The sequence below is a fragment of the Zalophus californianus genome, chromosome 4 (genome assembly GCF_009762305.2).
Source record: "Zalophus californianus isolate mZalCal1 chromosome 4, mZalCal1.pri.v2, whole genome shotgun sequence".
Taxonomy (NCBI): domain Eukaryota; kingdom Metazoa; phylum Chordata; class Mammalia; order Carnivora; family Otariidae; genus Zalophus; species Zalophus californianus.
In genome coordinates this window covers 97,800,801-97,921,799 of record NC_045598.1, presented here as the reverse complement: position 1 = coordinate 97,921,799, position 120,999 = coordinate 97,800,801, and the positions used below count along the sequence as shown (strand labels likewise).

General features: G+C 41.8%; 1 protein-coding gene and 1 pseudogene across 7 annotated transcripts; both read right to left on the bottom strand.

Moving 5' to 3' along the window:
• Positions 1 to 40,450: 40,450 nt before the first annotated feature.
• On the bottom strand, positions 40,451 to 108,744 carry SLC22A15 (solute carrier family 22 member 15). Of its 7 annotated transcripts, none has more exons than XR_003523329.2 (12): positions 108,612 to 108,744; positions 93,640 to 93,852; positions 79,220 to 79,352; positions 78,426 to 78,590; positions 76,114 to 76,243; positions 71,221 to 71,436; positions 64,982 to 65,122; positions 62,653 to 62,738; positions 48,844 to 48,964; positions 47,302 to 47,378; positions 44,070 to 44,258; positions 40,453 to 43,528 (listed from the first exon to the last, which is right to left on the bottom strand). XR_003523329.2 is itself a non-coding variant. In XM_027613325.2 (12 exons), exons 1-12 carry the CDS (start codon positions 108,696 to 108,698, stop codon positions 43,439 to 43,441), a joined length of 1,644 nt encoding a protein of 547 aa, XP_027469126.1. In that variant the 5' UTR covers positions 108,699 to 108,744; the 3' UTR covers positions 40,455 to 43,438. The 7 variants fall into 7 exon arrangements, 6 of the variants coding, with proteins under 6 accessions (XP_027469140.1, XP_027469133.1, XP_027469154.1 ...); XM_027613325.2 differs by having other exon boundaries at positions 40,455 to 43,528; positions 47,306 to 47,378; XM_027613339.2 differs by lacking the exons at positions 44,070 to 44,258; positions 47,302 to 47,378 and adding an exon at positions 43,820 to 44,005 and having other exon boundaries at positions 40,451 to 43,528.
• LOC113933360 lies at positions 55,279 to 55,771 on the bottom strand (annotated as a pseudogene).
• Positions 108,745 to 120,999: the final 12,255 nt, after the last annotated feature.

Here is a 120,999-nt window from a genome sequence, read left to right as displayed (position 1 = left end):
TTTATAGAGAGGCCTATTATAAAAGAACTTAGCATAGTACCTGGCACATGATAGGATCTCATATAATGATAGGATCTCAATAAATACTTGTTTTCATATTCCATTTTCCTCCCTGGGGAGGGGAACCCTCCTTTTAATGTATGTGAGTAACTGTCCTGGTCTTATCTCAGGGGTAAGATCTTTCATTGGGTTGGTCTTTAGAGTCCCATCAGAAAGCTAGTCTCCTTTCCTGTCATACCAGAAACGGCAAGCAAGATAGTCGGAGCTAGATCTTTATCTAGGTTCAGAGGTAGAAGGTCCCAAACTCAAACATCTACATGGGTTGGGCAGATAATAAAATAAATCAGGATAGAGTAGAACAATGGAATGGGGTGGGGCCAATGGTGGACTCAAGAATATATTCCCTATCTAGGGAGGATATTCTAGGGGGTGTGTGTGTGTGTGTGTGTGTGTGTGTGTGTGTGTAAATAATACTGTACAATCAAATACTGGACAATAAAAAACCTACCTCTGCACTCTATACTCCTGTAATACTAATATCATTGCAGTCCTCTGAAAAATCATTGACATCTTCTCTGGAATTTACATAGGCAATGCTCTCTGCTTGGGTACTCTCCCCTATCTCCTTCCCCCTTCACTAGGCTAGCTCATATACAGACCTTCTCTAATTCTCAAGGCTGAATAGGGGACTCTATGTAGTGCTCCTAGACCACTTGCAGGTTTACTTGTGTCTATCACCTGTTGTACTGTGTGCTCCTCGAAGGCAAAGTACTTGACACAGAGTACGTACTCAATAAATATCTGCAGAATGAATCAATGAATAAACAAATGAATATATGAGGGTGGCCCCTTTTCTCATTCTTCAGTCTAATCCTATCCTACCTAGAGGCATAAGATAAAGTGAGAAAAGTAAAAGGTAAATAATGAATAAATGTTCATTCATTCACTTTGGGAGCACCATTAAGAATAGTAGAAGGGGAATCAGATAATGTCCCTTTAAAAAAAAAAAAGATTTTATTTATTAGTCCGAGAGAGACAGAGACAGAGCACAAGCAGGGAGAGCGGCCGGCTGAGGGAGAAGAAGGCTCCCTGCTGAGCAGGACTTGATCCCAGGACCCTGGGATCATGACCTAAGCCAAAGGCAAACACTGAACTGACTGAGCCACCCAGGCGTGCCCAGATAAGGTCCGTTTTGAAAGCTGAGTTCAACTCAGAAAGAGCAGAGAAACAGGATAAGATAATGTGTGCATGTGAAAGAAGCCACTCTTCATAGCCTAAAACTGCCAGGACTGCTGAAAAACTGCCCAATAATTAGAAGATGCCATGTGGATCCTGGAATCCAAACACCCATGTGTCTTTGTAAAAGTAATGGCTCCATCTGGCCATGTCAATAAACAGTACATTATTTCTTAGCTGCAATTATTATCCTAATACACCCAGAAAGAGGAGAAGTCCTCCAACACCAGCCTGAAGGGAGAAAACATATGTTTACTTAACACCAATGACTCTATACCACTGGTATCACCCGTGATCAAAAGAAATAATGAGAAATAACTAGTGCTAGCAACCCCAGCTTTCTATGCAGCAAAGACAACCTATTTTAATTACCAAATAGTATATATCAAATGATCCCGGTTTGGGCTAGGGGAAAGGAAAGGAGACTAGCTAGAAATGTTTCCATCTTCTCTGTGTCCACCCATCTATATTCCTCTGCACTGAAATGTCATTCTGGATTTTCCTCATTCAAAGGGCCCATGCTGAAGGGCAACCCAGAAACTTCTTTTTAACAGAGACCAGTTGTTGATATAATAAAACTCCTGCTATAGATTAGATGACAATTTATTTTTAAATTAAATCATAAGTGATGTTTCCATTTTTGTATCTCCCTGCCTGGGAAGCAGAGTTAGTTGTATTTTCATCTGAAACTTTTCCTTAAGTCAGGGTACAGCTTCTTCCCTCTGTGCTGAGTTCTGTGAGCCTGGCATATTTTTCAGTCGACACCACGAAGAACACACTGAGAGTGAGGAAAGTGTTTAAGGAAGAAGACATTTAGTTTTATTAACTGGTTAGGCCATGAAGTTACCTGGTAACTTTATTGATCTATTCAGCTCAGTTTCCATCAGTCTGAGCTAGAAGGGGGCAGGACATAGGTGACAGAGGGAATCAATCGCTGCTAGTTCCTGGGCCCACAGGGGACTGCTTTCTGCCCCATCCACCCTCTATTGCTCATGACACATGACAAATATTTCTGGTTTTTTATTATTATTGTTTTTTAGTTAAAAGAGAGCCAGATAGAAGATACAGACACAGAGATCAATGGAACAAAATAGAAACTCCAGAAACAGACTTACACAAATACAGCCATTTGATCTTTGACAAAGCATAAACAGTTTGGTGGAGGAAAGATAGTCTTTTCAACGAATGGGTATTGGAACAATAAGTCATCCACAGGAAAAGAAAGAAACCTTAATATAAAGCTCACACCTTACATAAAGATTAACTCAAAATAGATCATAGGTCTAAATGAAAAACATAAAACAAGGTTTTAGAAGAAACACAGGATAAATCCTTGTGACTGCGGTTAGGCAGAGAGGTCTTAAAAATAAAACCAAACAGAAGATTCATAAAAATAAACTGAACTGATAAACTGGACTTCATCAAACTTAAAAACTTTTGTTCTTCCAAAGATACTGTTGTGAATATGAAGAGACGAGCTATGGACTAGGAGAATATATCAGAAAACTACATACTCCACAATAGACTTGTATCCAGAATATACAAAGAACTCTCAAACTCAACAGCGAGAAACAAATAACACAATTAAAATATGGGAAAAGAACTGTAATTGACACTTCACCAAAGAGGATATAAGAATGGCAAATAATCACATAGAAAGATAATCAAAATCATTAACAATCAGAAGAATGCAAATTAAAAACATGATAAGATGCCATTACTTACATACTTGTTTGAATGGCGAAAATACGGACAATACCAAGTGCTGACAAGTACACGGGGCAGCTAGAACACTATACACTTCTGCTGGGAATGTGAAATGGTACAACTACTCTGGAAAAGGACATGGTGATTTCTCATAAAGTTAAGTATAAATTTGACCCCCAACAATCCCACTGCGAGGTTTACAGCCTAAGGAAATGAAAACTTGGTTTATATAAAAACCTGTACGTGAACATTTGCGGCAGCTTTATTTGTGATAGGCAAAAGCTGGACATCCCCCCAAAACTCTTCAACAGGTGAATGGATGAATAAACTGTGAAACTTGCACACCAGACTACTATGCAACAACAAAGAGCAACAAACTACTGATAAACACAACATGGGTGAATCTTAAATACACCATGTTGAGCAAAAGAACCAAGGTCAAAAGGTTACATACCATGGTTCCATTTATTTGGCATTATGAAAAATTCTCAAAAAAGATCAAGCTATAATTGTGGAGAACAGATCAGTGGTTGCCAGGGTGTTTGGGGTGAGGTGAGGATGTGACTACAGGCAGATAGCTGGGGGAACTTTTGGGTTGGTGGAAATGTTCTGTATCCCAATTTTGGCAGGGTTTTCTTGAATCTATATATGTGTCAAAATTCATAGAACTTTTCATTAAAAAAGTGTTACCATAGATAATTTTTAAATTACAGACACCCAATACTATTGATTATAATGAAAATAAAATCAAGTTACAGATTCTTCATAATATATTCTGTGTTATTTTATGGAAAAAATATAAGTATTGTGTAAGGTAACCAAATAGTGCCTTTCTTTAAAAAGACTTTTTTAAGAGCATTTTCAGGTTCACGGAAAAACTGAGAGGAAGGTACAGAAATTTCCTATATATCCCTTTCCCCAACACATGCACAGCCTCCCCCATTACCAATACCTGCCACCAGAGTAGTACATTTGTGCAGCTGATGAACCTCATTATCCCCCAAAGTCCATAGTTTATATTGTTTCACTCTTGGTGTTGTACCTTCACTATTGTTGGATTTGACTTGCTACTTTTTGAATTTTTTAGTTGTTGACCTAGGGTTTGCAACGTACACTTACAACTAATCCAAGTCTACTTTCAAATAACACTATGCCGTTTTAAAGGTGGTATGAATACCTTATAATACGAAAACAAGCTTAACTCCCTCCTTCCATCCATCTATCCCTGGTGTCGTTGCTATCATTCATTTTACTTGTGTATAAGAATATTTAGGTAGTGGGGCGCCTGGGCGGCTCAGTCGTTAGGCATCTGCCTTCAGCTCGGGTCATGATCCCAGGGTCCTGAGATTGGGCCCCTCATCGGGCTCCCTGCTCGGCGGGGAGCCTGCTTCTCCCTCTCCGCCTCCCCCTTCCCTCTCTCGCTGTCTCTTTCTCTCTCTGTCAAAATAAATAAAATCTTTAAAAAAAAAAAGATTTAAGTAGTACATATACATAGAATATACATAAGCACACATAATTGAATACGATTAACAATTGAACACTTGAACAATTGAATAATTGTTTGGGGTTTTTTTTGTTTTTGTTTTTTTAAAGATTTTATTTATTTATTTGAGAGAGAGAGAGAGCAGGGGAGGGACAGAGAGTGAGAGAGAAGCAGACTCCCCTTCAAGCAGGGAGCCCGACATGGGGCTTGATCCCAGGACCCTGGAATCATAACCTGAGCTGAAGACAGACGTTTAATCAACTGGGCCACCCAGGTGCCCCAGTTGAATACATTGTTGCTATTATTTTGAACAAACCATTTTCTGTTAGCTCAAATAAGAACAAAAAAATAAAAGTTTTAACAAATGTTGTTAAAATGTCTATACTACCCAAAGCCATCTATACATTTAATGCAATCCCTATCAAAATACCAACAGCATCTTTCACAGAACTAGAACAAACGATTTTAAAATTTGTACGGAACCATAAAAGACCCTGAATCACCAAAGCAATCTTAAAAAGAAAGGCAAAAGACATCACAATTCCGAACTTCAAGTTACACTACAAAGCTGTAGTAATCAAAGCAGTATGGTGATGGCACAAAAATGGACACATAGATCAATAGAACAGAATAGGAAACCCAGAAATGAATCCACAATTATATGGTCAGTTAACCTTCGACAAAGCAGGAAAGAACATCTAATGGGAAAAAGTTTCTTCAACAAATGGTGTTGGGAAAACTGGACAGCTACACGCAAAAGAATGAAACTGGACCATTCTCTTTCACCATACATAAAAACAACTCAAAATGGATTAAAGGCCTAAATGTGAGACCTGAAACCATGAAAGTCCTTGAAGAAAGCACAGGTAGTAATTTCTCTGACATTGGCCACAGCAACTTTTTCTAGATAGGTCTCCTGAGGCAAGGGAAACAAAAGCAAAAATAAACTATTGGGACTACATCAAAATAAAAAGCAGAGGACATAAACAGACATGTCTCCCAATAAGATGTACAGATGGCCAACAGACTCACAAAAAAGATGTTCATCACTTACCACAGGGAAATGCTCATCACAGTGAGATATCACGTCACACCTGTCAGAATAACTAAAATCAACAACACAAGAAACAACAGGTATTGGCGAGGATGTGGAGAAAGGGGAACCCTCTTGCACTTCGTGGGAAAGCAAACTGGTGCAGCCACTGTTGAAAAACAGTATGGAGGATCCTCAAAAAGTTAAAAATAGTACCCTACAACCCAGCAAGTACACTACTAGGTATTTAGCTGAAGAATACAAAAATACTAATTCAAAGGGATATATGCACCCCCCCATGTTTATAGCAGCATTACTTACAATAGCTAAATAACGGAAATAGCCCCAGTATCCATCAATTGACATATGGATAAAGACGATGTGATATATCTATATATATATCACAATGGAATATTATTCAGCCATTTAAAAGAATGAAATCTTGCCATTTGCAACAACATGATGGAGCTAGAAAGTATTATGGGTTTTTTTTTTTTTAAAGGTTTTATTTATTTATTTGAGAGAGAGATTGAGAGAATGAGTCAGGGGAGGGGCAGAGGGAGAAGCCGACTCCCTGCAGAGCAGGGACCCAGACATGGGACTCGAACCTAGCACCCTGGGATCATGACCTGAGCTGAAGGCAGGCGTTTTACTGACTGAGCCACCCGGGTACCCTAAAGAGTATTACGATAAGCTAAATAAGTCTTCAATGTTCTTCTTTTTCTTTATGTAGATCCATGCTTCTGACCTATGTTATTTTTCTTCTCTAAAGAATTTCTTTTAATGTTTCTTTCCAGGCAAGTCTACTTGGCAACATATTCTCTCAATTTTTGTTGGTCTGAGAAAGTCTTCCTTTCTCCTTTAGTTTGAAGGATAATTTCACAGGGTACAGAATACTATGTTGGTGGTTTTTATTCTGTCAACACTTTCAATATTTCATTCCACCCTTTTTTGTTTGCATCATTTCGGAGAAGTAAGAGATAATTCCTCCCTTTGTTCTCTATAGATAGGTGTTTTTTCCCTTCTTTCAAAAAAAATCCCAAAGAGGGGCGCTTGGATGCCTCAGTCAGTTAGGCGTCTGCCTTCGGCTCAGGTCATGATCCCAGTGTCCTGGGATCGAGCCCCACATCGGGCTCCCTGCTCAGCGGGGAGCCTGCTTCTCCCTCTCCCTCTGCCTGCCTGCCTGTCTGCCTACTTGTGATCTCTCTCTCTCTCTCTCTCTCTGTCAAATAAATAAATAAAATCTTTTTTTTAAATCCCAAATATTTTTTTCATTTTTTTAATTTTCTGTAATTTAAATATGATATGCCTAGATTTAGTTTGTGTTTTGTTTTGGTTTTTGTTGTTTTGTTTTGCTTGGCATTTGGCACTTAGTGGACTCGGTGTTCTCTGAGCTTCCTGGATCTGTGGTGCAGTATCTGCCATTTAATTGGGGAAATTCTCAGTCATTATTGTTTCAAATATCTCTTCTGCTTATTTTACTATTTCTTCTGGTATTCTCATTACAGGTAGATTATTATACCCTTTGTGGTTGTCCCACAGTCCTTAGATATTTTGTTCTGTTTTTTACAATCTTTGTTCTCTTTGCTTTTCAGTTTTGGAGATTTCTATTGAGATAGCCTGCAGCTCACAGATTCTTTCCTCAGTGTGTCTGGTCTATCATGAGCACATCAAAGGCATTCTTCATTTCTCTTTCAGTGTTTTTTATCTCCAGCATTTCTTTTTGGTTCTTTCTTAGGATTTCCATCTTTCTGCCTACAATGCTTATTTGTTCTTGTATGTGGTCTACTTTACCCATGAGAGCCCTTTGCATATTAAACGTAGTTGTTTTAAATTTCCTATCTGATACTTCCAATACCCTATAGTGTCTGATTCTGATTGTGATTTTTATCTTTTCATATGCCTTGTAGTTTTTTCTTGACAGCTGGACCTTCTGGGTCAAAGGATCAGCTGTAAATAGGCCTTTAGGAAGGTGGTGCTGAGGTCCAGGGGGAGCGGAAGCCTTCTCTAGTCCTATGATCAGGTTGCAGACTTTGAGTGAGCCTGTGCCCCTGGACTGTAAACTTCATTAGTTTCTCAGTTTTTTTTTTTCCCTCTTGAAGCGGGACAGGATGGCTAGAGTGGGCAGGAGTTGGCTATTTTATTTCTTTCCCATGAGGGCTAAAGCTTACTGGAGTTGGGTATTTCCCTTCCTCTGGGTCAGTTCTTGATAATACCCCAGCAGGTCAGGCTTTGGTTAATGAGTTTCTGCTAAAGGCAGGCCTTGTTAAAAAGAACAGACTGCTCTGGTGTATTTAAAAATGGTTCCTTCTCCCTCCCCCACAGGAAGCACGAGGACATTTTTTTCTGGTAATTACTGTAAGGATCTGGTGGAGAACCTAGAGGTAAATCTCACAAAACTGTGGAGGCCCCTCATGACTGGGTCCCTGGAGTTTTTATCTCAAGAGTTGTCTGCACTGAGCCTCCAACAACATGTCAATCATAGTTCAGGATTTCCTGCCCTGCTGTTAGTTCCCAGGGAGGTTTCTTTCTCCACATTTCTGCTCTGGTAAGCTGGGATTCTCTGTATTCACCTGTCTCTTCAATTTAGAGGGCAGTGGTCTGCCCTGTGGCATCTTTTCTCTTAGGAATCCAAGAAGAGTTGTTGATTTTTTTTTTGGTCTGTTCAATGTTTTACTTGTCAGGATGAAGTGGCGACTCCCAAGATCCTTACGTGTGGAATCAGAGATCAGACATCCAGTAGTGTCTGTTTTGAACTCTCGTTATTAGATCTCATATACTGCTAATTATTAAAATGTTAGTCATGGTTTTAAACTTCAAAGTCAGGGAGCTAGCAAGTCAGATTGAAATAATTAAGTCTAATATTATGAGAGAAAGATCAGGAGGGTCATTCTGGACATGTAAATGTCCTATTCCTGCCTTGGACAGTAACCTTTCTGAAGGATATATTTTAATAACCAGGTATGCTGGAAATTTTTAAGAGTATGTAAGGAGAAGGAGGAGGGGGAGGAAAAATACAAAAGGAAGTTAATGGTTGTTATTTTGGGATGGTGGAATAATTATGGGCTTTTTTGCATGCATTTTTTATACATTTTCTATAATGAGTATATGCTATTCATAATCAGCAAAAGGTGTAAATGCTACAAATTGTTATTAAAATAAAACAAAAAGCTCATTTCTTGATGCTTCCCTTGTATTTGCTTTCTAGTTTTGCCAATATTATTCTGCGTAATTAGAAAGCAGATTCAATTTTACAAATGTTTTCGAAAGCAGGAAAATATTATTAGCACAACTGTAAAGTATTTATGTCTGTGCTGGTTTTCTTTATTAAGATGTATCATGCCGAGGCAGGAAAGATATAAACAGAAGAAAACAAAAAATATATGTAGGTCAGAGGCAGTAAGAGAACATTCATAAATCATTTCACGGTACATGTCTATCTTTCCAAGGTGGCTATACAGTTTCAGGGGCAAGCATTTGACAGAACTATTTGCAAGCACATTGGGAAATTTTAAAAGAATCTTCAGACTACACAACCAAACTCATCACCCTCTTGCTTGGTACAAGTTCTGTGCTGGGTGCCAACAATGCAAAGATCCTACTGATTCCATAGGTTAGGTAAAGTTAGAGAGTCAAGGCCAAAGTATAAAGAATGGTATCATCAGTCCTGTACTGATGGGTCACTCTCCAGCTGGCCCAGACAAATTGTTTCGGGAAATCATGGAAAGGAAGGCTGAGAGCACACTGACAGAATACTGAAGAGGTGAGCGCTATGAAAGGTAGGTGGGAGGGAGTATCTTAAGCCAGGGATACCATCCAGACACAGGCATAGGGACACTGTCAGGGACCGTTGTCACAGCAGACCACCTGGAGGATGCCTGACTAGTTTAGAGAGATTACACAAGACACTGAATTCAAGGCTAGGATATTTTGATTTTTCCTTGTAAGCAGCGGAGAGCCTTTGAAGAATTTTGAACAAAGCACTGATATGTCAGAAACTGTTCTTTAAAGTAATTTACTTTGCAGCTAGTTGTGTATGGGATTATCCACCTCAGCTAACCTGTCAGCCTTGCAGGCAGAGATTGTGTCTGGTTCGCTGTTGTCATGGGGACTCAGAACTGATACTAGACACTTCAACACCCAGTGTAGTATATCTATAATAGCCTGGAAAGAGTATGGAAATATACAGATATGGTTATTAGTTAAGAAATGGGATACAAATGGCTCACGAATAAGGGACAGAGAGAGAGGAGACAGAGACAGGTTGGGAAGAAACTAAAATGAAAAAGAGGCTTTCAGCTGCAGTTTACCAATAAAACAGCATATATTCCTATAGTAGTTATCCTGAGGAAGTGAGGTTTCAGGTAATTTTTTAACACTTTTCTGTGTAAAATAAATTTCCTATAAGCCCACATCATTTATATAATCAGAAAAAAATTTCACATTATTATTTTTTTAAGTGATGTGTTGCTTTTAGCTCAGATAATGCTCTCTGCTGGAACAAGGTAGGCTTGATGATTTGCCTGGCTAACTTATCCTTGAGGCCACAACTTACATTTCAGTTCCTGTAGATTATAAACTGCCATAAACCTATGGTAAAAAGCCACAAATTCCCTTGAGATGGATTTGTTCTCTCTCACACTCAATCCTGGCCCACTGTCATTTTCTTCTAAGGCACTTATCCCAGTTTGAAATTATTTGTGTGACTACTAGTCTGTCTCCCCCTCTAGAGTAGAAGCCACAAGAGGTCAGGGACCAGGTCTGTTTGCTCTCCACTGAATTCCTAGTGCCATGCCCAGTGTTGGGCACATAGGGGTCTCCAAAAACTCTTGGTAACTGCTTGGATCATATCTCTGTATTTAATAACTTTCCACATGTTCCTACCTTATGCTTGAATGGGATTTTGTGGTCTCTGATGTCTGGGACTGTGTCTTAACACCTTTTTATTCTCTTGACTTCTCAACAGATCTATCTGTGGCTGATTGGATATGTTGCCGACCCTTGTTTCCTTCAGGAACATCACCATTTTCTTCTATATCATGCCCATTGCTGCTGTCACCTTCTCCTGCTGCTCTGGGAGAAAGATAAATTGGGATAAGGGACCCAATCATCCCTTTCAGTTCTTTTGACTATGCTTCAGCAACTTTGATTATAACTAGATGATTATTAGTTGCCAGGTCAATTATAGTTCCCTTTTTTGTGAGCTTTCCCCTCCTCCGCCCCCCAGTGGGAGAGTTTCCTGCCCCAGCTTAGTATGAACTGAATTATGTCCCTCCCAAATTCATTTGTTAAATTCCTAACCCCCAGTACCTCAGAATGTGACTGTATTTGGAGGCAAGACCTTTCAAGATGTAATAAAATTAAAATGAGACCTTTTGAGTGGGGCCCTAATCCAATCTGACTGGTGTCCTTCTCAAAAAAGGAAGAGACACCAGGATGTCTGCATGGAGGAAAGGCCATGTGAGGACACACGAGAAGACAGTCATCTGGAAGGAGCCTCAAGAGAAGCCAACCCTACTGGCACCTTGATCTTGGACTGCCATCCTCCAGAACTGTGAGAAAATTGGGGTGCCTGGGTGGCTCAGTCTGTTAAGTGTCTGCCTTCAGCTCAGGTCATGATCCCAGGGTCCTAGGATCGAGCCCCAGGTAGGACTCCCTGCTCAGCTCAGCCTGCTTCCCCCTCTCCCTCTGCCTGCTGCTCCCCCTGCTTGTGCTCTCTCTCTCTGTGTCATACAGATAAATAAAATCTTTAAAAACTTTTTTAAATTAAAAAAAAGAGCTGTGAGAAAATTAATTTTTTGTTTAAACCACCCAGTCAGTGGCATTTTGTTATGGCGGCTCTAGCAGACTAGCACACTCACGTGGGTTTTCCGGGGCTGGAGAGAGACATCTCAGTGGCAACCACCCTTTGTTGTCCTCTCTCCCACCAGTCAACCAGTTGCCCCAGGAAGGTGGAACAACCTTTCAGCTGATGTCTTCTGAAGGGTGAGTTCTTTGCTTTTCTGGGACAGGTTTCTGATGTTCTTCCCACCTCTCCCCGAGGCTGGAGACAGCATTATCATTCCTGTTCACTCAGGAGTTCAAATCTTAGGATCACAGGAAGCTCACTATTACCACCACCCTAATTACCCCTTTATTATTTATCTATAGGAGGCCTAGCGAATACTCTTCAAATAAGTCTCCTGATGATCTGTCTTGGTAATATAGAGTTCTTGATGTAGGCATCCAAATCAGGAATCTATTAAAGTAAAATCTTTCTTCTGAGCTCTCCCTCAGGACTTTAGAAAAGTCCACAAAGTCCACAAAGGCTACATTAGATATAACACCCTAACCTTCCTCTGAGAAAGGAAAAACCTCTCAAAGCACACGCTGGAGGCATCATCTCCAAAAGGAACACTCAGAGCCCACTTCTGTTTCACTACTCAGAAACCACAGTATTTGTTATTGAAACATGATTAAGGAAACCAAATGTCAAGGAAAATGTGGCTTTTTACCATAGGTTTATGGCAGTTTATAATCTACAGTCAATATTGAGAAAATAAAATTTGGCCTTTTGGGCCCCTAAAAATAAAACTGATCAAGGTCAAACCATCCAGAAGAAACAAAAACAACAATAAAAATAGAAAAAAATTAATGAAGTGTGATACCTAAACATCAATGAGTCTTTAATTATTAAACATTTAATTAAAAAAACCTTGTGGAACAGAGTGCCAAATGACCGGTACCAATTGAAATAACTCTTTTATATTTGGCGATAGTTCCTTAATTCATCATATAAACACTAAAAATTTTTCATTACCAAGTCTCTGCCTCATATCTAAGCTTCCTTGGGGTCATGGGATAATGGAGTGAATATGGAGACAAGTCTGATTTGCAGAACTTAGTATATTTTTACCGTCTTAATTTTGCACCCTAGCATCAGAAAAGGCGACATGATATTTTAAGCCCTATGAAGAAGAAGACTATGACAAAGTCCTATTAACAAGGGATATGTACATTAAATCCCCTTCTGCACTGCAATGCCTATCACAGCCACCTCCCAATTCATTCTCTCCCATTACCATGACAACCCCCATCAGTCATAAGCAGCCAGAACAACCAGGAAGTAAAGACTAAGCCTTTATCTCCAGCTCATGTGGCTTTATTTCAAATAATCTTGTTTCTCTGTAAATTCTTGCCTTATTATAACATTGAGCAGTCAGTCTTTAGCACTGGAGATATCCAAGGATTCTTAGGCTCCTGGCACCAAGAACTGCTTAGGTTCTGCTCTTCAATATCCAATTGAGAGCAAGGTTATATAAATCCTCAGCTTTCCAGCTCAATCTAATTATACCTCAATCATTAAATGAAACTTAAGTGATCTAAGATAAATGGCAATGTTGAATGACACCATGCAACACATATATCATATAAAAGCCCTATCAAAAAAGGACATGAAAGAAACAGCATAGAGGTCAACCACCACATCTGCAGTTTTTTGTACCCCAGCTTGAAAGCCTAGTACAGTTCACCATAACTTCTTTTGATTAACAATCTCTAGAAGCTTCCTAAACCAAAATATCTGTTATAAATATTTCAGGTTCATTGAGATGATCCAGTTAAAGAGATAACAAACCATGTCTGTAATTACTGGGGAATTATAACAGTTTTTCTCCACAAGCTGGGGACACAGTAATTATTCTTCATATAGTTTGTAACCCTGAATTGGGTAAAAGCCAACTACTTCTAGAAGACTGCTATGTAAAGTAGACAGAAAAATACATAATGACAAATCTGTCTGCGATTTGAGGGTCTATCAATAACTTGGTTTTAATCTCTTGATAAGTGACTTTTGCATTTCCTAACTTAAAGTCTTAAGTAAAATCTGTAGAAGAGCAGTGTACATTTAAGTTACACTGTAGAACACCGATAATGCTTTTCATTACATTAAACATGGTGCCACACTGAAAAGTTGCAAACTCATTGAAGACAAATGAAAATGCCCTATTTTAATGATGAGAGAAATATAGACAACTAATTGTAACACAGGGTGTAATAAGTACAACAGATAAATATGCACAAGACCACTGACGGTGTTAAAGCAAGTAAAAGCAATGTTGCCTGGCAGGGTTAGGGAAAAACTTCCCTGAAGAAGGAACGTTTAAACAGAGCCTTAAACGTGAAAAGGATTCATGAGGGTGTTTAGGAAGGGAAAGGTGCTCATGAAAAGAAAATAACAGCTGCAAAGACACGGAAGCAAGTGATGCCAGTGAAAATGGCAGAGTAGAAACCTTCAAAAATTCTCCCCTCCATAAAAATAATGAGAAAATTGGCAACAATGGGCAAAAGCGACTTTTTCAGAAAGCAGTAAATTAACCAAAGCCTTACAGGATTCTGGGCAGGATTTATACAAGAACACCTGCAGAATTTTGGAACAAAGAAAGAATTTTGTGATGTTTTAACTTTTCCTGTATTTCACTTACCAACTCTATAGTAGCCTTGAAAATTAATAGTCTATACTCATGGTGAACACTAGCAGGCTGGCAGCCACCAGAGGAAACAGACAGGGATGGAGTTCCTCCAAAGCCTCATTCTTAGAGAATTATCATTATTTCATCTGGCTAGTAGTTCTTGTCCTTGCTGTCTATATCTGACCTCACTTGCTGTCTATATTTGACCTGACTCTGGGTTCTTCCAGTACAAACAGACTTTTCCCTCAGGACATTCGTCAAAATGATTATAATCAATTGTTTAACTTCATGGCTGCCTGAAGAGATGAATAATAGTTGGGGCAAACAATGGACTAACCAAGAACGTAAAAGAAGAGCTGGGGAATGAGATGTTCATAGAGGCTTTGGAAAGCTCCTGTGTATTTCTGGGAATCTAAAAGTCTTTGCCTATACACGGGGTTGTGCATATTCCCATGGCTGTAAAAATGCTCAGAAAAGACCTGTGAAGGCCCTATGCTCTCACCTCTGGCTGACTTGAGGCTCTGTACAAGCAGGAAATGAGTGCTAAGGCAAAGTTGTAAACTGCCTGGCTGTTTGCTGAAGGCATACCCCCAACACACAACAGAGTCCCTTGGCAAAGAATGGGAATCATATTCGTTCCAGGTGGTTAAGGAAATCTCTGTCCAATCATTAGCTGACCACTGAGCTAAATGAGCAGAGACTTCAGTGGCCACATACAATATAGAACACAGACTACAGAATTAGTCCAGAAAGATCACTAAACAAACAACAATATTCATAACAAGTAGAAAGAACAAGAAACACTGGGGAAGGGGCACCTGGGTGGCTCAGTCGTTAAGCGTCTGCCTTTGGCTCAGGTCATGATCCCAGCGTCCTGGGATCGAGCCCCGCATCTGGCTCCCTGCTTGGCAGGGAGCCTGCTTCTCCCTCTCCCACTCCCCCTGCTTGTGTTCCCTCTCTCGCTGTCTCTCTGTCAGATAAATAAATAAAATCTTAAAAAAAAAAAAAGAAAAGAAACACTGGGGAAGGGAGGAAGCTGATATCCACAGTTGTCATGTTATATATTTAAGATGTCTAGTTTTCAACAACAACAAAAAATATGAAACATTCAAAGAAAGAAGAAATCATGGCACATACCCAAGAAAAAAAAGGCAACCAATAGAAACTGTCCCTGAGGAAACCCAGACATTGGATTTATTAGACAAAGACTTTAAGTCCATGATCTTAAATATGTTCAGAGAACTAAAGGAACCATGTCTAAAGAACTAAAGGAAAGTAGACAAACAATGACTCATCAAATAGAAAATATCAGTAAAGAGAATTTAGGAAAAGGAACCGAGTGGAAATTCTGGAGTTTAAATGTAAAGTAACTAAAATGAAAAAGTCACTACACAAGATCAATATCAGATCTGAACAGGAAGAAGAAAGAATCAGCAAACTTGAAGATAGGTCAATTGCAATTTTCAAGTTGGATGAATGGAAATGAAAAAAGAATAAAAATCAGCAGAGCCTCAGAGACCTGTGTGGGAAATAATCAAATATACCAACAAATGCATTATAGGAATTCCAAAAGAAGAGGAGAGAAAAGAGGGCAGAGGAATATTTGAGAGGGGCACTTGGGTGGCTCAGGCATTAAGTGTCTGCCTTAGGCTCAGGTCATGATCCCAGGGTCCTGGGATCAAGCCCTGCATCAGGCTCCCTGCTCAGCAGGAAACCTGCTTCTCCCTCTCTCACTCCCCTTGCTTGTGTTCCTTCTCTCACTGTGTATCTCTCTGTCAAATGAGTAAATAAAATCTTTAAAAAAAAAAAGAATATTTGAGAATATTTGAATTCCTAAATTTGATGAAAAACATTATTCTAGATATCCAAGAAGCCCAATAAATTCCAAGTAGGAAAAACTCAGATACTCACAACTAGACACATCATAAACTGTTGAAAGACAAAGAATCTTGAAAACCTCAAGAGAGAAGTGATAAATCATGTACAAAGGATTCTCAATAAGATTAACTACTGACTTCTCATCAGAAGCCATGGAATCCAGGCAGTAGTGGAATGACATATGTGAGGTGCTAAAAGGAAAAGAAAAAAATAACCTGTCGACCAAGAATTCTTACAATAAGTAATGTTATCCTTCAAAATTGAAGATATTCACAGATAATCAACAACCGAGAGAAGTTATCATTAGCAGACCTCCAAGCTAAAATGAAAGGACATTAGATAGTAGGTTGAATCCATATTAAAAATAAGGAGCATTGGTAAAGGTACCTACACAGGTAAATAAAAATAAAATATAAATATGTATTTTAGTTTCTAACTCTCTTTTCTCCTATCTGATTTAGAAGATAACTCCATAAAGCAATAATTATAAATCTGTATTGGTGGGTACATAAACTATAAAGGTGTAATTTATACATCAATAAGAGCATGAAGGGGGAGGGTAAGGAATAGAACTATTCCTTATGTGTAATCCTCAAGGAAATCACAGAGAAAATAAGTCAAAAGTATATAGTAAATGAAATGACAAAAAAATTAAAATGGCATACTAGAAAATACCTACTTAACATAAAGAAGGCAGTAATGGAGGAAAAGAGGAACAAAAAGGACAAAATGTACAGCAACAAATAGCAAAATGGCAAATGTAAATCCTAACTTATCAGTAATTACATTAAATGTAAATGGCTTAAGTACACTAATGAAAAGGCAGAGAATGAAGAATAGACTTTTAAAAAACCAACTCATAGGGCGCCTGGGTGGCTCGGTCGTTAAGCGTCTGCCTTCGGCTCAGGCCATGATCCCAGGGTCCTGGGATCGAGTCCCACATCGGGCTCCCTCCTCGGGGGAAAGCCCACTTCTCCCTCTCCCACTCCCCCTACTTGTGTTCCTGCTCTCGCTGTCTCTGTCTCTGTCAAATAAATAAATAAAATCTTTAAAAAAAAACAACAACTCATAAAAACCAATATAATCCAGCTCCATGGTGTTTATAAGAGACATACCTTTAATTCAAAGCCATAAATAGGCTGAAAGTAAAAGAATGCAAAGACAAAACAAAAAACAGTAACCAAAATAGAGCTGGAGTGGTTATATCAATCTCAGGCAAAATACACTTCAATATAAAAATTATTACTAGAGACAAAGAAGGATAGTTTTAAGTGATAAAGGGGTCAATTCATCAAGAAGATATAACAATTATAAACATATTCATAAACCTAACGACAAAGACCTAATGTAAATAAAGCAATAACTGACAGCATTAAAGAGAGAAAAAGACAATTAAACAATAATAGTTGAAAACTCCAATACCCCACTTTCAATAATGGGTAGAAGAACTAGACAGAAGATCAAAAAGCAGACAGAAGACTTGGACAACACTATAAAGTAACTAGATCTGATAGACAGCTAAAGGACACTCACCTATCCACAGCAGCATATACTTTCTTCACAAGTGCACATGGAACATTCTCCAGGAGAGACCATATGTATGGCCATAAAGCAAGCATCAATATTTTTTAAAGGACAGAAATCATATGAAGTATGTTCTTCAATCACAAAAGAATTACATTAGAAATCTATAACAGTTGGCACCTGGGTGGCTCGGTCAGTTAAGCATCTGACTTGATCTCAGCTCAGGTCTTGGTCTCAGGGTTTTGAGTTCAAGCCCCACCTTGGGCTCCATGCTAGGTGTGGAGCCAGAAAGAAAGAAAGAAAGAAAGAAAGAAAGAAAGAAAGAAAGGGAAATCTTAAACAGTAAGAAATTTGGGAAATTCAAAAATAGTAAAGGGACACCTGGGTGTCTCCATCAGTTAACCATCTGCCTTCCGCTCAAGTCATGATCTCAGGGTCCTGGGATCAAGCCCCATGTCAGGCTCCCTGCTCGGTGGGGAGTCTGCTTCTCCCTCTCCCTCTGCCCCTCCCCCATGACTCATGCTCTCTCTCTCTCTCTTAAATAAATAAATAAAATATTTTTTAAAAAATAGTAAAAATTAAGCCACACACTCCTGAATAACAAACAGGCCAAAAATGAAATCACAAGGGAAGTTTTAAAATACTTTGAAATGAATAGAAATGAAAACACAACATACAAATGGGATGCAGGTAAAACAGTGTTTAGCAGGAAATTTATAGCTGGAAACGCCTACATTAAAAACATAGAAAAATTTGAAGTCAATAACTTCAACTTCTACCTGAAGAAACTAAAAACAGAAGAGCAAACTAAACTCAAGGAAAGCTATAAATAGTAAGTAATAAAGATGAGAATGTAATTAAATGAAACAGAAAATAGACTTATGGGACTTATGGGATGCAGGTAAAACAGTGTTTAGCAGGAAATTTATAGCTGGAAACACCTACATTAAAAACATAGAAAAATCTGAAGTCAATAACTTCAACTTCTACCTGAAGAAACTAAAAACAGAAGAGCAAACTAAACTCAAGGAAAGCTATAAATAGTAAGTAATAAAGATCAGAATATAATTAAATGAAACAGAAAATAGAGAAAAATCAATGAAACCAAAAGTTGGTTGTTTGAAAAGATCAATGAAACTGACAAACCTTTAGTTAGAATGACCAAAGAAAAAAGGGAAGAGTCTCAAAATACCAAAATCAAGAATGAAAGAGGCGACATCACTAATGATCCTACAGAAGTACAAAGGAAATAATAAGAGAAAGCTATGATCATTTGTATGCCAAAAATTAGATAACCTAAATGAGCAAATTTTTGTAAAAGACACAAACTGCCAAAACCAATCCCAGAAGAAAGAGAACATTTGAATAGACCTAAAACAATTAAAGAGTTTTAATTAGTAATCAAAAAACTTCCTAGAAAAAAAACACCTCAGACCAGATGGCTTCACAGGAATTCTACCAAACAATTAAAAAAGAATTTACACAAATTATTTATAAACTCTTCCAAAAATATAGAAGAGGGGGAACACTATCCAACTTATTATTAACCTAATACGAAAACCTGACAAAGACATCATAAGCAAAGAAAACTATAGACCAATATCCCTTATGAGTATAGCTTGAAAAATCCTCAAAATACTAGCAAACCAAATCCAGCAACATATATAAGGACCATACACACATGATGACCAAATGGTATTTATTGCAAGAATGCAAGGCTGTTTAACATATAAAAACCAAATAATGTAACACATCATATTAATAGTATAAAGAACAAAGTCCACATGATAAGCTCAGTAGAGGCAGAAAAAGCATTTCACAAAATCCAACACCTTTCATGATAAAAAAAAAAAAAGAAGATAATCAACAAATTATGAAGTTTGTTAGGTCATCTGTGTAAATGGCCATCTACTAAAAACCCATAACTAACATCATACCTGATGGTGAAGACTGAAAACTTTCTCCCTAGGATTAGAAATAAGAAGGATGTTCACTCTCACCATTTCTATTCAACATTGTTCTGGTGGGTCTCGCCGGGGTAATTAGGCAAGAAAAAACATAAAAGGCATCCAGATTGGAAAGGAATAATCTCTATTTGCAGATGATATGATTTTATATATAGAAAATCATAAGGAGGGCGCCTGGGTGGCTCAGTTGGTTAAGCAACTGCCTTCGGCTCAGGTCATGATCCTGGGGTCCAGGGATGGAGTCCCACATCGGGCTCCCTCCTCGGCAGGGAGTCTCTTTCTCCCTCTGACCCTCTTCCCTCTCGTGCTCTCTATCTCTCATTCTCTCTCTCTCAAATAAATAAATAAAATCTTAAAAAAAAAAAAGAAAATCATAAGGAATCCACACACAAGAACATAGTAGTGCTGATAAACAAGTTCAGCAAAGTTGGTATATACATGATCAAGATCAATTCACAAAAATCAGTAAAGTCATTTTCATTACTATACACTAGGAATGAGCAACCTGAAAATGAAATTAAGAAAACAATTCCATATATAGTAGCATCAAAAATTTTAAAAATACTTAGGAATAAATTTAATATAAGAAGTGTAAGGCTTGTACACTGAAAATTATAAAACACTGACAGAAATTAAATATGATTTAAATAAGTGAAAAGATATTTCACTTTCGTTGAATGGCAGACTTACTACTATTAAGATGGCAATAGTCCCCAAATTTATCTACAAATTCAACACAATCTCTATAAAAATTCCAGCTACCTTTTGGGACAAATTTATTTTAAATTGACCAGCTGATTCTAAAATTTATATGCAAATGCAAAGGATAAAAATAGCCAAAGAAATCTTGAGAAAGAAAAACAAAATTGAAGAATTCATGCTTCCTCATCAAAACTTACTGCAAAGCAACTGTAATCATGACTGTGTGATACTGGCATACCTATAGACATATAGAACAATAGAATAAAATTCAGAGCTCAGGGGGAAAAAAATCCCATACATCTATGGCCAGTTGATTTTGACCAAGAGTGTCAAGACAATTAGATGAAAAAGAATAGTCCTTTCAAAAATGGTGCTGGGACAATGGATGGCCATACACAAAAGAAAGCATTTGGATCCTTACCTCATACTATATACAAATTAACTAAAAATGGAACTCTGACCTAAACATAAGAGCTAAAACTATAAATCTCTTAGAAGAAATTTAGGTATAAATCTTCATGACCTAAGAATAGCACTGATTTCTTTTTTTTTTTTTTTAAAGATTTTTTATTTATTTATTGAGAGAGAGAGAGAATGGTAGAGAGAGAGCATGAGAGGGAAGAAGGTCAGAGGGAGAGGCAGACTCCCTGCTGAGCAGGGAGCCCGATGCGGGACTCGATCCTGGGACTCCAGGATCATGACCTGAGCCAAAGGCAGTCGCTTAACCAACTGAGCCACCCAGGCGCCCCAGCACTGATTTCTTAGATATGACACTTTAAAGCATAAGCAACTAAAGAAAAATAGATAAATTAGACTTCACAAAAATTAAAAATGATTATGTTTTAAAGATCACTATCAAGACAATCCACAGAATGGGAGAGAATAATTGCAAATTATATTTCTGATGGGGTCTGGTATCCAGAGTATATAAAGAATTTTTAAAATTCAACAATGAAAAGACAAGACAATTAAGAAATGGGCAAAGGATATGAATATACATTTCAATAAAGAAGATAAACAAATAAGCAAATAAGCACATGAAAAGATGCTCAACATTATTAGTCAATAGGAAAATGCAACTCAAGACCACAATGTGATGCCTCTTTACATCCACTAGGATGGCCATAATCAAAAAGACAGACAATAACAGATATTGGGAGGATGTGAAGATAGAAATCTCATATATTTGCTGGTGGAAGTGTGACATGGTGCAGCCACACTGGGAAACAATTTTGCAGTACCTCAAAAATTTATTTATTTGTTTTTAAAATTTATTTTTTAGTAAAGTCTACACCCAACATGGGGCTTGAACTCACAATCCTGAGATCAAGAGTCACATGCTCTTTTGACTAAGCCATGCAGGCAGTACTTCAAAATTGAGTTATCATATGACCCAGCAACTCCACTCCTACATATATCCCAAGATAAATGAAAACTTATATCCACACAAAAATCTGGACATGAAGGTTCATAGCAGTATTATTCATAATAGCCAAAAAGGACAAACAACCCAGTTATCTACTGTGTGATGAATGAATAAATAAAATGTGGTATATTATTTGTAATGGATATTAATTTGCAATGGCAAAGTGGAATATTATTTGACAATAAAAAGGAATGAAATGCTGTTACATACATGCTCCAATATGAATGACCCTTGAAACCATGCTAAGTGAAAGAAGCCAGACAAAAAAAGGAGTCACATGGAGTATCTATAATTAAGTAAATCCATATAGACAGAAAGTAAATTAGTAATTGGCAGTGGCTGGGGCAAGTGGGAATGGGGAGTGGCTGCTAATGGGTACAAGGTTTCTTTTTGGGGGGATGAAAATATTCTGGAATTAGATAGTGGTAATGATTACACATTTTGTGAATATGCTTTTTAAAAAAACCACAGAATTGGGATGCCTGGGTGGCTCAGTAGGTTAAGCATCTGCCTTCGGCTCAGGTCATGATCCCAGGGTCCTGGGATTAAGTCCCACATCAGGCTCCCTGCTCAGTGGGGAGCCTGCTTCTCCCTCTGCCTGCCACTTACCCTACACCACACTGAACCGTACATTTTAAAAGAGTGGATTTTATGGTATGTGAATTATATCTCAATCAAAAAATAAAACCTGAAGGCATAACAACTTTTCTCTAGGGAATAAAGGACTCATGTGTTTCCTACAACATAAATGAAGAGTCAAGATTATTTAGGCACGCCCAAGCAAATCTTTTTAATAAAATGATAAGCAAAGAATTCTACCAACATCCAGGATACAGAAAAACAACCTAAAAAAGAGGAAAAAGTGAGATGGCCTCAGACTTCTCTATAGCAATAAGTCACAGACTACAAGCAAGCTGACAAAGTTTTGAAAGAAAATGTTCTTATTCATCATGAAGACAGCAAAAATATTCTCAGATAACTAAGAATTTAGAAAGCATACAACTACATAGCCATCCGGAAAAATTTACTCAAATTCATGAGGACAACTGGATTTCACAGACAAAAGAATGAAGTTGGATCTCTACCTTACAAATATAGAAAAATTAACTCAAAATGGATCAATGACCTAATGTGTAAACACTGAAACCATAACACTCTTAGCAGAAAACATAGCGGAAAATCTTCACGACATTGGAGTTGGTAGTAATTTCTTGGCTAGGACACGAAAAGCATAGCTGACAAATGTAAAAACAAATTAGACTATATCAAAACTCAAACCTTGTGCATGAAAGGACATTATCAAAAGATTGAAAGAAAACATACAGAATGGGAGAAAATATTTGCAAATCATATATATATCTGATAGGAGATTGATATACAGAATATATGAAGAACTCTTACAACTCAACAAAAAAGCAACTCAGTTTAAAAATGGGCAAAGGACTTGAATAATTATTTAGCCGAAGATCTTCAAGTAGCCAATAAGCACATGAAAAGATGTTCTGCATCGCTAATCATTAGGAATGCAAATCAAAACCCACAACAAGATACCCAATGAGATACCACTGCACATCCATTAGAATGGCTATCATTTGAGAAATTGGAAAATGACAGTGATGTTGGTGAGGATGCGGAGAAATAAGAACTTTGTGCATTGCTGCTAGAAATGTAAAATAGTGAAGCAATTTTACATTTTACATAAAATAGCAATTCTTCAAAAAGTTACACATATAATTACCATGAGATAGCAATTCACTTCTGAATACTCCAAAGAAATCAAAGCAGAAACTCAAACAGATATTATAAACTTATATTCATAAAAGCATTATTCACAATTGCCAAAAAGTAGAAGTAATCCAAGTGTTTATAAACATATGAATTAATCAACAAAATGTGATGTACGATACAATGGAACAGGATGCAGTCTTAAAAGGAAGAAAATTCTGACAACATGCTAATGCTACGAAAGGGATGAATCTTTAGGGCATTATGTTGAATGAAATAAGCCAGTCACAAAAGCACAAATATTGTATGATTCCACTTCTATGAGGTACCTAAGGTAGTCAAAATCATAGAGTCAAAAGGTAGAACAGTAGTTCCCAGAGGCTAGGGCGAAAAAGAATGGGGATTTAGTGTTCAATGAATAGAGTTTCAGTTTGGGAAGATAAAAAAGTTCTTGAGATGGATGGGTGGTGATTGTTGTATAATGATGTCAATGTACTTAATGTCACAGAACTGTACATCTAAAAATGGTTAAAATGGTGAATTTTATGTTATGTATATTTTATCACATAAAAAGCATAGTCCGTATAGAAAAATACAGAATATACATAACATAGCAAGGACATATACAAGCCAGAAAAATAAGATGACAGAAGCTCAAAATATCAATTATGACAATAAATGTTAGCGGGTTAAACTCCCTTAAAGACTTCCACTTGGAATGCAAGGATCTCAATTTTCTGCTCTTTTTAGTAGACACTGTGAAGATGTAATAGTCAAACAAGAATCCTTATGTACCAGTACTAACATTAAGAATAATCATATGAAATTTATACCACTAAGAAGTACAAAAAAAATGTTGGCAAAAACACAATGGTGGTAGAAGTTTTAACATGCTTCTTTCAGTCTTTGGCAGATCAACAAGGCAAAAAACAAAACAAACATGGGCAATTTTATCAAATGCTCATAAAAATTGCGTAAGGGCACCTGGCTGGCTCAGTCCACAGAGGTGTGACCCTTGATCTCAGGGTTGTGAGTTCGAGTCCCAAGTTGGGTGAAGAGATTACTTAAAAATAAAATGTTTAAAAAAATTGTGTAAAATCATGGCGAAGAGAATCTTAAATATTCTGAAAAGAAATTGTATGGCTACATCTTTTACCACTGAAAAACAACAAAAAAAAATAGTGATTATATACAAAACAATTCCAACCACTTGGAAATATTTTTTAAATAATTAAAAACAACAGAGACACTCACAAGACACTTTAATCTCATGAAGCAAAAGGAAAATTACAACATACAAAATAGGAATCAGAAAGATATAGGCACAGAATATGGAGAGATTACTCCGCTAAACCATAGGCTAATCAATTTAAAATCTGAATAAAGTGGATGATGTTTTAGAAAAAAATTAATTGGGAAAATTGACTCAAAAGAAGTAAGAACATTTCAAGGGAAACCACTATAGAAGAAATGATAACATTGTTAAGAAGGTCCAGGGCTCAATTTTCTGGTAATTCTTTTAAACTTCCAGGGAATATAGAGTTCCCATAAATTTTTTTATAGAGCACGAGAAAAACAGAAAATACTCCTTGGCATACATCCAGCTTTACAAAAAAAAAAAAAAACACTTGTCATTTTTGCTGCTATCTTTTAAAAAATATATAATTGACAAAATGCTACTCATAAGGTTGATGTCTCCTTCCTTACTGCCTTTCCCAAGCCCCATTCCCTCCCACCCACTTCCCTTCTTCCACCCAAACATCCTTGTCCGCTCCTGAGCTCTGGATGCTTACAGGCTCTGAGATCAAGGTGGCATTTTTAATCAGTGAAGACAAGATAAACTACTGAGCAAATGATGGAAAGGAACATGCTCACCTCTTCAGAGAAAAATAAAGCCAGGTCTTTATATTCCTCCATACACCAAAACAAATTCCAAGTAAATGAAGGAGTTAATTTATAAAAGCAAATCATAAAAGGAAGCAGAAAAAAAAGGAGATGAACATTTATCTAAGCTTGTGTGTATGAGGAATACATGCTGAAGGTGTAGAAAATTTTAACTGAAGTTTCAAAACTTCAAAATTAGAAAACATAATTTCGCAGTATAGAATAAACAGAGAACCTACAGTCAATCCACAAAAGACATGATTAATAAACACAAAAACTACTATATCTCTAGTTACCAAAAACATGCAAATTCAATGCGAACAGTGAGATAAACCCTTCATCTCCCCACCAATTTTATAATTTGGCAAAAATCAGAAAAAGATAATAGTGCTTTAGAGGCTGTGGGGAGTCTGCCCTCATATATTAACAATTGCAGCGTAAACTTGATGAGGGAACTGAGGACAAAGCAGAAGCTGACACCCCACAACTCCCCACCCCCCACCCCCACCCCCACCCCCCCCGCCATGTAATATATGTGACATTCCTCAGGCACTCCTGGCTGCCCTAAAGCTAAGGAAAGGAAAAACAAATAGTTAACTTGTAGAGATCACAATCCTGCAAGGCGTGAGTCTCCCTCAGTTTACAAATGTTTTAGCAATCTACAAGAACAAAGCATTTCTATCAATAACCTAGCTTCCAGAAGGAAATGTAGATACAAGTAAATGTCCTTATAACCTGCAGCCCATTGACAGATAATTGAAGCAGGCAGAGTACTGTTCCTCCAGGAAGTTCCCAACTATCTTCCTGTTAATGCCTTACCAGAGGGGTAAACAAACTTAACTTGACAATGGCAAGGCCTCCATTATCTTGTAGGTCCTCTTTAGCATATGAAAGTTCTTTCGAAACCTCCTTTTTTCCTTACCTCACCCAGCCCCATAGTATATAATCAGCCACACCTCACAAACTGGTGCAGCAGGTATTTCTGCCCATTGGTCCTGCCCCAGTGCTTTAATAAAACCACCATTTTGCACCAAAGACAGCTCAAGAATTCTTTCTTGGTCGTGGACTCCAGAACTCACCCCACCGAACTCACCTATATTCCATCCAGGTATTAACCAGGCCCGACCCTGCTTAGCTTCCGAGATCAGACGAGATCAGGGGGCGTTCAGGGTGGTGTGGCCATAGACACCTCACCTATATTCCAAACCACATCAAACCGATACGGCAATTTTCATTATTTAAAAATCATGGCCACTAACCCAATGAGTTTACATCTTAAAATTTATCTGAAAGAAATATGACAAGTATGTTAACTCTCTGTATGCCTCATTTATAATAGGAAAAATGAACATAAACTAGAGATCTAGTAATTGGACATTGGCTGTAATTTATGATACATCTGATGGAAGACTTGGCAACCTTTAAAAATTACATAGTAGAAGAATATTTAGTAACAAAAAAATGTTAGTAATGTATTGACAAATGGGAAAGAAGCAGGTCATGAAACACTACCCATATGTGGAGGTTAGGAATCATTTTCTCCTGGTGATGGGATTATAACTAATTATTATTTTCATATTAGCTTTTTTCATTGTATGACCTTTTTTATAATTAACACATTGCTATTTTTTAACCAGAAAAAAGATAAAATATGCAGATGATCAAACTCAGTATTCAGAGCAGATGATATTGAGATAGCTCAGGGAAAGTCTATCAAGTGGAAAGGGCAAAGGGCAAAGGATAGGACCCAGGGGAACAACTAGGTAAGAGTGAGTCTGGTAGTATTGTTTGGTCCTTACAACTGTGAGACCTGTCGATCAACCTGAAGGGTGGGGCACATAATATGTAATTGAATTTGCTTTCCTGGTCGATTATCTAAGGCTTTCTTGGGTTTTTATGATTTAAATGAAGATCATACCCAGGGCAGAGCAAACTCTTTTCCTGAACACACCCAAAGAATCGTCAAGGATCATTCTCTTTCTCGTGGCCCAGATCCTGGTACGGCCAGGGCTCCTGGCTTCCTCTCTCCAGTTCCCTTGTAGAAGTCTAGATGAAACAAAACACACACACACACACAGACACACACACACACACACCCTTCCCAATGACCTCTCTCACATTTATCCCTCCAAGCTTGTTCCAAAAGGGGAAGAGAGAAGATCTATTGAGCAGGGCTAGAGGAAATGATTTTTTTTATAAACCTTCTACCCCTCCCACCCCACCCGGAGGCTACCACCTCCTCGCAACCCAGGACTCCTCAGAAAAGTGGGAGAGAGAAAAAAGGGAGGCAGCTTCCAGGCATTCCTCATTGGGCAATGCAGATCTTCAGTAAGGAAGAGGGAAGTAGTTTTACAAAAGTCTTATCTCCTCAGCTAAGTGATTAGTTGGCAAATAAAGTAGATCAGATGAAGATATGTTTTCTTGAAATGTTCTGTATCAGCTACATTTTTGGAAAAAGTCTGGCACCATCAGAGTTCACTTTTTTTCATAGCTCTTTAAAATGTGTGTATTAAGTCCTTGTTTTAAAGTCTTTGGCAGTTTCTAAGTGGTACCATTTATTGAAGCCCTCCTACTTGGCATTTGGAATTTTACATACATAGTGTGTAGTAATCAGCACAACAGACTTATAATAAAGATGTAATTTATGTATGTATGTATGTATGTATGTATTTGATGTAGTGTTCCATGATTCATTGTTTGCCTATAACACCCAGTGCCCCATTCAATACGTGCCCTCTTTAACACCCATCACCAGGCTAACCCATCCCCCCACCCCCCTCCCCTCTAGAACCCTCAGTTTGTTTCTCAGAGTCCATAGTCTCTCATGGTTCGTCTCCCCCTCTGATTTCCTCCCCTTCATTTTTTTAACCTTGCAGTAGTTTGTTCATTTTAATTACCTCAGATTTCACAACAGATTTATCCACCTCAGCACCTGTTTTCCCCAATTCTTCTTTGGCCTTTATAAAGCTTTCCCTCAATGTAGCAAACATGTCTGGTCTTCACCTCTCTCTTCAAGGTCGATCCCTAACCCTTACCAAATGTTGCTTGTGTCTCCTAGTTTATCAAGAAAATAAAAGTAATCAGTGTCCAAATGGATTTACCACCTCATACAGGTATTTATAAGAGTACCCATCTTTTTCTCTGTCTTTGGAGAAAAAGAGCCCTCCCCCTGCTCAAGGCCAATGCTTTGGATTTGATCTCCTTCACAAATTACTTCCTTTTTCTCTCTCTCTCCCCATTGGATCTTTGCCCTTATACTATAAGCTTGCTCTAGTCTCTTTCCTTCCTTACACACACACACACACACACACACACACGCACGCACACACACACGCACACACGATTAACAAATAATCCTCTTCTGACCTTGAGTCAGTACCTCTTTCTCAGCCAAATATAGATGATACATGTCAACTCTATTTTCCTGATTAATAATTATTTCTCAATTCACTGACATATGGTTTTAGTTGTCAAAACTCCACTGAAACTTTTCATCTCCCCCTCCAATTCTCCCCCTTCATTTTTCCCTTCCTACTATCTTTTTTTTTTTTAACATATAATGTATTATTTGTTTCAGGGGTACAGGTCTGTGATTCATCAGTCTTGCACAATTCACAGCGCTCACCATAGCACATACCCTCCCCAATGTCTATCACCCAGCCACCCCATCCCTCCCACCCCCCATCATTCTAGCAACCCTCAGTTTGTTTCCTGAGATTAGGAATTCCTCATATCAGGGAGATCATATTATTAACATTTTGTGTTAAAGAAGAAGAAAATGAGAATAAGTCTCCCTGATTATAAAACCATATTCATGTGATATTGTGAAGACTATAAAATGTACTTGAAATAGCTTTTGGGAATATTTTGAATTACTCCAAAGCTAAAATTTATTAAACACTAAATAAAAATGTTTAATGACAAATGTGGGGGGGAAGTGGTGGCAGCTGGGAAGGCCTGGTTGGTTTGCTCTGGGCTTTGAATTGTGGCTAATCTGATAAGGGGAGAGAGTATTTGTAATAGAAAATGTTTATGTTTCCTTTTGCTGTTAGCAGCAAGCTTCTTCTCCCCAGATGTCAGGTGTTAGCCTGTTAATTAATTTTAATTATTGGCATAATTAAAGGCATGAGTTGAGGGATAGCTTAGAAGCTATATGACTTAGACTTCCCTTGAAATCACTAGTAGAAGTCTCAGCCTCAGATCTCACTTCTCAAGAAATTCTTCCTTGAAAAAGAAATCCATTTCTATTACTAACCGGTTTCCGAAACTTGGATCCCAGAGATTCTAATCCTCCTTCCCGCCCTCCCCCACCCAGGCCTTTTCACCTTTGCCGTACTTCAACCCCTCCCACATCCCATGTAGATCAAAGATTCTGGGAAGGCTCACTGCTTCAGCAACCCTCACTGATCTTTTTTTTTTTTTTTTTAAGATTTTATTTATTCGACAGAGACAGCACAAGCAGGCAGAGCTGCAGGCAGAGGGAGAGGGAGAAGCAGGCTCCCCGCTGAGCAAGGAACCTAATGTGGGGCTTGATCCCAGGACCCTGGGATCATGACCTGAGCTGAAGGCAGACACTTAACCGACTGAGGCACCCAGGTGCTCCCTCACTGATTTTTGATAATGCCAAGCCTATTATAGGCACACAGTAGGCCACAGTAAATCTTTCTTGAATGTACTTGGTAGGATGGCAGGTTAATAGCAGCCCTAGAGCGAATAACAAAAGTAATCCCAAAGGACACCCTAGAGACAAGGAAAACTTTTCCATCTCTTCTCTGAGATCATAACTGGATTTGGCCCATTAATGAGGAGTCTGAATCTGGACAAGCTTCTCAATCCATATTATTGACTGACAAATGTATTCCTCTACTCATTTAATTCTGGAGAAAAAAATCTCAGTGGTTCTAAAATACAATAACTAATTAGAATCTTTCTTAAAATGGTCTGCCTGCAGAAGGAGCCCAATCAAAATGTCTGAGTCTTTGTCTAAAATCAAGAAGACAAGAAACAACAGGTGTTGGTGAGGATGTGGAGAAAGGGAACGCTTGTACACTGTTGGTGGAAATGTATACTGGTACAGCCACTATGGAAAGCAGTAAGGAGCTTCCTCAAAAAAACTAAAAAATAGAAATACTATCTACTCCAATAATTCCACTATTGGTATTTACCCAGGGAAAACAAAACACTAATTCAAAAAGAATTATGCACCCGTATGTTCACTGCAGCATTATTTACAATAGCTAAGACATGGAAGCAACCTAAGTGTCCATTTGAGACATGGATGGACCTAGAGGGTATTATGTTACATGAAATAAATCAGACTAGAAAGACAAATACCATATGATTCACTCATAAATGTAATCTAAAAAAATAATGAATAGGGGTGCCTAGGTGGCTTAGTTGGTTAAGCATCAGACTCTTGATTTCAGCTCAGGTCATGATCTCAGGATCTTGAGATTGAGCCCCTTGTCCAGCTCTGCGCCGAGGGTGAAGCCTCCTTGGGATGCTCTCTCTTCCCCTCTCTGTCCTTCTCTGCTTGTGCTCTCTCTCTCTCAAAAATAAAATAAAATAAAATAAAAAAGGAAAAATAATGAATAAAAAAACAAAAAGCAGAATCAGAACTATAAATACACAGAACAAACTGATGATTGTCAGAGGGTTGGGCCAAATGGGGGAAAGGAAAAGGGAGATATAGGCCCCCAGTTACGGAACGAGAAGTCACAGGAATAAAAAGCAGAGTCTAAGGAATACAGTCAGTGATGCTGTAATAGCGATGTAACGGGACAGATGGGAGCTGTACTTGTGATGAACACAGCACAATGTCCAAACCCGTCAAATCGCTAAATTTTACACCTGAAACTCATGTAACATTGTATGTCAACTACACTCACCCACACACACAAAAGTCTGAGTCTTGGTTTCATAAAGATTCCGCCAGAGTCTGTTCTCAACTTACTGTTCTTGCCCTGAAGCTTGTCCTGAAACAGTCTTTGAAAGAGAAGTGTCCCCTTTCCCTTGAATTAACTCTTTTATAGGAGGCAGGCCAGAAGGGGTAATTAAGTGCTTGGGTCTTGGCAAGAGACAAAAGGAGATCTAGACCTAGCACAGCCACCAACTAGCTGTGCCCTTGAGAAACTTAACTGAATGACTCCAAGTACATTATCTTCATCAACAGAGGAGGGATGATAAACCTCCCTAAGAGAGTTGTTCTGAGATAACCATAGAATATATTTAACATGGTGACATGGCGCATGGCACTTGATGCATGAAGGTTGCCATCCGCACTGCCAACATTATCAGCAAATAGCCCACGGAAACACAAGGCCTGGCTGAAATCAAGAACCTGCAAGAATCATGGCAGTATAGTAGCCCCTTAATAAGTGAAGTCAGATGATCCAGGCTTTGCCAATTATTAGTTGCATGACTTGGGAAAGTTACTGACTGGAGCCTCAGTTTTCTCATCCATAAAATGGAATCAATAGCATACACTCCATAGTTTTCTTCTGAGGATTAGATTTGCCAAGGAATATAAATTTTTAGAACAATGCCCAATACGTGTTATCTCTTTTTAACTTAGAACCTAGAATAGAATGCAGCATGTAGTAGATACTCAAAATATTTGATGAATAAATAAATGTGATATTTTTTTTTCCTCCTGAAATAATCTCTGGAATTCTAGAAACTAGTTAAGGAAATCTTTTGATGTTTTGTGCACATCTTCCTAGGATAAACTTGAAGCTCTCTGGGGTGGTTTGAAATGCTTGAAAGGAAAGTGAGACACACAAAGCTTGGGTGGCCACTCCGTTTCTCACTGGATGCCATTTTATGACACCTTGTCAACTAAACTTGATTCTATTCTTATACTTAACTCAAATACTTTGTTCCACAAGACCAAACCAAAACAAACTTCACTCCTTGAAAAAATTTTCCCCCAAATTCTCAGCTGCCTCCCTAGATCTATCCCCCTTCTCCTTATCAGCCGACCCCTTATCAAGCCTCATCCCTCTCCAGATGGACTGGATTGGGAAGATTATACATTCTTTCACTGTAAGAAATTTGTCTCTGCTTGAAGATGTTTGGGAAGCTATTTACAAATTAATGAATAGCTCCTTCTGGGATGTGGCAGACTGGAGAAATAAAGACAACTATTTATTGTCCAACTTCCCCTTTGGGCTTTACTCCCAGTTGTTTTCAGGTATGTATTCATTCCTCTGACAAAGCAGTCCTCTGATAAATCAAGGGTGACCTATATATTAGTCAACATATAAGAGCCAGCTTCTCAGTTACCTAGCAAACAGAAAAATCTAGACATTGATTCAACTCCTAATGATTTTTTTTTTCTGAATGTACTGATCCTTCAAATGCCAGGAATCAAACGGACACCATTTCTAAATTTTTTACATTTCCATTAGATGAATTATTTTAGGAGACTTGAATGTTACAACACTGATGGTTTTACCAAAAATTCCTTAATTTAGGAATTAAGATAATACATTGCCTCTCTGTGGGGGCAGGGGAATGTCCCAGTTTAAAAAAAAAATCACCAAACTCATTTATTCTGTAACTCAGTAGGATGAATGGTATTTCAGTAATAAGTCTATAAATACATGGACAAGATTATTACTTTTTTTTACAATACCATTGACTATATTCTCTATGCTGTACTTTATATCCCCATGACTTATTCATTCCATAACTAGAAGCCTGTAACTCCCATTCTCCTTCCCCCATTTTACCCATCCCTCTACTCCCTCCCCTCTGTCAACCATCAATTTGTTCTCTGTATTACAGGGTCTGTTTTTGCTTTTTGTTCATTTTCTAGATTCCACATGTATTTGAATGCCTAGGATGGGGTCCAGTGCAATGAGCTAGCATTTAGTAAAAACGAAAGAAAGCCATGTACCTGGTTTTCATAGAGCTTATGGCCCATGAGCGGCCAAGGGAAGACATCATCATTTATTAAATTATACAATAAGTACTATAATGGAAAAGTATAGGATGCCCAAGAGCACATAACCAAGGTAGAGGTAATAATAGAACTGATTTTGATAAGAGACTGCTGGAAACTGTGAAGACACAGCAACAAATAAAAGAAACAAAGTTTTAGTAGCTTTAAATTCTGTTGTTAGCAGTCCATTCTTTCAAACTCTAAGTTAAAGACTCCAGGCTTAGCCAACTGAGTCAATAAGATCAACAATAAATATACATTTGAAGCTGTTACCCATGGTCTGGGTCTGGCTTCTTCAACGATGATGAGGTTATTCCATAAAACTTACAATTATACACTAATGAGCCAGCAGGTCCTGTCTTACTACTTGGGATTCCTTGACAACGCACACTTTAAAACACCTGTGATAAGCTACATAATTGCCCCCAGACATCCACATTCTAATCCCCAGAACCTGTGAATGTTACCCTTCATGGCAAAAGAGACTCTATGATGCGATTAAGGTAAGGATCTTGACATGGAGAAATTAGTCTGAATTATCTAGGTGGGCCCAAGGTCCTCATAAGACAGAAGCAGAAGATCAGAAGTAGAAGGCTACGTGGCCACAGAAGCAGACAATGGAGTGATGAGGCCAGGACCAAGGCATGCCATGGCCTCTGCAAGCTGCAAGAGACAAAGCATGGAGTTGTCCCTGGAGAATTCAGAAGAAACCAGCCCTGCCGACATCTTCACTTCAGCCCCTGAAGACTCGTTTTGTAATCTGACCTCCAGAACTATAATAGCATAAACTTGTGTTGTCTAAAGCCACTAAGTTTGTGAGAACTTGTTAGAGCAACAGGAAACTAATACAACGCCTTATTACTTACATCAACAAAAAAGGACCTTGGGAGTCTTTTTTTTTTTTAAAGATTTTTATTTATTTATTGAGAGAGAGAGAGAATGGTAGAGAGAGAGCATGAGAGGGAAGAAGGTCAGAGGGAGAAGCAGACTCCCCGCTGAGCAGGGAGCCCGATGCGGGACTCGATCCTGGGACTCCAGGATCGTGACCTGAGCCGAAGGCAGTCGCTTAACCAACTGAGCCACCCAGGCGCCCAGGACCTTGGGCGTCTTTACGGAAAAGTTAATGCGACTGGCATTTCCTTACCACTGGTCTTTTCTGTTGCCATTTTTTCCCATAAAAGCAAAATACTCTTCATTCTCCTCCTCTCCCTTCATTATAGTGTCCATTCAGAGGAAACCATAATGGAAGGATTAATTACAATAAGTAATACGGGAAGATTACTTGAAAGTGAACTACTGCTCTCTGCCAATTGTCTTCCTTATAAACTTGAGAATTACACTTTCCAGTCTATGCTGCGTTAGAGGCAGGCATATTATACACATAATGGTTCATTTCACATCACTGTTTTTCTATTTGTTATTATCGAGATTAGTGTGTGTGTGTGTATGGGGGGGAAGACATGAGGCCTTAAATTATTTGCTGATGACAATCAATCTTTATTGCCTCAAAAAGAATCAGAAATGTGGTGAAATGCCGTCCTTGATGTTACCAGTATTTCTTCAGTGCCCACTGAAAGAATTAGTGTGGGGAGGGGAGGTAAGAGAGGCAGATCACACTCCAGTTGTAGACAGCGTAAGACATGTTCCAGTCTCTTCTTTTAAATAAACATTTATATCCATAAACATATAACTCGATTGTGCTGCACAATTAAATGGATGCATGCCGCCTGCAATAGCAAATAGGAAAGCAAACATCCTGTAACATGAAATGCATCTATAATCATTAAAGTGGCTCTAGGAAGCAAATGAATCTGTTGTATTACCACCTGCAAGAAAAGCTTAGCTTCCATGATTTTAAAACCCTAATGATCTGATGTGATGGGTATTCACCAACTCTCCAGTGCCTCCCAGGGCTGAGTAACTCCTGACTCTCTGGATCCACTCCTCACCTGCGCTGAGCCCCAGAAGGCTGACCTGTGTCCACTGTTATCAACGGGCTTTCTGACTCCTCTTCTGTGGTTTCTGGAAGCTCTGATCACATCTTGGTAAATCATTCATTTATTAAACTCTCCTCTGAGTTGAGTGTGTATTTTTTGCCCATCTTACACAATCATTTCATTCAATTTCTTGAAGTAACATTTTGAAGGAAAGCAATTCCATCAGAATCTATTCTCTTCAAAATCAATTGTTCTGTGGGGTCTAGACTGAAGTTATTTTAATACTAATTTGGCTACATCTGCCTTTGACATTTCTCAATAAGTAAGTAATCTCTTCTAAGCTTTATACGACAGAGCTCTAGGGTCTCAGCTGAGAAGTTGTCTAAATGTTTGCACAGAGGCAAAGCTTATTTTCAAAAGAAATTTCACCCTATAGAGAGGAGGGATAAATGAGAATAACAACTATTTTTTTTGCCACAGAATATCAATAGTCTTGACTGTAAATATGGCATAAAAACCATTTGAATCTCTATAAATAGCAAGTACTCCAGTCGCTCACTAAAGAATTTAACCATGAAATGACTCTGATCTAGCAAAAACTTGCCAACACTATTTTGTTCAAGAATGTGGAGCTCTGCCTACCTCAATACATAAAACTCCTGTTTCGTTCCATTCTCTGAGTATAAAATTGTACCTATACATTCCCCTAGTAAAGGTATTTAATTTCATTGTTTTACTATAACTACAATGGACATTTTATACACATCTCCTTGCACACATGCACTTGGCAAGTATTAAGGCCAAAACTAAGCTTACCAAGTTTCACTCTTACCAGTTCCATGTTTTGACCTGCTTATGAATTGTGAAATCACTTTTTTGTGTCTTTACCAGCATTCTTTTCATTTTCAAGTGAAATAAGATAGAAAATACAAAGCAGTGTATATACAAAGGGTAAGGATTATCTTACAAAACTTTGTTTTTTGGGGCACCTGGGTGGCTCAGTTGGTTGAGCATCTGCCTTTGGCTCAGGTCATGATGCCAGGGTCCTGGGATCGAGTCCCGCATCAGGCTCCCTGCTCGGCAGGAGCTTGTTTCTCCCTCTCCTCCCTGCTTGTGATCTCTCTCACTCTCAAATAAATAAAATCTTTTTAAAAAACCTGTTTTTTGATATTAATGGGTATGTATGCAGATGTGTGTACCATGTGTGTCACAGTGTAAAACATTTTACCTAGAATGGGAGAGAGTCAAAATATCTGAAAACTATTCTGTGATAAATACATAGAAGCAGTTTCTGTGTCACAGAATATGCACACTTTCAACCTATTAACAAGCCAGTTGATGAATAAACTTCTGCCTCTATGACTATGTAAGCGAATTCCTTTTTCTTCATATCTTCAAAATTCGATTTTATAACTTCCCCCTCAATCTAATGTATTTTAAATTATATCTTAATGTTGTTTCAATTTACATTTCTCTGAACCTCCAGTGAAGTGGAGCATCCTTTTTTTTTTTTTTAAGATTTTATTTATTTGAGAGAGAGAGAGAGCGTGCAAGCAGAAGCAGGGGAAGTGGCAGGCAGTGGGAGAGGGTGAGAGAGAAGCAGGCTTCCCAACGAGCAGGGAGCCCAATGCAGGACCCAATCCCAGGACCCCAGGATCATGACCTGAGCTGAAGGCAGGCGCTTAACCGACTGAGACATCCAGGCGCACCATGGAGCATCTTTTCATCTGTGAATTGCCTAACAATATTTTTGTAAACTTCCTATTACTTTCCTTTCTGATTTGCACTTTTTAAGAAAAATCTTAAATGTTATTAAAGGTCACACATCTAGTAAATGACAGGGTTCTGATTTATACCCAGGCAATCTAATTATAAAGTACTTTCTGTTTTGCTTGTAATCCACTAAATGAGGTACATTTTCATTTTAATTTCCAATTATTTGTTGCTAGGACATAGAAATACAATTGATTTTTATGTATGGACTATAACCTGTCACCTTGCTTAACTTTCTACACCTGTACAACTTTTTTTTTTTTAGATTTATTTATTTTGGAAAGAGAGTGAGGGAGTGGGGGGGGAGCAGAGGGAGAGAGAGAGAGAGAGAGGGAGAGAATTTCCAGCAGATTCCCTGCTGAGTGCAGAGCTGGACATGCGGCTTGATCTCACAACCCTGAGATCATGACCTGAGCCAAAATCAAGAGTTGGACGCTTAACCAACTGAGCCATCCAGATACCCACCTTGTACAACTTTTTAGTTGTAGTAGTGCTTTTGTAAATTTTTTAGATCTTTCTATGAGGTGGGAGATGTTCCCTCTCCTCTATTTTCTGAAAGACTGTGTAGAATTGGTAACATTACTCCCTTGAATACTTGGTAGAATTCACAAGTAAAGCCACCTGGGCCTGGAGCTTTCTCTGTGAAAAGGTTTGTTAACTATGACTTCAATTTTTTTCAAAGATAAAGGCTATTTAGATTACATATTTCTCCTTGGGTGAGCTCATAGTTTGTGTCTTCCAAAATATTTCTCCATTTCATCTAAATTATAAAATTTACTGGAATAAAGTTGTTCATTATAATGTTGTATCACCTATAGGATCTTAGTGATGTCTATGCTTTTATTCTTGATGTTGGTAATTTGTTGCACTTATTTTTTTTAAATTTTTTATTGTTATGTTAATCACCATACATTACATCATTAGTTTTTGATGTAGTGTTCCATGATTCATTGTTTGCATGTAACACCCAGTGCTCCATGCAGAACATGCCCTCCTTAATACCCACCACCGGGCTAGCCCATCCCCCCACCCCCCTCCCCTCTAGAACCCTCAGTTTGTTTCTCAGAGTCCATCGTCTCTCATGGATCATTGTTGCACTTAGTTTTGATACATTCTGAGTATTAATCCTTATCTCTTACAGATCTGAGTATTAATCCTTATCTCTTAGAGAAGTTGCAAATGCTTTTTCCTAACTTACTGCTTTTCTTTGAACTTTGTAGTATGTTTAGTCATACAGAAGGAAATTTTAAATTTAGATATAATCAAACATATCAATTTTTTAATGACTTGTGATTTTCACTTTTTGTCTGAGAAATCCATCTATCCCACAAAGTCAGTCATAAGAATATTCTTCTGTATCACTTTTTTTTTAAGATTTTATTTATTTTAGAGAGAGAAAACATGTGCACACGTGTGTGTGGGGAGGAGAGCAGAGGAGGAAAAAATCTCAAGCAAACTCCACGCTGAGCACAGGGCCCAACGTGGGGTTTGATTCCCTGATCTGGAGACCACGACCCCAGCTGAAACCAAGAGTTGGACGCTCAACTGACTGAGCCACCCAGGCACCCCTCTCCTATATCACTTTCTTAATAGTTTTAAAGTTTTACTTTTTTCCATTTAGGTCTTTAATTCACTTGGAATTTTTGTTATGGTGAAAAGAAAGGACCTAATTTTATTTTCTTTGAGAAGGAAACCCAGTAGTTTTCACATCAGTAATTGAATAGATCATTCTTTTCCCACTCATTTGTGATGCCATCTTTGAAAAATGCCAAATTGTTTATATGCTTGGTCTTGTTCTGGGATCTCTATTATGTTCACTTTGTTCTACTTGTCTATTGCTGCACCCGTACTATAGATTCTTTATAAGTTTCAATATCTGGAAAGTCAAGTCCCTCTGCTTGCTCTTAATTTTCAGGATTGTCTTGAAATTTTTTGGATCTTTATTTTTCCATACGAATACTAGAATTATTTTGCTAGGTTCTATGTTAAAATCTTGTTCTATCTAGGTTCTATCTTGTTCAATCTACATTCTACCTAAAATCTTGTTAAGATTTTAATCGATGTTGCCCCTGTCAATGTTGCTGCTGAAACTGCCTCAGCAAAACCAAATGCCTCCGTCAGCGTGGACCCCAGCTAAAAAAACCCAACACATCACAAGTATGGCATCCACGTCACTCCCCCTCCCAAATTCCAGCTGTATCTGACTGATAGGACACTAAATCACACCTAGAAGCCTAGCTGCAAGAGACTTTGGGAAATGTACATTTTAGCTTTAAAGACTTTGCAGTACAGAGTAGTGAACAATGGACTTCACAGTATGGGTATTAGTGGGTTATGAAATCAATTAGTGGGTCACAAATGGTATTTAAAAAAATGAAATAGAACAGAATATAAGTTATCAGTGTGCCTAGCAAGAATAAGTATTGTTTCAAAGAAGTTTTTTATATATATATAATATAGTTTTATATATTTGTAAAGTTTTGTTTATATTTATATATATTCATAAATCTTTATTTATATATATAAAACTTCGATGAAACAATACTTCTTCTTTTTTTTTTTAAGTAGTCTTTCCACCCAAAGTGCAACTTGAGGGACGCCTGGGTGGCTCAGTCGTTAAGCATCTGCCTTCAGCTCAGGTCATGATCCTGGGGTCCTGGGATCGAGCCCTGCGTTGGGACCTTGGCGGGAAGCCTGCCTCTCCCTCTCCCACTCCCCCTGCTGGTGTTCTCTCTCTCGCTGTGTCTCTGTCAAATAAATAAAAATCTTAAAAAACAAAAACAAACAAAAATACCAAAGTGCGACTTGAACCTGCAACCCTGAGATCAAGAGTTGCATGCCCTACCGACTAAGCCAGCCAGGGACCCCAAAACAATACTTATTCTTATATATATACATACATATTTATACACATAAAATATTTTAAACATTATATAAATAAGGGTTGAGAGAAAGAGAAAGTGAGAATAAGAAGGAGAGAGAATATATATATAAAAAAAAAGAAAACATTTATTATGGGTCATGATCAAGAAAGTTTGAAGGCCAAGGGCCTAGGAAGGTGCCGAGACACTATGTGCTAATTCACCACATGTAGTACAATATCCCTTATTTTGCTAAGGAAGTTTCATCTGCTAATAGCTTTTATTTTGAATAGGTGACTTTTGCCAAATAATATTTATATATATATATATATATATATATTGAGGTAATTGTAAGTTCTTTCTCCTTTAATTAAATACACAGATGAATTTCCAACAATGCATCATCTTTGCATTTTTCTCTAAAAATATTTTTATAGTTACCTATTGTGCCATGACTCCCTAACTTTGTTACGGCCCCTGTCCCACATACCATCCATAATTTCTAGCAGATTCTATATTTGCCCAGTTTGTCAAAGATGCTTCTATACATCCTGACACATTCTTTAAGAACAAAAAATGTCTATGCTTTGTGATTCTTATTAAATTAATAAGAAGCCAAAATATCTGCACTTTATTTAATTAAAAAATTCTCTATAGATAACTTTCTAATCTCAGAACCAATGATCTAGTAAGAATTTGTAATGGAAGAGTAAGTCCTATAGGAAAGCTGTATTTTAATTCTGATATGCAGGTGCCTGGGTGGCTCAGTTGATTAAGCGTCTCCCTTCAGCTCAGGTCATGGGATCGAGCCCCCACTGGGCTCCATGCTCAGCAGGGAGTCTGCTTCTCCCTCTCCCTCTGCCCCTCCTCTACCCCCCCACCCATCGCTCACTTGTGTGTGCTCTCTCTCTCAAGTAAATAAAATCTTGAAAAAAAAAATAATTCTGATGTGCTAGTGACAATTATTTCAATGTTTTTGTTAAGAATATAAAACTACTGGGTGCCCGGGTGGCTCAGTCGGTTAAGCGTCTGCCTTCAGTTCAGGTCATGATCCCGGGTCCCAGGATTGAGTCCCACGTCAGGGTCCCGGCTCAGTGGGGAGCCTGCCTCTCCCTCTCCCTCTGCTGCTCCCCCTGCTTGTGCTTTCTCTCTGTCAAATAAATAAAATCTTAGAAAAAAAAAAGAATATAAATCTACTAACAGTACCTTCATCAATTTGACCTCCACAGAAATACCTGCCCAGATTATATTCACTTAAGCAGTGCCTCAGAAACTTTCATTTGCTTCTTATTTGTTGTATTTTATTTGCTTATTTTTAAATACTAAAGAATGTCTATATTGCTTGAAAGCAGCCAAATGACAAATATTGCATTTTCAATGGGCACTGGTTTTAACTCACCACATCAGGAAACTACAACACTGTTTCTTTTAACACATCAGTACCAAAGTTCTGGACAAGCTGTTCTAAGACCTTTGACCCAAGAAACTGGGGGTTTCTTACGTGTCTTACATTTTTCTTGCTGTTTTTGAGGAGAAAAGAAATTTAAATTTGAATAAAAAAGATGCTTTTTACAAATCACTTGTACAAATTATGTTCCCTGTAAATTAAAAGCTTTCCAATCATTTAATCAGTGCAAATATACACAGGTACACATTCTCTACAATCACTATTCTTCAACATTTAATAACAAAAGGAAAAAAAATCTCTTTATAAAAGGTGGTAGAATGAAAAAACAGTAAATATTAAACTTCACCAAAGGACCATCTAGAAAGAAACAACGACCTTATCAGTGATACAACTGACTCGAGCAGTTGGTAGCCTGCCTGGCCTTCTTATTAGGCAACATGTATAACACCCTTCCCTTTTTCTACCCCACAGTTGGGGAAGCAGGAGACCCAGGGATAGAACTAATGGAATCCTCATTTATTTAGGCAGAGGCAGAGGGAACCCCAGTGCCAACAGAGAGATGGATTCCCAACTGGTCTTCAGTTAGAACCAAGCCATCACACTGGTTGCCCCTGGGTGTTGGGCCTATGGGTGATAGATTTTTTAACTTCTAGTTTCCAAATTTTCTATAAGGGGACGTATTATTCTCATAATGCAAAGAGCGCTCTAACTGACCGAAGAGCACATATATGCTAGTTCAGTGTTTTATTTTTAATGCCCAACCACTAAGAAGACCTTCTAAGTGTCCTTGTAAGTTCCTCCTGTCTTCCTCTCCTGGTGGGGGGCAGTGTCTCCAATCTGCCAGAGATAGAAAAGCAGGATTCCACAGTTTGAGGGTTTGGGTCACATTTGCCTGGGATTTATAAAAATGATACTGCAAGGAGTTCCACAGTTTTCTTGATGGTTAGAAACAGTAATATTTATTAGATACTGATTGTGTCTAGGCCCATATTCTTCGGCAAATAGCAGAGAGAAACAAACAGCAGGAGAGATGGTCCCTATTTATGAAGAGCTCAAAATATCATCAAGGGCATAAAGGACATAAAAATACTTTAACAAATACAAAGGTACAGACTAATAAGAGTGCAAACCAAGAGGTTAGCGTGGAAGGGGACAGGAAAGTGTCAGAGCCAACTGGGGGTGATGCCTCCAAGATTTCCAGAAGCAGGCCCCATGACGTCTTCTCTTTACCTCCAATGCAACTTCTCTTTCTCCCAAAGTTAGCAAAATGGAAATTCTGAAGACACAGGAATGTTCCTTGTTGGGAAAGCAGCCTAAGGCCATATTGCACAAACTTGTTGATTCCAGGTTAATACTCCTACTTGAGATAGCATTCAAGTTTCAAGGGAAACAGGTATTTCCAGCATATGATTTTAGAAAACTAAGTGTGACAGACTTATTTTAAAGTTGGCAGTACTTCATGAAAAAAACCACATTTCCTATGAAATTACTTGCTTTTTACTCTGACTACAGAGGCAGGGACTGATCTGGGATCAGAAGCGTTCAAGTTCTTAACGGTTGCCCAAGTGCCTTGTTGCACAATGCCGAAAACAGACAAACAAAAACCCGTGACAGATCATTTTCTTTTCTTCCTTATAAAAGCTGCCCCTTTTCAAGTGCCCAACATGTCTGTCACTCTGCAAGTGCTCTCCGCCCTCACAAAGCTTCATCTGTTACCGAGCACGGTTCTGAAGTGAGTGCTGGTACTGGAATCTGAGATGGACCAGTTTCTGGAGACGCGCACAGGTCTGAACTGTCAAAGGGAATGGACAGGGAACTGCAGCCACACCTCGGGCTCTCAGAAAATCGCTTCAGTACAGTTGGCTTTTCCTAGGCGATCGTCTGTAGGACTCAAGGCACGAGGAGCTCAAGCCAACCCTAAGCTTGGAAAGCAAGGGGTGAACAGTTAGGGTAAAGCTGGAGGCCTTGGGCCACATACAGTTACCTCTCAGTGCTATTCCTCTGGCAAAAAACTGGAATGTGAACAACAGTCGGCCTCAAGAGATTCCTGGTGAGGCACAGATGATGGGGGTAGACGTCAAATATGGTATTAGGATGAAATCTTAAGGATGGTTTATCTTATTCCACTAACGTGGTGAGAAGGAATTTTACATGTCTGCCTTTAGGTCATGATCAAGGATAAGCAACACAGTCAGACTTCTAGAAACAAATTAGCTTTCCACTCTGGTGTGCGGATTTGAGCTATCTGGCCAGAAGTCATGGTTCGGAAATAAACCTGAATTGTGGACTAACAAACGACTGTTCCTTCAGTACTGTGATGTCCTCGCTCATGAAATCTCTTCTCCATTGTCCTTTGTGCCTGAAAAAAAATGAGCCCATGCTGAGGACCTTCCATGCATGTTCAAGCCTGTGCTTCTACAACTCTTAGGTTTCCTGGAAAAGCCTGCCTTCACCAGAGGCAAGGAGATCATCTGCTTGTGAGGGGGGAGCCGGGGCTCTTCACTTAATCATCTGGGTTTCTTCATCTGCATCGAAAAACTCCTCCTCTTCCTCACTCTCACTGCCTAAAGTGTTGTCCTTGTCCACAGACTGAAAGGGGAAAGGAGAACCAGAATGGTCACATGATGCCATGACATTTCTAAAATGAACATTATTATCTAGCACTCAACTGACAAATGCATTTTTATGACATCTCCCCTAAGATTTCACCCTAAAGTGTTCTACAAAAGTGAATGAATCACCGGCCACCTTCATTTCTCTAAAAAACCAGTTGCTATTAATCTCACACCTGTTTTCCAACAGTTTTGCTTGGTTCTATTAAATCTAACCAGAACATTCTTCTGCTGCCCCCCCAAACTATCATCATCCCAAGAGGTATACCTGAAAGATTAAGAAGACTATGAAGACTGGGGCAACTGGGTGGCTCAGTTGTTAAGCGTCTGCCTTCGGCTCAGGTCATGATCCCAGCATCCTGGGATCGAGTCCCACATCGGGCTCCCTGCTCTGCGGGAGGCTTGCTTCTTCTCCCGCTCCCCCTGCTTATGTTCCCTCTCTGGCTGTGTCTCTCTGTCAAATAAATAAATAAAATCTTTTAAAAAAAAAAAAGAAGACTATGAAGACTATGCCATACCTGTGGCGGATCCAAGGTCTGTAAAGATAATGCTTCATCCCCTAGCCTCCGATATGAATACACCTGAAGGTCGGAAAACGTCTCTAGCAATGGGCTGTTAAGGGTTTCCGGCAATAATAAACTCAGGAGGCCCGAAGTCAGGCCGGTGGCTCCAAAGACAATGAAGGGTAAAGACCACTGCACATATCTCTGTGGGGGCAGGGAGTAGAACAAAAACATACAAAAACTCGGTATCCGTTTCCCAGCATGTGACATCAGCAGTCTTATGACCGAGGCATGGCCATGTTTACTATTCCTACTAGAATACACAATAAGCCACTTCCTTCCCCATGGAGAGTTACCCTGGAAAATCATGGAGTGCTTGCTCAGGCACGCAGAAGTGGGAGTGAGTACACAGAGAGGCGGCAGAGGTATGTGCATAGGATCGGAAGCAGGGGGGTGGGTACTGCTTTCACTGCAGGCAACTCGCTTAGAACACAGGGATCTCCACATACTCTTCGCTTGGGAGACACCTCAAATACTCGCTCACCATAAAGTTTAAAGTTCTCCACCCTGGAATCAGCCAATCAGTATGCTCGCTGATTCACTTAGCACTGAGTGAGGGACAGGCCAGGCTAGTAGGGAGAGATAGGGAGGGGGCTCCCGTGATCAGGCTCACAGAAATCCCCAAAATGCGGAGGTGTCAGGAAACCAGAGATAAGGGAACACACCAGATCGCCCTGCCCTAGGTGTCATCGGAGGGGGGTCTCTTTTTATGACAGTCACCTGGGACCAACAGAGATTAACCAGACCCTAAAAAAAAGTAAGCCATTAAAGATGTTATCACTAGTTCTTACACAAAAGTGCTATCAGTAGAGAAATTAAAAAGATTTAAGTTCCCTGGTTAGCTTTCAATAAAAGACCAATCCTAAAAGCCCTCAGGGGCAATCCTGTGGGGGCCCCTTCACTGCTGAGAGCTTTTTTATTGTATCCTTGCTTAATAAAAACTCTATCCCTTTCCTCTCCTTTGTCTGCGAGATTCATTCTTCAACTCCATGAGACAAGAACCTCGCTCTCCCGCTTCAGCAACATGCCTGGAGGATGGGGTTAAAGTTACGAACACCCCAAAAAGAAAAAGAAAACCCTAAGGAACCCGTGTGATTTGGAAACTACCTGAACACGGTGATACAGCTTTGCTTCAGAGATCCAACAGACATTCTTCGGAAAATTTAGTTTCTTGAAACACAAACTGGCTCAAAGATAATGACACAGAAAACTGTGTTGCTCTAGAGCCACTGGGGTGTTACTCTGGGGCCTTTCTGAGCTGATCAACATTCTTGAATTCCTGTATAGGAGTTGCTTAGCTTTATGCTTTTCTCTTTTGGGCTTCCAAATTGCGTGGATAGGACCACTACTAGTTAGGATATCTTCTGCCTGATTTTTCAGAAGTAAAAAGATGACGGACAAAGTGGGGCGAGGGGTGGAGGTGGGAGGGGGGAATCTCACTTCTGGAGCCCACATGCAAACACAGGTCCAACACTGTGGGTGTGCTGCTGAATCAAGGGGGACACAACACTCTCATCTCTTCTCAACTGAGCAGGAATAGAGGTACAGTGCTAGGTATTCTAATGTTCTAGGAGAGCCATCCAGAGTCAGAGATCTTTAGAGATAAACCCCTAATGTCCACACACTTTGCAGAATGGAACTAATTTATATTAGAGAAATGGTCTTATACTGTAAAATTAAGCATGAAACATGGAAAGAGATACTCATGAAAAGGAAGTATCCTGCAAGTCAAAGACAGAAAGATGGAAGGAAGGAAAGAAGGAAGGAAAGAGAGAGAGAAAGAAAGAAAGAAAGAAAAAGAAGAAAGAAAGAGAGAAAGAAAGAAAAAAGAAAGAAAGAGAGAGAGAGAGAGAAAGAAAGAAAAAGAGGCCACAGTGGCATTTCAGAGACATTCTCCTGTGCTAGTGAGGCAGGGACACCAAAGGGACGCTATGAGAGAAAAAGCTGGTTTTCCCTTTGCTGCTTTTCCCGCTTCTCCTCTTGCTAGGACCCACACTCCCAGCCCACTTCACACATGCCTTGTAAAGCAAATCGCATAGGTCCTTCTTATCAGAGGTCAGGACTTAATGATTTCTCTAGAACAGATAATATCTAAGGAAGGACCAGGTGACAATAACCAGGTGAAGCTATCATATGAGCATTCCAGACCACTGGAGACATTCTAGACATCTCCATGGCAAGACACCTTGGCTCCAAGGAATAACACGGGGGCCCTTGTCTTTGTTCTAAGCGGTTCCTGGATGCCTGGATGCCTGAGAGGACACGTACACCAGACCACTCCCAGCCCCATGGACAAAGATGAGACTCCTTCCTTTCCTTTCTGAGCCTCCCAGACAGTCACTCCATCTGTATCTGCTTTCTCCAGATCTTCAATAAACTCTTTCACCTCCTGCTGGCTCACATTTGATTTCCATGCTGCGTGAAGCCAAGGACCCTCCTGGCTGGTCCTGCGGGAACCCCCTGGGTGTATCGCTAGTGGGCAGAACAGTTGTCTACACAGCACATCCAGGCACCCCTTGTTGAGTGCTGGCTGGGAGGGCAATAGTTCGGCCCAGCAGAGACATCCGCAGGGGCTCCGGGGATTAATCTGTCACAGAACTGGAACATTTCAAGACTGGAAGGATTTTCAGGGCTGCCATTAGGTCTATCCCCTTTCTTTTGACTATGACATTTAGGAAACACTAAAAACTCTTAATAGACACACTGCTAGGCACGTTTCTCTTCTAATTTTCTTGTGGAAGTGGTGTGCCTTTGGGCAAGTTACCTAACCTGCTTCTGCTGATTTCTCATCTTTAATAGAGGGCAACAACCATGCCTGCCTCACATGGTTCTTGTGAAGCTTACTTGAGATGATATGTGTTGAAGTGCTCAACATGGAGCCCAGCACATCGCAGAAGCTTAATAAATATTCACTGGCTGGCTAACTTATGGATGGAGATAGGAAGGGCACACTGGCATTAGCTAACTCTCCAGTAAATGCAGAGAAGCAAACACGCGGAGCCTCGGGGCTAAGAGCATCCTGGGTCCGAGCCCATCTGCCCTGAGGGACACGTAATCTAAAAGATACAAGGTTCCCATGCGGGGCAGGCTGATCTTAAGTGGCAACTGTTCATTACCACCTTCTACTCAAAGGCGCAAGCATTTCCAAAGCAGAGAATCCAGAAAAACAAAACTAGGAGGTACAAACCAACCAGTGAGGGGATGAAGGGGGCAATAATCCCACCAACTCGGGAGAACATAGAACAAGTTCCAAGCCCAACGTTCCTGAAAGGCATAAAAAGGGGGGGAAAAATCAGTAAGTTCTGGCAGGGGCGGCGGGGGCGGGGGGAGTGTAAAGACCCTGTGGGACAATGGGCCTGTAATAATAAATCCCAAGGTGGAGGAAGCACAAGCAGTGCTGCCTGCTAGAATATTCGGAGCTGCTGGAAATGTCCTATAACCGCACTGTCCAATATGGAAGCCGCTAGACAGCTATTAGCACTAGAAATGGGGCTAGTGAGAACGAGGAACTGGGTTTTTCATTTGCTTTATTTTAATTAGTTTAAATTTAAATAGCCACATGAGGCTAGTAACTCCCATACTGGACAGCGCAGTTATTACAGAGAACGGTTGTAGAAACGACCATGAGAATGTTTCTTGTCAAATGTTCTTACCGGTTTTTGTGTGAGGTTTCCTCTGAATTGATATACCCGTGGAGAGCCAGGCCTTTATGACCTGAGAAGTCTGCCCATTTATTTAAATTCAACAAATTGACGATTCAAGGGTCAGGCATATGACTATGAATTGAGCACATATTATCAGGAGACCAGGAACGTGACCTTTGTGAGGAGTACGGACATGCAAGAGGTGGGAGGGGGTGGGAATGAGAGCAGTTACAGGTGGGGTGGCCAGGCAGCACCCTCTCACCCCAGCCTAATTGTTAGCGATGGCAAAATGGTCATCCTAGCATCACAGCCAGGAGCCAGAGAAATCAGGTCAGAGGAATAATTAGGAAATGACCAGCCAATCACAGACAGCCTGGGAAAAACTGGAGGAAAAGGGACTTAAAATTAATAGGCAGAAAGAATCATTCAGTTTGCACGGATGAGGGAAACATTTGGAATGATCTCTGAAAAGCCTGGGGAAGTGCTGAGCTAGGGAGCTCGTGCCCGGCCCTCAGAGGCAGTTCTAAGAAGACTGAGCTACATCCCTGCCCTTCCCATCTTGTTTTCAGACTTATTTTATGAGGGGGAAACTTCAGAGTATGGTCTTTTTGATAGGAGCATGTCCTACTCATTAGAAACCACATTTAACAACTAATATGAAAACCTCATCATCACTTCTAAGTGGAATTATCTTTTTAACAATGTGTATATTCTGAGTGAAAATGTAGGTCCTGTGAGAACAGGGACCTAGTCCCCTTGCCTGACATGTGCCTGACACAGGATGGGTGACTGAATAAATTCAATCCAATGAAATCAAGATGGCATCCGAGCACTCTTTGGGTGATGGGATGTGTTCATTGTAGAGGACTTCCCTCATGATTTACACGAGGGAGTTCAGCCCAAAATACAGCTACGTTTTCCTCAGCCAAGTGGGCTGAGTGCAGTCTACACAGGCAACTTCTGGGCTTCGGCCTGCTTGCTGGATCGTTGCTGGCCCACACTAACTCTGGTCCCGGTGGAACGAGAACCATCCCTCTGCCGCGGCAAGGGTCTACAGCAAAACATGCAGGACGTGTGAGGCTCACCTGATGACTGTGGGGTACAGCTCAGAGGTGTAGATGTACACCACGTTAAAGGCCGCGCTGATCGTCAGCTTCCCGAGCAGAGACAAGGAATGGCTGTTCACCACGGCAAACACACCTGTGTCTGAGGAGGACAAGGGTAACACCGTGAGGTCCTTCAAGGAGAAAGACACCTTTAAATGACTCACTGAATTCTGAAGGAGCCAGAGGCATGAATAGTGATCTCAAACAGTAAGGAGGTAGTGTCATGGAATACACATTCAGAAGGTTCAGTGAGCACACATAACACACCCACACAAATATTCTCCCAGTGTCTTGGCTAGCTCTCCGACACCTTCCACAGTGGTGGTCATTGTGGGTGATTAAACTCGCTTCCTCCTCAGTCACAGAGCTCTTGGAAAACTGCCCTGTAGTAAAGCAAGCTTCATGGGGATGGTAAGTCTCATCCACCATGGGATGGCCTCTCTTTCCCAACCTCGTTCAACAACCAGTGATGTGAAATGGTGGTTAGCATGACAAGCTCTGGCGCGTTCGGGCAGTAAGTCTGACGGATGTAAGAGGCAGAGGGCGGTCCAGGAAAACGACTCTCTTCAGTGGGCGTTTCTTGGTGTTCCATTGGAAGATAAGGAATAATCCCGCTAAAAGACTACCAGAGGGTATAAATTAATGTTCTTTAAAGAACAAGACTCTAAATATGGAACTACTTTTAATCTTTCTTCCTGCCCAACTTCTTACTTGAATTACTAATCACTAATGATATTTCAGTTTCTTAATGTTACGTCTTTACATAAAATACAAAAATACAGATTATGGCAGCTCATTTCCCTATCAAAAATACTGTCAATTATCCCGTGGTTCTTTCCTTTATTAACATTTTTCTCCCTGGGATCTTGCAATGCAATTACTCCCTTTCAAACATATTTAACCTCTCCCTTCAATAACCCACTAGACTCTGCTTTCAAAATAACAATTTCTCCTTCTAAGGAAAAAAATCTCATTGACTCTGTGGTACTTTCCCCCTTGACTAGCAGACATCTTCAATGAGGGACCAAGCCTCCATTTCCCCAAATACACCTGCCCTTGTAGCTCACTACAATCTGGCTTCCGATAGCATGTTCTCCTCCAAAGTCCTACTCTTGAAGGTCAACAGCGAGGTCCTAATCGCCAAAGTAATTGCCTCTCATTCTCCTTGACATTTCTGCCAAATAGAATTCGCTTGTCCCCTTCCTTGCGGCTGCTTGCTTGGCTCATAGAAACCACTCTTCCCTTAAATAACTCAAAAGCAATATCCTCTCCTTCCTTTGACCTCCACTGTGCCTATTCCCTAATCCATTCAACCGGCACGCTTCAGACACACTCCTGGAGCTGCTTCCTTTTCTATCTTGTCTGCCCCCAGTACATTCCGAGTTACTTCAGGCTAAGGCTGGTATCCTGTTTGTATCTGTGCCCCTCACACCGTCTCCCATAGGACGGTCCTCCGCGGTGCTTGCTAAATATTTGTTGAACAAATAAGTAGAAGGACTACAGTAGGGATGAATTTAGTGAAAAGAATCGGTGTTAATGCTCTCTCAACTTCTAAGGAGGGGGGCATTTAAATACTCCATCCTAAACTATGCTTCACCTTCCCTGCTTGACTATGAAATAAATCTTCATCTACTTTAAAGATGGTGTCCCGAACACAGTGGCCCACGCGCTGCCAAACCCGACCATCTGGGGCTTTCTCCTCTTCTGCCAGGCTACTTGGAAGAAGATGCTAGCTCTTTTAAGTACTGAATATATTATTTTAAGCCATGAGTGCTTCTGGAAAAAGAACTCTGCCTTTTGGCGTTTACCCCAAGATATATGTCTGCACTTGAGATCTAACAATCTTTTCCATTAAACCAATAACAAGGGCAATTCTTCAATTATTTTCCAGAAAACTCAGTGTGTCAGGAAAAGGTATTCGGTAGCCTTGGAGCAAACAGGAATATGCACATTTGCTTTACTGCAAATGATCTCTGGGGCTGTTTTCAACCTGTACAGGATGGCATCTTTCAGAACTGTACAGTGACGCTCTGTAACATCTTTAACAACAGGTTAGGGGATGGCTGTCCTGAAAATTGAAAATTGAATTCAAATGGCACGCCACAGAAGGCTTTTATCCAAACACCCACAAGATCCAAAGCTGGAAGAAGCCTTTCACGTGAAGCTCAGGACGGTTCCAGATGGAAGCCCTTTGGGGAGCGAGGCTCCAGCCGTGTACCCACAGAGCACTCCCACCGGCCTAACACCTCATCAGATGCTTGAAACTTCTCCCCTGCGTTCCTGACAATGGTGTCTGCAGTCACCACTTGAACCTCGGGGAATTCACCTATCCCCAGGTAGTCCATGTCAATTCAGACAGTTCTGTTTATTAGAAAATTATTTCTTATCCTTTCTGGGGCTCCTGCTTCGGGAGCTGTTGGGCTGTTGGTCATTCTGAGTCAATGTTCAGGAGTGCTTTGCAGCCACTGGGCTGGTTCCTTTGATTCCTGACTTTGGCTCTTTATCTGAAAATAAAATCAGATACTACTGGCTATTACCAGCAAAAGTCCAAAGTGACTGTTTAAAAAAAAAAAAAGTAATTTAAAAAGGAAAACTTGGGGCGCCTGGGTGGCTCATTGGGTTGAGGGTCTGCCTTTGGCTCAGGTCATAATCCCAGGGTCCTGGGATTCAGTCCTGTTTCAGGTTCTCTGCTCAGTGGGCAGTCTGCTTCTCCCTCTGCACCCCCCCCACCTCACCAATTTGTGCTGTCTTCCTCTGCCTGCCGCTCTGCCTTCTTGTGCTCTGCCCCCCGTCAAATGAATGAATGAATGAATAATAAATATAACTAAAATCTTAAAAAAAAAAAAGGAAAACTAAACTCAATTATCTTTGAGGGGAAAAAAAGATAATTCTCCAAACACTTGTATCTTGTGTCCTTCAAAGCACTAAATTCAAGAGGTTATAAGTTTATTCCAATGATGAAGCTGTAAGGACACCATTTTTGGAACTAGCTATCTGGAAGTTTTCTCAGAGCCCATCTGAGGGTGCCAGAACAAAAAATCTCAGTATGTTATAGTCACATTTCACTGACCCCAAATAGTAAAACTTCAACTTAATCAACTACTTCATTCACTGGGTGATTATGGCAAATTTTTGATTTCTCATGCATATTTAATACAGCAGTATGCCCTCTGCTGTGATACACAGGTGGGCAAAAAAAAAAAACCCTACAATTCATTTGCTTCCCCCCCTTTTTTAATTTTAATTTTAATTTTTTTTTAAGATTTTATTTATTTATTTGACAGAGAGAGACATAGCGAGAGGGGGAACACAAGCAGGGGGAGTAGGAGAGGGAGAAGCAGGCTTCCCCGCGGAACAGGGAGCCCAACGCGGGACTCGATCCCAGGACCCCGGGATCACGACCTGAGCTGAAGGCAGACGGTTAACGACTGAGCCACCCAGGCGCCCCATTCCCCCCCATTTTTTTAAAGAAAAATACCATATATGCACAAAGTTCTGTCACTATAGTTTCACCATTTCTAAAATTTCACATGAATGATATAATTCAGTTTGTAGACTTTTGTGTCTAGCTTCTTTTAGTTAGCATGAATGCTTTTGAAATTTATCCATTTATTGCGTGTATCAGCAGGTCACAGTTCAATCCTTTTGTTGTTGTTGAGCAATATTTCATTGTACGAATATGTCACAATTTGTTTATCCATTCCTCAGCCGATGGATATTTGGGTTCCTTCCAGTTTGGGGCTATTATTAATAAAGCTACTATGAACATTTGCATCAAAGTCTTTGTGTACATCTGTGTTCCTGCTTCCCTTGGGTAAAGGTGAGTCATATGGCAAGTGTATGTCTCCCTTTTAAATAAGCTGCTAATGTTTTTCAAAGGGTCTGTACCATTTTACATTTCTATCAGCGGGATATAAGAGTTCCAGTTCTTCCTTACCATTGCCAATGATGGTACGGTTGGTCTTTTTAATTTTAGCCATTCTATTTTTTTTTTTTTTAGACTTATTTATGTATCTGAGAGACAGAAAGCACGAGCAGGGAGAAAGGACAGAGGAGGAAGCAGACTCCCCACTGAGCAGGGAGCCTGACATGGGACTTGATCCCAGGACCCTGGGAACATGACCTGAGCCCAAGGCAGACACTTAACTGACTGAGCCACCCAGGCACCCTAATTTTAGACATTCGAATAGGTGCACGGTGGTATATCTCCACTGTCGTTTTGATTTCCATTTCCCTAATGTTAAATAGTTGAACATCTTTTCCCATGCTTATTGACCATTTTCTTATCCCTTTGGAGAAGTGTCTGTTCAAATCTTCTGCCCATGTTTTTTTTCTCATTATTAAGCTGCAAGAGTCCATTCTATATTCAGGGTACAAGTCCTTTATCAGGTATATGTTTTGCAATTATTTTTCTGTCTATGCCTTGCTTTTCATTTCTTTAATTATGTCTTTCAAAAAGCAAAAGTTTTTAATTTTGAAGCCTAAGTAATGAATGTTTTTCGCTTTGTGCTTTTTTGTGTCCTATTTAAGAAATCTTTGCCTAAACCAAAGTCACTAAGATTTTTCTCTAACATTCTCCTATAGAGCTTCTATAGTTTTAGCCTTTACAACTGAGTCTCCCACTCATTTCGAGCTAATTACTACATATGACATGACATGCAAGTTGAAGTTAAATTGTTTGCACACGGACATCTGATTATCCCAGCACCAATTGTTGAAAGATTATCTTTTCCTCATTGAGCTCTACTTGTCATCTTTTCTAAAAATCAACTGACTGTGTCCATTTTTCTCTATGTATAATAGAAAACATTTTTAAAAGGTGATCAAAATCTCAGGCCCCCTCAAAAAATAAAAATCAACTGACCATATGCGTGGGTTTATTTCATACTATATTCTATTATCTATATATCCATTCCTATCTGCCAATATCATACTATCCTGATTAATGTAACTTTGTAGCAAGTTTTAAAATCAGGTAAGTCCTCCAACTTTATTTTTCTTGATAAAAGTTATTTTGGATATTCTAGACCCTTTACATCTCCATAAAAATTTTGGTGTTAACTTGTCAATATCTGTCCACAAAAAAAAAGTCTGTTGGAAATTTTACTGGGATTGAGTGTGCTGAAGGGAGACTGATTTAGGGGAGAACTGATACCTTAAACAAGATCTTCTACCCTGAGCATGGTAACCTCTTCATTTATTTTATTATTATCACCACCAATTCCTTTATTTAGTCTCTTCTTTGATTTTCTCTCATCAATGTTTTATATTTTATAGTTTTCTACAGGTCTTAAACATATTTTGTAAAATTTATCCCTAAGTATATCACATTTTAATTTTATTATAAATGGTATTATTTCCTTTCAATTTTAAATTGTTGCTAATATATAGAAATAAAATTGTGTCATATGACTCTGTGAAACTCATTTATTAATTTAGTAGATTGTTTTTGTAGATTCCCTAGGGTTTTCTATGGACACAAGCAAGTAGTCTTGTGAATAAAGACAGTTTTACTTCTTCCTTTCCAATTTGGATCCCTTTAATTTCTTTGTATTGCCTTATCCTTTTCACTAGTAATTTCAGTACACTGCTCCATAGGAAGTGGTAAGAATGGACATCCTTGCCTTTGTCCTGATCTTAGGGAGCAAGTATTTAATTTTTTACCATTAAATGTGATGTTAGCAGTCGGTTTCCCCTTGATGCCCTTTATCAACTACTTCTAGTTGCTGATGGTTTTTGTAATGAAGGGGCATTGAATTCTCACAAGTGCTTTTTTTAACTTGTATTGAAATGATCCTATGATTTTTTTTTCCTTTCGGCTTTTTAAGATGGTGAATAACACCGATTAGCTTTTGAATGTCAGACTAACCCTACATTGGTAGCATACACCCTGCTTGGTCAATTTGCTAATATTTAGTTCAGGATTTTTGCATCTATACCGATCTGTAGTTTTCGTGTAAAGTCTTTGTTTGGTTTTAGTATCAGGGTAATTGCTGGCCTCACAAATGAGGTTGGGAGAGTATTCTATCTTCTTGTGTTTTCTGGAAGAATGTATAGAATGGCTGTTATTTCTTCCTTAAGTTTTTGGGGGAATTCACCAGTGAAGCCATCTGGGCCTGGAATTCTCTTGTAAGAATGTTTTTACCGACAGATTAAATTTCTTGAATGTATAGGTCTATTCAGGTCATCTGCATTTTTTTTTTTTTTTTTTTTGTGGTTTAGGTTTTATTTCATCATCATAAACTGAACTCTGCAATCCAGCTAGACCTGGGGATAAGGAACCACAGAGCCCGCAGAACTGCAGCGAGAGCACAGAGATTCTGGGGTATTTCAAGCAGGTGGGGGTGGAGGGGTGCTCTCCCGAGCTACAGAAGGGATGGTCTGGTAGTTAAGATAAAACACAAGTCAGATTTATTAGATCTGTCCACAGTCAGCAATGGTGATGTTCTTGCTGGTCTTGCCGTTCCTGGACCCAAAGCGCTCCATGGCCTCCACAATGTTCATGCCTTCTTTGACCTTGCCGAAGACCACATGCTTGCCATCCGACCACTCAGTCTTGGCAGTGCAGATGAAGAACCGGGAACCGTTCGTGTTAGGTCCAGCGTTGGCCATGGACAGGATGCCAGGACCCATGTGCTTCAGATGAAATTCTCATCATCAAACTTCTCCCCACAGATGGACTTGCCTCCAGTGCCGTTATGGCGTGTGAAGTACCCCCCCCCAACATAAATCCCGGAATGATCCTGGGAAAGCAGGAACCTTTATAACCAAATCCTTTCTCCCCAGTGCTCAGGGCACAGAAGTTCTCTGCTGTCTTTGGAACTTTGTCTGCAAACAGCTCGAAGGAGACACGGCCCAAGGGCTCACCGTCCGCGGCGATGTCAAAGAACACAGTGGGTTTGACCATGGCTGGGCGGCAAGGGCGGCTCTGGGGCAGTGGCGTCTGCAAGGCCAGGTTATCTGCATTTTTGAGTATACTTTGGCAGCTTGTATCTTTCAAGGAATTGATCCATTTTGCCCAAGTTGAATTTACTGGCATAAAAATGTTCACAATATTCCCTTATAAATGCCAACAGTTTCTATAGGTTCCCCTCTTTCATTCCTGATATTGGTAATGTGTGTCTTTTCTCTTTTTCCTATATTAGTTTGGCGAGTGCTTTATTGATTTTATTGATCTCAACAGTCAGCTTTTGGTTTCACTGGTTTTTTCCCCCAGTATTTTGCTATTTTATTTCATTGATTTTTGCTCTTATTATTTGCTTCCTTGTCCTTGCTTTGTGTTTGTCATTTTTCTTAAGTTTGTCTTCTATTTTCTTAGGAAAGAAGCTGAGATCAACTTGAAAACACCTTTTTCTGACACATTTTCAATTAAATTTTTCTCTAAGCACTGCTTTATTGCATCCCACAAACTTTGATATGTTATACTTTAATTATTGTTTAATTAAAAATATTTTCGGTGCACCTGGGTGGCTCAGTCAGTTAAGCGGCTACCTTTGGCTCAGGTCATGATCCTGGGGTCCTGGGATCAAGCTCTACGTTGGGCTCTCTGCTCAGCGGGGAGCCTACTTTTCCCTCTCCCTCAGCTACTCCCTCTGCTCGTACTCTCTCTGCCAAATAAAATCTCTAAAAGAATATATATTTTTTTCTAATTTCCTTTCTTCTTTGACCCGTGGGTTTTTAGAAGAGTGGTTTTTAAAATCTAAATATCTGAGGATTTTCCTGATGTTTTTCACCTACTGATTTCTAGCTTAATTCCATTCTCATCAAACAACTATTTTTGGCAGATTTCAATCCTCTTCAATTTACTGAAACTTGTTTTATGGCTCAAATGTGGCCCTTCTTGGTAAATGTTTCATGTGCGCTTTAGATGGAGTGCACGTTCTGCTGTGTTAGGGGAGAGCGTCTGACAAATGGCAGTTAGGTTATGTTCAAGTCTTCATATCTATAGTTACTTGCTGTCTGATTTTTCTATTAATTGTTGAGAGGTATTGAAGTATCCAACTGTAATTCTGGATTTATCTATTTATTCTTTCAGTTCTATCCAATTTTCATGTATTTTGAATCTGTTACGAGATGCTACACAATCAGTACTGTTATATCCTCTTGATGAACGGGACTTTCTTGTTATGTGTTTATAGCTTTCATCAAACATGGAAAGGATCTGACCACCTTTTCTGCAAATAATTTTTTCTTTACTTCCCCCTTCTTTGACTCCAAGTACAAATACCTTAGGCTTGGTGTTGTACTACAACTCATTGATGCTTTGTTAACTTTTCATTCAATTATTTTTTTCTGCTTCATTTTGCACACTTTTTTTTTTCCTTAAAGACTTTATTCATTTGAGAAAGAGAGAGAGACAGAGAGCACAAGCAAGGGGAGAGGCAGAGAGAGAGGGAGAAACAGACTCCCTGCTAAGCTGGGAGCCCGATGTGGGGCTCAATCCCAGGACCAGGAGATCATGACCTGAGCTAAAGGCAGATCCTTAACCATCTGAGCCACCCAGGTGCCCCTTACATGCTTTCTTTTGTTATGTCTTTCACTGACCTTCTGTAGTTAATCTTATTCACTGCATTTTCTTTTTCATATAATGTATGCTTCAACTCTAGATGTTACACAAATGTCTTTTATAGCCTCCATTACTGTGTTCATGATGATCATGCTTTCCTCTATCTTCTTAAACATGTGGAACAAATTGATAATAGCTGTTTTATTAAAGTTCTTTTCTCCTCCTTCTGTCATCTGGGTCATTTCTGGTTTTGTTTCTACTGATATATCTCCTGGTTGGTTATCAGTGGTATTTTCCTGCCTCGTGATATTGGCTGGATGCCATATACTGTGGATGTTACCTTGTTAGGTGCTGGATTTTACTGTATTCCTTTAAATACTGTTGCTCTTTATTCTGGGATACAGTTAAGTTACTTGAAATCACTTCATCCTTCTGAGATTTTTAAAGCACTTTGAGGGCAAGCAGAGAACAGCCTTGAACGTAGGGCTTCTCTGACCCAGGAGGTCTCTACCCAGCACCGCACATCTGGCTGAAAAGAACACAGACTAGGCACGGCCTTGGGTTCCAAGAATTGACCCGAATGCTGCTTCCTGGTGGTCCTCTCTCTGGCCTCAGTAGCTTCCTCAAACACACGCAAAGATCAGTAAGCAGCCAAAGACTTTGAGGCCTGTTCTGCAGATCTCTGAAATTCTTCCTCTGTGTATCTTATCCCTCTCCAGTATATTTTCTAGCACATTCTAGAAATCTTGCCCTCCCTAAGTTTTAATGCTACTGTCTTCTGAATTCAGTAAAGTACCAGGATTTGCTGGGCTCCCCATCCTTGCACCGTGGCTTAGAGACCCTGAGCTAGGTCACAGTTAGGAAGCACTTTGTTTCCTTCCACTCGGGGATTACTGCCTGTCCTGTGCAGCCTATTGTCCAGGGTCTGAAAATCCGTGCTTCTTATATTTTGTCTGGTTTTAGAGTTGTTTAACGCAGGAGAATAGTGGGTCTCTATTATGATTGTGGTCCGAAGTTAAAGTCCCCATAGCATTTTGTTGTCAATCCTCATACGGTACCTTCTGACTTTATTGTGGTTATTTTTCTCTAATCACTCATTTTCTTCACCAGATTGTAAGCTCTTTGAGTCCAGGGACTAGGTCTTGTTTATGAATAATATCCGGTATATAGCAAGCACTAGAGAAGTCAAGTGACTAAAGAATGGGCAGACAAAGGTTGATAAAAGAAATGAGATATAAAGGTGCTCAGAGTAGTCTGAGGACACTCTTTCAACTGTGAAACTTGTTTATCTGGTCGTGGGCTGTGATGCCCTAGTATTCAGACTCTGGCCGGACCACAACTACCAGGAACATCCTTGCCAACAAGAGCCCAGTGTCACTCTGACAACCCAAGTTCTTGAACCCTGGCCACTTCCCATCAGACCTGTCTACTAAAGAGTTAAGAACTGGCTCTAATTAGGCAGCATTAATTCTCTAAGACAACAACCTCACCATGTGTAATGAATACTTTGGCTATAAAACTCTTAAGAGAGCAAAACAGCATTCCCCAAACAGCATTGATTTTAGAGTCCGAAAGACCTGAAATCTGAATCCTAAGTGTGCTGCTTCCTTGCTGTGCCAACTTAGACAAGGTGCTTGACCTATCTGAACTTTAGTTTCCTTATCAAATGGGGATAATATATAGTATCTTCTATATATGAAGAGAACCCAGTATATAGTCAACCCTTCATAAATGATAATCAGTATTGTAGGTTTAATTAGGATCCTTTAAGCAAGGATAAAAATCAGCTAAAATGAATGATGAGAAATCTGTACAAAAATATTAGTGGCCACCTGGTAACACTACCTCCAGGGAGAACATTTACTTGGAGGCCAACCAATGTGCGAAAATGCACTGGGCAGGACGCTTTGCCTAATAATTATAAACCGCAGGCTGAGGAATGCCAAACAATCTGTTTTCTAGCAGACAGGTGGTTTCTTCTAGAGGTGTACCCGTATATATGTCTGTCTGTCACACAGAGAACCGCAATCACACGCAGGTACCACAAAAAAAGTTGGTAGGTACTGGGACACCTTTGTTGGCAGAAAGAAGAGAGTGAAGGTGTGTTTGGTGGGGAAAAGTGAGGGAAAATGGGCACAAAGAGCATGAGAAGATGAGTGGTCTCCAAGCTCACACAAGATGCTAATAGAATTTTTCACCAAACTACTAGGTCTCTTTCTCAACATATACTTATCAGAACTTTTTTAAGAAGTAGCTTAAGGCTCAGAACTTTGAACAAACTGAGATTTACTTGTTTATTTTTAAAGACTTTTATTTTATTTATTTGACAGAGAGAGAGACAGCGAGAGAGGGAACACAAGCAGGGGGAGTGGGAGAGGGAGAAGCAGGCTTCCCGCGGAGCAGGGAGCCCGATGCAGGGCTCGATCCCAGGACCCTGGGATCATGACCTGAGCCGAAAGCAGACACTTAATGACTGAGCCACCCAGGTGCCCCTGAACAAACTGAGATTTAAAAGAGAGCCATCGAGGGGCGCCTGGGTGGCTCAGTCGTTAACCGTCTGCCTTCGGCTCAGGTCATGATCCCAGTGTCCTGGGATCGAGCCCCGCATCGAGCCTGCATCGAGCTCTCTGCTCAGCGGGAAGCCTGCTTCTCCCTCTCCCACTCCCCCTGCCTGTGTTCCCTCTCTTGCTGTGTCTCTCTTTGTCAAAAAATAAATAAAATCTAAAAAAAGTAAATAAAAGAGAGCCATCGAAATGCTTTAAGGAGTAAATATGAAAGGTTCAAAGAAAGTTTAAGGAACAAATTTTTTCAGCTTAAGGAAGTGAAGATTCAGGAGTAGGTGACTCCCAGCAAATATAGAAAGGATTATGCAAAAAAAAAAAAAGGAAGGGAGGGGTGGTCACCTCTTCTCTATCTCTAGTGATGAATAAAATGAAAGGGAATAGGCTCAGTTATAGTGGAAGAGGCCAGTTCTCATGGCTAAACAATTTTCTAAGGGATGTAGTGAGATTTCTTTTCCTGGAAATCTTCAAAAACAGACTAGATGTGCACTTTTCTAAGTATAACAGAGGTACCACATTGCTGAGGCGCACTCTCGGAGTACTCCTTACTCTGTGTCCACCCAGGGGCACCAACGACAAAGGGCTCAAGCTTCTCTCTTAAAACCAACCACAAGTGAGCAGAGAGTGAGGCCGGGTCTGGCTGGAGACCACACATCTGCTTTCACTTTGAAAGAGCCACATGCAGAGTGCTGGGCTGCGGGCTGGTACCCCGGAGTGCACAGCTAAGTGGAAGGAGGCCTGGCTGGGAGAGGTGTGACAGGTTACAGGGGTGCTTATGGCAACAAGGAGAAAGTTTTCTTTACAAGGCGACAACTAGAACACTGGCCTATGATAGATAGAAAACAATGGGATTTCCAAGCTGTCTATGAAAAACAAAATCTGAATCTAAAGCTATGATGATCTTGGGGCGCCTGGGTTGAGCATCTGCCTTCGGCTCAGGTCATGATCCTGGGGTCCTGGGATTGAGCCCCGCATTGGGCTCCCTGCTCAGTGGGGAGTCTGCTTCTCCCTCTGCCTCTGACCTTCCCCCCTACCCCCTCTTGTGCTCTCTCTGTCTACCAAATAAATAAATACAAATATTAAAAAAATAAAGCTATGGGGCGCGCCTGGGTGGCTCAGTCGGTTAAGCGACTGCCTTCGGCTCAGGTCATGATCCTGGAGTCCCGGGATCGAGTCCTGCATCGGGCTCCCTGCTCGGCGAGGAGCCTGCTTCTCCCTCTGACCCTCCCCCCTCTCAGGTACTGTCTCTCTCTCTCATTCTTGCTCTCTCAAATAAATAAATAAATCTTCAAAAAAAAAAAAATAAGGCTATGATGATTTGAAGCCCCCTACTGCCTAGAGGTGGGCTTCCCATCATCGAATGGTCCGCTCCATCATCAAATAAACAACTCTAATGTCACCAGTACTGCAGCCCAGACACCCCAGACAAACAGAACCAGGCGCTTGGTTCTACAAGCCCACAGCAAGGCAAGAGCTGAGGACTCTCCCTTTTCTGGCACTAGCAGAGGTAACAATTTCCTTAGAGAGTATGAAATAGGTAAACTCATCGAAACCTCTAGTTTCCGTGATTCCATGAAAATCACTACAAGGTTGTGCTACATACATACAGGTCACATCCACAGTAGTGAACGAACCGCCCCCTGGATTGAAGGCACAGGACTTGAGGTGGTGACCAGCAGCACAGCAGGTGTCCTGGGGGTTACAGAACTAGAACACGTGGCCTTGGGGTCTTGGGTGAGACACTGCTACACCCGAATCTCAAGGAGAAGCAACGACCAAAGGAGGGTTTCCTACGTGATATGTCGGGTCAGCAAGTAAATTCTTCAGCTGTTTCGAGCACTGTCAAACCTTACGTTAAGCCACTTCACAATGATTCCCACCTGAAGTAAAAGCTCCAGGATGGAGACCTACTAAGATCCCAAAGCCCCCCAAACAGGGCTTTTGTGCTACCACCTGCCCTAGCAGTCCAGTGTTAGTTATGACCCACCCCGCATTGTTGGAAAGCACTGCCCGAATCAGTTTTTGACAAGACAGCTAGCATGTGTCAGGTGTGCTAGTGCCAAAAAGAAAAAAAAAAAAAAGGCTGAGAACCATCACTCTCTAACATAAATTCTATAGAAGGACAGAATCAAGTTAGATAAGGATGCACAGCAAAGCTACAAATATATAAAAATACCAAAGTTTCCTAAAGATGATTTGTTCACACTTTATATAAGACTGGGAAAACATCCGTTGTCACCAACAGTGAACAGCCCCTCTTCCTGTGGTGCCGTTATGATCAGGAGGCCCTGGAAGTATGGACGGTGGTCATGCAGAGGGCACCAAAGCTGCCTCTGGGAACCGGTGACTCTGATCTGTGATTGTCTGGAGTGGGGAGTACAGATCCGTAGCCCTGGGTGGAGTTTCTCTCTCTGCAGAGCTAAATGGTCCTCCCCATCATCAAATAAACAACTCTAATGTCACCAGTACTGCAGCCCAGACACCCCAGATGGTAGCTTAATCGCCTGAAAGAATTAATAGTGCACCTCTAAGCCCATTATTCACCCAGAGAATAGTTTAGGCAATGGGAAGAATCTGGCCCATTATACCCCACACAATCGCTAAATAATATGCAATCACAGAAATGAAGCATGGCATATGGTAATCTCTCTACTATATTGAGATTCATTGTAATAAAAGTGCTGTTCAAAACCCTTATGTGTAGAAATCTGAAAGGCATACCTTTCTTTTCTGGAAGAAACATTATAATAAGACAAGCCAGTCCTCCTAGGCACAGAAATGCCGCTAATGTCCGCTTCCGACCAAACCTAAACAACAGAAAGACATTACACATTTCTCTTGAGGATCTTATAAATTCATCTGCTTCGTCTCCCGAACCTTCTTTCTGAAATGTCCCCAGTTTCATTATATATGTTCATCGTTGCTTAAGGAATGGGTGGCAGATGTGACTGACCAGGACATAAAATACATAACCATCACAAAACAAGAGAAAACTGGCCGATGTCAGGACTGAATGACGTGTGCAGGAAAAGAACAGAGAATCATTCTATTGATTTCTGTGAGGGTTCACTATGTTCCAGGCAGTGCTGAATGCTGTCCATCGAGTATCTTACTTAGTCCTCACAATAAACCTGTAAGGCATGCGCTATGCTCTCCCTCTTCCAGAGAATGGAAATGAACCATGGAGAACGGAGTCTTCAGCTCACTTCCTCTTCTCATTACATGAATCTTTAGCAGTTCATTTTTTAAATTTTATTTAAAATCAATTAATTCACATATAGTGTATTAATAGTTTCAGAGGTAGAGGTCAGTGATTTATAAGTTACAAATAACACCCACTGCTCATTCCATCACATGCCCTCCTCAACGTCCATCATCCAGTTACCCCATCCCCCCACCCCCCACCCCTCCAGCAACCCTCAGTTTGTTTCCTATGGTTAAGGGTCTCTTATGGTTTGTCTCCCTCTCTGATTTCGTCTTGTTTCATTTTTCCTTCTTTCCCCCTATGTTCATCTGTTTTGTTTCTTAAATTCCACATATGAGTGAAATCATATGATAACTGTCTTTCTCCGACTTACTTCATTTCGTATAATACCCTCTAGTTCCATCCACGTCGTTGCAAATTTTAAACACTGTAAAACAAGGCTCTCTCTCTTAAAAATACAAACTGAAAAAAATTTCTTGTTAGTATGTCAGAATTAAGTGACATGTATTGCACACTTTATTAAGGGAACTAATTTTCAAAGAATTGCTGGAGGCTTGGGTGAAAGGCACTGGCATTAACAAGCCTCCCTTCCACTAGGGGCCTATGACTGGCTAGGTCCCCTGCAGGAACTTCCATAGTACTTGTAACCTTTATTAACAATTCTGCCGGGGAATTTTATAAGCCCTAGTTTAAGGATAAGTACATGGAAGCTTACTTGTCAAAGCCGTCACCTGTCAAAGCCATAAAAGTAACATGTGCCTGAGACTAGATTTGCACTCAGTTGTAAGTGGCTGGAACACAGGATGACACGTGGGTCTCCAGGTCATTGTGCCTCACTTAACATCAGTACTGAGTGCCTTTCAATGGACAGGTGCCACGCTAGGCAGGCAGTGGGGACACAAAGCCATACAGGCTACTCCCTGGGACGGCATCCTTCTAAAACCGTAGGTGGTCACCCGAGGTGAGCATGGAAGCTATGACAGCACAAGGGAGGGGTGTCTGGCTCACTGGAGGTGATGGGGACCGATTTCTGGATATACAGCCTGACTCAGCTCTTGGACCACGGTGACAGCAAGCTCAGTCCTAACAGAGGGGTCACTGGGGACAATCGGGACCACCCCCAGAGAAAAGCCTTTCAACTGAACAGAATCCAAACCTGCCCTTCAAGATGCACTGAACCAACCCACCATCCGCAACAACAGCACCAAGTATAGTGCAAAAGGAATGCTGTTTGGGTTAAAATGATGATTTCTGGATAATGGGAAATGGCACAATCTGGCTGGTTCACACTGAATGGGATTTTCAGTTGCTCTGGTCAGGGCTCAGTAACAGAAGCGATCTCATAGAGAAACTGAGGAAACGGTGCTCTGTTTAAAAAGTACTGTAAAACTCCTCACTAACAAGTAGCAAAAGCAGGGTGTATTCCTCCCCTCCACAAAGTCGAGTGGGTCTTAAGAGGTAAGAAAAGTCCTTCCAGGTCCTCCAATTCTATGCCTTGTGTAAGAACCTCTACATGATAGGGGCTGGGTTGAAGGACTTCTATCTACACAGAGCTAATAATCCTATCTCTTGGGGCTAACAAACTACACATAGACTATCCAAAACCCTTCCGGTGGTAGTGCATTTTAATACTGGATTGAAAACCTACAGAAAAACTCATAAACATGAAACCCAAGCAATACCACACTAAAAAATGAATTCCAACTGCATTTGGTCTAAAAAGAATTCCAATCACCCTGGAGTACTGAACAGATACTGCCTATGGACAAAGACAACAATATTTAAGTATTTATGTATACAAGAGCGTGATCCTATGTGGGGCATTTCAGATTCAACTATACTCACCATTTTTGGTTAATCAAGTAGATGCAGATAGGGTAGGATGGAATCTCTATGAGGCCAGACAGGGCCAGGTTGGCATAAATATTTCCGCCTAGATCACCTGCGCTCAGAGTGAGGCCATAGTACACCAAGCTGCACACAAACCTGCAATTGGGGTAAAAGACAAGAAGGGCCAAAAGAAAAAGCACATGAGAATCTGCCAGAGAAGATGCAATCACTGGTTCCGTATAACGTTATCTGTCTTAAGCAATCAGCATGACATTCCCACGGAGTGTTTCTATCCCAATCTAAATGTATACAAGGAAAAAATACAAATGAAAGGGGCCTTGGAAGTTACTGAGCTACACGGAGATGCTCTCTAAAGCAGATGAGTGGTCAGCTCCTGAAAGAGCAAAGACATCCTCTGTCCTTTCATCAAGCATATCTGCATTTAGAAGAAGACCACGACTAGTCTTGCTTTATTTAATCCAGCAGTTTACAAATACTTGCTGTAGGCGATAAATGACTCTAGGAAAGAGCTCCCGAGGGGAAAGCCAACAGGGGATGGTGTTGAGAAGGCGCGCCGAGAAGTGGCTGGATGATCGGTGGGTCCTCTGCAGGCCAGAAGTGACTGGCCCTCCAAACCCCTGACCAGGTTCTCGACCCACCCGGACAGGAAAGAGAAGACCAGGAGCCCAGCGGAGGCAGGATCCTCCAGGAGGGTCAGCTGAGGAAGGACCCTTTGAGAAGCCATCGGTTTCTTTCTGTACTTGGGGAGAGGCTCCTGGGTGGCAGGCACTGGGCCAGGCACTGAGCTCACCTCCTATGGGCCAGGAACGGAGGAGCCCAAAGTGCCATCCTGAAGCTCCAAGTTGGGGTTTTCTCAGAGTGAAGTTTCCTGTGCCTAGGAAACTGAATTATTAAAAACAAAACGAAACAGAACAGAACGCAAACAGAAACAAAACCCTAAAACTAGGCTTTACTAGTCTATGGATATATTTTGGAAACCAAACATTTCTATAAAATGTACTACAGGCTTTGGAAGTCCATCAGTTTTTACGTTTTTGCAATTTACCTTGATGGTGTTTATTACAGGGAAGTTTCTGTTTGTTTCCCTTTAGTTTTCCTTGGAAAAGGTCCAATAAGCTGTGACTATGATGAGATCAAACAGCAGAAGGAAAGCTTTCTCTCCATCTCTGCCAAAACAGCGAAGTGGGCCAAGTGCCCTGGGCTATTAAGAAGGGGCTGCAGTGAACAGGAGAGGGATGGGAGGAGGGGAGAGAGACGTCTAGAGCTGGATGCTTAGTGGGGCATCCCTCCCTGGCAAATGAGCCAGCGGCAGCAGCTACTTCCTATTACAGCTCACTGGGTGGAGCTGTCACTCATGTACTAAGGATGATGAGCAGTGTCGGAGCCAGGACATCATGTGTAAGGATGCAAAGTGACACTGAGCTGCCTGTTTTCCCTGTCCCCTAGCACCTTGTCTGCAAGGAGGAAGCGAAACAAATTTAAACCCATGCAGCTTTCTAAAGTATTTTAAAAATTCTTTCTACCTGCAGGAGACACCCTCCTCTGCCATGTGCTGTATGCATCAGTGTGTGTCTACTCTGCACTTAAAACAGAAATCCCGGGGTGCCTGGGGGGCTCAGTTGGTTAAGCGTCCAACTCTTGATTTCAGCTCAGTTCATGATTGCAGGGTCGTGAGATCGAGCCCTGCATCTTGGGATTCTCTCTCTCTCTCTGCCCCTCCATCCACGCCCCTTCCAAGCTCACTCTCGCACACACTCGATCAATCAATCAATCAAATAGAAATCCCAGTGAAGTCATTCCAGCCGTGGAAACACACATATTTAAACCCAGTCGGGATGGTAGCAAGTCAGGCATAAATAAACAAGGCCAGTTCAGGATGCGAGAGGCGTGCAGAAGCCGCTGGTGGTGGGTGAACATGGGGAGAGCGTAGGCAAGGACGGCCTATGGTCCCACGGCGGGGACTCTGCTTGCGAGGTTCCTTAATGGCAAGTTGGTCGTTGGGATGCGTAATTACAGCTATTAAAATCATTTCAATCCTTTTTATGGGCCCCAAGCAAAATTTAGAATGCTTGCATAATATTTAACAGTATATTTAGGGCATCAAAGAACTATTTAAAAAGAAACTACTGTGGGAAATAACCAAAGGAACAGATGTGAACCACAGAGGTATCGTTTTGCTCCCAGGTAAGGGCTTTCTTCAATGACAGATCCACAGAAAAGACTTCAGAATTTTACGGCATCTTCAAAAACAGCAGTTATGTGGAATGACAGTGTCTCTATTATTGCGTATTTTAGCATTCGGAGCCCAGGGGGAAGAGGTTTATTCGAGAAGAACTCCTTTGGCTGTGTAAGATAAGAAAATAAGGGGCATTCTCCCTGGCTCCCAGGCTACTTTGTTTGTTCGTCTGTTTTTTATCCCCTGAAGGCCAGAATCTAAAGTTAATCTGCCTCAAAAAAAACCCCCCAAAAAACCTAAACACAAGAAGTAAATCATCCTCAAGAAGTAGGCAGAGGGTTTGACTGTCTCTATGACATGCAAATGCGGATTTTAATGGCGCCTGAAGCACCTGAACATATTTTGTAAATGTCTGCAATAGGCAGAACCCAGATGAGTAGCTCCTGGGCTGGGTCGTCAGGTCTGGCTTTTCAAAGTTCCCTTAATCTCCATGTCTCCAAGCTTGCGTCCCCTGTTCCACATTTACTCTGCGTCTGTCATATTCCCACACGGTGCTGGGTCTGTGGGGAAGGCGGCAGTGGATATGCTCTGGCCCCTAACCATACAGGTGGCAGCCAGTGCTTGGCTGGGTAGAAAAAGAGAATCATGATATAGAAAAATCTATGCACAGCTTCTTCCCCTCAATCTGCTGTTCTTTACAGCTTTGTATCTAAGATCACTTTCATATAAAATTATTCTCCTTAATCCCCACATGAAAATGTAGATTTCTATGCAGCCTTCATGGCAAATACATTCCAACCACAGCACAAAAGTCCTTCGAGTCAGTAAATACGCTGTTCACACCCAATCCTGGACCCAGTCTACGGCACCCTAGCAGAATGGACAGGCATTCCTAGGAGATACTGCGGGTTCTAGACCACTGCAATAAAGTGAGCATTGCAGTAAAGCAAGTCAGATGAATTTCTTGGTTTCCCAGTGCACAGGAAAGTTATGTTTACACTATATTGTAGTCTGTTAAGTGTGCAAAAGCATTGCGTCTAAAAAAAAATGTAGATATCTTAATTTAAAATATTTTATTGCTAAAAAATGCTAACCATCATCTGACCTTTCAGTGAGTCATCATCTTTTTGCTGGTGGAGGGTCTTGCCTTGATGTTGATGGCTGCTGATGGAACAGGGTGGTGATTGCTGAAGGCTGGGGTGGTTGAGGCAATTTCTTAAAATAATACAACATTGAAGTTTGCCGCATCAATCGACTCTTCCTTTCATGAGCATTTTCTCTGTAGCATGTGATGCTGTTTGACAGCATTCTATCCACAGTAGGACTTCTTTCAGAATTGGGAGTCAATTCTCTCAAACCCTGCTGCTGCTGTATCAACAAAGTTTATGTAATATTCTAAATCCTTGTATGGTGATTAACATAACAATAAAAAATTAAAAAAAAAATAAAAAAATATTCTAAATCCTTTGTTGCCATTTCAACAGTCTTCATAGCATCTTCACCAGGAGTCGAGTCCATCTCAAGAAACCACTTTCTCTGCTCATCCGTAAGAAAGTGACTCTTCATCCGTTCAAGTTCGATCATGAGATAGCAGCAATTCAGTCCCATCTTCAGGCTCTACTTCTCATTCTCATTCTCTTGCTGTTTCCACCACATCTGCAGTTACTGTCTCCACTGGAGTCTTGAACCCCTCAAGGTCATCTATGAGCATTGGAATTCACTTCTTCCAAACTCTTGTTAATGGTAATATTTTGACCTCTTCCTATGAATCATGAATGTTCTTAATGTCTTCTAGAATGATGAATCTTTTCCAGAAGGTTTCCAATGAACTCTCCCCAGCTCCATCAAAGGAATCACTATCCACAGCACCAATATTGTTATGAAATGTATGTCTTAAATAATAAGATTTGGAAGTTGAAATGACTCCTTGATCCATGGGCTGCAGAATAGATGTGTTGGCAGGCATGAAAACAATATTGATCTCATTGTCTGTCTCCATCAGAGCTCTTCAGCACCCAGGTGTATTGTGAGTGAGCAGTAATATTTTGAAAGGAATCTTTTTTTTTTTTTTCTCTGAGCAGTAGGTCTCAACAGTGGGCTGAAAATATTTGTAAACAAATGTGCTGTCATCTGTTTACAAGGCTTTGTTGCTCCTTTAGAGACAGGCAGAGTAGATTTAGCGTAGTTCTTAAGGGCCCTAGGATTCTCAGAATGGTCAGTGAGCACTGTGTTTCACTTTAAGTCACCGGCTGCAGTATCCCCCTATCAAGAGTCAGCACGTCCAGGTACTGACTTCCCTTCTCTCGCTATAAAAGTCCTAAATGGCATCTTCTTCCGAAAGAAAGCTGTTTCATCTATGTGGAAATCTATTGTTTAGTGTAGCCACCTTCATGAGTTGTCTTAGCTAGATCTTCTGGAGAACTTGCTGCAGCTTCTACATCAGCACTTGCTGCTTCATCTTGTGCTTTTATATTGTGGAGACGGTTGCTTTCCTTAAACCTCATGGACCAACCTCTGTTAGCTTCAGACTTTCCTTCTGCAGCTCCCTCACCTCTCTCAGCCTTCAGAGAATTGAAGAGAGTTAGGGCCTTGCTCTGGATCAGGCTCTGGCTTAAGGGAATGTTGTGGCTGGTTTGATCGTTTGTCCAGAACACTAGAACTTTCTCCATATCAGCAATAAGACTGTTTTGCTTTTAATCATCCATGTGTTCACTGGAGTAGCACTTCTGATTTCCTTTAAGAACTCTTCCTTTATTCACAACTTGGCCAACTGTTTGGTGGAGAAGCCTAGCTTTCAGCCTATCTTTGGCTTTCAACATGACTTCCTTGCTAAGCTGAGTCATTTCTAGCTTTTGATTTGAAGTGAGAGACATGTGACTCTTCACTCGAAAACATAGAGACCATGGTAGGCCTGATTAACTGGCCTAATTCCAATATTGTTGTGTCTCCAGGAATAGAGGCCCAAAAGAGGGAGAGACATGGGGGAATGGCCAGTCAGTGGAACAGCCAGAACACAGACAACATTTATTAAGTTCACTGTCATATACAGATGTGGTTCGTGGTGCCCCCAAACAATTATAACAGTAACACCAAGGATCACCGATCACAGATCACCATGACAAATCTAATACTAACGAAAAAATTTGAAATATTGCGAGAATTAACAAAATGTGACAGATTTACGCAGTGAGGAAATACTACTGGAAAATGGTGCCAGTAGACTTGCTTGATGCAGGGTTGCCCACAAACCTTCAACCATAAAACACACAATCTCTGAGAAGCACAGTAAAACGTGGAGCGTCTATACAGTACTACAACACGTGTGCCATTCACACCCTGTATGCACTGCCTGTCCACTTCTCCCCTTTCTGCTTCATTCTTTAAGCGGAGCCATCTTGAATCATTTGGTGCGATTCTCATGAATGCTGAGAGTATGTTGGGAGGCGGGTAGGAATAAGCTAAGCGAGAAAATCAGATTCAGAGAATGTCTATCTGTTCATGCACTGATTTGCACATGTGGCTTTGAGTCTTTCATTTCACACTCCCAGGACTCCATTTGTGCAAGGAACAACACTGCCCACCCCCCGGGAGTGAGCGAGCGAGCATGTCACATAAAGTACAGGACAGGGTGCTACAACTAGAGCGTGCTATCTGAACAATTTGATGCTAACACCAAAGGTAGGGACTTTAAACTCCTACTTAGAAACTCTTCTAATATGCTTGCTTCCCCCCCCCCTTTTTTTGGAGGTTGTTGGGGGTACTTAAGTATTTACAGGAAAGAGCTCAGGAGAAAAGATGTGTTTCTGCTGTCTGTTTACTCAAGTTCGCTAAACCTGCCATCCATAAACTGTGGATTCCTCCTTGACCGGAGGGTACTGCGAAAGCCGAGCTGAGCACAACACGGGCATTAAGAAACAGAGGACTTGTTCTTGTGAAAACCACTTCAAGCTGACAAATCAGGTAAAAGTTTCTGTAACCCTGCAGAAGGAACGTGTTATCAACAGCCCGTTAGCAACCTGAGTTGAGGATCAAGACAACACCCCTTAGGTATAATTACCAGATGAACATCAGGGTCAGCGTGTGCCCCAAGAGGATCCGGTAACGGAACAGATCCAGGAAACTTCCGGTCTCCCTGTGGCTCCTGCTAGCCCGATATGTTAGGGAGAACGTGCACTTGAGCTTGCGGTTCCTTTTGGCAATGAGGTACAGAGCCGCTTCAGCCTCACTCAGTCGACCCTGGGAGTATAACCAACGAGGTGATTCAGGAATGAATCTGAAAGAGACGTCATTAAAGGCTGTATATTCATATAGGTACATGGGCACACGAAGGAGACAATTCACCTAGGAGTATGTGGATTCCCTCACCACAACCGGATTCCGTGTGAGGGTTAAAACTATCTCTCCCAATGACAGGTGAAAGAGAGAGGGGGCCACTTTCAACAGCATGCCAGGGTTAAAAGGTGGTGGCTTTATGAATGGAAACCAAGAACATACTTCGAAAACAGCAGTTAAAAAAAAGAAAAGGTAAGCAGTATGCATTTACTTTTAAACAAATTTTAATAGATAATGGTAAATTAAGCCTAGAATACTGAGTGATACAAATTTTTCATAAAGCCCAAGTCAGAGAGAGCATTCTAAACCCTGGCCAAGTGTGAGAATAATACTACAGAGATAGCAGATGTTTAAGTTCTGACAAAGCCTCACAGAGAAGGTAATTTTTATTGTCTCATCAGAAAAAATAAATTTTTAAAACATGTTTTTAACATAGTGATATGTTATTAAGAAGGCAGAGATTAAGACTACATAAAAATCAAACAGGGGTCATCACATCTCAACTACTTTCGAGGATTTCCTGCTTCAAAATACTCCAATCAGTTGACACACTCGCTTTACTACGTCCTCAGGATATTTCCTGCCCCCCAAGACCTTAAAGAATAAAAGTCATTTTCTGGTTAACTTCCAGGTACCAAATTATTTTCTGCTGTAACTACAAAGTATTGAACAGTTATATTGCCATTGATATTTTCCAATAGTTTTAAGACTTAGCTCTCTGATGTGTCCTTTTTCCTCTTCACCCTTCTGTGTGCACAGCTAGAGGACTTGTCAAAGACAAACTGGGACAGGAACAGGGACACCTTGTTTACTAAATACAGCATCCAGTACCTTTTGGTCTAATGTGACATGATTTGCTTAAAATGAAACTTCTACCTATAAGTACCACTGGCTATTGAAGATGCCTTTTAGAATTCTCTGTGTCTTTCCGTAAGGATAGTGAAGTGGCAACAAACACCACGGAATTTGGAACTTCGTGGACAGCAGTCCATCAATAACCACTTGTTGAGCACATTCATTTTGTATCAGGCGATGTAGCAGGTGCTCAGAGGAAACAAGAAAGCAGGAATTCTCGCAGAGCTTTGCTACTGGGGAGAGACTATTTGTGCACATTTGATCGTCAACAAAAGCAGGGACGCAGGCCTTCTACAACAGCCTGAAAAATCCCTTGATTTACAGCGTCATTACCATTCGATTATTATCACTAATACACAAGCAGATAATCAAGCAAAATATTGTGCTGCTGGGAGTTAGGTCGGCCGATCAGCAAGCGGACCCACTGGCCCTAACAACCAGGTGGCTTACGAGCTACCACGCATTACCTGATTGCCTCTAAATGCAAATACAAAGAACATAAACGAAGCCTACGATGAAGGTGGAGAGTGCTGCTGGGAGGCAAAAGTACGTGAGACACCAGAAATCTGTCGTAATTAAAATTAAAACCAACAGGGACAGGGAGGTGAGAGAGAGGAGACAAGGGAACAGCTGAAATACTAACAGTCACTGTCTTTGTGTCATTTAGGTCACTGTCCCCTTTCCCTCAAACTTCCCTGTTTTCAGAATGGTTGATAAGCATTAGTCACTGTTAAAATGTCTGTAAATTACTGTTACATAAATGTTTACATTACTGCTAAATGTTTATAAATCCTTTTTATACTCGAGAGATAGTCAAGCTTTGGAACACTAAACTATTCCTGCGTGGGGACGGGTCTGTCTTGTACACAAACCGAGGACCTGACTGTCCTCCCATTTGGAGAAGCCAGGAAGCTTACTTACACAAAGGCTCACCTCGCTGCCGACGGGTGGACTCGGGAATATAAATTCCAACACATGCAGATTTTGCATATCAAACAGCAAGACGTGTTTTTGAAAGAAAAAGCAGCCTTTCAACATGCTGCCCTCTGCTCAGTGCTGGGGCCACCTTCAGAAGCTACAGTGCTAATTTAACAATGTTGTCTCTGCTCAAAACATGTCCTGTGAATTTCTTAGAAGGTGGAAAATCCTTGTAAATTATGGAGGCACTGATTTTTAGAGTAAAACCGTTCAAATCCCATGTATTGTGAAAATGAGGAATTTTTAAACTACACACTAATGTTTCCAGTAAAACAAAAAAAACAAGGTATGACTCTAAAATAATGTGACTTTTTCTTACATTGCTGACAGCTAATTTTGAAGGCTACTTCCACATATTTTTGTGCCCACACCTGTCCAATGGATCTGAAGGGTCATCTGTGCGGAAGGCCCTGGGCTTTGGTGCTGGGGGACACGTGACCGAGCCCAGCACCTGCAGCTACCAGGGAGGAAGCTCCTGGTGCAGAAAGAGACGGGCTCCAGTGTGAGGTGGAAATAGAGCACTCGTAGGGCACGGGGTAAGTGCTGGAGAATTCAGAAGCCAAAGCAAATGACTGGTAGCTGGAGGTGTGATGGGGAGAAGTTAGGGAGGGGGTAGCATTTGAGCAAACCCGGGAGGCCAGGAGTTAACTAGGAAGAACTGGAGAGCAGGGTGTGGGAAGGGCAGGGGCAGCATCGAGCAGGGGGCACGGAAGCAGGATGGCACAAGATGATGCCAGAAACTACAAGCGGTTCGCTGTGCCCAGCACACAGGATATGGGAAACGGGCTGGGAGACGATCAGAAAAGATAAACTGCAGGCTGACCGTGGGAAGGCCTAATGGAATAAATATATATATCGGGTTTACATGCTCTTTTCTCTGTTTCCTATTGTTTCCTGACCTGAATTCATCTCCCAGGGTGTGGATGGCCTCACCTAGCACTAGGGCCGTAACAAACTCAGACCACATTCAGACGAGACAGGCAGAACAGCTCATGCCATCCGTCAAAGTTGCTCTAAAGAAGACTTATTAGCTATTTAAAAAGAAAATTCATTTATCTACCCACATTTACATGACTGCTTATTAATTCAAGGATGACACTAGGTACCCATTTATTCCAAAAATGTATAATACACGAACTAATAAAATGTTGTTAGTTTCCCTTTCTGGTAGGATTATCTCATTCCAATTCACATAACTAAGTACGTTTAATACATTTTGCTTGTTTAAGTATAGGTAAACTATTTCTATTATATTCATTCTTTAAAGTTTATCTATTTATTTTCAAGTAATCTCTACACCCAATGTGGGGCTCGAACTCACAACCCTGAGATCAAGAGTCCCATGCTCTTCCAACTGAGCCAGCCAGGTGCCCCACTATTATATTCATTTTTGCGCTTAATTCTCTTATTTCAGAGGGAATACAAAAACAGATTTCAGTTCAATCCTCAATCCACCAAAACTCAATTAGTAGACCTTGAACAAAGAACGACTACATTAAAGATGCATCTGAAGGAAAATTCTGCCACAGATATCCTTCACTCCACTGGCTGAAAATTTTATTTATTCCAAAGATTTTAATGATTAAAGTTAGAGGTCTGATACCTCAGGAGAAAGCCTTTCACAAGCACATTAAAACTTTTGGTGAAATAAAACTAAAAACTCAAACTTTTTTTTTTTTCCCAGATTTTATTTATTTGAGAGAGAGAAAGAGAGCATGAGTGGGGGCAGAGGCAGAGGGAGAAGCAGATTCCCTGCTGAGCAGGGAGCCCGACCCGGGACTCGATCCCAGGGCTCTGGGATCATGACCTGAGCTGGAGGCAGATGCTTAACTGACTGAGCAACCCAGACACCCCTCAAATGTCAAAGTTCTTAAGCACATCATTAAAATGATGAAATAAGAAATGGAATAGTATTACTTCTTTGTGACACAGTATTTACGAGTGAAACTGGGTTTCTAAGCCCCAACAAGATGGTCAGTAATGTTAATTTTATGGAGAACTCTGTAAATGTCTCTTAAATATTTGTTTTACTGTTACCGGAGTCTGAGGCTATTTAGGGAAGAATATTAATAAATAATATTCTTCTATTATATATTATGTAATATGTATTATATAACAAGCACTATTAACACTATTAATGACATTATCTATAAAGTATTTGCTATGGGAAGAAAGAACTGGTAAAAGGGCTCTAAGTTGGTGGCTCGCCTTACAGCATTCAGAGCACCACGGTGTGACATCTGAGCGAGTTGTTGGGAGCATCCTGCCCTGACCAAGGAATCACCGTTTTGCCGCTTTGAGCCATCTACCCTAAGGATTTCTCCCATATCTGAGAGTCTTCCCACGTCCACATTTAGAGGCCCTGAAATAAGGGTCACCTGTAGGATGGATAGTTGCCACTACATATTGGGTATGAATGGACTGTGATATTTGCACCATTGTACCTGAGTCAGATGCCAAGCACCTGACCTGATCCAGCCTGAAGATCTCCAGGCTTGAGGCAGTAGGTTACAATAGAAACTGGCACCCTGGGTCAACAACTTGAAAGTTAAAATGCAATCTATGGAGATGTTACTTGAAACAAGGGATACCTGCATTCTGAATTAATTAAGCATCTCTCTTCCCAGCAGCTGCCAAGCATTGGACCGCTTGCGGGATTTAGCTCTTCACCAAAGTCAGTTCAGGCAAACTCCTGAAAGGGAATAACGCCGCTCATTGACCCGCATCCTCTTAAGACATTCCTTCTGCATATTAAATTAAACCTCTAAGAGGAAAAACTACTCACAACGACAGGAGAAAGACCACCGTTCCCTGTAGGTTAACCAGAACGGCGAGGGTCCTCCAGGAGCGGATGAAGTATCCCAACAGGGCATACTGGGCAATGCCAACTGCGAAGAAGAGGCCACCGATCGATCCTAATTCAGGGAAAAGACACCTGTTACTGGAGAAAGCACCGTCCACGCCACCCTTTCCAACCTGAGTCACAGAGCCAGTGCCTTCCTTGGGAGGTGTCAGCAGGAAAGAAAAGCCTACACAAGTACTGACAGATGAGAAAAGTGGAGAGAGGCGAGTGAGTGGGCGGAAAAGGAGGAAGCACAGGTGAAAAATACAAACCACATGTGATCAAGAAGAATTTTAAGGGTTTGCCATAGTGCTTTTTGCGCTGAAGGCTGTGCTGACATCTGCCCGCACATCAGCTGAAGCTTGGAAGGACGCCTTGCTGGCTGGCGATACGGGTTTTAGGTCATGAGATTATCGCAATACTGAGACCTCATCTTATCACAAAGGTTGTGCCTCAAATCGCAGGCTACTCTTCAGTTCTCCCTCTTGCCCTTCCCCATTTGGTGTATCAGCACCGGATACCAGGACATTTTATAGCTCTCTGTTCCTTTCTTTTTTTCTTTTTTTTAAAGATTTTACTTATTTTATTTGACAGAGAGAGACACAGCAAGAGGGGGAACACAAGCAGGGGGAGCGGGAGAAGCAGGCCTCCCGCGGAGCAGAGAGCCCGATGCGGGGCTCCATCCCAGGACCCTGCGATCATGACCTGAGCCGAAGGCAGATGCTTAACGACCAAGCCACCCAGGCGCCCCAGCTGTTTCTTGTCTGTCTCCATGAAGCGTGGATTTTTGCCAGCATGCTGATAGGAAAAAAAATCAACCATGGGATTGTGAAAAAGACTATGCTTTTCAAAATAAATGCTGAGATGGGTATTAAGTCCACTGGCTTGCCCAATATACGTGTGAATTTATACCTCTGACACACTTCCTATAACTGCTACCACCACAATGAATAGGAGTACTCAGTACTATTTATTGTGCAGCATACATTGTCCTATAAAGCAGGTGCCATTAGAGCCATACACAAAGAGGAAACCGCAGAGAGGTCAGGGGCCGCTGTCTAGGACACGGAGCTGTGAGCAGGATGGCTGGGACCCTACCCTGTCTGCCTGACTGTGGAGCCTGCGTGCTCTCCCAGTCCGCTCTCCACCCTCCTAGGGAAAGGCAGGCTTCTGTGGGCAACACACAGCGACAGGACCTTGTTGATCTTGCTACAAGAACTTCCTACAAGAATTCTATAAGAGAACTGCGTTCTTGTTTTCTTGCCCAGAGATGATCAATTCTCTAGCCATGTAATGACATGTCTACTCTGTGCCCTAGTGAGGAAAAGGGGGGGAGCAGAAGGGACAGCTGAAGTGGCAGCATGTTCAGGACACCAAATCCGAACATGTGGTCCGATAAGTAAGGGAGTGGGGACACTATGATTTCCCTGGAAATTTAAGATAATCAATGGCTATTACAGTTTCATTACGGTGCATCAGATAGCACCTGGCTTCCGGGAATAACACTTTCTGTCACTGCTCAGAACAGTTCTCCCCACTCTGATCCTTCAGCAAGTCACTGTCCCACCAAAATCCACCTCCCATGGCCGTCTTCCTTGCTCCTCTCCTCCCACTGTGTCTAAGCAAGCCCCCGTCATGTTTCACGGGCTAACCACAACCCCTCCTGAATGACCCCTCAATTTCTCCTCCAATTTCTCTTCCCCTTCCATGGTCCATTCTCCACACCTCTGCCACAGTCGTCTTTCTGTATCCTATCTGATCCTATTGCTCCACTATTTAATCTGCCCACTGGCTTCTTACTGCACTTCAAATAAAAACAAATTTCTCATTTGGCCTAGCACAGGCTCTAAATCATCTGGTCCCTCCAACTTGTCCCTCCCCTGCCTGGGAGATAAATATTTAATAAAAATACAGTAAGAAAGCGCTGGGAAAGGAGCGTCTAGGCTTTCTTATGTCTGCCCTGTTTCTCAGTTTAAGGTGTAAACGGTTAATGCCCTTCTGAGGAAACTGACACTCTTGGAATAATCTGGAGGCAAGCTCACCATCTATGAGGCAGGCCCTAGGGAGACTTTCTACAGAGGGATATGAATGACTTATTCAAGGTCATACAGAACAAACCCCGGAAAGCAAATCTAATGGTGAGATAGAGCGCCTCAAGTCCAAGTGCATTTTTAGACTCTGGGGTTCGGCTGGTTCCCTGCGAGGTTTTCTGGGGCAGCTCACCATGTCTGTCATCGGCACGGAGTGAGCAGTACCTGCGAGTGCCCAGTAGGCGGTGCCCACACATTCGTTCAGCAGGACGAAGGCCACCAGCGACATTCCTCCGTTCATCACGCCTACCAGGAAGCGAGTTACGGCAAAGAACTCATAGGAGGGGGAAAACCCATTTGCAACAGCAAATAAGATGTCAAGAGCAAAACCTAGAATTACAGGAACAGCAGTCAATAATCCGGATGTAAAACAGCATTCGATCAAAGTAATAAATTATACTCATTTTACATTTGTAAAGATACATCTTTGTAAAGTTAAGTTTTCTAAGCTATGCTTTTTTAAAAACTTTTCTCTTAAAAACTATAAAGAAAAGCTAAGGCTTCTCTTTCTTTGTTACAAGTTGATATTTGTCAATCATGCACAGTTTTCAATTATTCACAACAGTATGGGAAATGGAAAAATCCCAGCTCATGCTCAGCTTGTCAAAAGAACTATGCTGGGTCTTACAAAGCATATTTGAAATGAACAAAGGAACAAGATACAAGGAAATGGATCTAAGATTCTGACTCAGTCTCTGCTCTCTTTAGAAACGTGGCATAAGTTAGAATTCGGGGGTTGCCAAAAGCACCGTCATCATGAAAAGCTTAGATGCAAATACGTGGCCTTCACCAGGTATGCTGCTGGTCCGTTTAAAACGCTTGGCCAGAATCAACTCTGGCTGCAGTGTGGCCTCTTGCCAGTGTAGTAAAAATCAGTTCTGTATCCACATGGCAATTCCCTAAGAACCCTAAGGAAGTAAGTCCTCCTATTCAGTTCATGAACACTCTTAACTGATTACCTGTGAGATAGACTTTTTTCCTTCCGAAGCGATCTGAAAGCTGACCAAAGGAAATAACTCCCACAAACACACCACTGAAGAAGAAAGAGCTTGCTGCACTGACTTTGTAAGATCTGTTGGCAATTAAAAACCACTAAAAGAAGAAAAAAGCAGAAGAGACATTTAGATCACAGAAAAGGTGGATGGACTGTTTGCTATTAAAAAAAACAAATGTACAACCAAAACTTGTACACTGGAAATTCTCTACCGCATTACCCACTACTAACCAAAATGTGGTAGAGATCATCTAACTTGGATAACATCCAAGCAGGTTTTGTCTTCAGAAACACTAGAAATCATTATTATTATAATGTGCTCCCATAATACTCTATACACATCTTATTACAGCAGTAAATACAGTATATAATAGCTACTTTTATTCATGCATCTTTGAAGCATAAAATAGGTCCCTCCTCCAAAGCCCCCGTATTTCTTGAGAGAAGGAGCCGTGACCCACCCATTCCCATTGCTCTGCCACCTAATATACTATAAGACATATGTGAGGCAATCAACAAACAGTCCTTTTCTCCAATAAGTTAATGGGTTTTAAGCCCCTTTAGCATTTTTCTTAAAAAACTGATCACAGAATTACCATATGATCCAGCAATTCCACTTGTGGGTATATGCACAAAAGAACTGAGAACAGAGATTCAAACAGATATTTGCACCCTAGCATTCACAGCAGCACTATTCACCAAAGTCAAATGAAGGAGAACCAAAATGTGGTAGATACACGCAGTAGAATACTATGCAGCCTTGAAAAGGAATGAGATTTTTGACAAGCTAGATCACAGAAAACCTTAACCTTATGCTGAGAGAAAAAAGCAGACAAAAAAAGACAAATATGGTATGAATCTATTTATGATGGGGATATTGTGATTTATACTAAGAAATCTGTATTTGGTGTCTATCCACTTCCTGGCGCGTAGTTCCCGAAACCCTTGTAATTTCCTACAGAAGAGCCATAGGGGCATCTTTGGTTATGATACTTAGTTTTGATCCCAGTTCCTGAAAAAAACTTCAGAGCAATAAAGGAGAAATGGGTGTCCTTTGTTATTTACAACAAGCCTCTTTCAACCCCACCTGAGTTTATTTAATGACTTCTGGAAAGCCCCTTCGATGGAGGCTGGTTGCCAGGGGCACCAACCTTCATGATTAGAGGGGTTATAACTTTCAGCCCCTCCCTCCCACCTGCCCCGCCCTTCGGGGAGGGGAAGAGGGACTGGAAGTTGAACTAACTGTCAATGGCCAATTATTTAATCGATGACGTCTATGTAACGAAGCCTCCCTAAAAACACAAAGGGACAGGGGTTCGAGAAGCTTCCCAGTTGGTGAACACGTGGAGGTGCTAGGAGAGTGGGGCCCAGGGAGGGCCTGGAAGCCTGTGCCCCTTCCCACATGCCTTGTACTGTGTGTCTCTTCCATCTGGCTGTTCCTGGTTATCCTTCATGATAAACCAGTGATCTCGTAAGTAAGAGGTTTCCCTGAGTTCTGTGAGCGGCTCTAGCAAATTAATCTATCCCGAGGAGGAGACTGCAGGAACCTCTGATCCTTGGTTGCTCACAAGCACAGGAAGCAATGTGGACTTGCAACTGTCATCTGAAGGTGAGGGCGGGGTCAGCCTCGTGGGCTGGAGCCCTGACACGGGTGGGATCTGAAGCTACCTCTGGACAGAACACCCATGAATAGCTATTATTTGATGCCAAATAGATTAATCACAGTTTCAGTGAAGCTTAAAGATAAGTTTTAAAGGCAAATAACAAAATGTGTTTTTAGCATCTCCCCTGAAATCATCAAACCTTCAGCTTTATGGAAATGTCACAAGTCAAAACAGTCACTTGTCTGACATGGCAGAAATAGGATAATCTAAAAAAATTAATTATTACTTTAAAGTGGACTGCGTGCTTATACAATCCTAAAAACAAAATTAATGTCCAAGTGATGAAAACTACGTATCAAAGACATACCAAATGGGAAGGCTCAGCACCTTACAACCAGATAGCTAAAAACCAACCCTCACATAATAGTCTCCCCTAATCCCAACAAACACCTTTTATAACAGGTATTATTATTACTATTCCCATTTTATAGATGATGCAGCTGTAGCTCAGACACGATCACCGTAGAGTAAACCGTGGAGCCTGCACCCGATGCTGACACTGGTCTCAAAACCACCTTCTCTGAGTACTGTATGCCTGAATTAGTTAAATCATGTAGGCCTTGTGCTTGGGAACACGAGAAGGCTGGGGGTGCAGAGAAGAGAATAATGTACTTAAAAATCAACTTCCAAAGTGTTTTATTTGGGGGGAGGAGGGATTTATCACATTCCACAGTATATGTTTTAAATACAAACACCTAAAATTTCTGTATCTTTTTTAGGATTTATTTATTTTAGAGAGAGAGGGATCATGTGCGTGCACACACCCGAGTTGGTGGGAGGGGCAGAGGGAGAGAATCTCAAGCAGACTCCCCACTGAGCACAGAGCCAGATGCCAGGCTCCAGCCCATGACCCGTAAGATCATGACCTGAGCCGAAACTGAATCAGACATTCAACTGACTGAGCTACCCAAGTGCCCCTAAAATTTCTGTACTTTTAATTGAACTTTTATGTACTATTGATATCCTTATATACCCACATGACACAAAAACGCACCCCCAGCTTGTTTGCTTTTTTTTTCCCTCTGCTGAACAGCATGATGCTATCCCTTCCCTATGGCACTGGAACACAGATTATAAGAGGCTTCTTAAATTGGTCGTGAATAAGGTGAAAAAGCAAGAGGGACCCTTCTTGAATGAACTCTGAGAATTCAGACACATATCCAGTCTCTGCCCTGTGCAACTTCTCACCAGCTCTGTCAATGTCACAAATTTGTCTGTCTATGCTTCAGTTTTTTCCTGTGACCTGAACTGTCCATTCCCCTACCCCCGCTCCCCCCCCCCCCCATGTATGGTGACATTTCATGGAATAAGAGTTGAGAAACATGCTGTAGCCCAGACCACGTAACGGAAGAGACAGTGCCTGGTAAATTAAAACCATGCACCTTAAGCTATCCAAGCAGTGGGTCCTCTCCCTTCTCTGAGGAGGCTGTGCGGGCCTGTCCTCCTTGTTTGGGCCCACAGCGGGTGAATGTGAATAACGCCTCACTCACAAGTGAATAACAGAGGGCCACTGGCATGCAGAGCCCGGGGGAGGGCGTGGCTCCCCATGGAAAGCAAACATCCATCACCCCACTTTCGTGTGAAGCCTGGCACCTCTAGGAACTGACTGCCCTCAGCTCAGGCGGTGCCCTCTCCTCCCACGCTCACTCCAGCCCCACCTCGTCCCCAGTGAGCTCCTGTTCACCCTCCACGGCCCAGCCTGATCCGCTGGAGCCGACCACGTTCTCCATTCTGCTCTCTCCCTATTTTTGCTTCAAAAATGATGTTCGGTGAACTACACGTTGACTTGTCTCTCGCATACAGTGCTGTGAGCTTCTTAGGGATATACTGGTGTCTAAGTGCTTACGTGACAGGGCCGGCACTTAATGAAATATTTGCTGAATTCTTTATGTAACAAGAGTGAGTGCCATGGTTTATAGGCATCTTCACACACAACATCTCAATGTCATGACCTCAAGGATCAAGTTGTGAGCTTATGGATAGGCAGGGCAGAAACTGCCTTCTTCATCACCCAGGAGCCGCTGAGGGGTGTTCTCCTAACAGGAAGAATGAGGCAGATCTGGAATCAGAGGGGTTTCTGTCTTCCATATGACGTGTAGAATCCTTTGGCTTTATCTTTAGCCTCTACATTAATGAGAAAGAAAACTATGGAGAAAACCACCCCCCCCAACAAAACCATGGCAGTTTTTTGGCTAGAGAGGCAAAATCTGTGCCACTGACACATACTTCCCAAAGCCTGAGTGATAGAAGCAGCGTGGCCCCTGAAAGCACTTTCACTGGCCCACAGAGAGCCCCACTGGGAGAAGCAGGGAGGAGGGGGAACACTGCCGTGAACAGCCCACAGAGCATTGGGGTGGGGGCAGCAAGCCAGGCGGGGGCCGTGGCAGGTCTCTGAGGGGCACCCAAGCCCCTCGCACGGCTGCCGTGTCTCTTCTAAAGGTGAACTTGTTCACGAGCCCGGGGTACACCACTAGTCCCAACTCGGGCCTCCCTGCAGGGGGGGGGAACAGACCCCGTGGTGCAGCCTACTTGATCCTCAAGGAAAAGGAGGACAAAGGAAGCTTCCCCCAGCAGTCCAGACAGGCCAGCCAAAATGGGCAGACAGCACTGGGCACGTGCTTACTGACAGAGCTATGGTCACCCCCAGTCCTGTTCTGGTGAAAACCAGGTCATATGACAAGGGCCAGAGCCTGACCCAGACCCTCCGTGTGTCTGTATTTCGAGGCTGCAGGACTGGAACAGCAACGGTGGCCCCCGCGCACCTGCAGGACGATCCTGAGGGAATCCACACAGTGCAAGCAGCAAGCCGGGTTCGGCTGAGAGATTTTCGGTGCTCCGGTGACCACCCCAACCAAGCTGTAGCCCTCCACCGTCCCGCAGCCCCCCAAAACATGTTCACGGCTTTGTACAGGAAGATCTCACTTCCGGAGAAAATCAGGTGAGCAGAGGCCTCCAGTGACTCAGGAGTACTCGGACAGGGTATTTCAGCGATGGTTTCATGGTGATTCACTAACTTGCTTCGTTTCAATGTACTTGTCACTCTGAATTACCACTTAATGGGTGAAGTGTGCAGGCTATAACAATCAGCGGTACCGGCATAAGGAAGCAAGACATTAAAAAAAAAATTAGCCCCTAAAGCAATTATTGCAGTGAATTTTTCACATAGTTTTAATACTCAGTCTTTTGACCCCAGGGTATGTCTTGGGGAAAATATATTAATCTCAAGATAATAATCAATCTCAGTTCTTCAATATCGACGATGATATTAAATATTCCAACCTTACTCTTTTTGGTTGCAAACATTAAATAAGCATGATAATTGTGTGCCTCCGTGATATTTGGTACTTTCTGAATGAGTCAGAGCTCGGGGAATAATTTGAATACAGCAGACAGCAATTTGCTACATAAATTCACCCCAATGGCTATTAGCTCATTTTAAAATAGTCAATACTTCTAGATCAGAGGGGTTCTTTTTTTACATTAATACCAAGTTAATCACATCTACATAACCTTTTATTCACCCTTCCCCAAACCCTCCATGAATAACTTCAGCAAGCCCTGACCTGAATGTAATAAGGTGCAGGGGGCGGGGGGTTTAAAATATGCATTTTTAATATAATCTCCTTAAACTATAGGATTCTACGGGCTCCATCTTGATACTTATTTTCAGGGTTTTATGTGAGAGGTCAACGGGCTTTATACTTGCTTTTTTTTTTTTAACTCTCATTTTATACCAAATTATTTGGTATATTGTATCTATAGACCACAAATCTATATATTAAGGATATTTACCAACTAATGGATAAGTTACCTGACAAGTTCTGGGGGCCAGTTTCAATGCCACCACTTTGTAGATTTGGAGGAGCAACCGAGAAACTACAGAGGTAATTAAAATTGAATTAATGCTGAGAAATTCATGAAGGGTTTGGTTGGGGACCGCATGCACTGAAACAAAGATGAGCTCAACTGGGGGCGCGGAGACGAGCAGCCCTTAGAAAGGGGTTGGCTAAGGAGCGACCGCGGTTCCCATCCTGCCCAGCATCGCTGGCCCCGGGGGCAGCTCCTTGATTCTCATTCTAGTTATTCTTCCCTCCTCCGCGGCTTCTCCGCTTACTCTTGTCATCCTGGTAGCGGCAGCAGGAAACTTGGAAGCCACCCATACCACCTGCGTCGAACCACTCCAGGACCTGGAACACCACCCACACGGGGCTCCGATGTCCAAGGCGGAAGGAGAGTGCGGGAATTCACACGGGACTGGCACACCCTGCGTGCCGGGCATGAGGGTACATGAGCTGGACCCAGGTACAAAGTACCCTGAAATAAAATGAAAGGACTTCAGGGAAAACATGAGATCTGCACTAAAAATGTAAAGCAGACGAGCGTCCTCTTGGGTCTGCCTGAATATATTCGGAGGAGAGACGTGGGTGGCCCTGTCACCGAGGGCAGCTGGTTGCAGGGCCTGATGCAGGCGAACCGCCGTGGAGCTCGGGGTCTGCTGCTTGTTGGACCTCACCCTCCCTGGCTACTTTTGGTTCTATCAGTAAACCGCTAAGTTTCTTTGGGCTTGACAATTACTAAAGCTTAACTGAATCATTACTACTTTGGTAGGACTTGGGTATTTTTTGTTTTTTGGGTTTTTTTGGAGGGTTGGGGTGGGGGGAACCACTAGCCAGGATCCCCACGAGATGGATACAAATACCCTGAGAGTTGCATGACCACCTTGGGGAAGGCACGCTACCTGCGGAGTGACAGACTCGCAGGCAGGCTGATTCCCTCTTTCCTTCTGCTTCGGTCACATGCCACAGGAATCTGTGGCCAGGCTCCACCATTTACTGTGTGACATTGAGTAAGTCGCCAGCTACTCTGAGCCCACACATTCTGGTATTTTTCATTTACTAGCCACAGTACAAACACTATGACTGTTTGCCCTTCCTCCTTAGAATTCACTGTCAGAGGCAAATCCAAGCTGGTGAGGGGCAGCCCGGGATAGGTCTATATTTCGCTCATGTGCCATTGTGCTACGGTCACTTAGCCAACCTTCGTTCCCACCAATCCACTGACCCATACTTGCATCCACTCTTCCCAGGTGGAGCCCAGCTCCTCCCCCTGTTCTGCACGGAAGTGCTCTGAGCTGCCGAGGATGGCTGGCAATGGCTGGGGAGGCCCTGGAGCCCTGGAGCCCGCTCCTCTTCACTGACAGTAGCAAAGCACCTAGCTCTTCTAAATAGTGAAGTGCCACCTGAGATACCATTAAACCTAAAGGCTTCTGTTAGTTACCAAAAAAAAAAAAAAAAAGTTTGAAAATCACTGGGGTAGTGGAAAGAGTATGAGCTCACTGAACCCGACCAGCAACTTATTAAATATGTGATTTAGGGCAAATTCTTTAAATTCTCTGCATGCCAGTTGTTCCATCTACAGCTCAGGGCTACTGGCAGGATGAACTAAGTGGCACATGGGGAAGGTCTCTGGGAGAGAGCCGCTCACACAAGAACCAATGAAAAGGTAGTCACAGTTATCGGCCTCTTCACTGACCTCTACCTGCCAAACCTTATGAAACTCATCTGCAGCCACAAGCTCTTGGTATGGAACGGTCTCATTGCAGCTGAGGATCCCACGGGGACTGTGGGCTTCTGTCCGTGCTCCCCCATCCACAGAGTGGGCAGGCCACGGCCACCGTTGCAGAGCATTATGAACCCACTCAGGCCGGAAGCAGCTGGTGCAGCATCCGGGATGCTCCAAAGATAATTCATCCCAAATCATGACACCGGCGTCCCTGTGAAACGTCCCCTGGAGCTCCCACAGAGCAGTGGTGCATTGATATCCCCAACTGTGCAGCTGGACGGCCCCACCCCCACCCGCCATTCTGGACACATCTTGGAGCACCTGCTGGAGGCTGAGGATCATTGTCTGCACAGAGAATATCTGCCTCGAGATCCACCCCCGAGGTAGATAACCACCTGACCTCCCGATGGGATGGGAACCTGATGTGTGCCTCTCTACCAGGGGAGGAACGTAGCAGGCATCTATAAATCTATAATGATATATGTATAACCCAGATGGATAGCAGCATATACATCCAAGTCTACATGCATCCCGGGAATGAGAAAGGACAGGTGAGTAACAGGAGGGAGAGGGGGTGGGGAGGAAAGAGTGAGCCACAAAGAGAAAACCAGGGAGACACAGGCAGAGAGAATGAGGCAAAAACGTGGGAGAGAGAGAGAGAGAAAGGCAAGACAGAGACAGCCAGTGAGACGGAGACACGGAGAAAGGCAGACAGAAAGAAATGGGAGGCAGAAGAGAAAGGCAGAGAGATTCAGACGGGGAGAGGCGCGGAGAGAGAGACACAGGTGCCGAAAGACAAAATGACAGGGACCGGGAGAAAGAAAGAGAAAAAAGAGAGAGCACGGGAGAGGAGAGGAGGGAGGGAGACAGACACACAGTCACGGTGTGATGGCAAAAGCAGATGGCAAGAGGGACAGTGACTCACAGATGCACCCCAGCCGTGGTCAGGGAGACATGACAGGCGGGTGAGGTGAGGCCATCTTAGCCCATCGTCTTTTTTTTCTCAGAGCTGCTTTAAACATCGCCAGCCCTTGTTGGGGAAGCTATTCCATCCCATTTCTCCTGCATCTACCAACTCTTCATCTGGGGGGCAGGAGCTCTCTGCGCTCGCTTGTGTCCATATTCAGCCTCCAGTCGAGCCCTGTGAAGGGTGAGCCCCCGGGGTGCCAGCACAGGAGGTGTGCTGGTGACCAGGGTGCCCCTTCCCGCTGTCCTGGAGAGTAGGGTCTGTTGGCACTCTCCCTCCTTGGCTGGCTAGGAAGGCTTTCTCTAGCATCAGGCGAGCAGTAGTTTCTTAAGGAATATTTGCTAATAACGGTGTCCCTCTGGTGATATGTAAAAGGGCTCCCAATTATAGATTTCATTAGTATTAATTTAATTCAATTCCACTGAAATGCATTGAAGTCTGCTGTGCTGAAGCACAGTGTTGCTATGGGATCCAATTTACCTTCTGGTACGAAGCACATACTGTGGGATATTCAGCATAAACATTACTTAGCTCCCAGGCTGGTATACGAGCATTCTAGTCGAGGCTGCGCTGTCCAGCGCTGGTCAGCTGGCCTTCTCTTCAGAAAGCCCATTCTCCAGAGGGAGCTCCTCCTACAAGGACTTCAGTCATCACGGTCTCTATCAGTAATGCTTGCTTTGCTTCTGATTAAAATAGTGGCCTGCTGACTAGCAACGATGACTATTAAAAAAATGGGCTATCTCTGGTGAAATTAAAGACACCCAAGATACATGAATTAGCTCAATATATTTTAGAGACATTCACTGCCCTTCCGTGAATTTGTGAGATAATCCAGGGTGCTCTGTATTCTTTATACAGGAGTGATGCCCTAGGCTAAAATCCCTCCTTGGTCCTGAGACAGTATGAATTCTGGAAGATTCTGCCTGCTTGAGGCTGGTGGGGAGGGGAAGTGTCAGTACCCTTCCTATGGAAAACGGGGAGTTTTTCTGTAGTGACCCTTTGTGTAAACAGTATTCAGAACACCAATAAAACCAGAGAGCTAGGACTTCTCAAGCCTGCAAGATATTTTATTCTGTGTTTCTCTGATAATAAGAATTGAGTTAATAAATGTTTTGTTTGTTTTTTAAATTTTATTTATTTTTGACAGAGAGAGAGCACAAGCAGAGGAAGCAGCAGGCAGAGGCAGAGGGAGAAGCAGGCTCTCCGCTGAGCAGGGAGCCCGATGCGGGGCTCGATCCCAGGACCCTGAGATCATGACCCGAGCCGAAGGCAGACGCTTAACCGTCTGAGCCACCCAGGCGCCCCGAGTTAATAAATGTTTTGACATGTGGCAGAATTTGGTCTGAGATCCACTTTCATTGTAATGTGGTAATGGATTTGTTGGAATGCAGACTTATGGTTCTCACCCACTGCAAAATCCTATGGGGGCAATAAACCAAACAAAGGCCTTTTGGAGAAATGGCTAATTTCACAGTTGGGATAGGGGGAGGTGAAAGATGAATCTGGAATATCTTGTTATGCCAAAACTTTTTTAAGTGCTCAAAAAAAAAAAACCCCAGAGAGATGGGAACATCAAAAGGACACAGGAGGACTTTCAGCTCCAGGAAAATGGAATAAATGTACTTTTCCCTGTCTTTCCAACTATGTGCCACTAAAAACCCTGGGCATCACGTGTGAAACAAACATAAGACAACTCTGAAAGGCGGAGAGAAGACCAGCGAAGACCCTGGGACCCAAGGAATGACCTGGTGGTGAGTCCCTGGGTTTTTCTTTGCCTCACATACCCGAGAGCGGGTGCTGGGGCAGGGAGCAACTCAGAGATGCCAAGAGGAATGACAAAAGAAGCCCCAACCAAGCCTGCTCTCTCCAGCCAGAGGCCCAGGAAGGGGGCAGCCCAGCAGGACAGGACATTTTTAGACAAAAACTGCTTTATTCCAGCCATTCACCACCACAAAACAAAAGCTATGGTTCTAACCCCATTCACAGGAACAAAGGCTAAGTGGGGAACCTAAATATCTCCCCCTCCCTGGCTGGGCAGTCAGAAGTCATCCCACTTCACTCCATTTGGATGTGTCAGAAAAAGACAAGCAGGGCGCCAGCACTTTCATTCCTGCCGCCTGCACTGAGGAACCCTCCATACCATCACCACCACCACCACCACCACCACCACCACCACTGGAGTCAGTGCGAGCACATGGGGAGACTGGCTTTCCACCACCACGAGGTAATAATGAGGCACCCCTCCCCTCTTTCTGTGTCAGAGCTGAGTCCGAGAAAGTCAGCTAATACAGAAGATTTAACTAAGACCCAGAACCTCTTAACATAATCCCCGAAACTTCAGGTTTCAAACAAAAATAATTCGTGACGCTAACAACCAGAAAATCTCAAAGTAGAATGAAAAAAAGACACTGCTGAGATGATAGAGATGTTACAACTATCTGAGAAAGATGTTAAAGCTGCCATAACAACCGTGCTTCAGTGAGCACCTGCAAACATGCTCAAAACTGATGACAAAATAGACTCGGTGAAAATACAGAAAGTCTCACCAAATAAAGAGAATGTATTTTAAAAAGAACAAAATGAAAAATTTAGAACCAAAAAAAAAAAAAATACAATGAATAGGTTCAACAGCAGAATGAAAGGGACAGATGAAAGAATCAATAAACTTGGAAATAAAACAACAGAAAATATCCAATATGAAGACAAAGATAAACTAGACAGAAGAAAATGAACAAAGCTTCAGAGATCTATGGGGCTATAACAAAAGAACTAATATTTCTGTCTTGGAGTTCTGGAAAGAAAGGAGAAAGGGGCATAGGCTAAAAAAAGAGTACTTGAATAAATAATAGCTGAAAATTTCTCAATTTGTCAAGAGCCATAAACCTACAGATCCAAGCAGCTCAGTAAATCCCAAAGAAGATAAACTTGAAGAAATCCACACCAAGAAACATCATAGTCCAACTTCCAAACAGTAGCGACTAAAACACTAAAAAATCTTGAAAGTAGCAAGAAGGAAATGACACCTTCCCTATAGGAAAAAGACAATTCAAATAACAGCATATTTCTCATCAGAAACCATGGAGGCCAGAAGAAAGTGGCACAGGAGTTTTTAAATGCTGAAGGAAATGAACTGTCAACCAAGAATTTTATTACCAGTGAAAACAAGAAAGGAAGGAGAAATCAAGATATTCTCAGATGAAGGAATACCAAGAAAATTTGTCACCATCACAACTACCCTAAAACAGTGGCTAACAGAAGTTCTCTAAAAAAGAAAGAAAACATAAAAAAGGGATCTTGCAACATCAGGAAGGGAAAAAGAACACTGTAAGAAAAAGCTGGGGTAAATACAACAAACTTTGCTTCTCTTGAGTTTTCTAAATGATGTTTGATGGTTGAGGCAAACAGAACACTGTGTAATGTGATTCCAAGAGTATGTGGGACCATATTTAGGACAATTATATTATAAACAGAAGAGGGCAAAGGAATGTAAAGTGAGGTAGAATTTCTGTATGTCACTCAAACTGGAGATCTGACAACACCAGTAGACTGTGGTAAGTTATGTATATATAATGCAATGCCAAGAGCAATCACTAAAAAAGCTATACAAAGAGATACACTCAAAAAATACTATAAGTCAAAATAAAATACTATAAAATGTTCAAGTAACCTACAGAAAAACAGGAAAAATTAAAGAGAAAAAAAACAGAGAATAGAAAACAACAAAAAATAATAAACTGGAAGAGGTAAGTTCTAGCATATAAATAATTATACTAAATGTAAATTATCTAAAAACAAAAATACAGACAGACGTTGATGGTGTGGATTTAAAAAAGTTTAACCCAATTCGGGCACCTGGGTGGCTCAGTCGGTTGAGCTTCTGCCTTTGGCTCAGGTCATGATCTCAGGATCCCGGGATCGAGTCCCACGTTGGGCTCTCTGCTCAGCGGGGAGTCTGCTTCTCCCTCTCAGTCTCCCTTTGTGCTCTCTCTCTCTCTCTCAAATAAATAAAATCTTTAAAAAAAAAAATTGACCCAATTCTATGCTGTCTATAGGAAACTAACTTCACACATAATGATACAGGCAAGTTGAAAGTAAAAAGGGCAAAAATATATATCATGCTACCATTAACTGAAGAAAGCAGGAGTGGCTAGATTAGTGTCAAACCACATTTCAGAACATAGAAAATTACCAGGGACATAGAGGTATATTATAAGATGATTTTATTTTATTTTTTAAAATTTTATTTATTTATTTAACTGACAGAGAGAGACAGACAGCTAGAGAAAGAACACAAGCAGGAGGAGTGGGAGAGGGAGAACCAGGCCTCCCGCAAAGCAGGGAGCCCGATGCGGTGCTCGATCCCAGGACCCTGGGATCATGACCTGAGCTGAAGGCAGCTGCCCAACCAACTGAGCCACCCAGGTGCCCCTATAAGATGAGTTTAAAAAAAGCAAATCCACCAAGAAGACATAGCAATCACCAATATGTATAGACTAAACAACAGAGCTATAAAATATATGAAGAACAAAATGAAAAATTTAGAACTAAAAAAAATACAATGAGTAGGTTCAATGGCACAATGAAAGGGACAGATGAAAGAATCTATAAACTTGGAATCTATAAACTTGGAAAAGAGGAATAAACACTCCTCTCTCAACAATCTCTAGAATAACTAGGGAGAAAATCAGCAAGGATACAGAAGAAGTCAACAATACCATCAACCAACAGGATCTAAACAATATTTATAAAACACTCCACCCAACAGCAGTAGTTGGTTCAAGTGTCAATGGAACATACACGGAGAGAGACCGCATCCTGAGTCATAAAAGAAACCTCAACAAATCTAAAAGAACTGAAATCATACAGAGTGTCCTCTGACCATAACGAAATCAAACTAGAAAGCAAAAACAGAAAGCTAACAGGAAAATCTCTAAATACTAGATAATTAAACAGGAGGCTTCTAAATAATCACTGGGTCAAAGAGGAATTCGTAAGGAGAAAAAAAATACGCTGAGCTAAATGAAAATAAAAATACAGCAGATCAAAATTTGTGGGTCACAGCTAAAGCAGTCCTGAGAGGAAAATTTATAGCACTAAAATACATTTGTAAAGAGGAAGACTCATTAAAAATACAGGCTATCAAGTCTATAACCTAAAAAAGAAAAAAAGAAAAAGAAACCCAAAGCAAGCAGAAGAAAGGAAATAATAAAGGTAAGAGCAGAAATTAATACAATTTAAAATAGAAAAATAATAGGGAAAAAAAATCAATGAACAAAATGCTGGTTCTTTAAAAAGATCAGTAAAATTGACAAACCTGTATGATTGACAAGTAATTAAATCAGATAGAAGACACAAATTACCCACATCAGGACATAAGAGAGGGGATTTCATTTCAGACTCTGCAGACATCAAAAGGGATAATAAGGTAATACAGTGAGCGACTCTACACACATAAATCTTAGATGAAATGGACTGATTCCTTGAAAAGCACAAACTGCCACAACTCACAATTCAAAATCACTTAAATCACAACTCACAATCATTTAAATATCCCTTATAACCTTTAAGAAAATTGACTTCAAAAATTTAAAACTCCCCCAAAAGATATCTAAAACAAAAAACAAAAAAAGCCCAGATGATTTTACTGGAGAGTTCTACCAAATATTTAAAGAACACCAATTTTAGCCAATCACGTGCAGAAAATAGAAAAGGATGGAATACTTCCCAGTTCAGTTTATGAAGCTAGTATCACCCTGATACCAAAGCCAGACCAAAAAAAAAAAAAAAAGAACACGACAGATCAATACCCCTCATGTATACAGAAGCAAAAATCCTTAACAAAACATTAGCAAATAGAATTCAGCAGTATATAAAGAAAAAAAAAATCAAAGTTTTCATTCACTTTTTCAAAGGACACTCTAAATGAAATGCGGCTCTTCCGGAGTTCACATCTTACTTCGACTAACCAGTTTGGGAAGGCTCACGCTCTTCCCGTTTGCAGCAAGAAGGAAAAAGAATGTGTTTTCCTAGGATAGTCCCCTTTAACTCTCAAATCGACTAGACAGCTCTCTGAAGATGGGGCTGACAAGTGCAATCAACCAGACAGGCAAGCGGGTCCACGTGCACCGGGAGAAACGCTCATCCAGCGGTCAGAACCGGCTGCCTCCGCCCCCGCCCCGCGGCGGGCCTTACCTCAGACGCGATGGAGGTGAAGCTGCCGCTGAAGTGCACGTGCTTGCGGACCTCGCTGCCGTTGGCCGTCCGCAGCCAGTCCCCGAGCGCGCGCTCGTCACCTGCTGACCGGTTGCCGAGGCTCTGATTGGGCAGGAGCCCCGCCAGGTCCCAGCGGTACGCGGGCGTGGCCCCCACCAGGGCGATGAGGATGGCCTCCGTGGCCACGTAGAGCTGAAGGAGCAAACACACAAACCCGTCTGTGTGGGAATCGCCATCGGCAGGCTTACAAGCCTCACAAGATCGGTGTCCTGCTTTTCGGAAAACGAGGCACATCAAAGCAAAGGAGAGGAACGTGAAAAGGAAGCTTCCTCCCGATCTACCACCGACAAGAGTCGTCAGCGATCCCCCTTGTAAAGCACCCCTAGGGCTTTTTCCAGGGATATCTCCTTCCACATTTGCGATACGGCTGATGCTCGGGAAACTGCACACCAATGGTTCAACGCTGGCGAAGGCGAGCGGGGGACACTACCGGCTCCGACTGGGAAGACTGACGTTCCAGCTATTTTCCCTCCACACTACACCCTCTGTTCAGCCAAGCAGGCATCAGGGCCCCAGGGTATCTCGGCCTTGGATTCACAATCTAAACCAAACCCTCTGTGGCATTAGTCAAATGTCTCAGAAAACGGCATATAAAGAGAGAGAACATATTTATATACATAGTAAGGGAATATACAGAGTATATGCACGTAAAGTATATAATCCTATAGATTATGTACAATGTATATGATATAGAGAATGAGCACCAGCAAAAATACTTTATTCAAACAGGTAATCATAGTATGTACTTGAATAGGTACTATTTTAAAACATAGTACACAACTTATAAGATGTAAAGAAATTCAAAATCCCAGTAAGAGATGCTCCCTTTATACCCCTTAGCCCTACTTAAATCATTGTTTCATCTAAACATAGTTGTTCTCCCAAGGAAAAAAAAAAATCATTCTAGAAATATTTATTGAGCACACAAGCCATTTGTCTCTGATTGTTCTGGGCCTTATAGCTATTCACAATTGGGTTTATAAGCTGTTGAGCCCTATGCATCCTTTTTATGCTATGAATTTCCATTTATATTAGTTCTCGTTGTTGGATGATTATACAAGCTTCAAATAAATTAAGAAAACAGAATTTGTCTGTTCCAGTGAGATCTCCCCAAGTGAGACAATCTTATTTTAAGAAATTACCCCTATTAACTTAGAACCTGGTATCTTGAAATACCTTTAAGCAGAACAAGTGTTCACGAAATACAAGGCTGTGATTTCTCCACAGCATATAGTAACACCCCCACTGGATGGATGCGCTGACTGAGGCACAGAGAGGTGGAGGCTTGCCAACAGCTTCAGCTCCATCCACCAGGGAACCCTGGAGCTTCTTCCACACCACTCTGTAGGGGCATATTCAGCTGTTAAGTGGAGAAGCTAAACCGCCAAAGGCGGAGTGATCTATCACAAGCAGATGATGGAATTACTGTCAAGGAAAGAGAAAAGAAGTCATGACATTGTGTGTGTCATAGCAGAAAGCTAATGTAAAACCCAAGGTGTGATTTTTGCACTCTGGGAAAGGCTGCGAGGACAGAAGGCAGCCCCAGTCTATTTTGAGGCAGGTGACAGTGGGCCTCTCGAGATGTACCAAGCCACCACCGGTCAGTCTGCGTGGGTGATTTATTGTGGAATGCAAAGGAAATCATGTTTCTAGATTTCTATTGCTTCCTGGCCCCTATTTGCATACTACTAAGGACGTTTTAGAACAAGAGGCAATCAGTTTATAAAAATAAAAACCTTAATAATTACAAGAACAGATAGATTACACATTTAGCAGCCGTTATAATTACCAAACCCGCTTGCGTCGTTTTAGTAACTGCCCCTCCTTATTACAATCTGCTGGACTTAATTGGTGGGTAAAGAAATGAAAAAATATGGGGCAAGGGAACTCTGGAGATGAGGCAGAACACATGTTCAAAACACAGCCTTCAATCGGGCAAACTATATTTTCTCTCTAAATACGCTATTTTCTGCTTTCGGTCCTACCATTCCCTTCACCTGGAAAGTACTTCACGAGGTTCAGCCGTTTCCCATTCTCCCAGATGCAACTCAGGTACCACCTCCGCCCACCTCGCTTTCCTCTCCAACCCGCTGGAAGTCCTCTCCAGCTTCTGCCTACCCCCCAAAAGCTCCATCCTAGACCTTTGTTTTAGACGTATTCCTTTCTTCACTCCATTATATTTATGTGTTTGCTCATCTTATTTTTCCTACCGGACCATTCCATCTCTGAGGACAGGATCTTTGTGTGATCCAGCCCTGGGCTTCCACAGCAAACACCTCAGGGCCTTGATACGTGATAGCACACACTCAAGTGAATGAAATGAATAAATGACCAGGATGGAACGCTAGTAACAGCAGACACTTCTCTAATGCTAATTAGGTGCCAGGAACTGTTCTAAGGGCTTGCCGGAAATATGTTCACACATCATATTTCTTATTCTAGGTAAGAGAGGAAATGCTCAAAGGGTTCTCTAATCCGAGGTGTGTTTTCTCATGGAAACCACCATTCTCAGCAATAGCTACGATGTGCAGGGCGCCTGGGTGGCTCAGTCGTTAAGCGTCTGCCTTCGGCTCAGGTCATGATCCCAAGCATCCTGGGATCGAGTCCCACATAGGGCTCCCTGCTCAGCGAGAAGCCTGCTTCTCCCTCTCCCACTCCCCCTGCTTGTGTTCCCTCTCTCGCTGTGTCTCTCTGTCAAATAAATAAATAAAATCTTAAAAAAAAAATAGCTACCATGTGTAGAAAGTAGTTCAGAAACTACATGCACCCCAATATTTATAGCAGCATTATCTACATTGGCCAAACTGTGGAAGCAGCCCAAGTGTCCACTGACAGATGAATGGATAAAGATGATGTGGTATGTGTACACGTATACACACACACACACACACACACACACACTGGAGTATTACTCAGCCATAAAAAAGAATGAAATCTCGCCATTTGCAGTAACATGGCTGGAGCTAGAGAGTACAATGCTAAGCAAAATAAATCAGAGAAAGACAAATACCATATGTTGCTCACATGTGGAATTTAAGAAAAAACAAACGAGTAAAGAAAAAAAAAGAGAGGGAGACAAACCAAGAAACAGACTCTAACTGCAGAGAACACACTGGCGGTTACGGGGCGGGGGATGGGTGAAACAGGTGATGGGGATTAAGGAGGGCACTTGTGATGAGCACCGGGTGATGTACGGAAGTGCTGAATCACTCTATTGTACACCTGAAACTAGTATTACACTGTATGTGAACTATAGTGGAATTAAACCTTTAAATTTAAAAATTAAAAAAAGAAAGCAGTTCAGATACAAAGAGCTGGTGCCGATACAGTTCATCAGTATTATCCCTAGCAACCTGCCGCCTCAATAAGCACTTTAAACTTATCTTCTCTGTCCTCCTCCCACCCCTCACAATGTTTCCAGTGCCCACCCTGCCCCTGAACACACACACGTACACCCAGGGACCTCAACTGCACACCCAGCACCATGGCTTTATGACACCAGAAGGGTCAGCCGTATGCAGCTCAGAACTCTAGGACGGTGCCACCTACTTCTCTCCCCCAGAGTCCAAATATTCTCTCTATTGTGTCTATTACTCCACAACAACCGCGCACACATTCACCCACATCTTCTTGTCTAATGATGGCACCCATCAGCAGATGGGCCTTAAAGCCACATTCAGAAACCACCATCCATGTGCCTTCGGAATGGGGCCCACCACATCGCAAATAGACCATTATCTTCTCCAACGCTACCTCTAGGGAAGAACGAGTGCCCCAGATGGCTGCACCTTTTCCACCCTTGCAATGTCATTATAATTAGAAAAGTGACCAACATGCACCAGGGGACTGAAATTTTTGAAGCTGCAAAAAGTGAAGGTTTTAAAAATGATTTTATATCGACAGCATTATAAGCTTTTATAATACTCCGGAAACCAAAAACGTCCACCATTAATGATCTCATCACAATATCTTGTGCTGTGAAGTCATGGTAAGTATGACGCTGATGTTTTAAGTAGGAAAAATGGGCAACAGAGCAATTAAGTGAATCGTTCAAGGTCACGTATGACACTAATAGCGAAACCAGGATGAGAATGGGAGTCACCTGACTTTGAGGCCAGAGCTCCTCAGAGGAAAAAACAAACCAGGAAAATTCAAAGATGACTTTATTGTTGTCATTACTGTTAGTCTTTTCTGCACTTAGGACTCAGTTATGTAATTGACTCAACCAGTAGCATGACATAAGCAAGCACACCATGGACGACAGGACCAAATGCCCAGCGCCCAGCACAAATTGGGGATTCAATAACTATTTGTTGGTTGACTTACGGATACCACTTATTTTATTTATTTAAAATATTTAGTTATTGTGCCCTGAATAACTGGTGTCTCGAGTCCTGTTTCTTCCCAACTCTAATTCATCCGCGTAATGCCGCCAGATAGGTCTCCCCTGAGACGCTCCTCATGAAGCTATTCTGGCCAAAACATATTAGTGGATAAGTAATAAATGTCCTAGCATTCCAGATCTCCACTGTATGGCCCAACTGCTACCTAATCCACATTCAAGCTTTCTGTACTAGCCTACTTAAATCCCCAAACGTGGCTTCTCAGCACATGGTGTGAAAAAGCATATGAAATCTATATGTCTGAGTTAGAACCTCAGCTCTAAGTTAAACTCTCAGCAAATCAAAACCTCTCCAAACTTCACGTTTTCTTTCAGCGAGATTGGACACTAGTAGTCCACCTCTTTATCTAATTCATTTGTATCTAATTAACCTATTCTGAGGGTCAAATAGGATGCTTCTTTAGCCAACCCTAAACTGTAAAGCCCCATACAAATGGTATCTATCGGCACTTCCCAAACGTCACTGAGCAGGGTCTGATCCTACAGCCCGGGGGAGACCTGGCCCCACTCATCTCTAGCAAGCTGTCGTGAGCTCAAGGCTACTGCTCTGGGTCACACTTGTGTAGCAAGGGTACAGGCTGTTCTCTTTTCTACATGTTTTTTCCCAACTTTATGGTTTTCCCTGTGAAATGACCTTCCCACTTCTCTTTAAACCCAAGCTCCCAAGTTCAGCTCAAGCTCAGCCCTTCTGAAGTCTTCAACGAACCACTCCAGACCACACTGAGGGCTCCCTTAACTTCCAGAGCATCCAGTCGGTGGCTATACTATTAATGCAAAAATGCTATTCTGTATAATTATTTAACAGGGTAGATATAACGAAATTCTAATTTGTTAATGAGTCTCTCCTGAAGGAAAGACACCCGAATTTACATTTCTATATCCTTCCAAGTAAACCCAACACACCACTGTATATGTAACAGCCTAGGATACATTTTGTTAACCAATTCCTTGCAGAATGGCGTGTAGGGGGGGAAAAAAAAAAGATGACGATGGATGACAACCCAGTAATTCCAGGACCTAATCCTGGTTCCAACCACTAAGTAAGACTTTGGACAAATTAAGCATTTGGGTAAACAGTGATTTAACCTGCATCTATTTCCCCCCCTCTCTCAATCTTTCTCCCGAACAAAATGGGAATACCGCCACCTGACCATTTCCTTCTGTTACTTCAGCTTCCTTCTCAAAAAATTTGAGCAAGACCAACACTTTGCAACACATGGTATTATGAGCCTCAGGCGATAACAAGGATAGGTAAGAAACAGTTACTTCCTTCTAGGCAAATATATTCAAGTGAGGACAACAAATATACACCAAGCTACAAACACAAGGCTGATTTTGACAAATGTGGTATTAGCCAGGGTAGACAAGGAGATTAATGAGAACACAAAGAAAGTGGATGGGAATTCCAACAGGGAGAATAAGAAAAAGGTTGCAAACGGGATACCTGAGCAAGGTAGTGAGAGGTTGGTAGTGGGTTAATCAAAACCAAAATTTTTAGGCCAAAAAAAAAAAAAAACCCAGGCCAATCGGAGTCAGGAATGCAAAGAACATATTTTTAGTGTTCTCGGAAGAAGTATTACAGGACCAGCTCAGCTTTTCCCAAATTTTGGTCACCTGGATACCCCCTGCTAGTTTTATGTGCTCATTTTCTGTTTTCTACTATTAATAGTCTTTTAAATCGATTCAAATTTTTTTTTTTGTTTAAATTCCAGTTAACAGTGTAAAATTAGTTTCAGGTGTACAATATAGTGATTCAACACTTCCATCTATCACCCGGTACTCATCACAGGTGCCCTCCTTAATCCCCATCAGCTATTTCACCCACCCCCCACCCACCTTCCCTCTAGTAACCTCAGTACGTTCCCTAGAGTTAAGAGTCTGTTGTTTGGTTTCCCTTGTTTTTTTCCTTTTGCTCAATGGTTTTGTTTCTTAAATTTCACATATGAGTGAACTTATATGGTACTTGTCTTTCTCTGATTTATTTCACTTAATACTCTCTAGCTCCATCCATGTCATTGCAAATGGCAAGATTCCATTCTTTTTATGGCTGAGTAATATTCTGTTGTATAGATATACCACATCTTCTTTATCCATTCATCAACTGATGGACACTTGGGCTGTTTCCACGTTTGGCTAATGTAGATAATGCTGCTATAAACACCGAGGTCCACGTATCCCTTTGAATTAGCATTTTTTTATTCTTCAGGTAAACACCTACTAGTACAACTGCTGTATCATAGGGTAGTTCTATTTTTAACTCTTTGAGGAAGGTCCATACTGTTTTCGAGAGTGGCTGCACCGGTTTGTATTCCCATCAATAGTGCAAGAGGGTTGCCCTTTCTCCATATCCTCGCCAACACCTGTTATTTCTTGTGTTGTCGATTTTAGCCATTCTGACAGGTGAGAGGTGCTATCTCATTGTGGTTTTGATTTGCATTTCCCTGATGATGAGTGATGCTGAGCATCTTTTCATGTGTCTGTTGGCCATGTATATGTCTTCTTTGGAAAAACGTCTATTCACGTCTTCTGCCCATTTTTTAATTGGATTATTCATTTTTGGGGGTGTCGAGTTTTAGTTCTTTATATATTTTGGATACTTAAGCCCTTTATCAGATATGTCATTTGCAAATTCGATTCAAAATTTTTAACTTAAGTAAATTTGCAGAGAAATACAATTTTACATCAGTAGAGATATGGCCAGCCAGACAGAACTATAAAAATAAACGAAATGTCATAATGCCAAGTGTTGGCTAGTATGTTTTTACTTAAGGTGGGCCACAAGAGAGATTTTCAAGCACGATTTGGAGGCGGGGAGGGATGAAAGCAAAGGAGCAGCCACCTTGTTTTTTATGCTCAGAAGCCTGGGGCAGGTGCTTTGGTGCCTCACATACATCGCCACTTCTTTGCTGGCTCACTTTGTTGGTGCAGCAGGGCAGCTGGGCCTGCAACTGAGCCATGTTCCCCAGGACCCTCCCTCAGCATCTCTGACTCCTGGGCCAGGTGTGCATTTAGTTCCGTGATGGAAGGCAGTTGCTTCATCAAGGCTGGAGGCAGTGAGAATGACAGATTCCAGTCAATTCTGATGGCTTCCATGTCATAGTTTCCCTTCCAGACTGCCTTTCCTGCAGACTTCAAGCTCCAACAGCAGACACAAAGACAACAGCCTTACAGGGACTGCTTAGCCAGCTCCCACAATTGTATACGGTCAAATCTCTGTAATAAATTACTCACTGACTACATGTATAATCATACACATATAAATATATATGCTATACACACACATATACACACATACGTGGGTCTCCATCCCAGGAGTTCTGCTTCCTGCCTCTCTGGTTGAACTGTGACCGACTCTACCTTGAACAAATATGGCACAATATTAGCACTTACCAAATCTGGAAGTAAGTACACGTGTGTTTGTGACATTATTTCCTGTATTTCACTGGAAGGGTTTCATAATTTAAAAAGAAGTTTTAAAAGAAAAGGAATAATAAATACAATGAAAACAGAAAAATGTCACTACATTCCAACTAGGCAATGTTTTCTGCCGAAGTCTGGCCCTTCTATAGTTCTTACTTCTAGCTCATTCCCTTTGTTAAAACAGAAATATTTGCAAATGTTTTGGGAAGTGCTAGCACGACACGAGATTTTCTTCTTAGATAAAAGACAGATTAAGGAAGAACGGAAGAGGAAATAACCCTCTCACTTTATCAGCCAATGCTACTTAATACTATTTCCATATACCACCTAAACCTACCAAGCAAGCCATTCTTTGGGACATCAGAGAATGCAGAAAGATTGAAGATCAGAAACGACGAGAGAGCACTTGTTGTGATAAGCAGGTGTTGCATTTTTAAAGTGAAGAATCAGTGAATTCTACTCCAGAAACCAATACTGCACTGTATGTTCACTAACAAAATAGGTTAAAAAGATTAGAAATGACTGATGGGGTAACAGAGAATCAAGAACAAAGGTGAGTGGATATCTCTGGAAGGAGGGGAGAGATGTCTTCCTCTTGGACACTGTGGAGAAATATAATGATAGGTGAGGATCAAAATTAATTCTGAAGTAAAAGCAAGGGATGTTTAGGAAGTTTGCACTTCTAGTCCACCCATAAAGTTGGAACAAAGAACGTCTGGGGAGAAAGCGAGCAATGGAGTCAGGAGAAATTTGAGCTTAGGAAGCGTGGTCAACAGCCAAGTAGGAGAAGTGCAGGCCAGAGCCAGACAATGGCCCAGGAGCATGGGTTTCAGAACCGTGGAAAACAGGAACCAACCACAGCCTACATTTGCAACCAGAGAGCACGGAACAGGCAAATTACGGTACAGCCATACGTTGGAACACTATGCTCTAGCCATTAGAAAATAGGTGATTGTTCACTTATGAGCACAGGAAGGCATTCATGATACTGTTGAAAGGCAAAAATCAGGTGGATTCAAATTTATGCAAAAAAGGCAAATGTACACATTTGTGTAATAAAAAGCCTGGAAGGCAATCCACCGAAATGTGAGCATGTATCATGTCTGGGTGGTCAGAGTTCTGGTGTTTTTATTTTTTCTATATTTTCTTTTTTGTACAATCACCATATACTACTTGATGAGCATCATATGACTCCCTTAAGTGCAGATGTCTATTTCTGTCTGAGCATTTGGTTAAGGAAACCAGAGGTGAGATTTCTGAGCTGCGTGTGTCTTGGGATTTGCTAGCTCTCCCTCCTAAGGCAGCCTCTGACCGTGGTGATGAACCAAGCTCCTTATTCTGCAAACCTCAAGGTGACATGGACACAACGCCAACCAACTGCCGGGTGTTGGGCAACTTTAAGAAATTCTGAACTTGCAAAACAAATTAATTAAACTTTCATGATCCAGCCATTTCCCAGAGCACAGTAACGACCAAGGGGTCACCTGCATAAACTCACTCAGCCATCTCACAGCAAAGGGTCACAGCACTCAAGTCTAGCATTCTTTCTGTCACACATTGTCTGTCTTCACACTTTTAATGACGTGTGTGTGTGTGTGTGTGTGTGTGTGTGTGTGTGTGTGTGTGTGTGTGTGTGTACTGTCTTATTAAGGGAATACCTTCTCTGTCAGAGCACATGCTAAGCAGCTGTGCTGTGGAAGGCCCTGGCAGGCATGCTGCTGGGGATCTGGGTGCTGTAGAGGTGTTGAGCTGATTGCTTTCCAAGGCACATTCCAATTCTTGAGATGCCCGAGGCTCAGAGGAGCTCTCTAAATCTCCCGGGGACTCCCTGTATGTCCATAACCGCCCTGGATGGAAATCTGGTCTGATCAATTTGCAACTCCATCCGCTTTACGCCAGGGGGCAGTGTCTGTCTATAGACAACAGCTTTCCTGAGGCCAGACTTGGGGGCAGTGTAGCTCTGGTCTCTCTGAACTATGGTGCCCCCCTCACCTAAAGTGATGGAAGAACACCAGCCAAGGTTCCCCAGATTATCACCCAAACTCATGGCCACTGTCTGAGGGCAGCAGAACTCAATCTGAGGGTTAGGGCAGCATAACACTTGCTCAAACGAGCAGAGAACGCTGGTAGATGCTCCTGTGTTCTGGAGTCGTGGCAGAGTAGCTCTTACTAATGCCCTATGCTCTCATCATGCCTGAACCCCTGGTGGTGGTGACAAGTCCCTGAGGCACAAGGGCTGGTCTTAACGACTAACCCAGTGAGGTCTTCACTAATACGTACGGTAGGAACTTCATTACTTGCTGATGGTTGAGAGGTTAGAACCACCTCAGAGATACCTCACCAAAAGAAGCCTTTCCATGAATCTCCTGGGGAGATTAAGACATGGAGGCAAATGCAAGCAGGTGAGAGACGTTCGTTGTGACAGTGTTCTATACAGAGTTTAAAAAAGCACCCTGAGCAAAACTCCCTCTACCTCACGCTCCTAAATGTTAACTTCACAGACCACGACTCACAGCGCTAACTGGTTGAAGGAACAGCAGCAATAGGGAAAGTGGACGATTAGTCTCATACAGTGAACTGTAGCATTTTCTTCTAAGTACGCCCATCTCATCTACACCACATTTGTATTTTTTTCAAAATTTAACACAGAGAAGCAAAACAAAATTCATGAACCCACCATCACAAGTAACTAGTTTCATTTTATTATATTTGCTTCAGATTTCAAAACTACAGTATTATGAATACAGAGCAAATCTCCTTTTGTAGCCCTCCCTTGCCCACTCATCCCTTCATCCCCTGGAGGTAATCAATCTCCTAACTTGGGTGTGGAGCCTTCTACTCTTTATGTTTATACTTTTACATTGTCCATATTCATAAGCCAAATATGGTATTGTTTCCTGTTTTCACAAATTTTTTTAAAGATTTTATTTATTTATTTGACAGACAGAGAGACAGCAAGAGCAGGAACACAAGCAGGGGGTCGGTGGGGGGAGAGGGAGAAGCAGGCTCCCCGCCGAGCAGGGAGCCCGATGCGGGGCTCGATCCCAGGACCCCGGGATCATGACCTGAGCCGAAGGCAGACGCTTAACCGACTGAGCCACCCAGGCGCCCCACTTTTTACAAATTTTTATGAAGTTATGTGTCACACTGTATACATCATGCTGGCTATTTTTTTTCATTTAACATTGTGTTTTAGAACTTCATTCCTGTAGCTGTTTATAGATCCGGTCCAGCACTTCAACTGTTATATTCTATCGAATTTGTACCGCATTTTAATTATCTGGTCCCTCTTTACGAGTCATTTAGGTGGCTACTCATTTTTATTATTACAAACAGTGCTGCAATAAACATCCTAGACATACCTCCTCGTGCACATGTTCAAGAGGAATTGGGAGGACACACACCTAGGAGTCCAATGCTAGGTTTTAATTGTACTAGACAGGGCCAAATAGTTTTCTAAACCGGTATCTCCCACGTCTCATTTTCATCACACCTGTACGTTAGACCACTTAATGTTTGCTAATCTAATAAGTGTGAAATGATATTTCATAGTCATTTTAATACGCCTGTCCCAAATGACCACTGAAGGTAAACATCTTTTCATGAGTTGACTGATGCACTTCCCTCTTCTGCAACACTGCCTGGTCAGTCATTCCACTTTCCAAGGCACCACGAAAAGACATTTATTGCGTGAATGATTTGAATGCACTGGTAGTTCTAGGAGCTGATAAATAAAGTCGGGGTTATTAAGAGTTTACATTAAAATAATGCATTCCAGAACACCAGAGGACCGTACCTCAAGCTCGGGTCCACAATGTCATCACAGTTTTGCTGGTGAAACTAATGCTTGTTACACGTTACACATTGGCTAATGGATGTTTTAAATCCTGTGCAAATTATACTACAATCTGTGATCCGTGATCCCCAGGAAAATGAAGGAGCTGGAGTCTATGGCTTAGAACAAAGAAGTAGGATCCATTTTCACTTTGTGTCTAAAGGGATCCAAAAACAAAGAATTGTATTCCAACACTCCTCCTCCAGACAGCCTGGCCAACAAACATACACAGATGCAAACACCAAATAATGACGATGGCGTCAAGTCTGAATCACCGTCAGGAAATAGAAACAGAAATAAAGTACACAGAATTATTCATATTTACATACCACAAATAGCTCTTACCCAAGGGAGAGCACATATATCTGGAGAGTAAGAATTTCTCTAACTGCAAAATGAAATATTACTGCTTGTTCATAAGACAACTATTTTTACATAAGGCAAATATTTTTTTCCTTTAAGCTTTTGGCTTATGTACTTTCAAACCACACAGCACTATTATGAGGGGCATCTGCATCTTATCATCTGAAGAGAAATCTACAAAATCTGCATCTGTTCTTTCCATACCTGAAAGGTGACCACTATAGAGATTCCAAAGATTGTGTTTGCAAAGCGTGTGAAGTCTCCTAGCTAAAGGAAACTGGATGTTGAGGTAGCTTTTTGATGAGCTACGTGATGATATCAATAATCCAAGAAAACAGTTAACCTAAAGACCCTGAGAGTTGGTTTTGTAATGTGGTTTTGTCCTTTCAGTTTGAACTTGGATGTGTTCGAAGAGGGAGTAAAAACCATTAGAAATAATACTAATGGCCCCAAGAAGAAAGGAAACGCAAAAGGATATAAACTTCCTATCTCTGTCCCCCTAGTGCTGTGTTTCTCAGCTGGGGATGGCCATTACCAAACCGCAGATGCAGAAAAGGCTCCTGCCATAGCAGAGGCTCCCTGTCTGGCTGTCCCTCTCCCTGGCAGTCCCATTCACAATGTGCAGTGCTCTCTGGCAGGGCTCCCTCTCCCTGGCAGGGCTGCTGCGCAGGTGGTCTCTACGTTCCTTGGGCAACGGGAGACCAGGGCTTTGGTTTTTATTTTTATTTATTTTTTCTTTAGATTTTATTTTTTGAAGTCATCTCGACACCCAACATGGGGCTCAAACAACACCAAGATCAACATTCCACCAACTGAGCCAGTCAGGCACCCCAGGGCTTCGGGTTTTAAAGCAAACAACCTCCCATCTAAGCCTATTCTGCAAAGGGCTTCTTAACTTTTTCCTCTGTTGGAAAAGCAAACCCCACAAGATGATGGAAGCATCGTGTTACAACAGTGTAATGGAGCTCCCAGGGCTCCCACTGCACAGGCACCTCCCAGCCCACACCTAAAGATAAAGTCACTCATTCCCAACACGCTTAAGACCTGGTTCTTTGATGGCAAATACTGACCACATGTCAGGCAGGCATCAGTCAACAGTCATGGTCCCAGGCTGAGAGCTCTTTGGTACTAAACTCTAACCAGCGGGGTCAGCCATAAAGAAAAGTTAAGTGAGGGAAACAACAGGTCCTGAACCCAGATCAGTGGCCTTTTTAGTGCTGCACACCCTCAAGATAAACTTCTCCTCTGTGGGTGGATACCTGGCTAGGCCTGCAAGCAGATGACAGCAGGTGGAGTACAGGGGCGGGGGGGGGAGGAGGGGGGGCAGGGTGGCATTGTTCAGAAGAGGAGTCACGTGCCTGGAATTCTTGGTTAGACCAGGAAAGAAAAAGAATTTTCTCAAAGAAAAAGTATTATAAATGAACATCAGGCATCATGGACACAATTCTATTTTCTCTGTATTAAATACTCTTTTGTGATTTAGGAAATACTTTTTCCTCCACAGGAAAATTACATTTAAAGCTGAAAGAACGAACTTAAAGGAACCTCAGAATACTGCCTATTTGTGTACTGAGAACTTGCTTTGCCAGAAAAAGGACTGACATCATCTATCTGTCCATCATTTCAACAGCTCTTCTGGCTGGTGATATAATCAACTGAACTTGCAAACATTTTAATGGAAAACAGAATCAGTAAGACAACCCCTACCTTCCCCCACACCCCCGGCTGGGCTGCTGCATTATGCCAGGTTTAAGCAACTGGCGGAGTGGTGGTTAGACTCAGGACTTCCCTGTACTTTCCTTAGGATAATTATCATCACATGGTCATGGTCACTGTCCTTATTTACCTGTCTGCCTGCCTCACCCCACCCCCACTAGAAGGCAAACTTCACCGGAAAGGGGCTTTGATTTTTCCACCACTGTAGCCCCTGCCAAGCACATAGTAGGCACTCACTAAATATGTGTTGACTGAAGTAGTACAATGACCCACTCACAGTAAATACTAATAAAGAATTTGTGAATGAACCGCCTTTAGAATTTTGGGAGCAGTAATTGATGTCAAATGGGCCATTCAGAAGGGCAAAGGAGTAACTCTTGCCTGGCAAAGTGTATCTATAGTGACCTTGAGCATACTAAATCCACATTTTTAGGCTGGGTGGGCAAGCAGTTTGAGAGTTCTGTACAAGGAAGAAACGATTCCAGTGTATAACCACACGTCGTAGATGGTATTATTCAACTTATACAAGTCTCCGCCCGACGCTGGCCTCTGGGCAGAATGACCCAGCAGAACTTCAATCGGAGAGAAATAAAGCCTCTGCACGGAAAGCATCCGGCCCAGGAAGCCCCCTCGAATCGGGAAAAGATGGTAAGCGGAGGCCCAGAACTGCAGGAGGCCGCTCCAGATCGGACCTTTCGTGAGCTGGCGATCAGGGCTCTCTCTGGGCTCCAGATTCCAAGGTGACGTAGCCACAGGTGAGAAACAACTCCCTGGTGCTTTCACGGTGTAGTCCAGGTAACCGCGGGACTGGGCATCATTTATTCACCAGCTCAAGGGCTGAAGTACACCCCCCCCTTCTCCCACTCCCTCTCCCACTCGAGGTGGCGGGGTGGGTGGGCCTGGGGGAACCGCCCAAAGGGGCAGGCCCTGAGGCTTGGGCGGGCACCGCAGGCCAGGCCCGCCGGCGACCTCGGCGTGCTGCGGCCCACCCAGGCCGGCCCTCGCGCGGGGCTGGGGGCTCGCGGCCCCTCGGGGTTTGCGGAGACTCGGCGGCTGGCCGGGCTTCGCGGCGCGGGGGGGGACCGGGGGGGGCGGGAATGGTCCGCGGGAGGCGGGGAAGCAGGGCGCTGGAGCGAGGGGCGGCGGGGGACTCACCTGCAGCAGCACGGCCAGCAGGAAGCACAAGTACATCTGGTAGATGCCCATCTCCCCCACCGCCTGGAACGCCTCTTCCACCTCCATGGCGGGCCTGGCCCGGCAGCCCCGGCTAGGCCGGCGGCGCGGAGCGGGAGCGGGGGCGGGGGCGGGGGCCGAGACGGGGGAGGGGCGGGGGGCGGGGCGGGGCGTGTGCGCGGGCGGGGCGCCGGGGCCGCGGGGCTTCCTGCTGGGGCTCTGGGTCCGCGAGGGCTGGCTGAGCGCGCGGCTCGCGGGGCGAGAGAAGAGGAAGTGGGCTCGGGCTGAGGCATCTTCGCGGATGGAGAAACACGGAAGCAGCGGCCAGTCGGCGCCCGGGCCCTGCTTGGGGCGGGGGCGCGATAGCTGGGTGACCCGATGGCGGCTCAGCGTTGTTTGTCCTTTTGCACAAATCGGGTTGGGGGGGTGGGGGCGTTGTGGAGCCTTCGGAGCAGAGTGCTGCTCAGGCTTGCTTTGCAGCCCTACTCCGTGCTAGCTTTGTAGGGGTCACAGGTAAACAAATTCTCGCAAAGCTTTTTTTGCAAACAGAAATATGCAGGAGGTAGAAAGGAAATACCGAAGAGCGAAGGTGAAGGTGTGGGACAGGAGGTGATGGATGCCAAAGCGTTCGAAGGCTCAGCAGCATTTGACAGGCTGCTGAGCCTTCGAACACTTTGAAGGGTGCGGAGGAAGATGAGGCAGGAACGAGTGAGGGGTCGCCGGCCTTGAGACGCCCCACTCCCGCACCTCTTGAGCTTTAACAGTTGCCTACGGTTCCCTCGTCCGGGCCATGACCCCTAATACAATGTGGACGGAAGAGGTGACCAACTAATGTTTTATTTAGGCTTTCACATCTAAGGGAACGAGATAGGCCTGTAGTTTTCCTCCTACTGTCCCCGTCTGCATTTGGCAGTGAGCTCACAGCAGCTTCCTAAAAGGAGTTGGAAGTGTTTGGTAAAACTCTCCTTTAAACCATCTGGATTGGCTTGTTTTGCAGGGCGATCCCCTTTATTAGATAGATTGATTGATTGATTACATACATTTTTATGGCTTTCTGTTTTTAAATTACTTTTTTTTCTAAAAATGTTTCTATTTTATCGACTTTTGTTGGTTTTGTAATAAACTTGTTCATCTTGTTCCCTTAGGGTTTTATAAAATCATGCTCTGGCTCTATTTGTGCCCTGTTTTTCATTGTTAATTCGTTTATTGTTTATTTTTCATTCTTATCAGTCATGCTAGAGGTTTCTCTCTTTTTTTTTTAAGATCCAATTTTTATTTTGTGGTTTTTCTTCCTGTATTTCTTTGTTTTCTATTTTGTGGATTATGTGAATTCTTTTCCCCCTTACCTTTGTTACTGTGTAATTCTTTTATTAGCTACATGACTTGAAAGTTTAGCTTATTTGCTTTTAATTTTACTTTTTTAAGAATAATTTCAGGCTATGCATTTCTCTTTGACCTACAAGTTTTGTCATGTGGTTTTTTTGCCTTTAGTTTGGAATATTCCATCCCATGACATCGTAATGTCCTCTTTAAACTAATGAACTATTTGTTAATGCTTTTTTTTTAGTTTACAAGTAAATGTTATTGCTATTTTTAAACCATCCTTTTATTGTTGATTACTAATTTAAGTATTTAACTGCTTTTTGAACAGAGATGATATTAAATCTTGGAAACTGTTTGATGTTTCTTGTGACCAAGTATGCAGTCATTTTAGAAAAATAGACTGAGTGTATTGAAAATATTCTCCATTTGTTTGGGTGTAAGTTTATATATTAGATCAAGCTTGTTAATTGTATTCAAGCAACGTGTATTGCCACTGGATATATCAATTTTTAATAAATGTGTCAAAATCTTCCCAAATGTGTATCATTTTTGAGTTTTTATCAAGTTCTTTTTATTTCTGTAGGTTCATAAAAGTACCAATTATTCAATTCCTTTTATCATGATAAAAAGCTCTTTTCTCTTTTAATGCTTTTTGTCTTGATTTTTATTTTGTCTAATGTTAATATTGCTGCATCAGGGGGTTTTTTTGGTTTATTTTCCTTGTAATCTTTATTTTCATCCTTATGTGTTCATTATGTTCTACGCATGTTTATGAAAGGAGGGTCTTTTTGTCCATCCAATTTGATAGTCTTTGTCTTTTAACATGTGAATTAAATCCATTTATATTTATTGTGAGCAATATATTTGGGATGATTGCTACCATTTCATTTTCTGCTTGCCATCATCTTTTTTCCCCCCTTCTTTGCCATCTGTTGGAGTCTGAAAGCCATTTTCATCCTGCCCTTCTTTCTTTTTGCTTTTTGGGGACCTAGAGATTGCATTATTATTATTAATTATTGTTATTATTATTTTGGTAGTTACGCTTATATTTTTAACATCTATATAACCATACACTCTTCTATAATGCTCATAGTTATTTAATACATCTATTCTCTTTTAAAACTCACACAACCTACACAAAAAACCTACACCCCTCCCACAGGAAGGGATGCAGAACAAGTCTCCCCAACATTTGTCACTTTATCATGTTGACTATTTTTAGCAGAAGGCAATGGAGGCACAGCAGACTCAAGAAAAATTTTCCTCTCCTTTAAACTACGTAAAAGAATCTAGATAGGAGGCCTTTCCCAGAAAGAGAATGATTACTAAGAGATAACTTTTTTTATCTGAAAGACTTACCTGTGTGGCAGGACAAACATCTAATTACCAAACATCTGCTCTTCTTACTGTCCTATGAATCACCCTTTACCCCTTTGAAGCCCCAGGCCCCCATCCCATTCCTTAGTTCAGGATAGCATATAAGCCTCAAGTGCCCCGCTTGTCCTTGGATCTCATATTCATATTCCCTGTATGGATGAAATTAAATGTTTTTCTCCTGTTAATCCATTTTAGGTTATTATTAGCCCAGCCAAAGAACCTAGAATGGTAAAAGGAAAATGTTTTCTCCCCAACAATTCCAAAAACGATTTGTCTGAGAAAATATTGGAGGGCATAAAGATGTTATATTCCAGAAAACTTTGTTAGGTGACTCAAGAAGTTACTGTTGTGGTGCTAAAACATTGATGGAGAAGATTCATGTGAAGTGTTTTATTAAAAAACTTCTATTGTTAAGAAAAATTAGCCTGCACTTGGAAATAATAAGAAAGCAAGAAGAGGACTGTGTGTCCTTTCAATGTAGTAATGAAGCATCGTTTAACAGGTCCACCCTAGGATTACTTAATTCTCTAAGAGAATTTACCTGTGTTTAACTTTTGTATTTACTACAAATTAGAGTCCAGATACTGTGCAGTTCCATGTAAATTTGTAGATTTTTTTTTGTAGAGATGTAAACGACTATGTTCAATAGAAAAGATAACCTATTACTTCATTACGTATAAAACATTCACTTGTTTTGTACAGATCTAGAAATCCTCTTTTAACATGCTTTTTTTTTTTTTTTTTTAGAAATTACCAGCTCCTCAACTGTTCTTAGCACCAGCTTTTCCAGAGTACTGGTTCTTTCATCAGTTAAAATAAAATCTTTGACATGGGTTCATTCTCTATTGGTAAGAAAGTCATAGTTTTAACTTTTGAAAATTTTTCTTTGACATCATGATGTAGGGGGAATGGAAAAACTATAAATTAATATTCATATGATATAGCTAACTTAAACTGTTAGGTAGAAATTGGGTTATTTCATCTTCTGAAAAGTTTATATATTAATTCATCTTGTATTAGACATATATGGACATATATGCTTAAAGAAGTTGGCTAGTGTGAGAACAGAAAGTACAACCTGTGGATTGTCAGAAATGAGATCTGATGGGTTGATGGAGGCCAGGTATGCAGTGCTAAGGAGCTCTCTATCTCCTACAGGTGATAGAGAACCACTGAAGAGTTTTAAGCTAGAGTTGGTATGACTTTTAAAAGATGACTTGGCAGCAGTGTTAAAAGCATGTAACACCAGTTGAAACACTGCTCTAATGGCCCAGGCAAGAACCAATGAGAACCTGAGAGCTTAAACCAGAACAGTAATAATAAAGATGGAGAAGTGAAGTCAAATTTAAAGTAAAATTTCAAAAATTGATATAACTGCATTTTGCACAGGCAAAAGAGAAATCAGGAATGACTCCTATGTTTCTGACCTTGATGACTGGGAAAATGGAGGTACTATTAACTAAGGTAGGGAACACGGAGGGTGGAACTGGGTTGGTAGTGGTGGGTTGCCGGGCCTAGGACAGGAATGGTGGCACAGACCAGCATTGCTCTTTTAAATGGTCATTGCCCCTTTAAGATCCTGCCCTTCCCCCTTAACCCACCCAGGCCCCTGCTGGATTTCCTTGCCCTAATTTACAGTCCGCACCAGAGCTTCTGAGCATGCGCTGAAGAAAGAGCTGGACTAATTAAAGCTCTCCTGAGGTTCAAGGTATTGCATCTGTGGCTCTTAGCAAAGAGTTCCATTTTGAGAGAGTATTTTCCTCATCTGACTATTCGTTTCTTATTTTTCTTTTTCTTAAGCCCCTTCCTACCATAATTTCATAGTACCTGAATCCTTTCCTTTATCACTCAGGAGTAATGAGCTTTGCGGGTTTTTTTTTTTTTAAACAAAAAATTAAAATAATGTTTAGAATAGGGTGTCTGTCAAATACATACTTTTGGGGATCTGAGAAGAAAAACGGTAAACTTTATCTGGTAAATTATATAAGGCTTTGAGGCAAATAGACTTAGTCATTATCATCTTTCTAAATTATTATTCTAAAAGCTGCACACCTAACCACTGTATCATGTCTTCTGCTCTATTGGTAACTTGGTGTGCCAGAAGGCTACTGAAATTTGGTGTGGAAGATAACAAGACTTCACACACGTCAGGTGTTGTTTCAAGTCCTCAGAAATCAGTGTCAGAGACCCACCTGAATGTACTGAGAATTACTATCTTCTTTAAAAATCTGAAGAACATTTTTCCTTCTTCATAAACCTCCATGCTGTGATAACCCTTCATTGTTAATACTTCACAGCAACATACCTTAATAAATATAACCAAAGTACAAATACCTCTGTGAACAGTAAGTTGATATAAACAAAGCAAATATGATGAGAGTAACCAGATCACAAGGAAGTGTCCCTCCTGGGAGGAAGGAGCAAGAAGACTGAGGGAGGAGAAGCAAAAAGCAGATGGAATTGGCAGGGAGATGAATGTGTCTCCATCAACCAGCCTCCCAAACCAACAACTGTCATTCGTATGCTAAAATAAATCTAAATTAATGGGGAGAAATTGACCATTCCCATGTCTTAAACCTTAGCAATAAAAGAAAAGAGGATGGGCATTAAAGCGGGCACGTGATATGATGAGCCCTGGGTGTTCTATGCGACTGATGATTTACTGAACTCTACATCTGAAACTAATGATGTACTAGATGTTGGCTAACTGAATTTAAATTAAAAAAAAAAAAAACCCAAAACCAGAAAACAAAAAAAAGGATGAATAGAGTTAAGTCTAAAATTCAGGAGGTTATGGTAGAGGGATATGAAATCTGAGGGAAATCAGCCATTAATTGTGCTTGAATTTAGATAGTAGAGTGTTTTGCTTGCTGAGAGTCCAATTTTACATGCTGTCCCAAGAGGCACTGAGCTTAGATAATAGGACATTCATTTAATTCAACAAGCTCAACTTTAATGGAAATGTCCATGTTGTTGTTCCTGTGGTTGCTGCTACTATTTCTTACCTGGGAGTTATCCAACAAGGGAATACAGCCCAAAATGATGAATTTGCTTTACTCATGGGGTCAATAAACTGGGACTGCAGTGCAGTAGGATGGGTGAACATGTACCCTGTACAAGGACAAGTGCTTCCAAGTTGCCCCAGATTAAAATCCGGACGCTGTTGGAACTGCCTCCACCACCTTAGCTGTTGAGTGTTGCTCAAAGCTGATGATAACCTGCATATCGAGAGTTTTAACCACAACTGGGCCTTCCAGTTAAAACCAACAATTGACATTGCTCTCAGAAAATAGGCAGCCAAAGTAGATTTCAGAGAATCAAGTGTGATCTATTCAATCTCAGAAAGGAGAGGTCGCCAGTCCTAAACCATTCTGAAAATGCAAGTATTAAATTCATTCGACAGACCCTTGCTGAGCAACGCCTCCGTCCTGGGGGATGTGCTGGGTGTGAGGAATATGGCATTAAGCCAGCAGAGCCTCTCCCTCTGCCTGGGCCCTTGCATTCCAGGGAAGACTTCCTTCTTGGCTGCAATTCTGGATGGCCTGAGTGGAGGAGGAGGAGTCGGAGTCGGCGACTACGTAAATTGCACGCTTGCTCTATTATCTGATCATGAAATCAACCCCAAATCCAAACTTAATGATGTGGACCAAGTAAATCATAAAGGGGGCTTTGCAATCCAGTCAACCTTCTTCAGTCTAACGGCTCTTGTCTCTGTGTTCATCTGCCTTACAAAGAATGTAGCCAAACATCGTTATCTCCCGGTAATGAAAGTCACTTAGTAGAAAGTTACATTAATGCACAAATTCACAAAAAGAACCTGCAGGATCTTCAGAACCAAACGAATCCCTCGTTTACTAGCATACCGCTATTTGAGCCAAAAGATCATAATGCATTTTAAACAATATACACTCCTCTTCATCGGTCTTCATTTGCATGAGAGGAGTGTCTTAGTCACAGCCAAACAGAACCAGTCAGATCCTCCTGTCAATTTTCTATTCTAGCACAAGATTTTGAATAGTCTCAGTTTCATTTTCCACTCCTACCAGGCCTGAGATGCTTCTGTCACCTTTCTTTTTAGTCACGTGGACTTTTGCAAATCTAATGCACACGGATGGATTTTCTCAGGAAAAGGAGAGTGCAGGAGAGGGCGCACTCACACACATATTTTGGATACTATTTTTTAAAAATCATGAAGTCCAACCCCGACATGACAGAAATGATGAATTTCAGGCTATCGGAGGTTAGATAATATATTTAGAATGATTAAGGAACGTCGAGAAAGTCACACGGTTGGTAGAGAAGTACAAGAAAACCCAAGTTCTCAAAAGTTTGTGCCTTTTTGTTTTTTAAAACTACCGGAGACCACTCTCAGATTATAGGCCCCATCTCTGAGCAATTTTTTCTCACGTGGAAATATGAATATAGAACAATATTATTTTTGTAACACATTTGCACTCTGATTCCTTTGTAAACAGAGTAAACGTGCCCCCAAATCCACACTGATGTTGAGCTTGAGGGCTGAATAGGGCCTTCCCTGCCTGTCTCCCAAGCCAGAGACTCTAGTTGGGCATGTGTAATAACTCAGCAACGCGACTGCAATCACAAACACAGGACGAGCTCTCATCTGTTGTGTCTGAAGCCGAAGAATGGAATCGTGTTGTAGCTTTCCTTTGTGGATTATTCCTCACTCAACAGCCATTCTGCTTTTTGACCTGATAAAACTGGGCCGCCGAGATCCTGCACCATCAGGCATATTTCCTGTTGGGCTCTGAATGTCTAGCATATGGTTAATTGCAATTCACACCTCCTTAAGCCCTCTACAGTCCACTAAAGACTGTTTGTCTCTTTGGTTTACTGTTCGGGGCACCTCTTGCAGACAAAGCAGCAACCGGTTCTTTTGGAGGTACTTTTTAATTTCAGGTGATGCCGGGGGAGAATGATCTTCCGTCTGGGTTGTCAATGATGTCTTCTCAGCCTGTTAAATGTCTGTGTTCCTAATGATGTGTCATTGTCACGACAGTGTCCTGATGACCCGCTTTCCCTCTCCTCTCCATCTTCCTCCCACGCCTGTCCGTGGAGGGTCAAAGGAAGAACTGAGGTGAAAGAAGGCGGGATTTTAGGACCGCGATGGCTAGGGCATAAAATAAACCAACACAAATGATAACAAAGATATTTGAATAAAGATCCCTGAGTCCTTTGGAGTCTATGTCTTTATTTTTATCCCTGCTTTTTTCTAGCTGTATGTCTGTGAGATTAAAAAATGCGCTCAGTTGCAAGGAGATGGGTGTCTCTTCGAACAGCATACAATGGGAAGATAATTCCTCAAAGCTCATTTAGTTTTTAATTTGTGGGCTATTAAAATACAAGCTGATAACTAGACATCACTTAGGCAGAGAGGTTTCCTCTTCAGTGGAGTGGCTTGCAAAGGGAAGAGGCATTCTGATGGAGATGTTCTATTGGACGCTGGATGCAGAAGGCAAGGATGGATTTCGTCCTGGGGCTCTCTTCTGGCCCTGCCAACAGGTGACCAGCTGGCATCAAATATAAGTATGACAGCTTGGTGCACTCAACTGAGACCCACGTTTCTATTTTCGTGAATGAAAATAGCACCAGGGAATAGCTAAAAACCCGATCTCTAACTCCCTTACTAGCATGGGGCAGTACAGAAATAAATGAGGTTTCAGTTGAAGATTCTAAATAAAAATATTGTCCAAACAGTTACAATTTTCAAGTTGACGCTTGGTAGTCGTGTTTTAGGAACTGAGTGATCTATGAACCAAAGTCATGTGGGCCCCACGCATTCTCCGCCCTAGGAACAAACTTGAAAAGGCTGATGATATGAGAAATTTCACATTTGAAAATTCAGCTTTGAGGGCAGTGTTTATGCGATGAATATCTTTCTGGGAGACCTACACCACCTTGATGGGGAGGCAGAGCTAAGCAAGAAGATTCAGCCCTTCTCCTTTTACCCTAAATTGACTGATTTGAACTAGAATCAGCACAGCCATGCTAAAGACTCACAAATATTTCAAATGAGCTCTTAAATGTTAATGCTTTCCCGTTCATTAATATTTCTTTTTTTTAATTTTAAGGGTACCTTAAAAATGCCCTTAAATCTCTCAAAGGAGAGTTAAAAGGAGGGAAAACAAATAAGGAAAAGAAGATAATATAGCCAGCAATTAAAGAGAGCTCTGGAGGCGCCTGGGTGGCTCAGTCGGTTAAGAGATGGACTCTTGATTTCTGCTCAGGTCATGATCTCAGGATCCTGAGATCAAGCCCCGAGTCGGGCTCCATGCTCAGCAGAGTCTTCTTCTCTTCCTCTCTCTCTTCCTCGGTCCCTTCCCCCTCTCTCTCTCAAATAAATAAATCTTTAAAAAGGGAGAGAGAGAGAGAACTTTTCTGTAATAGGCTCAGGACTGTTAGACCTCAGGTTCAGATGGGCTACGAGGCAGGTGCACCAGAGACTCGAGCAACCTGGTGGTGCCTTCCGCCCTAGCCAACTGCTCTGTGCTCAGCGGCCCGGAAGTCCTGAATTTGCTGCAAACAATGTCAGTTCTGGGCAGGAGTGCACTGGAACTCTATGGCAGTCGTACCCATCTCCCGGCTTCCTCAGCACCTGCAAGGTCACTTTATTCCTTCAGGATTATATATGATATGTTCCCCCAAGATCACTTAAGCATTCTTCCATACAGGGAAACAAAAGGAGAAACTTTTTTTTTTTTAAGATTTTATTTATTTATTTGAGAGAGAGAGAGAGAATGAGAGATAGAGAGCACGAGGGGGAAGAGGGTCAGAGGGAGAAGCAGACTCCCTGCCGAGCGGGGAGCCCAATGCGGGACTCGATCCCGGGACTCCAGGATCATGACCTGAGCCGAAGGCAGTCGCTTAACCAACTGAGCCACCCAGGCGCCCCCAAAAGGAGAAACTTACATGAAACAATATCTTTCATAGAAAGGAGCTGCCCGCTGTTTATAGCTGTTGGCGGTGGGGGGTGGGTACAGGAGACGGAAGTTCACTGAAAAACAAATCTTGATATGATTGCTTATATTCTCATTTTTTATAGCTTCCACTTCTCATTATATGTATGTTTTCCTTTAAATACAAGGGTATATTTATAATAACTTTTGAAGTCCTTGTCTGCTAATCTGCCAATTCTGTTACCTCTTCCTTTGCGGGTGTGTTTGTACTGACTGATTTTTCTCCAGATTATAGGTCCCAATTTCCTGCTTCTCATATATGTTTTTTTTTCTATTGAATGCTGAAAATTGTGAATTTTGGTCATTGAGCACTGGAGTTTGAGTTAAAGCATATTAGATTTTATTCTAGCCGGCAGTTAATCTATTTGTGCATCAGCTTGACCTTTTGAAGCTTTTTCTTAAGCTTTCTTGGAGTGGGTTTGGAGTAGCCTTTACTGCAGGGCTAATTTAGTCCTCCAACAAAAGCATGACTCCTCTGAAGTGTCTAGTCCTACCCCAGGTGTTCATTGTAGTCGCTTCACACCAATTTGGCTTTGGCCTTTTCTCTATCCTGGAATTGCTCTTTATGGGAACACCAATAACTCTGACGTCCAAAGGAGACTTTTCTGTTTTCATCTTACTCGATCTCTTAGTAGTGGCACTGAAGGCTGTTAACCACTCCCACCTTCTTGAAACACTCTATTCTTGAGACTTTGGTTCCATGCCATTCTCCTTGTTCTGCTCTTACCTCCGTGGCAATTTTGCTGGTGCTCTTTCTATCTAATCTTTCAATATTCCTCAGTGTTTCCCTGAAGCCCCTTTTCCATTTCATTCTACACTCACTCTTTCTCCGGGGGAATCTCATGCCGCACCATGGCCTCCACACCCATCTAACTTACAGGGAAAAAACTCCGTGTGTGTGTGTGTGTGTGTGTGTGTGTGTGTGTGTGTGTGTGTAGGTGTATGCTCTCAATCCTGGACTTTTTCCACCCTTCATACTGCCCATTACCAGCCCCATCTTCAGTATCTCTTCTTGAACATTTCAAACACATCATGTACTAAAGTGACCTCATAATTCCAGCCCACTGCCCTACACCTGCTTCTCTTCCAACATTCTCTCTCATGAAAAGGCACTACCCAGTTTCTCATGCAAAAAAAAAAAATCTGAGTCATTCCTGTAGCTTTGCCCTTGATATATATGACTATGAAATACAATCATTTTTTCTCCTTCTAGATATCTGTTGAATCTGTCTCCAAGACCCAACAAGAATCTGTTGGCCTGCACACCAAGTGTGATTCTAGAGCAGGAGTGTTAATATGGCAGGGTTGAAATGGCCTCAGAGTGTTGTCCACAGCCAGATTGTTTTGGAAGAAGCAGAACATCTTCAATACCTGTGGAGAACAGATTAGGCATGGTATAGGGAGAGGGGACCAGAGGAGATTTCAAGATGGGACAAAGAGGGAGCAGCGGAAGGCCGGGTGAACCTCTGACCATAGGTCAAATGGGACCAAGGGCTTCCCAGTAAGACATGATCAAGGAGACCAGATTGTTCCACCCTATGCCCTATACCCACCTTGTACAAGATCTCAGCATACCTTCCTCCCCAAATTCAGATCAATACCAAGGAGGTGGTATTGAGAGCACCCAAACTGACTGAAATCAGCTTCCCAACTTCCAGAAGAATGACAGCTTGACACCGCAATTAACTTCACATATATGCCAACGAATATTCTCCTTCTTTGCAAAGGAATAAAAATCATACCCAGTATACGAACAATGGCACGGATAAAGACTTGCTGTTTGCCTTAAACTGTGAATAGGTATAAATGCAAAGACGAAGTAGGCTCTGCAATCAGGCAATTTTCATGGCCACCATCCTCACCTAAGCCGTTGTCATCTCTTGCCTGAACGCCAATAATCACCTTCTCAATAGTCTCTCACCTAAATTCTTGCTTTTCTCCGATCTCATTTTCCCCAAAATAGGAGTGATCTTTTTGGTATGCAAACTCAATCCTACCACCCCTCTGCTTGGAACCCTAACAGCTTCTCTTTGTTCTTAGAGTGGAGTCCGTATCCATTTACTGGGGTCTTTGAGGCCTCGCACTGTCTTGCCAGTTACCCCTCGGGGCCCCTCCTTCCTTCTCAAGCACTGGACTTCTCCCAGCTCCTCTAGGGCGCTAATTCCATAGGCCTCCCTCTGCCTGGAACGTGTCTCCTGGGTCCCCTGCGCACATACCGCATCCTTCAGTTCCTGGCTCCAGGGCCACTCCTCCTGGAAGCCTTCTTCCTTTGCCCTGCTCAGGCTGGGGGCTCCTCGAGCCCCTCGCATTTGCTCCCTGCCACTTTACCTCATTGTGCTTGACCACCACTCTGCTCCACGAGGGCAGGGCCGGGGTCTCTGACCCTCCATTCCCAGGGCACACACTGCACCCCAAGCGGGGCAGTCTGGCACAAGAAGGATTGCAAGAAATGCTGGATGAAGGAAAGGAGTCCAGAAAGCTAATTCACACCAAAGCATTAACGGATAATGTGTTCAAGTGCCGGTCTAGAGGATATTCTGATGAATTTAAAGGAGCCTGTCTCTCTTGGAAAAGCTTCGACTCTTGGCATATTGCTTAGGTAGCCACTTCTCAGCTCCTGACGCTTCCAGGCGGCTGTTCACTAGGAGAAAAGGCAACCGGAACACTGCCATCCATTACCCCTGAACCCCTAG

Coding starts and splice junctions, on each gene's coding strand:
- SLC22A15 (XM_027613325.2), bottom strand. CDS start 108,698: ATGGAGGTGGAAGAGGCGTTCCAGGCGGTGGGGGAGATGGGCATCTAC. Junction 79,353..93,639: donor TCACCTCCATCGCGTCTGAG/GTAAGGCCCGCC, acceptor TTCTTCTTTTAG/TGGTTTTTAATTGCCAACAG. Junction 62,739..64,981: donor TACTTGATTAACCAAAAATG/GTGAGTATAGTT, acceptor TCTGTTGTTTAG/GTTTGGTCGGAAGCGGACAT.